At 38.7% G+C, this 123,677-nt stretch overlaps 5 protein-coding genes across 8 annotated transcripts in view; 1 reads left to right on the forward strand and 4 right to left on the reverse strand.

Moving 5' to 3' along the window:
* Positions 1 to 4,220: 4,220 nt before the first annotated feature.
* LOC114478819 (protein SMG7-like) lies at positions 4,221 to 27,754 on the reverse strand. The gene is made up of 10 exons (XM_028472099.1): positions 27,576 to 27,754; positions 24,501 to 24,532; positions 20,058 to 20,175; positions 16,398 to 16,530; positions 16,112 to 16,283; positions 13,813 to 13,884; positions 10,926 to 11,076; positions 7,110 to 7,245; positions 6,667 to 6,829; positions 4,221 to 4,237 (listed from the first exon to the last, which is right to left on the reverse strand). Exons 1-10 carry the CDS (start codon positions 27,752 to 27,754, stop codon positions 4,221 to 4,223), a joined length of 1,173 nt encoding a protein of 390 aa, XP_028327900.1.
* A 6,446-nt stretch (positions 27,755 to 34,200) lies between these two features.
* Positions 34,201 to 67,659, reverse strand: LOC114479331 (hydroxyacid-oxoacid transhydrogenase, mitochondrial-like). Of its 2 annotated transcripts, XM_028472973.1 has the most exons (14): positions 67,388 to 67,659; positions 63,049 to 63,086; positions 62,281 to 62,330; positions 62,148 to 62,201; positions 49,741 to 49,895; positions 48,327 to 48,523; positions 45,183 to 45,260; positions 44,999 to 45,104; positions 44,769 to 44,921; positions 43,243 to 43,341; positions 40,148 to 40,226; positions 36,765 to 36,861; positions 34,645 to 34,802; positions 34,201 to 34,562 (listed from the first exon to the last, which is right to left on the reverse strand). In XM_028472973.1, the coding sequence occupies exons 1-14, from the start codon at positions 67,447 to 67,449 to the stop codon at positions 34,479 to 34,481; spliced, it is 1,410 nt and encodes a 469-aa protein (XP_028328774.1). In that variant the 5' UTR covers positions 67,450 to 67,659; the 3' UTR covers positions 34,201 to 34,478. The 2 variants fall into 2 exon arrangements, with proteins under 2 accessions (XP_028328774.1, XP_028328775.1); XM_028472974.1 differs by lacking the exons at positions 62,148 to 62,201; positions 62,281 to 62,330; positions 63,049 to 63,086; positions 67,388 to 67,659 and adding an exon at positions 52,262 to 53,141.
* Positions 67,660 to 85,353: 17,694 nt separating this feature from the next.
* On the forward strand, positions 85,354 to 85,734 carry LOC114479364 (corticoliberin-like). Its single transcript, XM_028473032.1, has one exon. It carries the CDS (start codon positions 85,354 to 85,356, stop codon positions 85,732 to 85,734), a length of 381 nt encoding a protein of 126 aa, XP_028328833.1.
* Positions 85,735 to 96,439: 10,705 nt separating this feature from the next.
* LOC114479334 (E3 ubiquitin-protein ligase TRIM63-like) lies at positions 96,440 to 112,090 on the reverse strand. 2 transcript variants are annotated; one of them, XM_028472985.1, is made up of 10 exons: positions 111,777 to 112,090; positions 106,422 to 106,594; positions 105,302 to 105,476; positions 105,048 to 105,143; positions 103,138 to 103,371; positions 103,035 to 103,057; positions 102,544 to 102,668; positions 98,210 to 98,490; positions 97,043 to 97,142; positions 96,440 to 96,931 (listed from the first exon to the last, which is right to left on the reverse strand). In XM_028472985.1, the coding sequence occupies exons 1-9, from the start codon at positions 111,894 to 111,896 to the stop codon at positions 97,065 to 97,067; spliced, it is 1,305 nt and encodes a 434-aa protein (XP_028328786.1). In that variant the 5' UTR covers positions 111,897 to 112,090; the 3' UTR covers positions 96,440 to 96,931; positions 97,043 to 97,064. The 2 variants fall into 2 exon arrangements, with proteins under 2 accessions (XP_028328786.1, XP_028328785.1); XM_028472984.1 differs by having other exon boundaries at positions 96,440 to 97,142.
* A 1,958-nt stretch (positions 112,091 to 114,048) lies between these two features.
* The window catches only part of LOC114479359 (dnaJ homolog subfamily C member 5-like), a 12,216-nt gene continuing 2,587 nt past the window's right edge, over positions 114,049 to 123,677 (reverse strand). The window contains exons 2-5 of one of the 2 annotated variants that reach the window (XM_028473025.1): positions 118,308 to 118,428; positions 117,608 to 117,821; positions 117,356 to 117,530; positions 114,049 to 114,842 (exon numbers count right to left, since the gene is read on the reverse strand). In XM_028473025.1, the coding sequence (XP_028328826.1) occupies positions 114,745 to 114,842; positions 117,356 to 117,530; positions 117,608 to 117,821; positions 118,308 to 118,414 (594 nt within the window). In that variant the 5' untranslated portion in view covers positions 118,415 to 118,428 and the 3' untranslated portion in view covers positions 114,049 to 114,744. Of the gene's footprint in view, positions 114,843 to 117,355; positions 117,531 to 117,607; positions 117,822 to 118,307; positions 118,495 to 123,677 lie in introns of both variants that reach the window. The other variant, XM_028473024.1, reaches the window with a different exon arrangement.

A 123,677-nucleotide genomic window follows, 5' to 3' on the forward strand; every position in this document is an offset into this window, starting at 1 on the left:
TGTCACTGAAAAGAAGAGAAATAGATTAGAAACCCAGAAATCTGAAAAACGCTCTCTCGGCTTTGGCAGGAAACATTTACAAAGCTGTAGAAAAAATCCACACACGTGAAATAAATTTCATGTCACAAATGATGGGAAAAAATGTATAGACTGATATTTACACAAATAGATGCAAACTTGTAATCCAGTATTTATTTGCATGTTTTTTAATAACTTGCATCAATGATCATTTACAACCACAACGCCCCGGTTATAACTTCTACAATCTGCCGCTACAGAGACACAAACTACTTTTCTCGCATGAATTCGGGCTGCTTAACTTTTGCAACACATTTTGCAAGACGTCTGTTGCAAAACAAATGTGTAACTGAAGGAATGCCCCCCTCCCCCGTGTGTAGAGGGGGATTGACCAATCAGAAGGGAGGAATTGGAGACAGAGCCCTGAGTATCGCTTTAGTGCATTAGCTGGTGTTATAGAACCCACACTAAAGTCATTTTTCTGCACTGTAAAGGCAGCATGCTGAATAAAAGGTTGTTAGAGTCATTTCTGAACAAAAAAAGAGTAATGGAGAATGCTTCTCTCTGTTTAAATTTGAGTAAACCGTATGTGGAGATAATGATCAAGAGCTGATACTGTAGCTGATGCGGTGGCCAAGCGGTTAATGTATTTTATAATGATGCCCAAATATAACTTTTTCACTTTCGATACAGATATTGTAGCCTTGAGTGCTGGCTAACACCGATATTGATACGACATCAGCATGAATCATACATACTTTTATAACTTATTTTGTAGTGTGGAATGTTAGAAAAGGCTTGATCGAGTGATGTTACTCAAACAGAGAACAATAGTCAACAATTCAAGTTCACTTTAGTTATGTTTTACTGTCAGTATATGGTGGGAACAACTGAGGGCGGGGTCAAAAACAACAAAAGCTTATGGGAGCAGTTATATCAAAGATTTTAGATGCAGTCCAATAAAATCTGATATTGGTTTTCTGGCTGATATCAGATATCAATAACGGATCGGGACACCCCTAGTATTTTACAAAATCTACAATCTGTATAATGTGACGAAGCAATAAAACAATGAACATGTATGTGATCTGTCTATAAAAATGAAGAAACACTTCGCTGCCACTGGGAATCGATCCTCCATCATTGAGAAAAACAGAATCCATTTGTTTGCTACGTTAACTGCTTAGCCACCAATTCATCCCTTCTGATTGGTCAATCCCCCTCCACACACACAGGGGAGAGCGGGGAGGGAGGGGGAAGGGGGCATTTCTTCAGTTACAGATTTGTTTTGCTACAGACGTCTCGCAAAATGTGTTACAAAATTCAAGCAGCTCGAATTCATGCAAGAAAAGTAGATTGTTGAAGTTGTAACCGGAGAGTTGTGGTTGTAAACGATAATTGATGCAAGTTATTAAAAAAACATGCAAATAAACACTGGATTACAAGTTTGCATCTGTCATTTTATTGTGTAAATATCAGTCTCTACAATTTTTCCCATCATTTGTGACATGAAATTTATTTCACATGTGGATTTTTTTCTACACAAGCTCACATCACATTCTAAAAGCTTCTCATTTTGCAAAATATCTACCTTCATAATAAAATATCAGCCATTGTTTTTGGTGCACAAATGAACAAAAGAATATTCAAAATTTCACCATATGAAACACTTGATAGTCAGAAGGTAGTTATTAATATTCTTAAAATTGTTATTATTCATCCTGATCTAGGTGGTACACAATGTATCATCAAAGCAGAAAACTGCACCTCACAAAATTCTAAACTTAATGGAGTGGTTTTTGCCAATTTAAGACAGATCCACTGCTGACATCATCATTTATCCAACAAAAATGATCTCTGACTAGACAACCACAGTCTGATAGTGACACCTGCTGATGACCTTTTACACTATCATGCATTTATTACCCAGATGTGAACAAACTTGTTTAAAAATGAGCATTTAATGAGTTCAGTGAACATACATCTGTAATAGTGGCAAGCACTGATGGCAGGGTTGGGGTTAATTATAATTCAAATGATAATTGCATAGTTAACCATTAATTACAGTTAAGACTCATAATTGTAATTAAAAAAAAAAAATGTTGCCATTGTAATCATAATTGAATTGTAATTGAGTTCAGATCAAAAGTGACCTGTTATCATGAGAGATGCAGAAAACTAACACAAACGAAAGGTTATGTTTTATGGGCTTATTTATTAAAGGCTCAGTAATTGTGATTAATTGATTTTAAACTTTAGTAATTGAGAATATAAATGGAACTGAGTTACAGGAGAAAATAATATTTGTAATTTTAACTGTAATTGGAAATAAAGCCAGTCACTGTCATCACAATTGAGTTGTAACACGGGTAATTGAAGACATAGTTATTATTGAAAAATGTAATTGAATTTCCTCTAAATCTCATTAAACGCATCCTTATTGGTGAATAAGGAATCAAAAAATAATAATAATAATTACAATATTTGCATTTACTGAAGAAAAGTCAAGTGAGGATGCAGGTGCTGGTGCGCATCACACTACATTAGCTTAGCATTAGCTCGCATTAGTATTAGTTAATATTAGCTAGTATTAGCATAAATATGTATTAGCATTAATATTATCTCATGAGCCGATATTTTATGGAATATATTTGTGCATGTGGGTCACTCTATTAGTGTTATTGTATGCAATTAATTTATATCCTCACTTAAAATGAAATTTTCTAAAAAAAAAAAAAAAAAAGCCCATGAAAAACAAAAATAACTGGAATAGTGTTTTTACTGCTGCTGAATTGTTTATTTTATATCTGATAATGAGTTACATAAAGTCATGGTTGATAAATATTTCTCAGATTTCCTATAATTAAACCAGATCAAGCTGATTTTAATACTTCAGGATATTTTGGTGTAATAATCACAATAGTTAAATTACTGTCTAATGGGACCAGCTTTGTCTTGAAATATAATTACAAAATACTGCGTTTCAGAAGTTGGGACGAATGAATAGTTACGTTAGTATTACCATAAACAATAGGTGGCCCTTTGAGGTTTGATGACAGTAGGTTGTGAACTTTTTACTTGGTCTATTCCTTTTATGAAGTCGTTAGCTCTTAGCTCATTCTGTGTGTTGGTGGATTAGCTTAGCATAGTTAGCTTCAGTTGAGTTTCTAGTTCATAATCGTTGCTGCGGGTTCATCTCCGTCACTGTTTGTGGGAACTTTTGGTAGATCTGACGGAAACTTGGACTGGTTCACTTTGTTGGATGGTTGTCTGGTCTTAACCAAGTAGCGGTTCATGATGTACATTTGCACGGCAGCTTCAGGTAAGCCGTGAGGAGCACCGCTGTCTGTGTGTGTGTGAATGGCGGTGGCGCACACCACGGAGGCTCCGTGGCACAGCTCCCGTGAACAGCGCTCCTCTCCAGAGAATAAGTTATTGACAAAAAAGTGGCGCAATTTTGGCCCGTGGAACAAAGTTTTAAGGGGCATTCTTGGCTAAATTGAGGGACAAATGGTCCATGACCTTCGCTAATTTCCAACATGGGCATTTATCGTTTCTATCGTGGGATGACATAGTCTTACCGGTGAGAATGTTTTTGGTGATATATAGTAAACGATAACATAGCGTACATTCTTAGTTGAAGGCACTAGTTGAACATGTTAAAGGTGCAATAGTCAGAATCAGTTCAACAATGGCTTGAAATGTTCAACTGAAATGAATGGGAAAGAAAACATCTAATAAGTCAAAAAGTTTAAAAAGTAAAAATTATGAAGTGATAGCCTAAATCTCAGGAACATTCTGAATTTTTTGAGAGCTGATTTGTAAAAATCGGACAATGCTTCCTGTATCCACACTAAAAAGAAAAGAGGGAGGACCAGTAAACGGCTGCTTATGTTGGGGATGTTTGGTACCTGAGGGACAGGACACGTCGTCCTCTTTGGGCTGGAAGCTGTTGAGAATGGACACGAACCAAGGCCAAACACTGAAAGAACACAAACAGGAAGTGCAGTGAGATGTTTATCACAGAGTTCACATCCAGAATAAACTTCCTTCAACTCACTGCTGCCTCTTATCGACGGCGGCATCGTGGAAAACGCTGGGTCTCAATTTGAGCCAGTCCAGAGAAACCTTGACTGCAGGCAGAGGACACTCCCCCATGATCTCCTCCCCATGGCTGTTGTTGAGCAGAACCCGACTGCACATCACGCCAGGAAGGACACTGAGGGGCAACGACACATACTGGACTTCACCCACACGCGTTTTAATCCATCAAACCAACAACTCTCACCCATTGCATGCAGTGGCTTTGAATGGTGGCCTGTCAGTTCTGTTGTAGAGTTTTAACATTGGCCACCAGGAAAAGACGTGACCAATAGGTGGACGGATATTTAGTTGCTTCAAATGTGGAAACTCGGCAGTGGTTTCACAGAAAATGTTTATTTTTTTTTTATTTGAAATGTCAGTTTTATAGACATTTTTTAACCGCCTAATATTAACATTTGTTGTAAGACCTTTTCATCACTGAACTATTGACCGATCAGCCAGAAAACACTAAGAGAAGCTTGGTTTGAAAAAAATGATTGAAAACACCAGTAATTGTTAGAGAAGGAGAATCTATGGCACTCCTTCAAATTTATAAGTTGATAAGTTGATAATAAAAATTCGCAGTCAGTTCATATATTATATTATTACATAAACCTTACTGAGGTTCAGTTAGCTTTAAACAAACTTTGGGACTCTTAAAGAAATCACGAATCAAACATGATTCAACTTCATTGTAATTCTTTTTCTTTTAAATGTAAATGACTGTCCTAACGTTCAGTGTTTTAGCATCGTTTCCAAGCTAACTGTATTAGCATGTGATGCATTCTACGAGAACTAACTTCAAGGACCAGTATTATGCTATTTTCACACCCATCCAGTTGTTCTAGAACCTCAACAACATAGTATTTGAGGTTTAATTTTTCAAAATCGTCCGTTTTATAGCATTCTGAAAAATCGCTTTCAGACCGCCTCTAAAAACAGGCCGTTTCGGGGGGCCCTTAAGGCATATGCATGAAGCGTGTGCTGTAGATGCCAACTCTCTTGGAGAAGGGGAATACGGCTGCTAAAAGTGAAACTGTGAGCTCTCACGCTGCGCTTCGGATTATCTATTGACCGAACGTAAACATTAACTGTGGATAAACCACAGTGACGATGCCCTCTTTCGCCATGTTTGTTTTACCTGTGAGCGAAGTTTGAGAGGGAGCAGCAGCAGCAGAGTAAACTGTCAGCTGAGTCAGCTGGTTCAAACACTCACCGGGTTGCCAAGTCACTTTGTCATCCTCACCTCTTCTGACCACAGGGATAGTCCATTTAAAGTGATAGTCATTTGTTTTGTCCTAGCGCTGCATTGCATTAGGTCACAAACATGTCATAAAAGCAATATGAGGTGATATAACGGTTACTAAAAGTGAACTGACTGTGAGTGCTCCCGCGGAGCTTCAGATTATCTATATACTGAATGCAAATATATTAACGGTGACATTAACCTGCCTTCGCTTCGCTTGTTTTACATGTGAGGTAGTTTGAGAGGGAGGAGCTCACATTCTTATGTAAGGTGGGAGGAGCCAGTATTGTCGGGGTGGAGTTTCCCTCTTATGACTCATAAGCAGAGTGACAAGTAACTAAGTACAAATACTTTGCTACTGTACTTCAGTAGACTTTTTACTTTAACTCCTTACTTTTTAAACAAAAAGCTGTACTTTCTACTCACATTTTAAGACCTTTGAAGATGACGTCACAACGTAAAAATACTAAAACCGACAACCGCAAAGCTCACGACTCATTTTTCAGACCAAAAAGGACACGTCTCCATTCCAGAAACCTGGAGAACATAATTCTCTTGAGGCTAAATGAATAATGTTGGTAGTTTGAGCTTTTTCTGTTAGGCAGATCCCTGAGTTTTATGGTTACAATTTTCAAGTTTTAAAAATTGTAAAACTCAAAGCTCCACTGGGTTAAATTGAGATTTTGCATTTTTTTTTCCTTGAAACATTTTATTTTCAAATTGTTTTTATTATGAGTGCTAAATTCTCCAGATATTCAAAGGTAACAGATTTAATTTATTTCCATGTATCAGTATGCTACAAGTTCTTAAAAAATAAAGAACATAAAACTTGCTGGTTTAAAAACCATGTCTTATTATTGAAGGGACATTTGTTTTACTTTTTTACTTACGTACATTTAATAGCATGCACCTTTTTTTTTTACTTTTACTCAAGTAAGGGAGCAACTTCAATATTTTTGCTTTTACCAGAGTCATTTTTATCCAAGTATCTATACTTTAACTCGAGTACTGAAGACTAGTACTGTTGCCACCATATAAGGGGCAAAAATCCAACTTTTTACAAAATATGGAATAAGAAGGGAGGGAGGAAACTGAACTTTTCAACTCTGGCCCTCTGAATGAGGCTAAAGGGATTAATATCACTGTAGAAAAGCATTATAAAGTGAATTTTTCATAACACTGCCCCTTTAAAACTCATTTGGATCATCATGACAGATCACACTTAAAGCCATAGTCTAGTCTTTGAGGCAGTGTTTCAGTTTGTGTTTAGAGCTTGTGAGGTCCACTGAGATGATCCAATCATAGCGCAGGGTTCTTACTGAAAAGGCCCAGCTGCTGGAACCAGCTGATCTGCTGCTCACTGCTGTAGCTCTGCTCGTTGCTGTCCGACGTCAGGTCTCGCAGGTGGTGCAGCTCAAACAGATTGATGACGGTGATGTGGACCAACTGCTGAGAGCTAAAGGCTTTCTGTACAATTAGTCTCTACACACACACACACACACACACACACACACACACACACACACACACACACCACACCACACACCACACACACACACACACACACACACACACACACACACACACACACACACACACACACACACACACACACACACACACACACACACACACACACACACACACACACACACACACACACACACACACACACACACACACACACACACACACACACAGGGTGTTTGTACAGGACTGTGAGAGTGAGTGAAGGCTGAGAGCTGTAAACTTTGTTGAGCACCTGAAACTGCTCCTCCAGCTTCTCCCTCAGCACATCCAGCTTATCCACACTCCTGCTCAGGTACACGTGGCCGTGGAACTTAATGAAAGCCTTGATGAAATCCGACACAGTCCACTTGGTTTTGGCCTCATCGCGACTGCACCAACAGACAGAACAGTGACAGTTCACGACAAAGACCACAGAAGAAGCACAGGTGTGTATGGCAAGCCCTTTTAACATTTAAAGAGTAACTAAACCCCAAAGCCACTTTTTTCTGCTGAATACATACGTATGATATTAAGTAGTATCATTTATTAATCCTAGTCCCACTCCTTACATTTTAGTAAAAGCATTTTAATTTTGCGTAATTAATCAGAGTTACTGGTCACTATGGGTTGAACGCCGGCTATAACAATTGAATTTGGCTATTGGCTGAAACGGAATCTTTAGATTCCCCTGTGTCATCATTTTCACCGTGAGCCCTGCCCCTCCAATCAAGGCTGAAAAGAGGGCGGAGGGTTTTCTCCAATCACAGCCCTCAGTGAGCATTAATTGACAGCCTCACTGAGGAACTCCACTGTTCTGTGTGAAACAGCCGCTGTAGCGGTGATGTTTTTGACTCTGAACAGATTCTGCGCTAATTAGAGAGTTCATCAAGCTATGTGTGTATTCCCGTCTGTCTCTGCGTGTGCGTGGCCGTGTGTGTATGTCTTATCGCTATGTGCACGAGTTGGTGGAAGAGCAAATCCGTTTGCCCCTGAGTGGTGTTTGTAAGGCTGTGTGTGAGCTTCACGTTGCGATTGTGTGCCTGTGGTAGTAGTGACAAATCTCAGCTTATGAATTCGCTGTGTGTGTGTATGTTCTTAGATTGTATATCCTGTATCAAAAACTGGTTGTCATCAAATTATCTCCAGATAAATTCAAACAAAACAGAAACTTTGATCATTGCTCCTGATAAAAAGATCTCTCTGATTAAAAACTCTCTTGGTGATCTGGACTCATCTGTTAAAACCAGCATCAGAAACCTTGGGGTTGTTTTTGATCAGTCCATGTCTTTGGAGGGACACTGTCGTCAATTGACTAAAAACTGTTTTTACCACCTGAGAAATATCTCTAAAGTGAGGCATCTTTTATCAAAATCAGATCTGGAACTGGTCATACACGCATTTATATCATCACGTATTGACTATTGTAATTCTGTTTTTACATGTTCTAATAAGTCGACCCTAAACAGACTCCAGATCGTTCAGAACGCTGCTGCCAGACTTTTAACTGGTGCTTCTAGAACATTCCACATCACCCCATTCTTGCTACTCTGCACTGGCTTCCAGTTACGTTTCGCATAGAATATAAAATATTAGTTCTCACGTTCCGAGCATTACATGGTCAGGCCCCTAAATATATCTCAGACTTGTTGTGCCCCTACTCATCAGGGCGATGCCTTCGGTCTTCAGGTCAGGGTCTCCTAAAGACCCCAAAAACTAAATTTAAAACCAGAGGAGACCTGGCATTCCAGGCTGTAGCTCCCAGACTCTGGAATAACCTGCACCAGTCTCTCAGGGAGCTCAACTGTGTGGTAACTTTTAAAAAACTGCTGAAGACTACACTTTACAGAAAAGCTTTTAGTTAACTGGATTTTAATTTTTATTTATCCTTTAATGTTGCTGTTCTTATGATGTTTATGCACTCTTGTTTTATTATTCTATTGTGTTGCACTTGTACTTTTACCACAACTCTGTACAGCACTTTGTGATTTTATCTGCAAAAAGCACTTTATAAATAAAACTTACTTACTATGTGTATAGACACATCATTGTGTGCATTACTGTCTGTCTCTGCGCACAGCGCAGCACTGCCTGAATGGGCGTGTCTTCCTGCTACAGCAATAATGCCCATAATAAAGGCATTTTTTGAATTTCCCTCCTAGTGGCAGGTCAGCAGAAAGCAGGAGTTTAGTTACTCTTTAATAGCTAGTCTGCATATGTAATACAGATAGACAATTTAATCCTTTCTAGTCAAAATGAACATTTCTGATATCTACAATGAAATTTTTCCTATCCATAATTGTAGTTTTAGATAGCCACACGGTAATTCCTCCGAAGACAAATGACGTCACTTTCCCCATTGATGTGATGGGGTTTACAGTGATTACAGATATCTTTAATTCAGTTATGGATAAGATGTGGATATCTGCAACTAAATTATGACTATCCATAAAATAATTTCATTTTGACTAGTCACAATTCCAAACTTCAACTTCATTAAAGATATAATCTAATGGCATTTGTAGACATCTTTAAAACACATTTTAACTAGTCAAAATGACGCTATACATAACTTGAACTGAAATTACGCCTTGAACTTGTAGATATCTCAAATATAGATTTACAGATAGTCATAATTTAGTTGCAGATATCTTTAAATTAATTGTTGTTAGTGATATCTCAAATTTGAGATATCTAACTTCAATTGACTAGTCAAAATGTAATTACGGTACGATATCTTGAACGATATCTGAACATTTCTTGCTGTTGAACTCTGACAGAACTGATTGTTGTCAGCAGTTCAGCAACAACAACCTGTCAGTGGGCGATTATGTTATTCATTGTGAAGACAGAGTCAAGAATCTTGGTGTGCTCTGACCAAACTCTCATTTAATGGTCATAAAAGAAGAGACTAGACGGGCCTTTTTTCATCTCAGAATTATTGCCAAGATTAGAGCGATTCTGTTGTCATGACGCTGAGGTCCTTATTCATTCGTTTGTGTCATCACACTTAGACTACTGCAATGTGCCTCTGTCTGGGTTGGTACAGAACGCAGCAGCTCGGGTTCTTACTGGCTTCAGTAGATATGAGCATATTATTCCTGTGCTGGTTACCAGTTCAGAGCAGATTTTAAGGTACTGATAATAACGTATAAAACTGTAAATGGCATTGGGCCATCTTACTTGTTAAATCTGTTGAACCCAAATGTCCCAACTCAGAGTTTGAGATCCCAGGAGACTGGGTTTCTAAATGTCTCAAAGGTCTGTAAAAAGTCTGTTGTGGAATGTGCTTTTTCATTCTGTGCTCTAATGCTACGGAACAGCTTTCCTGCTGAAATTAGGCTGTCTCTCCTCATGTTTTTAGGGCAAAGCTAAAAACCTATTTGTACAATGTGACGTATGAGTCCTTAAAATTCCTGTTTTTATGCATGTCTTTCATATTATTGTTGTGATTATTTTAATGTTTAATGGCTGATCTATTTGATGTACTATTTGATTGAAAGCTCTATTAATAAATGTATTATTATTATTATGTTCTCCCCATGTGGCGCTCTAGTAGATATGAGTTTTACATCACAGCAGTTTGTGTTCAGTGAATAAAACATTACCCTCCAGGTGAGAGGAGGTTGTGGATCTGACCTGGTCGAGTGTCTTTCATTTGCACACAGTAATGGTTTATTTATGCTCAAACACCTTAACAACCACAACCGCCATTTCTTCTGCCAAGAACAGAAATAATGCTTCCTCTATTCTCCTCCAGATCATTTGGCTCAGTATCCAATGAAAAGCCTTGCATGAATAGTCATATGATTCATAAACACAATTTTGACTAGTAACTATGCAATTACAGATATCTTTAAGCAGAGTTTTGACTAGTCAAAACTCATTCAGGATGCGTGAAGAGGTGAAGGTTAGTTTTTGTGAGGTCATTGCAGACATCTATAATCCAGTTTTGACTAGTCGAAACTGGGTTAGATATCCAACAATATTTTTGACTCGTCAAAATTTTATTGTGACTGTTTGACTATTAAATGTTAAAAGGGCTCGTCATAGGTGTGGTTATGGAGGTTACCTCTCCAGAGCCTTGGACAGAGCTTTCTGCAGGTTAGTGGAAGCAGCCGGGAAGGGAAACTTGACCGCAATGCTGCGGCAGTAGTAAAAGATGGTGGTGAGATGATCGCCTTTAGAGGACGCCAGGATGGCCAGTTGGTTGTAGGGCTGACCTGCACACACATAGACAGACAGACAGACAAACAGACAGACAAAAACGAAAACAGAAGCAAAACGTTGTCATGTAAACAGGGCCTGAGAGCAGCGTGCACAATAAACTATGCACGCTCTGTGTGCGTCTCCAAGAACATGCTTGGATAATAAATAAAGCAGAGAAGCTAATCTTCCCCACAAACTTCAATGTACTTTGTGTTTTAATGAGAAAACATATTTAATGTGACTCTTCCAGCAGCCCAATCAGTGATAGGCCTGTACATTATTATTTTATTTATGAGTGGGGACAAGTTCAACATTTTTATTGGGGGTCACTGCTAAATAAATATCTTCACGTTTACTTAATGAATAATTTATTATTTGAAACATTAATATGAATTTATACAATTGCAATGTTTAAATTTTAGTGAGGTTAGTACACTGTACTAATGCAATGGGACTCCCGTAATTTCCTGTCTATAAGATGCTACTTTTTTCCAGGTAATTTTCCGGCTAATTTCCAGTTTTGAAGCTTCATGAGGCCAAAAAAATTGAGCTCCGTCACATTAGACAAGGTGGACTAATGAAACTGTTTACATTAAATAGTTTGCTCTCCCATTGAATCATTCTGAACACACCCTTGCCCCCCTACTCCCTGGTGGGGCGATGTCTGGATATGGAGAAGCTTACGTAAGAAGGACAGACAGACACTGCGCGGAGATGCACTGTCCAGGCTGTTCTAATCTCCACTCAGTCTATAGTAAAAGTAGCATTTTATAGACCAGAAAAAAAATTAACCATAAACAGCATAACGTTACCAAATCATTACGTTTAAAGTTTAAGAAGCAGTCACGTCTGTATTCTGACTCAAGAGTCAGAACTCGGAGTGATCGCTCCGTGGTAGTTCACTAAAAGAAGAACAGAGGGTGCATCAGTCTGTATCCAGTAAAACGTGATCATAAAAAGATGTAAATGAACTGATATGTAGACGTGGGGCAGTGAGGAGGTGACTTCATGTGGAGAAGCAAACTTATCAGTTGAAACTGGTTGAAACACAGAAATCTCTGTTAAACCTAACACGAGTACAGCAGCCCTCCTACCTGTCTGTTCTGATTGGCCGAGTCGTCTGAAGGGCAACCTCATCAGCCAATAGAGTGCAGCCTATGTGACGCTGCGGTCTTTGTGTGGGTTTTTCTTAGAAAATTGCTAAATTATTGGAATGCGGCCCACATAACAGTGCACGTTATAGCCCGGAAATTACAGTAAAAATTTGCATAATCATTTCTTTTGGAGTTTTGCTTTTCTGCCTTGTTTTTCTCATTTTCGGTTTTTGGTTTCAACCTAGAATTTTCATTTCGGTGCATCTCTAGTTTAAGTCTAATGCTAAGAAATGTCTCGGTCTCTTCTGTCCACGTGTGCTGCACCATGTTTTCCATGATCATGTGACCAACTACGTCACGTCATGTGACGTAGTTGGTCTAATTGAGCTTTTGCGACACATTTAAATATCGAAACGTCTGAAAAACCTCCGAATGCATAAAAACCTTTAAGCGATGAGTGTTTTTTTCTTCTAAATTCAGGTGTTTCCATTTCCATAGGTAATGGAAAGGCAGCTAATGTAGCGGTTTATAAGTTTGACTGTTCAGATTTTTTTTCAACATTTTGCTTTGGTAATGTTTTTAAAGTTCCTTTAGTAAGAAATAAAATGAAACAAAAAAAAGACAATTTTCCATTTTTATTACTTACTGCTTCAACTGCAATTATTTCATTTTTTTTTTTACCATAACTCCTTTCACACAAATTAACTTTTCTTATTCCAAGTACAATAGACACTAAATTGTAAGTTTTCTTTGAAAATATCTGAAATAAAGGGTTACCAAAGTGACTACATTATTGTTGTTTTTTATTCTATATTTTTTTGGGGGGAAATACAGAAAATGGGGAGAGTATACCTATGATGAAAATTACAGGCCTCTCTCATCTTTTTAAGTGGGAAAACTTGCATAATTGGTGGCTGACTAAATACTTTTTTGTCCCACTGTAGTTTTACCTATATGACAATAAAGTATCATTTATATTCTATATTAAACCACAGTGTTACTTTAGCTGTGTGCTAGTCTGAGAGGGAGGAGCTCACATTCTTATGTAGGGTAGGAGGAGCCAGGATTGTCAGGTGGAGGAGTTTCCACGTTGTGGTGTTACGACGCGAGAAAAATCCAACTCGTCCGTTTAGAGCTGACTTTATACAAAATGTGGAATAACAAGGGTTGGTCCTCTGAATGAGGCTAAAGGAACGTATATCACTGTAGCAACACCATTATAAAGTACATTTTTCATAATACCGCCCCTTTACGTTAATCTAAGTTTAATTTGTAATTACGTTGAGTATTAACTATTGTAAATTTTTATTTTTGTCTGTTGTATGTGGGTATGTATGTTGAATATATTATTTAATTATTCTATTTTTTAAACCTACATGGAAAAGAAAGTGATTTGGAAGGAAGAGAAACATATTATTCTGTGTTTTCCAGGTTTATTTATATATTTTTTAATTCTCTGACTTCAGACATCTATTTAATTTTTTTATCTGTCAAATTGTGTTGTATGAATGTAAAGTCATCTAAACAAAACGGAATTTTTGTGTTTTAAAATCAGTATTTTCTACTTCCTTCATCACGTTTGTTTATTCCATGCTGAGGTATTTAAACATACAAAGGAAGATCATTTATAACCACTGAGAGAAGAAGAAAACTCACCATTTGATGGGACCAGCTGAGCAGCATGTCTGTAGTACGACTCCGCCTGACTGGTTTGGTTACGATAACGCGCTAAAACACACAAAAAGAAAAACATTCTTGATGATTTGTACCAAATGAACAGCAACGCACATTTTTGAAAAGCATAATATGGCAGCTTTTCTGTCCGTTAACCAATCACAGACACAAAGGTTAGTGGGAGTTTTAGTCACATGACAAGTCCAAGCACATAAACCCTCTGGGGCCAAAGGCGTTTTTGCTGTTTTTTTCATTGTGTTTGATTTTACCTTTATATTTCATATAAGGAAATCCATAAACCTTACATGTTTGGTATCATTTTTTTCAGGAACCTCCCAAATATGACTGAAGCATTTTCTTTAATATGTCATACTGTATTAATACAGTGAATCTAAAACCACTATAAAAACAAATTCTAGTGGGAAAAAGTTAGTTTTTTTTTTTACTATAAAAGTCACAAAACATTTTTAACGAATCATTTTTATTGCTTGTATAGCAAATCTAAACTATATATTTCAAAAACGTATATACAGATGAATAAAAAACAGTTATATATAGATATTTACAGTGAAATGCAAGCAATGTCTCAGGTGATTTTGTACAACTATTTACAAAAAAGTATGAATCACAAATACAAGGAAAGGCAAATTATTTGTGCCTCATTGTGTATATAGAACAATAAACAAATATATCAGACACTACATTACACTCTAATCTCACTCACTACACACTAACTAAACAGTAAAATCACAGTAATAATCACTATTATCTCAAATCTCTCAACTCACCCTCTCTTTCTTTGTTTACCTGTCGCTTGAGAACAAAATTCCCGCTATATGTGGACATTATGATTGGACAATGGCATTCTTCTTCTCAACCAATAGGAAACAGCTATAATGTGACGTTTCAGTGTTGTTTGAACTTGCTGCACAACACTTTCGCTTTCATTTTAGACGCACTCTGCAGCGTTTTCCTGCATGGAGCACTGACAGCTCAAAAAAATGTCACAGAAAAACATGCGTACATTTTCCCTCATAACTCCACTTTTATTTGACCTATCAACATGATTTAAAAAGTGGTTTGTAGTTTGACATCTGCACTTTCGACACGGGCTGAAACAGAAATCCAAGGATGCTGCACTTTTCTGCTATTGGCTCTTTAAAACGATCACGTGATCATCGGCCCCAGAGGGTTAAGATTTCTGTACATTTTTGCACCATTGCTGTCATAATAATTACCATTCAGTTATTGATTTTGAACCTTTTTATTTTAAAACACTGTAAAGATTTAATGTTTTTTTTGTAATCAACATTGTATAGTTTATATACTGCATAGCAGACATGGGCCACTGTTTTTTCTTGGAAAATTGCTAAATTCTTGGAATGCAGCCAATACAGCAGTGCACTCTATAGCCTGGAAATACAGTAAGAATAAGTAACGGAAAAACACAAATATAAATATTTGAAAAATAAACAAAATGGCTCCAAAAACACACAAACAGACAACAACAATGCATGGATAACATACAAAATCAAACATTAAAAATGACTCAAATAACTAAATGATAACAAAATCACAAAACAACAAAAAAGAAAAATATACAAAAAAGAACCAAAACCAGAAAAAACATTGAATGATAACAAAAATATACAAAATGTCTCCAAAGATGCACAAAATAACAGCACAAACGCATGAAAAATAAATACAGAAAATACATAGAATACATAGAATAACAACCAAAACACACAAGATGACGCCAAAAGCTGCAACATGAACATAGAACAGAGTAGGTAGAGCATTTATACCAAGTGCTGACACTTAAACTTTACACCATCAGGATTTTTTGGCCGATCACCAATCAGTGAGATAAAAAAAAAAAAAAAGATCAACAATCTGATCATATGAAAATGGGTAGGTACCAAATTTGGTACTTTTTTTTACTACCTGGTTCTGTTTTACGTGAAATCAAACAGTACCATGTTTTGGTACCTATAGATGCATCCTTGTGACTGTGAGGGAGTGGAAGATTGGGCGATTTCCCTCTTCACAGGTGCATAGCAGAGGTGGGACACACGCGCACACATCTGTGTCCAACAACTCGCAAACAGCTTCAGCCGATCACAATAATTGCATAACATGCTGGCCGATCCTATATAATCCATTAAATGGATGTAAAGCCTAGTGACAACATAATCTAACATTGCATGTCTACCCAGGGAGGTTTGTGAGCTTTCTAAAAACACAGAACAACAAAGTGACAGAAGTGTGAGGTTTGTGTTACCGATGTCTCCCAGATGTACGAGGCAGTGTTGACAGATGTAGGAGCAGGAGCTGGGCTGTGGGGTGACGATGGCACTGCTGCTGCTCTGCTTATTGCTGATGATGCCCAGCTGAGACGACTTGACACGACACGGCAGGTCCACGTTAAACGCGTTACACAACTCCTGTAACAACTGCAAGGAAAACAGGTCCTCTCACTTCTCACTGATGTATACATGCACCATGCAGGTACCACTTTAACAGGACTAACAGAGCACACGAGCTCCTGTTGAAGCAAATGTTCTGACCTGTGTGTAAAAGCCACTCGCCGCCTCCAGGAACAGTGACAGATTGGCTTGGACCTCACTGCGGTTTGGGTTGGCTCGGTTCTTTGCCTGGCTCTGCAGCGTGGTGATCTGGTTCTTAAACGCATGATTCCACCTAAAGCGGTGCAAAGAAATTAAGGAACCAAAAAAAAAAAAAAAAAATCAATAGATCACCATCAACATGCTCTCCTTCAAGTCCATAAAAAAAAAAAAAAATAGACTTCTTTAAACTGGTATTTTGGAAGATTCCAAAACGAATGTCTTCTAAATCTGTGTGTGTGTGTGTGTATATATATATCTGTATTGGTTCTTCTTGAAAATAAAGCATTGGACAATATTAGAAATTGGCAAAAGGCCACCATAGAACATCTCTATTTCTCTTGGCTTTAATTTTATTTACCGCCATTTCTGTCTAAGTTAATCCAGACTTAAAGGAGCATAGGGCAGGATGTATAACTCAGACTCCATAGTGACACCACGGTGGTTAGTGTAACTGCAGCTATCAGCCAAGCCACTGTGGGAGCGCACATCAAATGTTTGTTTATCACCGGTGCACAGCTGATACTGTGGATAGAGGATGGACACACGACAAAACCCCGACGACACCGGACGGGTCGGGGTGCTACAACTGGTGGTTGGGTTCGGTCACATAGTGGCTTCTGCCTTTCCTGCTGCAGCAGCCACAGCTGATCCGCGGGACAAGGAGAATGGAACAGAGGACAAATATAAAGGAATACATCGTTGAAACATTCTTTTTTCTGCACAATAACATGGATTATCTTTATCTTTGATAGATGGATTATGTAAATAGTTCTGATATGTCTCTCGTTTGTGTTTCACTTTCGTTTTGTTACCCGTGCGCTGATCTGATGTAGAAGTCGACCGATATATCGACTTTCTTCAAGATCGGCCATCAGCCAAATAATAAAAAAAAAAAACGCCCTCCCTAAGGAAGGAAACACTTTATTATAGGGAAGATATAACAAGAGAGGGGGAAGGGAACAGGGAGGAGAGACTCAAGGTAAGAAATGAAAAGGGTGAGGAAGAGTTGATTATTTTAAAGTGAGATGTGATGTAATGGTGATACAAAGGTGGTGACAGTGAACAGAGGGAAGGAGTGAGTGCTTTACTGCTAATTAGCCGCCCTGTACTTTTTGTTTTACTTGGTTGTGTACAGGTATATTTAAAGTTCAATAAATGTTAAGAGTTCTATTGGTGTATTTGATTTCTAATATATACATTTATCAGTGACGTGCCGTCATGGTAGGCAATTTTTTTTTTTTTTTTAAATTGTAAATTATTTATTTTTCCATTTCCAATAGCCTACAGTACCAATAAGTTTGAAAGTGTCCCCATTTTGTGCGTTTCATAGCCCAAATTACTAAACAGCGCTGTTTCCTGGAACAGCTGCACAGTCTTTTTTTTTTTTTTTTTCGCTCCGCTGTAAGGAAGAGGGAGGCCACGCCCCCTTCCAAAGGCACGTCGCTCTTCTGCCTCCGTTCTCATTGCGTGATATTATGTGTTTGCGCATGCAAAGTCAGGTCCCCAATGTGACATCAATTTATGTGTAAAGGCAGCGTAGAGAGCGGCCTTTACACGTAACTGCGCTATGCTAAATGCTATACGTAAGTTCACAGCACATTAGTGAATAGATGACACGTGACTGCTGCTGCTACGTTCTTTAACTAGTGGGCGGGTGACAGCGCTAGAGACGATAGAGAAACTTTGTTTTGAGGAAAAACGACAGCTTTTAAAAGATGGAGACCAACACCTGAGCTACCAGATCTTCAGCAAAGGTAAGGTCAGAACATGTTTCATACTTTTCACAGTGAATGGAACAAAAGGAAGGATTGGCTTTGTGGATGCTCCTCACTGAGGCTGTTCTAAGTTGTCATTTTCTCTGTGTTTCTGTGTTTCCAACACAAACAACAGATGTGCTGTCGTGTCATGAGATATATCTTGTTGGAGAGTATGGAGGCTATATTAAATAATTGTTTATGTTTCTTTAATGGTGTTTATGATGTTGATTTTGTTAGATGGCTAAATGCTTGTTCATGTGGATCTTATTGGGTTTTTTCTTTCTTATTATGAATTTTACATTTTGATAAGCGCATTGAGATGACTGTTGGAAATTGCTTTATACAAATAAAATTGATTTGAATTGAATTAACACTTGACAGCAGAAACATATGAAATTGTCATATTGTCTGTGGTCTCGATTTGCAACGTGCTTACCCAACCCTAGTGGTCACGGCACGTCACTGACATTTATATCATATGAGTGTTTCAATTGTCTTTCATAATCAATGTGCTTTAAAAGAAAAAAGTATATTGGCTTCCAAAATCTGCTTCAGATATCAGCCATCGAATGATATTTGTTTTTTTAAATCGGTATTGGCCTTTGAAAATCACATATCGTTCAACCTCTAAACTGATGTTGACTTTAACAGTTGTTTGTTTTAGTGGTTAGCACCGACTTTATTAACAAACGTACATACTGTATGTAATTTCTTTGAGAAAAAAATGAACTTTTCACGGTTGGGTTGAACTAGGATGAGAAAATGCGGCCCGATTTACACTCTGTGACATGGGCATTTATTTAATCGCTGTTCATTGACCGTTTACTGCATGACCTGCGCACATGCCTCTGCATACATCTGTGGAACCAAACAGTAGTTTAGTCCACTGAACGTGTCTTCTTTTGTCGTCTTCTCTATCTTTATTTATTTCCGGGGTTATTAGGATGCCTCTCCAAGCCGCTGTGAACGCGCACTAGCGTCATTGGACGTCACCATCAGTGGAACTGTACTGCTGTTCGGACCCCGAACAGAAATACAAAATGTATCACACAATCTGTTTAAGACAATGGCCCGGGGGCCACATTTGGCCCTCAATTGAATTTGTGCGGCCCCCAAAAGTAAATGCACAAAATTAATCTCAGAATCCACAAAAAAATATCACAAATACACAAAATGACTCCATAAAACATTCAAAATTGCAAAATAACATACAAAACGACAACAAAAATACACAAGAGGATAACAAAAATACTAAAAAAAAGACTCCAAAAACGCAAAATGACAAAAATACTCAAATTGACATAAAATACTCAAAAAATTATTAAAAATATGCAACTGTTAAACAGAAATATAGAAAACACAAACACAGAAAACTACAACAAAAATGCACAAAAAGACTTTTTTGATTGTTATATATATTATGAATATATTTATTAATTATTTTCAATGTATTTATGATGAGGGGAACAGTATGTAAAGAAATGGTTTGAGGCTAAGAGGGAATTTAAGAGTTTAGACCTGCTGCTAATTTGCAAATAAATATGTAATATCACTGTCATTATTTTATAGGTTGGTTTGTTTTTTGTAAGGGTTACATTACTCAGACTATTTGACAAGGGATTCACCAGTAAAACAAACCTATTGAACTATTTAAAATCGGAGCCCTAAACGAGACAAAAAGGATGAAACACAATTTACAAAGGGTTTTTTTAACCATTATTTTTTACTCTACCCTAGTAGTGACACTGACACAGATTGTGGTGCTTCTACATGTAAACAATATAACTCAGAGTGAAACAAAAATAAACACAAGGCCTTGAAAAGCTACAGAGGAGAACCTTACAGGTCTTGCTCCACCTTCTTGTCCAGTGCGTATTCCAAATCTGTGACCAGCATCTTCTGGTACAGGTCCTGAAGGGCCTGACGAGAGGTCCATACCTCTGCTGCCCCCAGCTTAGAATCTACACACACACACACACACACAAACGTGTCAGAGGTTACTCCTGAGCCAGAAACAGGTTAATCACAAAGTATTTAGCTCTACATTCAATAAATTACTAATGGTGTTCAGAGCAGTGACACAACAATATATCAGTAGAACCAACGCATATAAAAAACTTTGACATTATTCACTCATAGATGGTGGTAGTAAAAAAAATATATTAACAAAAATCACCTACGGGGGCAAATATTAGTATTAACAAAGAATAATCACTGACGTCACAACAAGAACAATGAATTAGTGTATTAATCCAGGGTGGGGACTTCATTGCGATTAATTCATTACAGAAAAATAACGAAGTTAATTGCTTTTTTTTATACAAAAGACAAAAAACTGTTGTGATTTCGTTGGTGTTATTCTATAGTTTATATAAAAACACCAGGTGGAAAACAAAAGCCCAGTTATATGACAATTGTGCAAGAAAGAGTTTGTGGATCCCCAGAGCTTTGCAGCCCCCACTACCAATGCTAAACATATAGCAGCAAGCACCTCAATGCTAAACATGTAGCGACCAGCACCTCAATGCTAAACATGTAGCAGCTAGCACTTGGACAGCGCTAACTCCAACATGCTAAGAGCACGCTGTTTCTCCAATCAACACTGGACAAGATGACAGAGTTCAGAGTCAAAATGAATAAGTCCATGACTGACATAAAAAGTATAATCTGAAGGAAAGAAAAAGGACTGTTTGGTGTTAATAATTGTAATGCTCAGAAAAGTGTTTTTACGATTTTTGATGTGCTAACTTATAACACTACATGTGGAACTGATGTTTTATTGTATTTTACAATTGAAAATTGTAAAATACATTGTTCTTGTAGGAGTTATTTTTATTATTATTTTTCTTCTGCAACTCCTTAGTCCTGGAACTCCTCCCAGACTATTAATGCAGCACTAATGACACATATGTCATCTCATAGAGACAATGTCAAAGATGAGCAGTCAACCTTTTTTTTTGGAGCCAAAATGTCATGGTCAAGTTCGCGTCAAGTGTCTCTACGAATATTTATCGTACAAGTTTGATGCTTACATTTATGAAAAGCTCATCTCAAGTGGAGTATTTTAATTAATTGGACCGAAGCTGTACGACCTACCAGTAAAAAGATCGGTTGGGGTCAAAATGGATGATGTCCCCAAAAAAAAACCCCTATAACTTGGCCACAAATTGAGATACAGTGGTCAGAATGGGACCATTAAACAACATTTCCTCAAGGTCATATTGAAGGTCAAAGTCAGTCTTCTGTTTTTCCTGCATCATTACTTTCAATTTTATTCATTAAAAAGAACAAACTTGTCATTTTTGACAATTTTCAATTGCCAAACACATATTTGCCTTGTGAATACAGGTCTTGCCTAGTTCCATTTGTATTTTCTATTATTTGGAGATTAACAAAAATACACATTAATAACCCCTGATGGTCTAAATAATTTTATTATCTTTTTTTATTATTATTCAAAAAACACAATCTTAAACAACTATATTTCTATACTTTCAATTGTGAAATATAAATCTAGTTAAATAATCTGAGCTCAGACATGATTAAAAACTAATTCTAGGAAAAAAATGTAATTTGGGTCAGCAGAAATTCTTGATATTATAATAAGGACACGATCCAAAAAGGGACTTGGATTGAGAAGTAAGAGAAAAAGGGGTACTTGGGTCAAAAAAGTTTGAGAACCACTAGAAATAAAATCTATTTTACTTTTTCTGAAATTTCAGGCAACCCCACTTAAACTCCAGACGACCCCACATGGGGCCACACAACCAAGGTTGAAAAACACTGATTTAGTAGCTTCTGAAAAGATTTATTTCGATAGTTTTTATCATTACTGTCATCTCATGCCTGGGATGGGACTAAGACTGACACTGTATTTGTTCATTCTTCACTCTCTCAAGCACCCCCTGTAGTGACATTGCATACCCCCATTTGAGAAGCAATGGTCTAAACTAAAGGTGTCAGCAGCCCTTGGGACTAGTCTCACATACAGAGGAATGTAAATGGATACAAGTCTGTTAAAAACAATTATGACTTTATAAAGCCACTTTGTTTTATATCAATCTTTTAATCTGCCAAAATAATGTCATTAATTTAAATGAAAATACCTCAAATTGAGGGCGTTTCTCAGAAATTTTTAGGTGAAATTAAAAAGAGATTAATCCATTCAATTAATTACGGAGCATAATTAATTGCTCACTTTTTTTCATCTATTGACAGCACTAATTAATCTCAATTGCAAATAACGTAAATAAAAGAAAAAACATTGTAAAGATCAAATGTAACAGTGTATACACTTGTTAGTTCATTTGGAAAAGATACGTGATCCAATACTGCGGCTAGGGCTAGCGTAGCATGATGAGAGTTAGACGAATCATCACCATTCTCACTAGGTTTTACACTGATCTGATCGGCTATATCAAATCAACCAACATTTTGCACTCTATGTAACTAATGTGATTGGCTGTAATGTTATAATCCGCCGATCCGATCAATGACGTCATTGTTGTGATGAAACTTTCTGTAGATGCTCCGACTGCATTGTTTTATTGTCTCATTTACATCAATTCAGCAATATATCGTGATATTACGTCGCAAAATGCATCCATATCGATTTGTTTTTTTTACCTTTATTTAACCAGGAAAGTCTTTTCCACTACAGGAGACATTGTAACTGCACAAAGAAGTGCTGAAACCTGAGCATGTTGACCAGCTTGTGTTTTTTCAATAAAATCTAAAAAGAAACTACTACCTTTCTGCATTTATTTGTTGTTCTAGACATAAACCTCAGTTAAGTTGCACTAAAACATGTTGCACTAAAGTCAAAGTTGGTTTAAAAGCCACAGGCAGATTGTATGTTATTTTTTATTTTAGGTTGTTGGTACATGGTAGGTAAAAGCCAATGTTTTGAGTGTAAAATATGCAAATATTTCAAATTTCATACATAATGTTCTCATGAAGGTGTACACATTTACAGATTGTTTCTTAAGTCATATATATTTAAAAAAAAAAAAATCCCAATGATTGCCTTATACTTCAATATCGGGATATATTGCATCGTATCGTGATACAAATTGTATCGCCAGATGCCAGGCAATACACACCCCTATTAGCGAATGAAAAAAAATTTGTGGTTGGAGCCATAGACGGTAAAAAGAATGGACGGGACAAGCTTTGCAATTTGCAAGATGGAAGCGTTCCTAAGCGTCAAGAACGTTGAGTGGGAACAGCTACAGTGCACGCCCACTGGTTGGAGCACAGCACTGGACTTCTTCTCTGAAAGAGAAGGCAACGTCTGCTGTTAGTGTGTGTGTGCTTGTTTTGTTTATTCAGCCTGAGCATGTTAAAAGAGCAGAAGAGCTATGCGCTCTTTTAATTTTGCTTTCATATCAGACTTCTGTCTGTTTCAGGGCAGAAGAGTGTGTGTGTGTGTGTGTGTGTGTGTGTGTGGTAGGACTAGAAAAGTTTTACACTTGTTCTTACCCTGTTTGAACATGAGTATCTTTCATGAGAAGATTATCAAATATGCTTTTATTTATTTAGTATTATTTTTATTATCCTGCTATATCACATCCATTCTTTGAAAATTGAAATCAAACACTCTTATTTTATGTATTATACTGTATGTACACACACACACTATAGGCTCTGAAAGACTCTCAAACTGTTCAAAACTGTATCATCTACATAAAACAATGAACTGTTTTTTTCAAGAAATAAAATGTTCAATATATTAAAAGCAGAATAAAAATAATTTTCAAATGTGTAACATTGGTAAAGTCTCTCACCTGCAGCAGCCATTTCTCATCAGAATTTAAGCTTTTAAAATACACAAATATAGTTTGTTTAACTTCTATATACTCCGATCAGTGAGAGTTTGTAAAATAAAATCTTACGGGGGGAAAAACGTTTAATGTGAAGTTCTGATTTTGATTAACATAAACATAATAATAAAACATATATATATATATATATATGTATATATACATATACTATAATAAATAATATAAAATAATAATACTTTAAATCTTATGGGGGAAAAAAATCATTTAATGTAAAGTTAATTTCTGGTATTGAGCCGGTTAACCCTAACCCAGGTGATATTTGTTTTCTGTATCGCTGGGTTAAAGTTAGAGATGCATGAACCATAACTAGTGTAGAAAACAAAGGTGTGCGTGTGTGTGTGTGTGCGTGTGTAATCCCACTGAAAAATCCCACATAATGTGATAACTGATTAAAGAACTAAACAGTGTCTAGATAATGCAGTGAATGTGATGGACTAACGTACCTGTCATGTCAGCCTTCAGGGCCTCTGCCTGTCTGCTCCAGGACAAACAACAACAACAGGTTAAACATAGAACAGCTTCTCATCAGCAATAACAGAGAATCATAATAATAAACACACTACAGGTCCACCACTAGTGGAGCTATTTCCTCTAACCACACATCACCTGTACTCAACCAGTTCACTACCAACCAGTGATGTTGCTAGGTACGCGTCCGGCGTCCCTGACGCATAAAAATCTAAAAGGACGCAGTAAATCCACTATCCATGCGTCCCAGGGATGCACCTAATTTTTCCCATGAAAAACAACACATTGTGAAAAACAACTTCTGTTTAAAATCACAGTAACTAGCAAAAGAAACCTAGCCATCAGCGGACCCCTTTACGCATGAACTCAGCGCAGACGTGATCCCATTGAGTACATGCTAGTTTAGCTGCTACAACAACTAGCAAGTTAACGCGGATTTCATTTCAAAATGTTTCCTGGGATCACTTATTAAGTGCACCGCCCTCCCCCCTGAAAGCTCTGTCGGTTTTTCGTGTAGCGCAGCGGTGCTCCGTGAAAACGTGATCAGCTTTGATCATCTTCCCCTGCTCAGTGTTCGAACTGTTGTGTCTGGTTAACTAAGAATAACTCAGTGTTTTCTTTTAGATCTTTTTATTCCAGCCTTTTGTCCGTGTTTATAGGTAAACATTCACAGTCAGCTAACTACCTCAAGTACAAACGTTTCAGTGGGAACTTCCGGTTTACAAAATAAAAGTCAGTTGGAGCAACGTTATTAGAATGTTACATTCTAACAACTTCTCATCAGAGCTACAGAAGATAGAATCATTTAAATTTGGTTAATTTAAACTAAGTTGATCAAAACTTCATAAATAAACCTGCTCAGATTCAATAAATCATTGATCCCTGAGAGGAAATTGGGTGACATTAATGCTGTTCTCATACATCTTTATATGACATAAATAATTAAAAAGGAGCAGTCAGAATAATCCATGTTACATCTACCTTTCAATTGTATCTTACTTTATTTTTGACAAAAATTTGTTTAATTAGGAGTTGTTTTTATTTTATTTATTAGTATTTATTTTGTTTCCTCACAGGAGTGGAATTTAGAAAAAAAAAATAAAACAGATTTTATATGGCCCTAGGTCAAAGAAAGATACAAACTTCTTATTTGTAAGCAGTGATGTTGCTTGGCATGATATATTGTGATCAACAACTGATGTTTAAAATCACAGTAACTAGCAAAAGAAACCTAGCCGTCCGTTACACATTAACTCAGCGAAGACAGGATCCCCTTGAGTACATGCTAGTTTAGTTTAGTTTACAACAACAACTAGCTGCTTAGCACAAACATATCTGCATCATTTTATTTTTCCCAACAGACTTTGCATTGTTAGTTAAGTTAAATTTGTGTGATATAAGTTTCATAGTGATTGATTCATTTGATTTAGTTGATCTTCTGACAAGAAGATTCTGGTCTTATTTTGGTGACAATTTATTTTTTGACACTGGTGATGAAATTTGTGTTAAAATCAGCACTTTTATTGATAATTTATTTTTGTACAACAGACACCATTTTGTTTTCCTTTGAATTTTTGTAATTTATTTTGGTGCCTTTTATGTTGCTACAGAAGTGCAATATAACCTGTTACTGTGACAGTTGTGGAATAAACTTTTCAGATTTGGAATTGTATTTGTTTCATTTCAGATACATTTTGAACATACATGAATATATCTGCTAATTATAGACATATACCACCTTTAAGAGAGTTTAACACTACAATTTAAGAATTTTTTTTTTTTTTTTTATTGGGGTCCCATTGAATTTCCCATGGACCCACTCAAATCACCACCTGTGGGTCCAGGTGACTCACTACATTGAAAACCTATCAACATCACTGCCAACACAAGCTCACTGTAAATATTTATAAGTTTAAAAAGAAATATAAAGGGAATATGTTGTCAGAGTACAGAAATGAGGAGGAATATTGATTACCGAAAGTAAAATTTGCAGGAAGTATATCTAAAAAAAAAAAAAAAAAAAAAAATTGTAAAAGAAGAGAAATAATAATAATTTAAAAAGGCAATAACAGTGCTAAAAAGATCATTGTCCTTGATGATGCTAAACTATAACAATAGCGGTGATTTTTGTGACTAATATATATATATATATATATACACACACACACACACACACACACACACACACACACACACACACACACATATATATATACAGACTATAAAGGTAAAGGGTGTATCTGGTTGAACAATGTAGGTGTTCTTAGTATATGAATGATAAGAATATACTTTTAAAAATAAATAAATAAAACTGTGACATATAAGAGCTTGTGATCTACTAAAGTACTACCACTGTAGATAACATATCCTTTTGTATATATATATATATATATATATATATATATATATATATATAAGTATGTGCATATGTATTTTTCTTGCACGTAAACTGTTTATCTGATATGATAACTGTTTTGTGAAAGGAAGCAACCACTGATATGAATTATGACAATTACAGGGGTGGGAATTTATAACTTTACCTCCTCCCACTCCTTTTCGAGTTCATGTATACATGAAAGTATGTTCATTTGAAAAGAATCATGTGTATATGTAATGTACATTGAACTCGGAATAATCAATCAATCAATCAATCAATCAATCAAACAAACAAACCCTTTCAACTTCAATCGGGTGTAAAAGATTCCAGTTTCCCATAGATGTTGTATAAATGTAGAGAGCTACAGCTACTGTGACAGACGCTAACAGTGAGCTAAAGCTAACACAACACAAACCGCTCATTTTCACATTAAAATTCCAACATAAAGAGACACCGATGTTGCTTTTATCATTGGGGACAGGTGTCTAAATTATATCAGTTAAAAAAAACACATAAATGCCACATCCGGGGAATATGACGCTCCGTGAAAGTGAGCTAGTCAGCTAGCATCAACATTAGCTAAGGGGGAGCTAGCTCCTTAGCTCAAAAACACACATATCGTTTAACCAACAGGCTCGAACTAGCTCGAGACAGAAAAGCATCTGAAGCCTACCTGAGGTACTGGGCGCAGAGGTTCATCCTGGTGGCTAAGCAGTCTTTCAGAGAACGACTGGACCAGACATTAGCGCTGCTTTGGGCGCCATGTTGTTCCTGTTTGACCCGCAGCGGCCTCGCGCAAAGGGGCGGGGCCTCGATTGTGGGCGGAGCGTGGCCATGCAAAGTGTAAACCATAGAAATATATTAGAGATGTCCGTCTACAACAGGAGGGCCGGGGGCCACACGCGGCCCTCTGTCTAATTCTGTGCGGTCCCTAAAATGAAGGCAAATAATGAAAGAATAAGACACATAACGATGGCAAAAATATAGAAAAATACACAAACGATTGCAAACATACACAGCATGTGTAAAATAACATACACAAATATAGAAAAATAAACAAAACAATCACAAAAATACACAAAACGATTGCAAAAATACACAAAATGTTCACAATATCATGCAGAAGTATAGAAAAAATACACAAAACGATAACAAAATTCGCAATAACATGCAAAAACAAAGAAAAGTACGCAAAACATAGATACTCAAAGATACTCAAAATATCTACATTAACATGCAAAAATGTGCAAAATGTCCAGAATAACATGCAAAAATGATTTAAAAAATACACAAAATGAAATCCAAAATACACAAAATGTCTACAAGGACATGCAAAAATATAGAAAAATACAAAGAATGATGGCAAAAATGCACATGTCCACATTGATATGCAAAAGTATAAAAAACTACACAAAACCATAACAAAAATATCCAAAATGTCCACAATAACATGCAAAAATAAAGAAAATACCCAAAACAATAGCAAAAATGCACAAAATGTCCACAACATGCAAAAATACAGAATCAACCAATCAGATTAAACGTAATGCACAGCGCCAAAACAGCATTGAATGGAGGTTATTTTCTGAGTTTTAGAGTTCATAAATGTATCTATGCTTAGAGCCTGAAAATGTATTTAATTTTTGAATTTAATTAATTGGTGTTGTCTTATTTTTGACAACCTTTTTTTTTTTTTTAAAAAAAAAAAAATACAAATACCTTTGTGGAAAATAAATCATGTTTCAATCATGCATGATTTGGTCTCTTCCTCTTTAAGTTTATACATACATTTTAGTGTATATAGTATATATACTTTATTATATAGATGTTTATTGTATGTAATTGAACCGTGGAAAGATTTATAACCAAAAATAAACATGGGGGGAGAAAGTAACTAGTAACTTTTACTTTGAGTACTTTTAAATTGAGCTACTTTTTACTTGTACTTGAGTATTTTAAGTATGACTTACTTGTACTTCAGTACAATTTATATAGGAGATAAGAGGAAATCTATAGCTTCGTAGTACAGGACCATCATGTCTGCCACATGTTGCCATCCCTATAAAATTCCTTCCCACCATCTTGCCACTAGTTTTTTTTTCTGTCACAATTATTGTTAAATAAATTAAATTAACCCACGATCCTGGAAAACAGGAACAAGCGGGATGAATGGAATAAATAATTTACAATTCCTTATTTGTAGCGGCTGTAGTTTTAATAACCAGTGCCCATAACTTACCAGCAGATGGCAGCAAAGCTCTACCACCACACCCACCTATTGGACATGTAGTTTTTGTGTTTTCATGAATTCACATCAACATTTTTACTAATTGACGAAAATGCATTTCGTCAGTTTCAACCACTTTGCAGAAAAAATGTTAAATTGTCTTAGTTACTGAATGTAGAGCATACATGGGACACTGGTTGCCTGGGGGCCACATGTGGCTCCTTGTATAATTTTAGACAGCCCCCGAAGTCAACGCACAAAATGACCCCAATAAACACAAAACTGACAGAAAATACACCAAATGACAATCAAAAACACACAAACCCTTTGATTCTTTCCTGTATTAAAGGTGCAGTCTGCAACTCTTATAAAAGTGACTTTTTGTCATATTTGCTAAAGCTGTCACTATGTAAGGACAGCTTTACATCAAACTAGTAGTTTGTGTGAAAAAAACAGACTCATTGAGCCCCGCCCCCTGCTGCGCCTGCAGCCTTTGGCAGATTGCCAGAATGCACCTCAACCGAGCAAAGAGAACCAATCAGAGCCAGGATTGTGATTATGGCCTGTCTGACAGCTGTTGCTCACAGGCCCCGCCCCTTTCCTGGGCTCGTCTTTTTTGCAGTGTATGGTCTGGAGGACCAACTCACTGGACTTTTCTGCTTGAAAGGTAATTATTGCTGCTTGATTTACATTATGTTTGATTTGTAATTGTTACACTAGAACTCTGTAGTGTATGTGTTGTTTGTGTGTGTGTGCAGCAGCCTCCATTTGGGCTGCTGTAAGTGACACTGTATTGTTGCTGCTGCTGCTGAGGTGTGTGCACATTAAGAGATAAAGAAGCGCTGCAGTAATATGCTTTTAACAGAGCATGTTATATTACTGTGATGTTGCTGTCGGACTAATGTTAGTTTGTTAGCTCCTCTGAGGGAGGGACTTTGGAAAGTTTGGAGGCAGGTAAAGAGAGCAGTGGGGGGGGGTGGGGGTGATTTGAGTGTTGCGGACTGCACCTTTAATGCTCAGATTAATCTTTATTCTAAACTCTGACATGAATATTGATCATGTGGCCCTCAGATCAGATGCATTTTTGTGGCCCCGCTGTGATAAAGGTTGCCCATTAGCCTTTCTCTATTCAGACTAATCTTTGTTCCATTCTTGTTCCATCATATTTGTGAAATCTTGTACCTCAGGGCCTTCGTTGGACTTTCCATTCATCAGCTCCTCTTTCAGTTCTGCACCAATGTTTGGGCCTATGTGTGATTCAAATATGGCTGGTGTTTGCAGAGCCGGCTCCACCCAATGTGGCACCCTAGCTTTTCCTTGACCCCTGTACAAAATACTTGTATACAACTATTTGCAAACTATGTGCAAAAAGGCATTTTACAGGCTTAGACATCTAGTGGTGTTTTGTATTACTGCATCTACTAGTGTGATAACCTACTAAACCTCACCTCTGGTACTACAACTGGACTTTCCTAGATTTTCTCCCAGCAAAGTCATCTATGACATCATCATCTGACAACGCACTGGAAACCACGTGATTAATGCTTATTATTGAAAGTCCACAGAGACGAGTTTGCATCATGGTAGATCTCAGGTAAGTTTGAATGAAAAGCTTCTTTCAGCAGCAGCCACTGTGGCAGGGAGAGCAACCCACATGTTGGGAATCATTTCTGAAGCTAAAACATCTGTTGATGGTCCAAATTTTGACGAGGCTGGACATAAATATCTCAAAAGTGCATCTGAAGAGAGAATAAGTGTTACAGCTACTATCTAAAAAGATCATTTATAGAAAATATATGAAAAAAAAACCCCTAATAGATCCACGTTTTCTACTGTACATGTATTATATATAACATTCTTTGTTCTGATATACGTATCAGATAAGGTGCAACTTTATTGTCATTACAGTAAAATGTTGATTGGCAGTAAATTGTAGTTTAAAATGGCATGTATGAATGCTAATTTATAGACTATTAATGATAATGTGATACATTTTAAAACAATTAACAAGCTTTAGACAATTTGAACTGTAACACAATGAATAAGGGCTAAAAATCTGACGTAAAGGCGTTGAAAGGGAATAATAGCATTTTGACTGAATATTAAATACAGGAAAAATATTAGCTAGTCAGATTTAAATACGACAAATGATAAAACTGTATATTAGACCAATATTAACACCTTCTGGGTATTTTTAATCTCTAGAAATGATCTGTAACAGTTCAGACTCTCCAGACTACAGCTGCAGAAATGTAAAACTGTTATTTAATGATTATCAGATCATGTTAAAGCAAGTTCTCCACCTAACAGAACACTGATACAGTACAATCGAGGCTTCATTACTTATATTTACATTGTTTTCCTCGTCTTCTTTTCTGTTTTTTTCTTCCTGTTGTAGTGTATTGATGTACTTAACATTTTGATATTAAAAGATGTATACTCTTTTGAACTAAGGTTAACAGTTTCAACACATGTATGTCCTCAGCAGACCTGAGAGACCTTCATTTTTCAGTAAGTGTATCATGATATTTTCAAAGAATGAGGCCCAGTGTATCAATAATGGCTGTAGTAATATCCTTACATTTCTAGAACACGTCTTCTAAACCATCTGTTTTACATTTAAGCTGGTTTACATTTAAGCCTGAGGGCCACCAGGCACAGATAGGCCCCGTTATCGAATTATTGATAGGTTGTTTTTCTCCAATCTAGACAGCAGAATCCTTATTCTCTAATGTATGAGCTAATGTTAAAGAAGAAAAGCAGATGTCGGTGACGTATCACTGAAGTATAAAGGCACCTGCTGCTGGGAGGAGCTCCAGAGCTGTTTTTGGCCCTGCTCTCTCTGGACAAGCCATGGTGTCTGTATCTGACTTTTTCATCATGTAATAATAAATGTTGAATTTTTATCATGAAGATGTCAGCGGAGAATTCTTCAACCTCTTCACATCAACATTTAGATGATGGGAAATCCCCAACACTTGTGCTCCGGACAGTTTAGGGTCATAGGTTACATTTTAGGACCTGATAATAACTAATATATGATTATATTTAAGGGGAAATTATTCCTAATTTTGGAGCAACGTTATTAGAATGTCACATTCGAACATCAGAGCTACAGAAGACAGGATCATTTAAATTAAGTTAATTTAAACTAAGTTGATCAAAATGTAAACCTGCTCAAATTCAGTAAACCATTGATCACTGAGAGGAAATCAGGTGACATTATGTTCTCATACATCTTTCTATGATCTATAAATAATTAAAAAGGAGCAGTCAGAATAATCCATGTCACTACATCATATATACCTTTTAATTGTATCTTACTTTATTTTTGACATACATTTTTTGTTTAAATTATTTATTTATTAAATTGTGTTTCCTCACAGGAGTTCAAAACTAATATTTTCTTTAAAAAAATGATAAATATTAATGAAAAAAAAAGAAAAAAAAAAACGGAATTTAAAAAATTTAAGTGAAAAACATGGAATTTGGAGAAAAAAAATACAACAGATTGGGCCGACCTAATGCAGGAGAACCTTCCTCCAACAGACAGGACACAGTAGAACTATCCAGGGGACATGAGGAGGAGACAACGAGGAAAGTTCTGGTATAGACATTAAGACAGAGGCTCATTTCAAAGCTAAGATGAGCTGCTGCTCTAGGTTTATGAAAGACAAGCCAGGCTTCGGCTGTGAAATATGTAAAAAAAGTTGCGAGGACACAAAGTTCTCCATGGCAGTTTAGGTAAGCAAACATTTAATTTTATATATTTAATGTGGGTTTTTGTGTTTTGAAAATGTAGTAGTTTTGCACTGTCCTTGGTGCTGAAACATGGCAGCTTTGACAGTTGTCACTCAAAGTGAGAGACGGATGCTCTCCGTAAGGACGATTGTCCTTGCTTCTTAAACGCCGATTCATCATTCTTTTATTAAACATTTAGGGTAATTGATTGTGTTCACGCGATATTACTGGCTTTTTTATTTAGCAAAAGGCGTTTTTATTTTAGTCTCTCTCTTACTGCCGGAACAACACGTGTCCAGTGTTCTGGGACCTGATGATTTACAGATGAAGCACTGGGTACAATGTTATGGGCTCTAACTGTTCTGTAGTTTTGAGCAGCATGTCTGTACTTATCTCTACTCTATCATCCTCCTCCATCCACTCTTTTACTTTAGCGGTACATTTTTGGCTGTATAGGACACAGAAGGCTGCACGTCCACGTGACACAAACATAAATCACATCTGAGAGTGAAAACATCACTGTTTTCACTCCATCTCAGTCTCTGCTTAGAAGCGAAAGTGCTCAGATGTGTTGGAATATGGACACGTTGGTCCGTTTCCAAACAAGCACGAGCTGACCACGATGTTTGCTCGCTCACTGTTTCAGCCAGGTTGGTTTATCGGTGCATCACTATATACAACAAACTAACGAGTCGACGGAGAATCCACAATCTAAACCAACTGGTTCCACTCTGAAACCCAAATTTTGCCATGATCATTAAATCGCGTCCCACTTTTTTTTTTTTTTGTTTAGAATTCAACCAACCAAATTTAGTTTTTCAGATAGCTGTTGGTCAACAATTTTAAATTTTTAAAACACAAATCTATATATTTTCTCGTGCAACATGCATTTCACAGCATGCCTGTCAAAAGAAAAGTTTGTTTCAAAATAAAAAGCAAGTCCAACATGAGACATTACCTGTTTATTTTTGACTAACTGTCCACAACCCACTTATGGGTGTCCACCCCCCAGTTGAGAACCACTGATCTAAACATTCTCCATCTTGTAAACACTGCAGTGTGTAAACTACTACAGAAAGGAAGAGGGTCAAATGTTGCACCTTTGTGTTCTTGAAAGTTTGTTTTAGTCAATTTAATTTTGTGCTTCTTTAAATTTTAAATTGCCATTTTTTTATTTCGCAAAATTTCGTACCAGGAAATTTCCTTACATTCCTACAATCAACTTTATTGCATCACTTCTCTTTTAAAAGCATTTGGAAATGTGTAACTCAGTAAATTTACCCTAGTTAAAAAAATAATCCTGTTAAACACTGAAAAAAATAGAAAATTGTTCATTCATTAACAATTATTTATTCCGTATTAGTCATTGCGTAATTCTACTTGATATATTTTTTAAGGCCAAGTCTGATTTTCATTAACAAGAACAGACAATGGCAATCAACCATTCATGCATTTATTAAAATATGCAGACATTTTTAAAGGTGTGATTGAAAAATACTGCACTTTTTAAAAAATAACAGTTCTAGTCCAGTCCTATTGGTTACTAAACAAACATCAACGTGCTTATTGAATCAATGAGCGCTGATCAGTATTTTTAGTGTCCTAGTCTCAGTACAGCTTCATGGAGGCTTCAAACAGGCGGCTCAGATCTTCCTCTGTGTGTTCTCTGGGAGACAGTTTGGTCACTCGCTCCTGGAAACACAAAGTATTGATTACTAGAGAAGATAAAAAGCCATTTCAGGTCACACTGTGGAAACACTTTGTTCAGACCAACCTGAGGGATTGTCCCTTTCACCAGCGATGGGATGTCATCCTTTTTGTACCCGACTGCTGTTAACCCATCCTCCACGTGCAGATCGAACAGGAACTGACGCAGCGTGTCAGCCAGAAGTGGCCCTGCATCTTTTACCTTCACCTGTCGGATGTCTGCACCTGAACGCAGCACAGATAATAAACCTCAACTACAACATTTGCATTTCCTGAAGAAAATGCAAATGAGGACGCAGATGCCGGCCTGCATCACACTGCATTAGCTTAGCATTAGTATAAGTTAGTATTAACATAAATTAGCATTAACATTAATATAGCATTAACCTAGTATTAACACTAACCTAGCATGAGCATTAGCCTAGCATTAACATTAACTTACCTTTGGCCATACCTTACAAAAGCATTTGCCTAGCATTAAAATTAACCTAGCATTAGTATAAACCTAATATTAGCACAAACCAAACATTAACAATAGCCTAACAATAACATTGACTGAGAATTAACACTAATCTAACATTAGCATTAACATTAAACTAGCATTAGCTTTAGTAATGGCATTAGCCTAATATTAGCATTTGCCTAGCATTAGCATTACTCTAGCATTAGGATTAATATAGCATTACACTAACCTAACATTAGGCTAGCATTAACACTAAACTAGCATTAATTTGCCTAGCTATAGCATTAACATTACCTTACAAAAGCATTTGCCTAACATTAGCATGAATATCAACCTAGCATTAGCATTAACCTATAATTAGCACTAACCAAACATTAACAATAGCCTAACTAACATTACTAACTAATCAGACATTAGCATTAACACTAAACTAGCATTAGCTTTAATAATGGCATTAGCCTAATATTAGCATTTGCCTAGCATTAGCGGTAACCTACCATTAGCATTAGCATTACTCTAGCATTAGGATTAATTTAGCATTACACTAACCTAACATTAGGCTAGCATTAACACTAAACTAGCATTAATTTGCCTAGCTATAGCATTAACATGACCATACAAAAGCATTTGCCTAACAATAGCATGAATCTAGCATTAAAATCAACCTAGCATTAGCATTAACCTATAATTAGCACTAACCAAACATTAGCATTAACCGAACAATAGCATAACCTAGAATTCGCATTAATCTAACATTAGCAATAGCATTCACCTAGCATCAACAGTGACCTAGCAATAACAATAATAATAATAAATCAATTTTATATAGCGCTTTATCATAGACACTCAAAGACGCTTTACAGAATCAAGGCATTATTTTTTCACTCCACACTTAGTGGTGGTAAGCTACTATTATAGCCACAGCTGCCCTGGGGCAGACTGATGGAAGCGAGGCTGCCATAGTGCGCCTCCGACCACCACACGCACACACTACATTCATAGTAGGCAATGTGGGTGAAGTGTCTTGCCTAAGGACACAATGACAGATACCACTGGAGCTACTGTCCCCCAACCTAGCATTAACCTAACAATAGCATTAGCCTAACATTACTCTAGCATGAGCACATACCTAGCTTTAGCATTCACCTAGCATTAACACTAACCTAGCATTAACCTAGCTATAGCATTAACTTTACCTGACAAAAGCATTTGCCTTGCATTAGCATTAATCCAGTATTAAAATTAACCAAGCATTAGAATTAACCTAGCAATAGTTTTATCTTAGCATTTGGTCCTTTAGCACATAATTAGCATTAACTCTAACTTAGCATTCACCTAGCATTAGCTTGACATTAGCAATAAGGCTGAAATGGGTTGAACGTATTAGCTGAACATGTTAAATGTTGACTTGTTTGTAATTTGTTTGCATAGATTTGAAGGGAAAAAGTGAAGAAGCTCCTCTAGCTTAACCAGCTGTCCAATGGGATCAGAGCTGAAAAGTCAATACAGTTTCACAAATTGCAATGACTCAAAAAGTTTAACAGTTACAAATTATAAAAGTGCAAGCATAAATCTCTGGACCGTTCTGAATATTTTGATATCTTAATTGTCAAAATTGGACAAACGTGTAGGAGGAGTTAACGACAGACAAAAGAAAAAAACGAATAACAGAAGAGGGACAGATGATTGAGAGCAGTGCAACACAAAGCCTGATGCCCAAGTACCGAGGATCTCTGCTGCCTCCAGGTGGCGCTCTGGACACATCGGAGCGGTGAAATTGAAGACGGCTGGAGATGTGAGGACGACAGAGAGTCCGTGGGGCTGCAGGAACATCAATAGGTAATATTAACTGTAAAACGATACATCGACATCATCGTTGGAATTAGGGTTGCAAAGGGCCACAAAAATTATTGGTCAAATTCACAGGAGCCTAACCCTCCTATTATCCATTATATGTTTATCATTAAAGAAAATTAATAGTTGACTATATTTCATGACTTTTCCTAACTTGATGGGTACAATTGATTCAGCATAAAATTATAATAATATTTTTTCAATGTGCTGAACATGTATTGCATGCATTGGTGTTCCTCTGGGGTTTATTTGGCCCCAAGCTGTTTAAAAGGTGTCTATCTCTTGAAAATGTCCTCTGGGAAAAGGTTTACCTTTAATGAGGTTTAGGAACAGCTCTTTCACAGTCAAACTGACGTAGAGGAGAATGTGTCTGAGACAAAGGATTGTGTTTATTAGGATCCCCCATTAGCTTAAGCTATACACTATTCTTCCTGGGGTTTATAAATTACACAATGAAAATACAATGTATACAATAAAAATAATAATCGCATCACACCAACAAAAGTATTAGAATAAGTGTTTGGCACTAAAATTTTATATTAAGTAATATCTCTTTAGGATTTTTTATTTAATTATAAAGATGTTGTTTAATGTAATTCGGTAATGAATTCCATTCATGCATAGCTCTGTATGTTAGTGAGCGCTGTGCTAATGAAGTTTTTACTTTAGGTCAAATAAAACAACCACCAACTGCCTAGTTGAGTAATGATGCGTTTCTATACAAAAGTTTGACATCCTCAACTTGCTTTAATGAAATCTGATTTATTTTGAGCTTAAGTTTTGATTCAGAAAGTAAACAATGAGTAGTTCCAACTACGAGGCATGTTGTTTTTGAGATATTCAATGCAAGTTTGTTATGTATATATTCAGTTTACCAACAACGGTATTTCTCTCTCTAACTGAGAATTTACAATATTGATATTTGTATCTGACAAATATACAGTTGAGTCATCTGCATACGTGTTGTGGACGACCCTGATTTTGAAGCATTCTCGAGAGCGTTGACCCTCCAGCAGACACAATCGTTCCAAAAATGAAATACCAACATCAATCAATATGGTTCATTGTGTGTGAATGTGCACCCCAGATTAGAAAATATTTCTATGAAAGATTTTTAAGATAAACTAACTCTAAAACTGAAAGTTTGACCTGATGGTGGCGCTGCAGGAGAGGTCATATCATCACCACAACCAATAGGGTTCATACTCTAGTGGTCATTAATGTCAGTAAATTTGAGAAGATTTGGATGAAAACCATTCAAGATAAATTCATTCTTATTTAAAAGTTTCCAACTTAGAAAATTCCTGGATTTTGCAATTTAAGTGGAAATGTTGTGTTTTTTCAATTGTGTTATTTTGTATGGATGTGGATATTTATGTTTGATAAAGCATTTTAACATTACTCTCAATTTCCAGATAATCCCGATAAATAATTCCCATGAAAAGTATAAATTTTCAAATACAGTATTCCCTAAATTTCAACAGAATTATTTATTGGAACTAACTTTAAATTACGGTATCAGATCCAAACAAACATTAGTGTCCATGCTAAATAATACAAATAAGTTTTGTAAGCATCTTGTTTTTAGGACATGCAGGAAGTAAAAGGTCCTAAAACTTCCTCAATACGTTTATTACCAAAAATCTCAGTGAAATATTTATCATCTGCCTGACTATTTGAAAATAGGGTTAGGGTTAGGCATGCAGAGGGCTTGGTAGAGATATTCTCAAGTGTTTAAATTAGGATGATAACATATTTTCCCACCTATATTATATTTAACGTCCCTGATAATAAATGGATCATTTGTAAATTCCCATCAACTTCCATGGAAATTCCAACCTTGAAAAATCAGAAACTTAATTTCTTCATTTCTGTCCTCGCTCTTCAGTTCATAGGTAGTGAGGCTGATTAAAGTTTTGAGCTAAATCATGAAGAGTCATTAAGCAAAGCAGCAATTATTACTTCACACACGGAATGTGTCCTTCAACTTTGAAAGTCCTTATTTTATCAGTTAGTTTCAGTGTCAAGTGTCATTGAAAGAGATTAGCGAGTGTGTGTCTGTGTGTTATAGGGAGCGACTCCACCAAACAGGGCCGTGGAGGCTCTTAAGCAGTGGTTCTCAACCTTTTCACCAGGGACCCCCACTGTAGCCGAAGGTGGTTGAACACAGACATAAACATTGAAGAACTGTCATGTGGAGACAGGACCATCTATAAGGGGGAATAAAGGGGAGAGATTTTTGGGGTCCAAAATGATTTTTGTTCTATGAATCTGTGATAACCACATTTATTTATTCATCTAAATAATATCCACTGGTATCCAGGAAGTTTATTATTATTTGGGCCATAGTATATAGTCATTTTAAAAATGTAAATCCTTATTTTAGAATTTAGATCGAGTGGCCAAAAACGGACAGAAAAAGTGGTAAAAAGGTTTTAAGTTTCTATATTGAACAATTAGTTTAAACTGGCAAATAATGGGCATGACAAATCGTGAATGTGGCAAAATTTGCAAAAATAAGCATGAATTATGGTGTAAAGAGGTTATGTTTAGTATTATTTGGGCCATAGTATATAGTCATCTTAAAAATGTAAATCCTTATTTTAATTGGGGTCAATTGACCAAAATGGTGGAAAAGGGATTTTAAAAACCACAAAAATTGGTTCAAAGCAAATTAGAGTGGGAAAAAACAGACAGAAAAGGTGGTAAAAGGGTTAAAAGTATTTCATATTTGCTTAAAAATGACAGGAAAAAGGAGAAACAATTAGTTTAAATAATGGGCATGACAAATCGTGAATGCAATTAAATTGGCAAAAATAAGGTTAGATTATGGTGAAAAGAGGTTGAAATTGATAATAATGAGCCAACATATGTGACATTAGGTGGAAAAGTGGTGGAAAGGGATTATAAGTGCTGAAAATGTCTTGAAAGTGGAAAAAATGTGCAGAAGTGGCAAATTTGAAGTGGCAAAAATGGGAGTAATGTAGCAAAAATGAATTAAAAAGACCAAAAATACGACAAGAAAAAATGATGAAAATAGGTTGAAATATGGCAAGTTTAGTGTAGTTATAGAAAAATGGTAAAATCAAGCAAAAATGGGCTCAATTGTTAAAACTATACGTAGTTTCTTGATGGCATCTGGCGACCCCCTCCCAGTGTCTCACAATGCCAAAAGGGGTCTCTGCCTCAAGGTTGAGAACACTTGCTTTAATGAACTGCCAGTGTTTGCATGTTCTCATAAATGGTTACTCACCACTAGCGGGTGATCAACGCTGTAACCACCGGCTTTGTGAGTTTTGACATTTCCCGCGATGGGGTACGACATCCCGTGACTGTAATAAAGACAAAATGGGTTAGAATGGAACATCAAAACAACAACAGAAGTCAGAAAGTGCAAACCTCCTCTTCTGGATCAGTGATGCACTTTAAAGGCTTATGCTGCGTTCACACCGGATGTGTCACAAAATATTCGTATGTCCATATTATATATAAAGTCAATGAAAAGATGCGTCCCAAATGCAAAATCTTTCCTGTACAGCGGTGTGGTGTGATCCGCACATCAAGTTCGTTGGCCGTGCGAGCGCGCTCCCGATCTTATGCATATAAAGAAAATATTGAACTCCTGCGGCTGTTTCACATGACGAAAGCCAATCAGAGTCTTTGTTGACGATGACGTCAGGCCGTCAACACGGACACCGGTCTGTTCACTTTATAACTTTATAACCAGGACCAGACTCGGAAGGATTTGGCGTGGAGGAAAATCAGCGAGGAGGTGGTAGTAGCAGGTAAAAGTTCTCTCTGTAGTTTTCATCTTTGAAAGTCGGTACCGAGCTAGGATAGCATTAGCCACTAATCACACAGCTTTTTTCACTGGTGGTTTATGTTTATGAAAGGAGAAAAAGGAGCGCAGCGTCTCGCTTCAGCAGGCAGTGAAACTCACCGAGTTGGATATGTCACTGGTGGGCGGGGCTTCGCTTCAGACGTGCGTATGAAGCGAATGGGGACATTTTTTGATCCTGCAGAACCTGAGGAATGTTTCGTGCGGCAGATGCGTCCGGTGCTGCAGAAGATGCATTTGGTGTGAACGCAGCTTTAGAAGGAATTTATGCCCCATTAAAAACATACAGTAGGTGTTAGAGCCATATCATTATTATGCCATAGTATGTTTAAATATTAATATGTTTGGAATAAGTAATGAAATAGTTTTAAAGGTAATAGTGTTTAAATATTGATTTGTGTTGACGTTTTTAAATGATCAGAGTTTCTGTGCTTCATTGGTTTTGACTTGCTGCTGTGAACTGGTTTTCTACTGTAAAGTGTGGGTTAGTGTCAAAAAGTGAAGGAAAACACAGCCTGGTGAAGCCCATGCGGTCAAAGGACAGCAGTTTAGTGAAGCAGGAAAAGGAGCAACAGTGTTTCTGACCGTAAAAGCTGTTAAAACCGTCAACCTAAGCAGTCAAAGTGGTCAGTATCCTCAGCGCCAGCATCAGTGACGTCATCGCCATCATTGCAACGTCATTGTCGCGGTCGGACGTCAGTGTGGTCTTTACGTAAGGATTTATTATTTTTTGGGACTTTTGAGAGTGAGCTTTAAATATGAGGACACTTTGATTTTGGAAACTTTATTTTTGTTTTTCTATTTTTTGGGGATTAAAGAGACAGATTGATTCATCCTACGCTTGCCTCTTTTTTCTTCATTTTTTTATTTGGCAGAGACGAGTCAGAAAACTTCATGTCCTGCAAGAAGTGGTAAAACTTTGTTTTTGTGTGTTGCCACTACAGTAGGTCACAATGGATGAACACACCCATTAATTATAATTATTTTAAATCAAGATGAAATGCGCATTCTAAATCTGATCCAAAGGAAAAAATATATTATTATATTAATATATTGATCCAGATGCCCTCCAAAATTTAATGGAATCGTCCATGGTCTATGGCAGTGTTTCTCAAATGGGGGTACGCCATGGTACTACAGGGGGTACGAGAGAGAGAGAGAGAGAGAGGAAAATTAACAAATAAAGTGTCAGTCTTGGACCCGCACCACGCTTGAAATGACCGGAAATTATAAAAACTATAGAACTTAGATGTATACATAAGAAAATATCAACTCAGATAAAATCAGAATATCAAATTACTATCTTACTATCTTAAACGCACGGACGTAGCTTAAACCTATATCCCCCTTTCCACTTTGTGGCAGGGTATAATAATAATAATAACTAGAACTGCAAGCAGTTATGAAAGGGGGCCAAGCCTTCCTGCATGACTCGGCCCCCAGGTTTTGCGGAGTCCATGGAATTACGTAACGTAGGATGACGGGCTTGGGGCGAGCGTCAACGTGACATTTGCTGTGAACAGGTGGATATAAAGTTTATGAAAGTGTGATTTAAAATGTGAAAGTTACAGGTCAAAATGTTTTCATGTCATATCAAATCATATTTTGACCGAACAAAACTCTTATCAACTTTAAATTAGGTCTAACTGAAGTTTCACGCTGATTGGACAAAACCCCAAGGAGTTCGAAAAAGTAGGTTTTTAATGTGTAGTGACTTACAAAGAGCAATATGCCGTGGCTCATACCCCCATGGTCACATTCCAATCAAGGATCTCAGATTTCATGTTGTTAGCATTTATTTTGACCAAGATATGCACCAGTTTGCGTTTTATAGCTAGCTAGAAAACTTTATTCGTTAATAGATTAATTCAATCAGATTCAGGGAATCTGTGGATATGAGATTTTTCAATGTGCGACATACGGTGTGGGAGTTATAGGCCAAAACGCATTGACCTTGGTTATAGCGCCACCTGCTGGCAGAGATGTGAGTTTCGAACTCCATCAAGTTAATGATACATGGAAGCCACACACCGAATTTGGTTATGCTATCTTAAACAGTTTCTGAGAAAAGCTGTCCACTCTAACTCGGATGGATGGAGCTCAAACCTATATGCCCCTCCCACTTTGTGGCAGGGGATAATAAATCTATTCAGGAGCCGCTAAATCAGTGTTTTTCTAACCTTGGGGTCGCTTGAAATTTCTGAAAAATGTAAATAGATTTTTGAAATTAATATATTTTTTTTTTTTTTAAATGAAAACAACACAATCTTAAACTACATTTCTATACTTTCACTTTGTCAATTATAAATCTAGTTAAACTAAAATGCAGTACAAAAAAACAAAATATGAGCTGAAACATGATCAAAAAAAGGTCTTTGGGGTTGCCAGACATTCTTAAAATCTCAAAATGGGGTCACAATCCAAAAAAGGTTGAAACCACTGCACTAGATAGTGATTCTTTAAAATGTGACGTCCTTGGAGGAGGTACTAAATAAGGCCTGAGTTCTTACCACAGATGAACTCCAGCGTTGCCAAAGCCAATCCCAGCGAACACACTGGCCAAATGCATGCTGGAGCGAGCCTCCAGGTCCTCAGGGTCACGCACAGCTCTGCAACAGAAAAACATAAAGAAGAACTCAGGCTGTGCAATTAATCTAAATTAGATTACGATTTTGATTATTATGCTCAACGATTCCAAGAAATAACATAATTGGAAAAAAAAAAACAATTATGTAAATATATATATTTCAATTATACATGCGTTTTCTTTTCTATTCACTGATGCAGTATTTTGAATTTGAATGACTTTATTAATCCCTGAAGGGAAATTACATTGCACTCTGTTATTTTTCAGGGACATGCTTCTCACACACATGCACAAACAGGACCTGTGGACATGCATTAATGAGAGATGTCAGAGTGGGGCTGCTCTTAAAATGAAGGGAGCGCACCAGAGCAGTGTTGGGGTTTAGTGCCTTGCTCAAGGGCACCTTGACAGTGAAAGTGAACACTTTCAAATTATTATTCTTAAGTGTTTCATACTACAGTGAACATCAATGGGATGATGTCCAGTCAGACACAGTTGTGCCGGGTTGTCGACAACCCCCCACTTCTGTCCCTCGCTGCATAACCCATCACACTGCTTCACACCATTTACACTGATGTCCACCCCAATTAATCAATACATGTGACCAGTACAAGACGAAACCTCGTCTGTAGTGGTAGCATTTCAGAGCATGAAGGATGCCACAAGACGTTTAATATTAATACTAACCTAACCACTAGGAACAAGTGTATCATGTTTTCCCTGCAGTCTGTGCCTTCTCCTCGTCCTTCATTCTCTTGTCTGTTTCAGGTTCTTGATGCTGGAGCTGGTGGTTCCTGATCAATGGCTCATGGCTGAATTAATCTGGAACACTGATGGTCTATCCTTCTATCCTATTCTGTTTTCCCTTCTGTTCACTAACCCCAACCAGTCAAAGCAGATGTTCTCCACCTCTGAACCTGGTTCCGCTAGATATTTCTTCCAATAAAAAAAGAGGGAGTTTTTTCTTCCCACTGTCGCTAAATGCTTGTTCATGTGGATCTTGTTGGGTTCTTTCTTTCTTACTATGGACTTTATATTTTGTTCAGCGCTGTGAGATGAATTTGTTGTATTTTGCGCTTTATAAATAAAGTTGAATTGAGTTGAACATACTTGCATTCTTAATTTGGAATTCCCTTGAATTAAGTTTTTGTTATTTAAATGCTACAGTTCTGTGGCAATACTTTTTATTTATTTGCATTCAAATAACATTTTTTGTTTAGTGCAAAAGTGAGTTTGAAAGATTTTTATTTATGTTTAAAAAATATATTTTACATTGTTTTTGGTAACTTTTTGGTAGACAAATAATCGTTTGAATAATTCAAATAAGTCATTTAAATTATGACTAAAATAATCGTGATTATGATTTTTTCTATAATCAAGCAGCCCAAACTTTAACATTCTTCACTCTCATCTCTTCAGGGTTTAAGAGCAGGTTGCTAGTGAGAATACCTCTTCATGTACTTGGAAACCACCCGGAGTGCGTGAAGGGACCACACGTCGCTGATGGGATTGCTGCCCTGGTAGGCGGGCCGGTTGATTGGGTTGGGAGGACAGGGGCTCCTCTGGTTGTAGGGCAGCGCCGTGTAAGACTCCAGAGCATGGCTGAGGGACAGGAGGACCAAGATCGTGAGGGACAGGGTGAACAAACACCTCGAGGGACAAAAACTGGCCTCACCAACCAGAGGACGTCAAAGCCACTATTAGCAGCCACTCTCTCAGGCATGCTGAGGGTGTGCAGCGGGTCAACCATCCCCAATGTTGGTCTGAGTGCTCGGCTGGCAATACCTGTCAGTACAGAGTTCCATCAGCTGCACTATTTAAACACTGGAATATCCTGAGGACAGAGTGAGACATATCACATACCGGTCTTAGCCTTCAGAGGCTCATAGTCAAAGATGGCCACCCCAGTGGTCTCACTGCCAGTGCCTGCAGTTGTAGGAACTGGACACAAGAACAAACGCTCAACACAAAATAATGTTCAGTTCAACAAAGTCTGAGGACTGTTCACGATAAATGTATTCATATTGGGGCAGTGATTCCCAATGCAGGGTTCCTGACCCAAAAGTAGGACCCTATTGTAATGCAAGTCGTTTTTATTATTTTTATTCTTACAAAAAAGTGATTGAATTTTTGAGGGCCTAAACACGTTCAAATTCTCATGAAAATTTGAACGCATATTAGGACTGGCTAAAAATGTGATATTTTGGGAGAATTGCACATGTGAATGGCAAAATGACTCAATAGCGCCCCCTTTGTGGAGGTAGAACTGATGACACCATCACATCATCAACATACTGTATATTCTTCCTACGGTACGCCATATTGACAACGGATCGGACCAGAACTGCAATGGATATTGCGACTTTCGTCCTAAATAAATTCTGCACGACTGCTTTTATGCAGCGGTAGACTTTTTTTTAGGGCACAGATACTACACCTACAGAAAGAACTGTAAACAACAAAAAAACTATTACTTCAGTACACTGAGGATTTACCTGATCTGGGTAAGTACTGCTATTTCTTTCTACCACAAACACACATTCCCAAAGGATACACAATGTAACCTTATTTTCTAATGATTTACATCTGTTTTATACCCACACAGAAACAATTCAAGCACCTCCAACACACAAGAGGAACCGAAAACAGACCCCATCAACAAGCCACACGACTAAAACTGCTTATTTTCACCACTTGCATCCAACACGGCACTGTTAAAGTACTTCACAGATTCATATTTTTGTTTTAAATATACATGGTTGTGTTATAGAACAATCTTGACAATAAAGTTTAAGTTTTAAAGTCTTTACACTGGCTCCCAGTCAGCCTCAGAATAGACTTTAAAGTTCTGCTGCTGGTGTATAAATGTGTGAATGGGTTTGGTCCAGAATACATCAGTGACATGTTAGTCAGGTATGAACCCAGCAGGTCTCTCAGATCTATGGACACAGGTCAGATAGTGGAGACCAGCGCTCACAGTAACCATGGTGATGCTGTGTTTAGTTGTTATGCTGCAAAGAAGTGGAACAAACTGCAGCAGAGCTGAAGTCAGCATCACATGTGAACATTAAAGGCACTTTTTTTCTCTACTGCATATGATTGAGATATTTGGTCATATTGTTGATGATTTTCCTGATGATTTTAAATGTTCTTATTGATTTTTAGCTGTTGAATGTAAAGCACATTGAGTTGCCTTGTGTATGAAATGCGCTATGCAAATAAATTTGCCTTGCCTTGTAGATTGAAATATTCCTCTTAGCAGCTTGTTCACTTGGATGATGTGCTATGCTTAAGAGTTTGTAGAGCTAAGTAGATGAAAATTAATTATAGCAGCTTTCAATTGTATGGTTTAACCCAACCGTCATTGATAGTCATAGCGCCACCGTTTGGTAAAATGAAATCATAAGCTTTATATTTGCACAGAACATTGTGGGAAAGTTTGTGATATAATCCTTGAAAATGATCAGCTACGTCTCAACACTTAAAAATTTCTGCCACACCCCGACACGCAACACACCTCAACGTGCACAACTTCCCGACATGCGTGTGGTTGTGAGGGCCTGTTCATTGCTGCTTGCAGCTTTAATTTGGAATTAAAATGTTCTGCTTCGTGTTCACATGGAAATAGTAAATCCTAATTGAGGTTTACATGGAAAACACGTTTATCTGCCTTTATTCAATTGTGCTTTAGGTCTGTGGGTTGGGAAAGGTTCTGATTGGACAGGGGGCGAACATGACAGTTTTCTGTAGTCTATTTTTTAAATTTGGGTGTCCGTCAGGTTTACGTCCTGACAATTAGGATTTTTAAGAAGTCACATAAAAGGACATTCACAAGTAAAAATTAACACCCTTTTCTAAGTCTCATCTCTATGTCAGCTTACACATTTCAGTTTTCTTTTCATTTCATTGTCTTGCCCTAATCAGATGTCCAGAAAACATGCTTAGAATGCTTAATGGAGGAAACTATTATCATTCATTTTCTATTTGCACTGACGCATCACACCAGATTTGGCGTCCAGCTGTTTGATAACTCGCTAAAGCTAATATAAGACCACCCAATTTAGAGTGAAAACTTTAGCTGAAATATATGTGCTGAATATCAGATTCTGCGAGAAAATTTACATTTCCGTCATTCTGACCACCCGATTACGAAGACTAACTACATGTAAAAGTGTGAGATTTTGCCAAAACTTACATGTAAGGCTTTAATTGAGTGGCATATAAAAAAAATGTAAAACAAGAAGACAGTCATCAAAATTCCCCACCAGACTGGTTGTCATTATAACTCACAACCTTTTCCTAAATGTCCTAAATCTAAGAACTTGGATGTATACATAAGAAAATTTTATCACAATAGAATATAAAATTACAAAAATACATTAGAATATAAAATTACAAACCATCATTACAAACCACATTTTCAAAGAAAAGCTGTCCCCTTTGAAAATACCTCGAACAGAGTCCAAATAACAGAAAAAGTCCAATGACTTCTCCTTTTCCAACTCCATCAAGGTATTGATACCCTGAACCCACACACCAAATTTGATTATCGTTTTTTAAATGGTTTCAGAGGAAAGCTGTTCCCTTTAACGCGGATGGACGGAGCTCAAACCGATATCCCCCTTCACACTTTGTGACGGGGGATAATAATATTGCAATCTTCCATTTCAGAAAAGGGAACCTCTGCATTTTCCATCTGTTTTCCACTTTTGTGGAAAATTGAAAAGCCCTACATGTGTAATAAATAAATGTAAGTTTTTCTTCGAAAGTCACCAAATTGGTTGGTATTAATTAGTGGGCTGTCTTATTTTCTGTTGTATATATCATACAGGGCTATTTCATATACGATTACCTGATGTGTGTTGATGTGTGCTCTTTCCGCTGCAACTAGCAAGTTAAATTTCTTGTACTGTTCTAAACTGTACCTGGTGAATAAAATCTTTTCTGATTCTGAACGACCAAAACATTGGCTAGCTGCAGCCCTAGCAAACAATGATAAGCAGGTACCTGCAATCAGAGGCTTTAGAGCTTTAATTACTGGTTTTCCTTTGCCGATTGGAGCGTTGACAAAGTCCAGGAAGTCCGCCTCGGGGTGACACGCGTACAGGTTTGCAGCTTTACACGTATCAATAACAGAGCCGCCTCCCACTGCCACGAACACATCAAACGAACCACTTTTAGCGAAGGAAATGGCGTCTTTGAAGCTGAAACACACGGGGGAGAAAAAGCAGGAGTTGTTGGTAATAGTAATGTTGGTTTCATGTAATGCAGTGGTTCCCAATCTTTTTAGTCCTGTGTACCTCCTTTGCATTTTTCTCCATAATTTAATTTGCTGTTTACATTTGTGGAACACCGGCCTCTCCTAAACCCTAAACTGTGTCTCATTGGTTCACAACATTGGTTCCCCAAGTCTTAATCTACAAATTAAAACAATAAGTGGAATTTAAGGTGAATTTTTTTTTTTTTTTAAATACCATACAGCTTTTATGTGATTATTACTTCAATTGTAAGTAAATACAGTCTCCTTTGTAAAATGTAGCTAAATATTGTCTCCTATTGTCATAAGTGTGATAAACTGGCCTCTACAGCAAAAATGTATCCTGTTTCAACGAATTACAAAAGTAATTGTTAGTTTGCAGCGAACAGCCTCAAAAGGAACTAAAAACATTTTATTTATTATTATTTCTAAATTAATTATTACATTTATCCAAGTACCCCCTGCAATGTGCTCCTGTTTTAGGGGTGTGAAAAAAAACATTGATTTCACGATATATCGCGAAACCAATTTTTTTATTAAAAAAAATTTTTTTTTTTTTTTTGATAGTTAATGTTTTTGTGCAAAATTTCAGCGGTGGTTACAGAGCCTTCAATGTGTTGCAATGGTTATTTGATGCATCTTCACATTTTCACAGACATTTTATTTTCATATAATCTGTTCAGATCAGTGTTTAAACTGACTCAATAGGATCAGTTATTTTTTCCTTTTTTTGTGCATTATCAGAAACTCAGGGTGATTTATCCATAATGTTCTCACTTACAGTTGTTACAATGCCGTCATTATGTTGTCATGGTTACTTTGAGACTTCTACATAGTAGTTTCAGTAACAGTGTGTAACACTGTTTTCTTTTTTTCAGTGAAAATGAGCAAAAACACTAATAATAAATAGGATGTTTTGAAGCAAATAGTTTAGACTCAACGTGTCCTCTGAATGATCAATATCTTCTGATGACCATATACAGCAACTTGATTTTTCATCTCTACGTTTAATTTTGATATTAACTTGTTGGTATATTGCAATATATCGCGATAATATCGTATCGTAACCCACGTATTGCGATACGTATCGTATTGCAACATCCTTGCCAATACTCACCCCGACCCTGTTTGGGAACCACTGATGTAATGTGAGCGCACCCTTACCTGGAGTCCGTGGGTTCAACACGGACATTGTCGTAGACTTTGTACTTGACTCCATTCTTTGCCAGAGACTCGAGCACAGCTTTCATTGGAGGCAAGAAGGACAAGTTCCTGTCCGTCATTACGCAGACATTCTGAGCACTGATGTTCTGCAGGTCCTGCAACCACAGATTCTTAGATATTCATACAAAAGGCCAAAACTGATGGAAAAACTGCTTAAAAAGACTTAAAAAAATCATCCTAAAATACTGGAAAATAATGAATACAAGTGTTTATTTTATTTGTTATTCCTTATCGTTCAGCTCGGGAAAAAAATCTCTCATTTATACACATCTAGTCTTTGTAAACGGGTGACAAAAATATCAAATCTCACAAAATCTGACATAATATGAGGCGATATGACGAACTTCTGAAATGGAAATATCAATATGACATAGACTACACTCTCACCCACATGTTTAAGGTCAATATCACACATCTCCACCATAGTTTTCACCATAAAAAACGTGGTCTGGTGCTGTGTTCCAAGCAACTCAGAATTTCGACATTTTCCGAAGCGGAAAATTCCGATCAACGGACTAAAAGTGCCTGTTTAGACATGACTGGTTGGCAGACTGGGTGACCGGTTGGCAGACTGGGTGACCGGTTGGCAGACTGGGTGACCGGTTGGCAGACTGGGTGACCGGTTGGCAGACTGGGTGACCGGTTGGCAGACTGGGTGATCGGTTGGCAGACTGGGTGACCGGTTAATCGACAGGTTGGCAGACTGGGCGACAGGTTAGCTAGCTGCAAACTGTCGTAAAAGATGCTATCTAGGACTAAAGAGCGAGCGGGAAAATAGTTAATGAGCTAACTGTATTTCTACGCTTCAGCAGCAGGGTCAGGTTAATGCTAATGATGGCTCTGTTACGTAACGCGGCTATGATTTCTGACCTGCCTATTAAATCCTGAACACAGAAATTTGAAACAGTTTGTAAAGCGTAGCTACACAATGAAATTATAAACGGTTGAATGGCTTTTTACATGTTTTAAGGAATATATTTATGACCTATTTAATGTGTTTAGAAGAAAATGGCTGAATCTGCTTCACACAGACTTTAAGTTTGTGGTTCTGCACGAGCGTTTATTATTGAGCGACATTAAGCAACTGATTCAATAAAAAAAAAAAAGTCGTGGTAGATTTTTTGGCTGGTTTTACCTGGTGAGAGCTCCGACAATGGGTGGCTTCGGAAAACACTTTTTCAAAGTAGGAAGTCGGAAAATCAAGAGTTGCCAGGAATGCAGCACAATGACAAGAGCTGGATGTGTGCTGGTTTCAGCTCATTTCTTCTGCGTATGAATATGAAATTACTGACAATAGTTAACTCCATTAACTGTACTAAGAATGTTTCAGAAAGTTTATTTGTCTGTGATGACGTGTTTAAGAAAAGACGATGAAGCAGAAATGTGGAGATATTTAAACTCAAATGGAAAACCGGAGACTGTACACATGAGTGCACAAACTGCACATGCATGATGACTTGGCTGTTTTCTGTGTGCGCGTGTATATGTGTGTGCGTGTGGCTTCATTTGGACTTTGAGCACAAGTGTTTTTTCTCAAGAACTCAAGGTTTTTATTGTCATTTCCATGTGTGAACATGTCAAACTAAACGTATGCCTGTATACTATAAAATAAGGTAGAAGACAGGGTTGGGGTTATTTATAATTTGAATCACATATTTGATAATTCATTACAATTATGATTAGATTAAATAGACTTTACTGTCTGTCCTGAAGCAGTGACAGAAATTATTTTTTTGACACTATCACAACATCAACACAATAAAACATGTGACATTGGCTTATTTGAGTTCAGATAATTGTAATTAGCATTAAAATTTGATTAAAAAAAACTGTCGTTTACAATTTTATTAAACAAACCTGGGGAACCATGTTACAGTTTTATGTCTTACACATGTGTAGTTTGTAGGGGAACAAAGGATGATTAATATTCAAAAATATTAATTATTAAATTTTAATATGTTTGTTGCCAGAGGTGCCATCTAGAATTGAGTTTTAAGTGTCCTAGATCACTTTATTTTAATTAATTGTTACAGTTCCCTGTTTTGTAGTGGGTTCTTGACGTCAGAATAGAGGTTTAATAAAGGTTTAAATGTCAATAAAAACACAGCGTTTACAATATGTACATGTTTATTTTACAGGCTATTACCACGATGATAAATTAGGCAGTTTCACAATTATTCACAGTTATTTTGACTCATTGGTATCACACAAAATGTACATTTTAACACAGCTGTATGGTATCTACACATTTTGAGTGTTTTAGATGTTTGCGTGAATTTGGGATTTATAGGGATTTCCTAACGCTCTGAGGAAGAAGGAAAACGGAAAGTTAAAGTAATGAAATTAATAAAACTTTACCAAAATGAAAAATATGGACTATGAATCTAGAATTTTCGATTGAGAGAATTTGTTAAGTTATAAACCACCTTTTTGCCAGAATTGTGTGTGCGTGCAGTTTTACCCTCCTTCGAACAGGCGTGATGATGACAGCTCCTTCTGCGTAACCAGCAGTGTGTGGGGAAAAAGCTTTTCCTGCGTTTTTCCGAAGACGTTTTCCGCTCATTCACTGTACGGGCCCGCGGGATACTGTCGGCCTGGCTGGGGTTCTGGTTCTCCTACACGGCACCACTTCTGGACGTCGATGGGTAGTTTAACTAACATGTTCTCAAATCAAAGATGCTAGAGTTCGTTAAAGCTTACTCATGGGAGGCTATAAAAATTGATTTGTTCCAAAAATTAAAAACTGCTTGGTTAATTTCAAAAATGGAGATAAAACTTAAAGTTAGTCATTATGGAAGTGGCTGGTAGCCACTTCCTGACTGGAGAGAAGTTCAATCAATATCTCAAAAATTCAGCATCACTAAACTGAATAACATCTAACTGTTAAGTCAGATGCAAAGAGGAGGACAAGAGAGAAGTAAGAGCGGAGCAAGAGCGTGGAGCAAGAGCCAAGCAAGAGAGTGTGACAAGGGGGAGCGAGGCCTTTTATAAACATGTCAAGAGGTTATCTGATTGGTCAAAACACATCTGCAGTGTGGGAATGAGTGAAACCTGATTGGCTGGCAGAAAGAAGCGGGAGGCTTAACTCTCCTGTAAAGAAGACAAAATGGTGGGGCTGTCCCACATGTGCTTCTTAAACAAAGAGTCATAAAACTAGATAGGGTGTTACCATGTTAGGTCTAAAATGGAGCATGGGTGTGTGCCAATTGCATGAACCCTTGAAAAATGACTTTCAATTGATTATCCCTTAAATGACTGATTTGAATGATTTCTAGCTTTAAGCATAGCAAAGGAGGACAAATACACTTTTGATCAATGATCATGAACTATGAAGTTATAAACATTTCCCTTGAAATGTGATTGCATTAGTGCTTAAATATGTCAGATGTAGGCACACGATGAGTCTCTTTCCTGTAGACAAATGGTTAAAATCGAGGTCCCATGTCTGAAATTCGTTTAAATCACAGTTCTGCCTTTAAAGCATCAGATGGTGTATAGGTTTTATTTTTATTTCTTCCTTTTTAATCTTCATGTTGAAGAGGATGTCTCTGGTGTAGGGTGTCAGGTTACATCCCTGTTATCTCTGTGGGGTGTCTGTTCTTTGGGGAGGATGGGTGTCAGCAAAAAGTCTGCAGGGAGAAGGGCTGGGATTTGATGAAATGTTCCTTGGTCCATTTTTCCATTGTCTGTTTTTGAGTCATAAAAGTGTAATAAAATTCCAAACGTGCGACAGTGTTTTTACCGCCTTTTGACCATCGACCAGGGTTCCTACATTCCCCCCTTTTCCGGGTAACGGCGAAATCCAGCGTCATTTCGGCGTTGTCCGGGAAACTTAGTGGACTCTGGTGATGACAGGTAAAAACAACACAGCACAACAATCTGGCTCTGGGTGGCTTCTTGTGTTATTAGCTGACTGCGTGTTAAGATTGTAGAATTTTCTGACGTTCCTAGCATGGTTACGAGATACCGTGGGATTCCACAAAAGAAAGAAAAATACATGATAATAGTGTGTTAACACATTAATCATGTTTTACTACGTTGGATACGATGTCTCAATTGATGATAGTCTGAATTGTTAGGACTCTAAAGGTCTGACATGAGTTTCTAACTGGTTGATCATTTTGAGAACAATACGATCCTATTGTTTGGGACAAATTACAAGATTGAACTAAATTGACAAGAACTCGAGGAGAGAACTTGTGATGTTCGTCAATAAGTGAGATTTGATCACTTTAAATGAATAACAAAAGCATATGGGTGTATTGTAAATTCGTGCTTCATGGGAAGACTTATAGTGGCGACTGCGTTCAGACGCATATATTATGTAATACCAGTATCTATAGTGCCAATGTTAATGCTGGGATGTGTTCTGAATTATTTCTTTCATAATCAGATTTTACTGCTGGAGTATAATTTTGTTGATGCTTTCGTAGCTTTTTAACAGTGGGAACAGATACTATGGTTTAACCCTTATAGTATCGTTGAGTAAAGGTCATGTTGCTATTTAATATGACACAAACATTTTGAAGTGTTAAGTAATTTCTTTTCAGACAGATTTTTGTGTTACCTTATGTTTTGGTACCTCCCATTGTTTATTGGGGGTTGTGAGGACATGTTGGGTTTAGCTATGGCACCGCTAGCTGTTCATTGATGCGAGCACTGCTTAAACAAAGCACAGGGGTTAGACATGTATTTGTACAAGAGTTTAAAAGCTGTTTCACTTTTTCACCCCCCTTTGTTTGAATGTGGGCGTCAACGCTGGTGATGCTCTGTTTTAAACTGCTCCTAGTGTTGGTGTTGGCCTGTTACACTACGGATGAGTTAGTAGAACATGCACAGCAAAGAAACATTGGTGAGTCTTCAAAGTTAACATTTAAGGTTTCAAAGTTTGTTGACTTAATGGGATAGACTTGGTTACTTTATCCATTTAAAATTTTAGCTGAATACCAAAGTTCTGAGTTGACAATTTAACGTTTGTTTTTAGAGCAAACTTTGCATTTTTTCACAAATTCTGCCGTGTCGAGGCCCATTTTTGGCCAGTAAGCGATCTTTTGAAGTTCTCGTTTTGTGGATTTTGTGTCTCTGTGTTGATCGCTTGTGTTGTGTGCGTTCGCCATAAATTCCCCCCTGTACGAGTAAGGAAGCACAAGCGTGAAGGTAGTGGTTCTGTCATGAGTATGAAATAGAACGTCATCAACAACACACAGGTGATCTTTTGCTTCGAAGAGATCTTGAAGATCTGGGTACGAGTTGAATTCATGAGCTGATGGCTCACGGTCTATGAAGCCTGAAAGGAAATCAATCATAAATTGAATTGCTGGATCGTCCTCTTGGAAGAATTTCAAGTCACAAACAGTAAGAGAAGGCTGTGTGGGTGTTTGCTTGTGATGAGAGCTGTAAGACAAATGCTCAATGTCGCTGTACGCATGTACAGACGAAATGGGTGGTGGCTGGGGTCTGAGCGGTGGTATTTCACAGTGAGGCTTTGCGTGTGTTGGGCTGCTGTCAGTCTGGCTGTATTTTATCAGGCTATGTTCCGACTGTTGGTCGGGCTCTGGTCGGGCTATTTTAAACACCGGATAGTTGCCTCTGCTGACATCAGGCTGAAGCTCAAGTGGTTTGGGTGTTTCCCGTTGTGAGTAAAGCTCAAGTCTCTGGAGATCTACAAAGGCGTCAAAGCGTTCCAGTAGGTCCCTTCCTATAACAAATGAGCTGGAATGATCAGGTGAAATGCACACAGGATGAACAACGGCTGTTTGTCCAAAGTTGACGTTCACCAACATTCTTTTTCTCACAGTGACAGGTGTCTGATCATATGATATGATCTCTAGATGACAGTTTTCAACTTTAACATCTGCTGGGTTTGACATGTTGCAGAGAAGATAGAAAAGTTCACGTGGCATGATGGAGACGGTGGCTCCAGAATCGACTAATGCTTCATAATTAACGGCGTTGTTGAGGTAAGTGTCGACATAAAGTCTGTTCTTATTTCCCAAGCTAAGCTCACCTAAAATGCGTTTGAAGGGTGGATTTTCATCACCTGTAGGTGTGATTGGAGTGGGATCCAGCAGCGGTGCCGGATCTATTTGGGCTCTGTGTTGCATATCATCATGTGTCACTGCAACTGTCCCTGTCATTTTGGTAGGCGTGTCTGTTGGGATTAGACAGATTTTGGATCATTATTGTGGTATTCCTACCATGTTCCGCGCATTTCAGACGTGAACGTTTGCGGTGTTCGTGGATCCGTGGTTTTGCATGCTCTCGGGTGCCCTGAAGTTTGTGACCTCCGTGAGGCACGAGCTGCGGATCCTTTTCTGAAAGAACAAAAGGTGAACTTGTTTCGTTATCATTTATCAGGTCATCGTCGGGTGGCCTGGTGTCAAATGCGTACACTTCCTGATGGACCAATTCCCTGTGAGATTGGTCATTAAGCATGAAAGCACGGGAAGCAAAGGAACGCAGCTCACGGCTGGATAATTTCTTTGGATCCACTGCTGCATGTAAATGTCTGCTGGTGGAACTGTGCAGGTTTTTAAAGAAAAGTTCTTTGAAAAACTGTTCTTCTTCCATCATGGGCTCATTTTTCGGCCCGAAATAAACCTTTAGCAATCTGTTGTAGTATTGCCCTGGTCTTTCATTGGCTGCTTGGGTGATTGAATGTGCAGCAAAGTAGCCGGTTTTGAATTCATTTTTATTACAATATTCTTCGATCAGAATTTTGCATAAGGCTTCGAAATCATCACGAATATCAAGTGGCTGTCTGTCGATGAACAGACTGACTTGCTTGCTTGAAGAGGCTTTTATCACGTAGATTTTGTCACGTGAAGAAGCGTTTGGAAAACGTTCCAAGAAAAATTTCAAGTCATTGAGATAAGCATGAATTTCACCTGGATCGTCGAGATTTAGCTCGAACCTTGAGAGGTTCCGTGCTATTCGATCCAGATCTTTGGGTTTTGGATGAGACGTGTCATCCCACAGCTTTACAGGGTCAGGTGGTTTCGGCTCTTTCGGTTCACCTCCCTGCTGTGAAGAGAAAAGATGCAGTTCCTGCCGTGCTGTTGCTGATTCCATCTCAGCTTGATGCTGAAGCAGTCTAGCATGTCTGCATTCGGTTTCCGCATTCCGTATCTGTCGTTCAAGAGAGTCAATTCGTAATAAATAATTTTCTCTGATATGTGTTAGCATGCTGTTCTCATCTTTAAGAGCTGTCAATTCACGATTGGTGATTGAAAGTGTCTGAACATTTGCCTCATGTTTCAGTGTTTGCTCTTTTAAGAGATTATTTACATCGGTGAAATCTTCCTTGATGTATCTTACCTCGTGTTTGAGTGCATCATTTTCACCTTTCAAAATCTGGTTCTCATGGAGCAGATTTTCACTTTTATCCTGTTCTGAGGATAAAGACTCATCATCGCTGGTCTGTGGGTTGCTTTGAAGCCTGTCAGACTTGTTCTGAAGCTCGTTTTGAAGCATCTGGTTCTGCTCCTGGGCCAGTTTCAGCTGTGACGTCATTAAGAGTGCCAACTTACCAAAAGCAAGAGTCAGGTCTGCGTTAGACCTGTTGGAATCAGAGGGAGACATGAGAGTTAAAAGCGAGCTGAGTTCGGTAGGCGTTGGTGTACTACTTATCGGCTCTGGGGATGAGCTAGAAGTTTGGAGTGCCCCCCTGAGGGCAGCTTCCAGCTGTGAAAGGAGGTTGGTGTCCAGGTTTGGACTGCTGGGAGAAAGGGAATCCATTTTGATTAGTGTTGATGTGTGTAAGCTTGGCACAATATAATGAGTGTGTGTGCCTGTGTGCGTTAAACCTTGGAGTTAAACGCAAACGGGTCGCAAAAGGGTCAGTGATTAATAAATTATTCAGGTTACAGCTGACTGTTTCTGAGAATTTATTTATCTGCAATAACAATCTCTGTGATAGAGGTGTTTAGTTTAGTTAAACTTCGAGAGTTTAAGAGGTGAACACAATCTTGGCTTTTAGTTGTATCCAAAGTGGTTAAGACTTGTATTTGCAAATAGTTTGAGTGACTAAAGTAAATACAGTCTGTTCAACGATGTTGTTCGGTGTTTCAATAGAACAATTTTAATTTTAGAAGCTTTATTTATCAGCTTATCTAGAAAGATTTTTGATTTACACAATTAAAGATTACAATCAGGTTATTTTCTGTGAACCTAATTAAGTTTATCTTTAAAGTTCTGTAGTTGCGTTTTGACAACACATGCAGTTCACAATGTGACGTACAGGGTTAGTTCACTCATTAGTTTCAAAGAAAAGTTCAGATGGTTAATCTGTCTTTATGTAATTGATCTTAAAAGATATTGAAAAATTCCCATACAAAGTTAAGTTTATGTTCTTACACTTCAGATAAGGTTAAAATCTATTCCACTTTGAGGGAGATTAATTTCAAAGCAGTTATTTAAGTTTCTATTTGTGTCAAAGCACAAAGAAAAATTATTAAGGTCTTAATTTATTTTAATTAACAAAGTTAATCTTTAAAATATAGACCAGTAGCTGTTCTAGCTGAAATACATTCTTGTTGATTTTATCTGGCTCAGTTAGAATTTTGACCTTAAAAGATTTCAAATAAAAATGATCAAATTTATTCGACTAAGAATAAAGTTTTTATTTGATTCTATTGTAAGTTTTGTCTTTTGCTTCAGTTGGTGTTAAATATTATTTTAATATTTATAACACACGTGTTTTAACTGAAAAATTGACTTAACAATTTAAAATTACCAATGTAAAATTCTGAAAAATGTTTAAATGATTAAATTTAATTAATCTATTTATTTCAATGGCTTTTATAAGCGAGGAGTAATGAGAGAGTGATCTCTGTGTTAGGGCTTAGGGATTTCTTCCCAGAAAAATGATTTAAAAGCCTTCAGGCTGAAAATTAATCAATAATGTTTTAATTATTGATTCCAAAAATTAATCGAATATTGTTCACTTGTACTTCACTGAGTTACAACAACGTCAATTCGTTTAAAAGTCAGCATGCACATTTAAGCTTGTTAGCAGGGTTAGCTGTAGCTTTGGTGGCTAATGTTAGCATGCACTTAGTCATGAATATCTTTGCGTAAACAAGTTTAATAGTTTCAACACAAGAGCGTCAGTTTACCACAAGTATATTAAATACTTTCAGAGCATTACCGGCGTTTCTAAGTGGTCAAATGTTCTTTAAAAATACTTATCAATGGTCACACCAAATTGCTGCAAAGAAACTTGGTGACCGGAAGTAAACAAAGGAAACAGGAAGTTCTCTTCTTCGTTTGATCTTTACCACTCAGTGAGAGCGCCTCCTTTGGCAAGGCAAGGCTACTCAGTTAAAACTTTGTTTAGAGTTTAAACACAAGTTTTACAATTAATTCTGTTTAGCTTTTGGAGGCTAAATTATGGAGAAGTACAACTTGGTTGGAGTGACTGGGTTTTAAAAGGATTTTTTTTTTCGAATCCTCATTTAAAATCACAGTGTTCTTACACAGGCTGAAATCTTCATGTATTGCTTTTTATGATGCTGTTCTTACACAGGCTTATTCTAGGAGCTCAGCTGAAGCGTACACCGCAATGTCAACACTCACAGCAGCTATAAAGGGTTTAAACCTTAAGTTACAAGAATATTCTTTTTCTCCGTGTTTCAGTCCGTTTAGACTACGTTTAAGCTAAAATTTTTTTTTTTTTTCGAAACTGCACCAGTAACATGTTTAAGGAAATGCCTTTTTATCATCATCAGCTTGTGTTTCATAGGATTTTCTTGATCGGAAGTACTGCTCGGATCTATTTTTAGATTCAGCTGTGAACTCGTCAGCTCGAAGCGTATTTTCAAAATAAATGTCCGAAAATTGATAACATTATTGTATTTATTAAACTTATTCAACGTCCCATCTGGGGTGCCAATTATTATGTAGGGGAACAAAGGATGATTAATATTCAAAAATATTAATTATTAAATTTTAATATGTTTGTTGCCAGAGGTGCCATCTAGAATTGAGTTTTAAGTGTCCTAGATCACTTTATTTTAATTAATTGTTACAGTTCCCTGTTTTGTAGTGGGTTCTTGACGTCAGAATAGAGGTTTAATAAAGGTTTAAATGTCAATAAAAACACAGCGTTTACAATATGTACATGTTTATTTTACAGGCTATTACCACGATGATAAATTAGGCAGTTTCACAATTATTCACAGTTATTTTGACTCATTGGTATCACACAAAATGTACATTTTAACACAGCTGTATGGTATCTACACATTTTGAGTGTTTTAGATGTTTGCGTGAATTTGGGATTTATAGGGATTTCCTAACGCTCTGAGGAAGAAGGAAAACGGAAAGTTAAAGTAATGAAATTAATAAAACTTTACCAAAATGAAAAATATGGACTATGAATCTAGAATTTTCGATTGAGAGAATTTGTTAAGTTATAAACCACCTTTTTGCCAGAATTGTGTGTGCGTGCAGTTTTACCCTCCTTCGAACAGGCGTGATGATGACAGCTCCTTCTGCGTAACCAGCAGTGTGTGGGGAAAAAGCTTTTCCTGCGTTTTTCCGAAGACGTTTTCCGCTCATTCACTGTACGGGCCCGCGGGATACTGTCGGCCTGGCTGGGGTTCTGGTTCTCCTACACGGCACCACTTCTGGACGTCGATGGGTAGTTTAACTAACATGTTCTCAAATCAAAGATGCTAGAGTTCGTTAAAGCTTACTCATGGGAGGCTATAAAAATTGATTTGTTCCAAAAATTAAAAACTGCTTGGTTAATTTCAAAAATGGAGATAAAACTTAAAGTTAGTCATTATGGAAGTGGCTGGTAGCCACTTCCTGACTGGAGAGAAGTTCAATCAATATCTCAAAAATTCAGCATCACTAAACTGAATAACATCTAACTGTTAAGTCAGATGCAAAGAGGAGGACAAGAGAGAAGTAAGAGCGGAGCAAGAGCGTGGAGCAAGAGCCAAGCAAGAGAGTGTGACAAGGGGGAGCGAGGCCTTTTATAAACATGTCAAGAGGTTATCTGATTGGTCAAAACACATCTGCAGTGTGGGAATGAGTGAAACCTGATTGGCTGGCAGAAAGAAGCGGGAGGCTTAACTCTCCTGTAAAGAAGACAAAATGGTGGGGCTGTCCCACATGTGCTTCTTAAACAAAGAGTCATAAAACTAGATAGGGTGTTACCATGTTAGGTCTAAAATGGAGCATGGGTGTGTGCCAATTGCATGAACCCTTGAAAAATGACTTTCAATTGATTATCCCTTAAATGACTGATTTGAATGATTTCTAGCTTTAAGCATAGCAAAGGAGGACAAATACACTTTTGATCAATGATCATGAACTATGAAGTTATAAACATTTCCCTTGAAATGTGATTGCATTAGTGCTTAAATATGTCAGATGTAGGCACACGATGAGTCTCTTTCCTGTAGACAAATGGTTAAAATCGAGGTCCCATGTCTGAAATTCGTTTAAATCACAGTTCTGCCTTTAAAGCATCAGATGGTGTATAGGTTTTATTTTTATTTCTTCCTTTTTAATCTTCATGTTGAAGAGGATGTCTCTGGTGTAGGGTGTCAGGTTACATCCCTGTTATCTCTGTGGGGTGTCTGTTCTTTGGGGAGGATGGGTGTCAGCAAAAAGTCTGCAGGGAGAAGGGCTGGGATTTGATGAAATGTTCCTTGGTCCATTTTTCCATTGTCTGTTTTTGAGTCATAAAAGTGTAATAAAATTCCAAACGTGCGACAGTGTTTTTACCGCCTTTTGACCATCGACCAGGGTTCCTACAAGTTAATTATTAAAATATGCTTCATAACATGTTTTCTTACTACCTGTCACTTCTTTACAGGATCATTTTATCATTAAAAATCAATCAATCAATCTTTGGGTATAGTGACAGAAAAAAAGGCTCAGACGCTCACGCCAAAAATATTAACATCTATATTTTCATTGATTAGGAAAACTTACAAGGTAACCAATAGATGAGAAACAAATTAGATAAATAATATTTTTAGTGTATTTTACAGCTGATCATAAAAGATGCTAATGGAACACTAACACAAGGTTACGTTTAATTGGCTTATGTAATAAAGGCTCAGTAATTGTGATTGAACTTTAGTCATTGAGAACGTACTTTTCAGGGGAAAAATAATTGTAATTTGAAAAAATGCTTTTAACCGTAATTGTAATTGAACAGGGATAATTACAGATTACAGTAATTGTAACACACAGGATGATGTCGTTATGAGCATTGTTGTTCTTTTTGACGTTGACAAAGAAGTGTTTTTATTTCATTCTCACCACAATCCTGCACTGAAATACCTGTTCCAGCTTTGACTAACATTCAGAGAAAGATTAAAGGTTACCATGCCAATCTCCCTGGTCACCCCTTCACCATATCGGATGTTTGAACTGGCCATCTGAGAAAAACAAATACAGTCACTAAAACAATTACAGCTCAATACTTTAGAGCTAAAACCATAATTACTGACACTTTACCTCAAAGGCATAATCGGTTTTTCGAACAGTACAGGGAGCCTCTCCTGCCCCTGCAGAAAGCAAACAGGGTGTGTTAAGTAACAACCATCTGAATTGTTATTAAAAAAAATAATAATAAAACCTGATGTGTAATAACTGGTCAATAATGTAGCAAAAATGCTCAGCCCAAAATGTAATAAAAAATGTAATAATCAGAGTTCTTTATTTATCCCAGGGGGAATTACTTAAACACTATAGAAAAGAAAGAACAAAACATAAACAATTAAGTAAAAGACTGTTAATTAGATATGGATTAAATACAAGTGCACACATTACAGTATAATTTTTTGTTTTAAATGCTAAAAATAGTACAAATACAGATATATACACAAGAATCAAGAAGCTGTCAGGTTAAAGTAATAACTGGTCAATAATGTAACAAGATGCTGAGCCCAATAACATCGTTATTACATTATGGGGCAGGCAAAATACTTTTTCACCAATAGTGTAATCATTTTATATATATACACACACACACAGTAATATGATGATAATACTCTCTACATTGAAGCAATAAGCCCCTGAATCCATTAATCATTGAATCACTCGATGATGTGATAAAATTATTACGATACATTATTCAGAAAAAAATATTTTGCATGTCCTATATTTGAATAATGAATCCAAAATGTAACAAGTTAAAGCATCATTCTCCATGAGCCCATAACGTTCATCAGTTTGTCTGGGATTTGAACCGACAACACGCTGATCACAAACATGTGAGCCTACCTTTGTGAAAGGTGTTAGAGTGAGCAGGGCATCGACACCTGGGAAGAAAAACACAATAACTCACAACAATGCACGACTATCACGTTCAAAGACTCAGATTTTCATTGTTGTTCTTTTGTGTATTTTTCTCTCATTTGGAGTGTTTTTGTTGTTATTAACTTCACAAAACACATCTGCATCTTTACGTTTTCCCTTTATTCTCTTAATATCTGGACTTTCTTGTAATATCACCACTTTATTCTTGTAATATTATAATTAGACTAAAAAAATTAAGACTTACTTCCTGTAACATTACGACCTTTTTCCCATAACATTATGACTATATTCAGGTTTCCCAACAGCACTGGAGCGTAGAAGCCCCTGACCTAACATTTAATGTTTCATTAACGTAGGGAGTTTTCTGTTGTTTTTTCTGCATTTTTAATCGATACCATTGTAATAACTGCTGCACACTTGGACATAAAAGGGACTTCCAGAGGTGCACAGGTTTTGTTAAAGTCTGTGTAAAGCAAAATCAGCCATTTTCTTTAAAACACATTAAATAGGTCATAAATATATTCCTTAAAACATGTAAAAATTCATTCAACCATTTATAATGTAATTGTGGAGCTAGGCCTCACAAACTGTTTCAAGTTTCTGTGTTCAGGATTTAATGAGCGGGTCAAAAATCATAGCCGCGTTACGTCACGTATCGATCATTAGCATTAACCCAACCCTGCTGCTCGTGTTCTAAAACTTTTGACCGGTAGTGTATATACAGTATATATAATAAAATGCTATTTACTGTCTATAAAATGACCGAGTGTTTATTAATAGAGTACCATGAGTAACTCTAACTACATTCATCATGACTCCTCACCAAACATGAACACAACAGCAGTGTATTTACCACAATGATAATAATAGTATTAATTAAAAAGTGAAGTGAGAATAAAAGGTTACAAAATCCTGCACATGTTGGAAAAGAAGTAGGAGGAAATATAAACTAATATGATCCTAACCCTTGTAATAACAAATAACTCTGAAAGTGTCTAGAGGTACGTTAAACGTAGCCATAGTCCCTGGGGCTAGACTATGTTTCCGGACCTTTTCTACATAAGCGCAATGTGCTCGTGTCACCACTGTGCCAGGAAAGTTGAGTGGTCTAATGATGTGTTCACACCGGATGGGTTACGAAATGTCCGTACATCCAGATTACATACAATGTCAATGGATAGATGCGTCCCAGATGCGAAATCTTTCCTGTGCGGCGGTGTGGTGCGATCCGCACGTCAAGTGCGTTGGCCGTGCGAGCACGTTCCTGATTTTACGCATATCCGCACATTTGCAAGAGTTGAAAATATTGAACTCCTGCGACTGTTTCACATGACGAAAGCCAATCAGAGTTGACGATGACGTCAGGCCGTCAACACAGACACTGGTTTGTTCATCCATTCAACCATGGAGTAGAAGCTGTGTGTGACCACCTGGAGCTGTATGCCACGGCCTTTATGACCAGGACAGGACTAGGAAGGATTAGGTGTGGAGGAGAATCAGCGAGGAGGTGGTAGTAGCAGGTAAAAGTTCTCTCTGTAGCACTGAGCTAGGATAGCATTAGCTGCTAATCACACTGGCTTTTTTCACTGGTGGTTTATGTTTATGAGAGGAGAAAAAGGAGCACAGCTCTTCTCTTCAGCAGGCTGTGAAACTCACCGAGTTGGATATGTCGTTGGTGGGCGGGGCTTCGCTTCAGACGTGCGTATGATGCAAATGGGAAAAATTTTTGATCCTGCGGTGTGTTTCGTACGACAGATGCGTCTACTGCTGCAGAAGATGCATTCGGTGTGAACGCAGCAGAAGGCGTTGCACTCACCACCAACGTGAGATTTCGCTAAGGAGGGTTCGAATCCCGCATTTGACATTTTTGTTTTTTCATTTTAACATATTTAACACGGCAAATTCCACCTTTAAAAATACATATCTGACAAAAATAAACATTTTAGGGATAGGGTTAAAGTTAGGGTTAGGGTTAAAATGAAAGGGTTAGTGGGGTAGCTAAAAATAAATATGAGCTATACGGAACTTTAAGTCACGTGGTGCACCCATCACATGACCTCAACTATCAATGAGGGGCGCCGCGTATCCATAGAGTGGCGGTCTACAGATAAGTTAAACGTTGCAAAATGTGAGAGCTTGTAGAATGTGATGTGAGCTTGTGTATAAAAATCCACACAATTTTAATGTCACAAATGATGAGAAAAAATGTAGAAACTAATATTTACACATAAAATTACAGCTGCAAACTTGTAATCCAACATTTATTCACATGTTTTTTTAAATACTTGCGTAAATGATCGTTTACAACCACAACTCTCCAGTTACAACTCCTCGAATCTACAATCTGTATAATGTGACGAAGCAATAAAACAATGAACATGTATGTGAGCTGTCTCATAAAAATGAAGATTTTGTAAAATACGTTAAACACTTGACCACTGCATCAGCTGTCAGCTCTCAATCCTCATCTCCACATAGCTTTAACGTAAATGTAAACAAGGAGAATCACTCTCCATCACTATTTTTGTTCATAAATTACTCTAATAACCTTTTACTACCAATCTGTGGAGGCAAATTTCAGCATCCTGCCTCTACAGTGAAGAAAAATTAGGTCATATCACTGTCTGCTGCACTAAAAAGACACACCCACTGTCTCCAAATCCTCGCTTCTGATTGGTCAATCCCACACATGGGGGAGCGGAGGAGGGGCCATTTCTACAAGCATGAATCAGTTTTGCTACAGACATCTCGCAAAATGTGTTGCAAAACTCAAGCAGCGCAGATTAACAGGAGAAGAGCATACCTGTCAAGTATCCCGTTTTGGCCGGGAAACTCCCGTATTTTTCCCCTCTTTCCCTCCATCTTCCCGTATTAGTATTTTCCCGTAAATATCCCGTATTTTAATGTAATAATAATTAAAACATACCTTACTAAACTGAACGCCGTCACTAGCCTCGCGAGAACTACCACCTGAAATGGCCTGAGTGGCAGTTCTTGCGAGATTAGATTAGATTAAATTAGTGCCGACAGCGGCAACAAACCCAGAAACAACTCAGAAAAGAGATGATGAATGAAGACATTTCGGCAAAAAAATAAAGAACTGGTGCAAATACCTTGGAAACTGGAACACAGAGTTTATCTTCATAAAGACCATCAGGATGTGACACAGTTACACGTTCTGTTAGATTAATAACTGAGATTTTAACGTCTACCACAGTGGAAGGAACGACGTAAGTCACCATGAAAAATCATCCAATCACAAGCTCCACAAATATACACTGTTTATAAAGTGTTAAATAATGCAAAGTCTGTAATAAATGTGTTTAATAAGTCATTAGTGAATACCAGAGAACCACATGAGTGAGCATGAGAAATTAAAATAAAATAAATAATGAAAATAAAATATAAATGTCTAATTTAAAGACAAGCAATGTATAAACTGTTACTATATTAAATAAACACATGTGCTTCATATAGACTTATGTTTTTATTTAGGCTGTTTTATATATTAGGAATTAGGGCTGGGCGATGTATCGAGATTCAAGATTTATCTTGTTTTCTATTTTGACGATATAGAAAACTACAATATTTCATATATATATATATATATATATATATATATATATATATATATATATTATTATTATGTATCAAAATACTAATTTCATGAGTCGCTGCTGTTACTCCTCAGAACAACATGTAAAGCTCAGTTAGATGATTAATGAGTGTCACATGTTGTGCAGCTCTTTGTTAATAAATGTCCCTGTGTAGCATTTTGCATCGTATATCACCATTTTGAGAAAATATATTTTGATATAGGTTGTGGGCGCCAGAAAATTAACCTTATTTTCAAATCCAAAACTTGCCATGTATGGAAAAGTAGTTTGTGTTTCTGTGGCGGTAGATTTGAGAAGTTGTAACCGGAGAGTTGTGGTTGTAAACGATCATTTACGCAAGTAATTAAAAACATGTGAATAATTGTTGGATTATGTGTGTAAATATCAGTCTTTAATTTTTTCCCATCATTTGTGATATTAAATTTATTTCACGTGTGTGGATTTTTTTTTTTAATACACAAGCTCAAATCACATTCTACAAGCGCTCACATTTTGCAACATATCTACCTTCATACTAAAACTGTCCCGTTCAGGGTGATTGAGACAGGAGAGAACATGCAAACTCTACAAAGAAGTTGTTAGAACCATAGAAGGTCGAACCCTGACAGAGGCGCTTTATGACGTCAGAACACATTACACAACATTCACCTGTGAAAGTTTTAAACTTTAACTAAGACTGAACTCACGCCACACGCTGGAGCTGCTGGAGCAGGTCCACGATCCGAGTCCTCCCTGCGGGTCCTGCCATGTCCTCAGACCAGGGGAGAGCACACTGAACACGGTCTGGTCTCTGCCTCCCCTCTCCCTCAGGATGGAGCTACTGCTTCTTCTTCTTTGGTGTTTACAGGCAGTTATTAAGCTGCACTACCGCCCCCTAATGTTCTTCTTCTTTGGTGTTTACAGGCAGTTATTAAGCTGCACTACAGCCCCCTGATGTTCTTCTTCTTTGGTGTTTACAGGCAGTTATTAAACTGCACTACCGCCCCCTAATGTTCTTCTTCTTTGGTGTTTACAGGCAGTTATTAAGCTGCACTACCGCCCCCTAATGTTCTTCTTCTTTGGTGTTTACAGGCAGTTATTAAGCTGCACTACCGCCCCCTAACTCTTCGTCTTCCATTAGAGCGGTGCGTCAACAGGGCGGCCATCTTGGACCAATTTTTTATTATTGTATAATGGTACTACTAGTGTATTATTGTTATTGCTATTCTTATAAATTCTTATAAATATCATTACATTATCATATTATTGTATTATTCTTTGTTATTATGAATATTTTGTATTATATTTACTGGTATTCTCATTGTATTATTATTATTCGTTTTGCTATTATTATTATTGCTTTATTATTAATGTTCTTCTGTATGGGATTTATTGGCAGTTTGCACAATTATTGGTGCATTACTGCCATCCACTTATTACTATACAGTGTCCTCAAACAAAAAAAACCCCATCAAATTAACAGCTTATTAGGAACAGTTTTTTTTTTTCCATTTGAGAAACATCTCTAAGCTAAGACACATGGTCTCTCGTCATAAGCTTGAGATGATTGTGCATGTGTTTGTTTCCTCACAATTAGACTACTGTAACAACCTGTTTACATGCGTTAGTAAAAAGGACTTGGCTCGTCTACAAATAGTCCAAAACTGTGCTGCGTGGCTCCTGACCCGCACCCACAGGACAGCCCATATTACTCCTATTTTAAAATCTCTACATTGGCTCCCTGTCATATACAGGATTAATTTTAAAATCCTGGTACTGACGTTCAGGGCTGTCCATGGCCTGGATACATTAAAGGCCTGATCCAGCCCTATGTGTCCAATAGGAGCTTGAGGTCCTCTTCTCAGAACCTGCTGATTGTCCCCTGCACTGGCTTTAAAACTCGAGGAGATCGATCGTTTAAAGCGGTAGCTCCTCGCCTTTGGAATGAACTTCCATGCTAGACTCCGTGGATGATTTCAAAAATCAACTAAAGACTTACTTTTTTTAGGGAGGCTTTCTGCCCACACTTTTGTATCTGCCCAATGTAGGCTCTGTATGTACCCTTCTATTTCTTGCATTCTACAGACACTGCACTGTCCTGGCATGTGTACTCTGTTACTGTTATTGTTTTAAACTGAAAAATGTGAAGCACTTTGTGACCCTGGTCTGTGAAAAGCGCTATATAAATACATTTTACTTACTTATTACATCTGAACGGAGTGTTCTCCAGTCTCTGGCTGAGACTGGCCACTCACAAATCCTTAATGTAAAAACTGTCCAACTTCTTCCCAACTCAGATCCGTGATCCCCAGGAATTTTTCGGCCAATTTCACAATTATCTTTATCTTTTCATTTTTCTTGACAGCTTGAGCCAAACAGTTTATGACATCTACCAGAAAGAGTACAACGTTTGTCTTGTTCACAATCAAAGTGTCCTTTATTATCTGGTTACAATCTTTACAAGCATTTTCTGTACAGATTCTTTCCACCTTTGGACTTTCTGCACTGTGCCGTGGCACCCTTTTTACTGCTTCAGCATAGTTTAAACCCTCAGTCTGTTTCAATTTTTTGTATTTCTACAGCTCTCTAAAGGCCACCATACACTGTGCGATCTTTGGCCCATTTTGATCCGATTTTTCACTCGTGCGTCTATATTTGGGATCGGGCCGAGTCTCGGCTAAATTGTGTGTCGTGCATCGTGTAGTATATATGGGGTCACGAGAAGCGAATAACATCTCACGACCAGCTCCCGATCAACAATCGTATGGTCGTAGGAAAATCAAACACTGTTGAAGCAGTGCCACGAACCGGCTTACCTCAAACTCTCACATAGCACATGCGCAAACACCATAGGAACACTGTAAATTGACGGACCGTACTTCCCATGTGACTATCAATCACATCGCCGTCTTTTTTTTTTTTTTAAAGCACTTTTTGCTGAGCTCTGTGAGTGTCTCTCCACTCTCGGTGTCATGGTCTAAGTGCGCATCGTACTGAGAATGTTAATGCACATATATGTAGGCGCAAAAATTCATTTTCCGTCCAATCTTTTCCACTTTTCTTGCTTTGTTAAACTGATCTCTATCCTTACACACAACTAGCAGCAAACTATTGCGTACTATTTGAGTTGGTTTTACTTCTCGTATTGCTTTATTTATACATTTACACAGCCTATGAAATTTTCCTCGTGTATTCGTGTATCAGCTTGAAAAATACTTTAAAGGGGCAGTATTATTATGTCATTCCACATTTTCTAAAAAGTCCACTCCAAACGGGCCAGTTGGATTTTTCTCGCGTTGTGACATCAAAACGTAGAAATTCCTCCTCCTGACAATCCTGGCTCCTGCCACACTATAAGAATGTGAGCTCCTCCCCCTCAAACTACCTCACAGCTAAACTAACACTGAGGTTTAAATTAGAATATAAATTACACTTTATTGTCATACTGTATATGTAAAGCTACATACACAAAATGTGTTCTCTGCAATTAACCCCTTCCCGAGGAGCAGTGGGTGTCACGGTATGGAGCGGTTCCACTTTTAGTAGCTGTTATATCTCCTTGTATTGCCTTTGACAAGATCTGACATATTTGTAACACAATGCAACGCAGAAGTTGGACAAAACAAATGATTATCATCTTAAATTGATCATTTCTGTGGTCATAGGAGATGAGGAGGAGAAGAAAGCGACTTAGCAGCTGAACACTCCAGTGACTGTTTTCAGGGATATTTGTGCACTCACAAACACAAGCTTACACTTAGCATCGTATATGGTTTTGAAACACCGTGTCCCATACACCACTAAATGTCACATGGATTACTGACACAGGCTAGAGGGCGGGGCGCCCAAAGAACGAGGAGGGGCGAAGAAGGAAAAGCCGAGTGCATTCCGGAGGTCGGCCTCTTTTGGCTTCTGGAACCCATTGCGAAGGAACACAATTGAGCCAGCGCTGTATAGTAGCTATATTTGTGCACTTCCAATTCCTAACTACTCAGCCATGGCTCATTTCTGCTGCTCACAACAACTCTGTCCGTTAGGCTAATGTTTCATGCAGAGTCGGCGGAGGGCCACATATAAGAAGCAGGTAGTTGGTGAGAAAGGTGACATTTAATCCTCTCCTAACATACAACCTGGATGGTGCACTTTATCACTGAGGGAGGGGTTACACACGGTCGTTTAGCTCAGAGAGCCAACAGAAAAACTACACTTGTCTGTAATTGTTTTATTTGATTCTTAAATTATCCTGTCATTTTAATGTAATGTAAATGTATTTCTGTTCAGTGTGTTGTAATTTTGCTGCCTCTTGGCCAGGACTCCCTTGAAAAAGAGGTTTTTAATCTCAATGGGATTTTTTTCCTGGTTAAATAAAGGTTAAATTAAAAAAAAACTTCCCACAATGTAAACAGACCTGTTACGCCTCTACCTCCCACAATGCACCATTTCTTTAAAGTGACAGGATGAACAAAAGTGTGTCATATCCTGTCCAAAATGGTGGCTCTCCATAGTTCATGCCCGAAGATATAAAATCCTTCTAAAAAGTGCTTTTAATGTGTTTTTTTTATATATAAAAAGGTGCTCATATTTTGTTTATTGGTAATACATTAAAGGTCCAGTTTTATGCTATTTTTCACCCATTTCCATTTGTTCTAAGAACCCCAACAACATTTTTTCCAAACTCGCCTGTTTAGCCCTCTGAAAAGTCACTTTCAGAGCGCTCCTAAAAACAGGCTTTTTTTAGGGCCTTCAAGTAAGCATAAACACACACGCTACTTCAGCGTGTATTTATCACAGCAGCACCAGCAGTAAATAATTAAGTCTTCATTGTTACTCATCTGACCACAGGAATAGTGTATTTAATGTATGTATGAATGTATGTCACTGTAGCAAAACCATTATACAGGGATTTCTTCATAATACTGCTGATTTATTAAACACATTATTTGTCATACACATTTTCACTGCAGGTACCCTTTAAATAAAAGTTATGTGTCACTTTTAGTATTTAATTATTTTTTACACATATTTTTGATCCATTTTTAAAATGTATGCATTAAATTATTATTGTAAAGTACACTAAGCACACATTTTACTATCAACACTGTACTGTTAAGTATATTTTAAGTAACATTTGAGTCTAATTATGAAGTTAAGTTATCTTGTTCTTCAGGAAATGGTTTTGGAAAGTCTTCAATAGTATTAGTACAAAAATACACTTAAACCCATTTATGAAATTTTTGTACTATGTCCAGTACGCACAAAGTGATTTCTGCAGTTGTTATGTAATGTTTACATGTTACACACAAAACCACATTAAACAAAAACAGTGAATGCACACTTAGAAAGTAATGGTGAGTGTTCTGCTGAAAAGCAAATAGACTAAAGTTGGTAGAGTGCTCCATGTGCACAATAGAAGTAGTTTATATAATAATCCAAAAGTAAAATTAAACATACTGTTGCCACAGTGAGAGTAGAGCTTATACATTCCTCACTGAGGCTGTTCTGAGTTGTTGTTGTTGTCATTTTCTCCGTGTTTCTGTGTTTCCAACACAAACAATGGATGTGCTGTCGTGTCATGAGATATATCTTGTTGGGAGAGTATGGAGGCTATATTAAATAATTGTTTATGTTTCTTTAATGGTGTTTTACGACCAGTGATGTGCCGTCAGGGTAGACAAGGTAGGCAGTGCCTACCTAAGGGTTAATTGATATTTTGATTATTTGTTTTAATTATAATTATAAATTATTTATTTTTCCATTTCCAATAGCCTACAGTACCTATCTTCTGCCATCAGCTAAGTGTTTCTTAACTCAGCTTAGACAGCGAGCTTAACATAAAAGAAATGGCCCCAGAAACGACAGGACTCAGGGTGTCTTTATGTCCGTAGACCATCTCTTAATTATTTTGTAAAACTGCAAAACAGATAAAATATACATTACTATTTGCATATGTGTAATAATCTCAAATAAAAGAGTGTATAACTTATTATACATGTAGTACTATTACATAACACAAATAGCACGGGTTCACTTAGCTTAGACTCACTCCACAGGAAAAACGATTTATGCAGAAATTACATAAATAAACTTTTACAACCAATAATAAACTACTGCACAACATTTCACATCATTGATAACTTACAGATTATGTCTTGCCACGGATAACTCAGGAAAAGTTCACAGAGAGGAGCGTTTTTGCATGTGAAGTCCTCCAGTGCTGCTCTTAAAATGGCGTCATAAGCCTGCTGCTTACAGGTAGTGGCCAACAGGCGGCAGCACCACAAACAAAAAACAATACCAACGAAGAAACCAGGAAAGGCAAAGCCATTAACCAAACAGTGGCCTCTCAAGGGCAAACAGAGAACCACACATTCCAAATAAATGAACTTAGGAACCTAAAAATACATAAATGTGCCAAAATATGAGGGACAGAATACTCCCCGTCTGACATCTAGATGTCACCCATAAACTAATGGCAATGAAATACTTATTTACTCTAAGCATTATCCTTAGGCACCAATAGAACAACCTCACTTATGGGTCGGAGATAACATCTGTGTTCATCCTTACGGAAAATCTTAACCTCTACTTTTCGAACACGACCATCAGCACTGGGGAACGTTTTCGATATCAGTCCAAGTGCCAGTTATTCCTGTGTTCGAGGGATTCCTTCAGTAGAACTACATCCCCTGTTTGTAAATTGGGTGTAACTGCTTTCCACTTGCGGCGGTGCTGAAGCCCTGTGATGTATTCCTTTTGCCAACGGCTCCAGAAGGTGTTGGCTAGGTGCTGTACACGCCTCCACTGTGCCCTAAACAAGTCACGGCTTTCAAACTGACCTGGTGGTACTGGTGGAGTGCTAACTTTCTGCGTAAGTAACATTGCAGGGGTAAGAATGGCTGGGTTCTCCGGATCTGTGGAAACTGTTTTGAGTGGTCGTGCATTTACTATAGCAGTCACTTCAGCCATTAACGTCACCAGTGTTTCATGTGTGAGTTTTCCATTTTTGTCTTTCAGGAGCATAGCATCCAGGATTTTGCGTGTGACCCCTATCATTCGTTCCCAAGAGCCTGCCATATGAGATGCATGCGGCGGATTGAAGTGCCACTTACAGCCAGTGTCTTTGAGAAAGTTGTCGATTTTGTTGTCGTGGCAGCCCTGTTTGTTAATCTGTAGTTCTTTGCAGGCGCTTACAAAGTTTGTTCCACAATCTGATCTGAGGAGTTTAGCAGCACCCCTGATAGCAAAAAAAACAACGCAGTGCATTTATGAATGATGATGTGTCCATCGATTCAATAACTTCAATGTGTATGGCACGTGTACTCATACAAGTGAATATGACAGCCCACCTTTTTGCATCTGCTTGACCTCCTCGTGTTTTTCTGACTGAGACGGGCCACGGACCAAATACATCAAGGCCTACATGAGTGAAAGGAGGGTCTGTGGACAACCTGTCCTCTGGTAGGTCAGCCATGATCTGCTCTAGTTGTTTGCCTCTGAGTCTTCGGCATGTGACACATTTGAATATTACACTGCTTATTGTTCTTTTGCCTCCAACAATCCAAAAACCTCCAGCTCTGACAGCCCCTTCTGTGAAATGCCTGCCTTGATGGTGCACCTTTTCATGAAAATGTCTTATTATGAGCTGGGCCAGGTGGTGTTTACTCGGGATGAGAATGGGGTTTGTTTCATCTGACAGTAACTGCGCTCTTTTTAGGCACCCACCGACTCTCAGAATGCCATTAGTGTCAATGAATGGGTTCAGTTTGCTGAGTGGGCTTGAGTTTTTTAGAGGAGCTCCCTGTTCTATTTGTTTTATTTCTTCTCTGTAAAGCTCTCTTTGGACACTGCAAATGACTGTGATTTTTGCTTGGTTGAGTTGGTTTTCACTTAAACGCTCACTGCATTTGTGCCAGCCGTAACATGTGCTTTCAGTACTGTTCTTGAATGACTGGGCTGTGTGAGTTTAGCAATGGCTCCAAGTAACACATTCCAACTTGAAAACCTTTCAAATCTTGCGCTACCTAGCTTGCCTTTTGACAGAATAGTGGCACAGGTAGTAACCTCAGGACGCAGTTCACTATCAGTCTCTGGGTGTACAAGTTCAAATGCCTGTGCCTCTATTTGACTCTGCTTTGAATCAGTGAGGAAAGCAGGTCCGCTGAGCCATGTGGAGTTAAAGAGCTGCTCAGCGGGTAGCGCGCGTGTGGCGTGATCAGCTGGATTTAGATGAGTGGGCACGTATTTCCACTGGTGAGGTTGGGTGAAACGTCTGATGCGCTCTACTCTATTGTGGACATACACGTAAAAGCGTCTCTTTTTGTTTGAGATGTAACCAAGCACTACTTTTGAGTCTGTGAAAAAGCTCACCTGATCAACTGTGATGTCTAGTTCCTCCAGAACCAGTTCTGCGACCTCGACAGCCAGCACTGCTGCACAGAGTTCAAGCCTTGGTATGGTGATGTCCGGTTTAGGAGCGAGTCGTGCTTTGCCGAGAAGAAAGCCCACTTCACTGTGTCCTTCTGTGTTTGCGAGTTTGAGATAGGCGACGGCGCCCACAGCTTTAATGGAGGCATCGCAGAAGACGACGATCTCTTTCCTTTCAGCTGCAGACATTGGTATTGAGGTGTACATTCTGGGAATTTCAAGCTGTTGTAGGTGTTTCAGAGAGTCTTTCCACTGCCGCCACTGCTCTAACTTGTCTTTAGGCAGTTCAGTGTCCCATTCGTTAATGTTAGTGGAAATGTCTCTTAGTATGGTTCGACCTTCTACAGTGACTGGGACAGCAAAACCGAGGGGGTCGTACACACTATTAATGACTGAAAGTACTCCCCTTTTGGTGAATGGTTTATCATTTACTGTTACCTGAAACTTGAACAGGTCTGTGGCGAGGTCCCAACCCAAGCCTAGGCTGCGCTGCATGGGAGGGGATATCTGACCAAGCTCAAGGCCCTGTGTGGCTGCTGCAAGGTCCTCAGCTGGGAAGGCACTGGTGATTTCAGGACAGTTTGATGAGATTTTGTGCAGGCGTATGTTACACTGTGCTAGCATTTTCTGAGCTCTACAAAGTACATCCACTGCCTCATCTGCTGAAGGGAACGATTTCAGTCCATCATCAACATAATAGTGACGTTCAATGAACTCCCTTGCTTTACTGCCAAATTCAGCTTCCCCTTCCATGGCTGTTTTCTTAAGCCCATAGATAGCGATTGATGGGGATGGGCAGTTTCCAAAAACGTGTACTCGCATCCTGAACTCCATTACTTCTCCATCCAGATCATGATTTTTGAACCACAGAAAGCGCAGATAGTCGCGATGGTCCTCCCTGACCAAAAAGTTGTAAAACATTTGCTCTACATCTGCCATTACTGCATATGGATCAGACCGGAAGCGTAGCAGAACTCCCACAAGACTGTTGTTGAGATCTGGCCCTTTTAGCAGCACATCATTGAGAGAGATATTATCACATTGTGCGCTTGAGTCAAAGACCACCCTAATCTTGCCTGGCTTTTGGGGGTGGTAAACGCCAAAACTAGGGAGATACCAGCATTCTTGGTCAGGCGAGAGAGGAGGGGCTGGTTCAGCATGGCCTTTGTTAAAGATTTTCTCCATAAAGTCAACATAATGCTCTCTCATTTCAGGTTTTCTTTTCAGTGTTTTGCGGAGTGACATTAAACGAGTGAAAGCTTGTTCCCTGTTGTTGGGCAGACGCTGCCTGGGGGAGCGAAATGGGAGAGGAGCCACCCAATTATTTGCCTCATCTTTGATTAGTTCTTTTTGCATAATGTCCAAGAATAAAGCATCCTCCTCAGAAAGTGCTACTTTATCATCATCTGTTGTTTGTTGGAAAAGCTGTGTGCCCAGTTCATTTTGGGGTGTATGAAGAATGGGACACGTTTCTGCGTATTTCTCTTTGATGTGGATTGTACTCATACAGGGAGTGAAGAAGCTGGAACGACCATTGCTCAGAATATTGGTCGTGAATGAGTTCACACTGGGTCTATGAGCCCCTGATAAGCAAATATCTCCCACGACTCCCCACCCCAGGTCAAGGTGTTGGGCATAAGGTGCATTGTTGGGGCCGTTTACCTGACTGCGGACCTTATGGGCTTGAATGATATCTCTCCCGAGGAGGAGAAGAATGTCTGCTTTTGGGTCCAGTGGAGGAATCTGCGATGCAATCTGGTGAAGATGAGGATGAGCAGCTGCTGCCTCAGGAGTGGGTATCTCGTTTCTGTTATCTGGAATCTGATCACATTCCATTAGTGTGGGCAGCAACATGGATACTTTTCCATTAACATTCTCAATAACAAAGTCATTAGCTCTGCGCCCCCTTGTGTCCGATATTCCAGCACGTTCTCATAGTGTATGGGAGAATACCACCTTGCACATTAAACATGTCAAAGAAGGCTGATCGAGCTAGAGATGAATTGCTTTGATCATCTAACATAACATACATTCTCCTTTTCTTTTCAGGGGAAGTGCGAGGGTACACATTGACAAGGCATATCTTGGAGCACGATTTACCTTGTAGGCCTGGACCACATATTTCTGTGCAGCTGGCTGTAGTGACAGGGTTTGGAGGGTCAGCCTCCCCGCCGTGGCTCTGTGGAGGAGGGTCAGAGTCTCTAAAAGTCCACGGCGGTGGACCCGCGTGCATGGCAGCCACATGTGAGTCACTATTGCACTCTGAGCACTGTATGACAGCGTTACAGTCTTTAGCTCTGTGACTCGTGGATGAAACACATTTATAACATATAAAGTGTTCTTTAAGCAGACTCTTTCTTTCATCTAATGTTTTCATTCTAAACCCTCTGCATCTGGCAAGTGCGTGTGGCTTATGGTGAATGGAACATTGCTTTTCTGGGTTGAGAGTAGTTGTTTTAATGTTGCTACTCGCTTGACCTATCTCTGTTTTATTCACTGCCACAGGAACTCTGTTTGTTCGTCTGATTTGTCTAAATAGAGTTTTGTCAACGTTTGGAGCTACTGTGCTAGAGCAGTGTAACATGAAACTGGGATCTGTTTTCATTTCAGCATGGTCATTCACAAACTGTACAAAGTATGAGAATGGGGGATAGAATGCACCGTGGTCTTTTTTGTATTTTGTCCCTTGTTTTACCCATGACTCTTGTAAACTGTATGGGAGCTTCTCAACTATCGGATTTATCCCTCTTGGAGTGTCAAGAAAGCTAAGGCCAGGCAGATAATTTTCATTTTGTGCATACTCTAACTCGAGCAAAAGATCTGCAAGCTGCTGCAATAGGTGAATGTCTTTATGGGATATTTTTGGAAAAAACTCTAAACGTTGGAACAGTGATGTTTCGATTACCTCAGGAGAGCCGTAACTCTTATCTAGACGTTGCCAGAGGCGCTGAAGTCCAGCCTCTGGGTTATTCACGTGGACCGCCCTGATCCTCAGAGCGTGTTGAAGTGACTCCCCGCCGAGCCACTTGGTGAGTAGGTCGAGCTCTTCGCTGGCTTTGAAGTTGAGCCCTTGAGTAGCGTTGTGAAACATGGATTTCCAGGATAGGTAGGACTCTGGCCCGTTGTCGAAAACCGCTGGACAGCCTGAGAAATAAAACTTGGGACCAAGACGTAAAGAAATATGGTTAAAAAACCGCCTGCAGGGCATACACAACCTGATCCGGGTTTGGAAGAGGTCAAGGAGATGATACGAAACCTCAAAGACGATCTATCGTCTATCAATCGTTTATAAAACTGCTAAACGCGAGGATTGAAGAGCTGGAACAATAGGAAAGAGAGAAAGATGTTATCATTACAGGCCTAAAGATAGCACCCAGGTTGGAACAGACAACGGAAGCGAGTGACGAAGACACAAAATCGATTGAACAACAGGTCATTGATTACCTGGAGTCAAAGGACATTGTCCTGAACCCTAACAACATCAACTCCTGCCAACTCTTGCCAAAGCGTGATGACACAAGAGCTGTAAAAATCACCTATATGTATGGAGGCTATATTAAATAATTGTTTATGTTTCTTTAATGGTGTTCATGATGTTGATTTTGTTAGATAGCTAAATGCTTGTTCATGTGGATCTTGTTGGGTTTTTTCTTTCTTATTATTAATTTTATATTTTGATAAGCGCTTTGAGATGACATGTTGTAAATTGTGCTATACAAATAAAGTTGAATTGAATTAACAATTGCCAACACAAACATATGAAATTGTCATTGGTGTTGACATTAGTGGTCTTGATTTGGAACGCCCTGCCTACCCTACCCTAGTGCTCACGGCACGTCACTAATTTAAAGTATACATGATATACTTTAAGTTGTTCCACTTTAGCACATAAAAGTACACAAAATACACTTGAAGTTGAGCTGGTTTTTTTTTTTTTTCAATTCAGTTAAAATTAAATTATATTAAAGGTCCTATATCATTTATTTTCACCCATCTCCATTTGTTCTAAGAACCCCAAAAACATAGTATTTGAGTTTTTTTTTACCCCCAAACTTGCCTGTTTTCCAGAGTTTGGTGCCTGCTTATGTATATTCATGAGTGGGCGTGTCTATAGACACTGACTTGCCTGCATGCCTCGCTCTGAGGGAGATCAGTGATCACCAAAGCCATTTTCTTTTGCTTTCCACACACTGTTGTAAATGTTTTCAGCCTTACAGCCCAGTCTCAGCGCTTCAGAGTGTGTGTTTATTCAGCAGCAGCAACAGTCATTCAGCTGCTTCAAAGAAACACCGGAGTGTTAAGGTGCTAAGTCACTTTCTTCTTCTCCTCATCATCTCTTCTAACTACAGGAATAGTGCATTTAAGGTGATCATCATTTGTTTTGTCCAACAGCTGCGTCGCATTGTGTCACAAACATGTCAGATCAGCCATACGAGGCGATATCACCAGTGTTGGGAACGTTACTTTAAAAAGTAATTAGTTACTCACTACTTGTTCCAAAAAGTAACTGAGTTATAAACTAAATTACTCTATAATAAAAGTAACTCATTACCAAGCAAAGTAACTATTTGTGTTAATGATAAAAAAAAAATATTTTGCTATATGTCCAAGAATTCAGATTTTTTAGACGTGTGTATCGTTGTGAGGTGCTTCATTAAATATGAGTTGCTTACAATGGATGTGGACAAAGTCTTCACTCCTGGATATAATGAACACTTTGTCACGGTTTGTTGTTTATGTGGACCCAAATGCAGGGAAAGATGGAGGCAGGATGCAGGAGTAGCGTTCTTGGAACCAGTCCATGTTTATTAGTAAAGCAAATTCCAAAATCTAAACTCAAATCCAAAAAACAGGGGAGTAGGAACAGGGAGCAAGACCAGACACGAGGAAGGCGACAACAAACCTGACATCACACACACACAATGATCCCGCAGCCATACTGTGTCCAAACACTCAGCTAAATAGTGGAGGAGGCCTGATTGGGAATGGGCCACACCTGGGTGGAAACACGAGGGAGCTAATCAATCACCAACCAAGCATACAGACATCACTGGGGGTGGAGCCACGAGCAGGAACACCTGAAACATAGACCAGACTCAAAATAAACAAAGACACAGAACAACCAAACTAACCAACAGAACATAACACACTTCACATGTACGTTCTTGTCTTTGACCACAATTAATTTAAAGTAGTATTTGTATCGTCACCTTAAAAATGACAACTTTTCATCAGACTGCTCCACACTCACCATCTCTGCTGATTCATCTAATCTGTAGTGGTTGTGTTTTTATTTAGGCTGTTTTATAATTTAGGAATTAGAGCTGGGCGATATATCGAGATTCAAGATGTATCGAGTTTTCTATTTTGGCGATATAGAAAACTATAATATTTCATATATATATATTGCTTGGCTGCTTGGGGCTTCCTGGGATGTGTGTGTGGGGGGCGGTGGCTGCCTCTCGGCCTGGGATCTTGAGGGCATCTGAGGGGTTGCTCGGCCGCGGGGGGGGTGGCCTGGGGCTCCCTGGCCCCCGCTCTTTCTGCTGGCCTGGCTGCATCTGCGGGCCCAGTGCAGTTTCTGGGTTTGCAGTAGAGGTATATTTGTTGCACATATACTGGTATACGATGCACTGGCATGCCTTGGGATGTGGGATAAAACTCATACTGGGCTTAACCTTAGACACGTTAATCCCAAATACCTGCTTTAGGTACTACCACTCACTCATCCCCCCTGTCCACAGCCACCACCATTATAGCTTAAAGCTTCACACTTGTCACCATACTGGCTGGATTACGCAACATAATAAGCACAATATATTCTACAACCTCACATCTCACCCTCACTGCAAAACAGTCTATTCTTCCCCACCTTTTCTATTTCCTGCCTTGAGTCTCTCCTCCCTGCTCCCTTTCCCCTCCCCTTCCCCCTCCCCCCCACTTAGGTGTAACACTGCTCTCCCTTTTTATATCCTCCCTATAATAAAAGATTTCTTACCCTTCCTTAGGGAGGGCTGGTGATGGTCACAATTAAGCAATAAAATAAATCAATGTATTTTATTGCAATAACAAAATATGCATTGCTGTCTCATAATGATTGCACTTCCTGTGGTGTTGACCTTTGACAGCATGTGCAGACAAGTAAAAAAAAAAAAAAAGAACGGCAGGTTACACAGAAGTGCCTGAACACATATCACTGCGCCAAACCACAAGACGCGCTGGAAACCACAAGAACGGAGTACACCTGAACAAATAGAACAGAGCATACACTGCAGTTCAGACGCTCTTGACGTCACAAGCGCTCGCACATACAGGCCTGCTGGGTGGACGGTTGGACCACCGTGGAGAGCTCTAATACATCTAGATCAGGGGTGTCCAATTCCGGTCCTCGAGGGGCACTATCCAGCATGTTTTAGATGTTTCCCTCTTCCAACACACCTGATTCAAATGATCAACTCCTCATCCAGCTCTGCAGAAGCCTGATAACGATCATAATCATTTGAATCAGGTGTGTTGGAAGAGGGAAACATCTAAAACATGCTGGATAGTGGCCCTCGAGGACCGGAATTGGACACCCCTGATCTAGATGGTGCAGTCGGGCCCCGTGAGGCGGTGCTCCTTTGGGAGGGTGTTGGGGAGTGTGGCTGGTGACTTGCTTCGTGGTCTCTCTGGTGCGACTGGGTGCTGGCCTTGTCCCTTGGTGGTCTTGGGGGCAGTCTCCACTGTGGGTTGGGTTTGGGCAGCATGTCAGGGCGGTATGGGGGGCGCTGGAGTCTGCGCCATGGCTGATTCGTGAACCCCTCAGGATGGTGCTGTCTGAGGGGGGTGGGGCCTGCTGCCCTGTGTTGTCAGCCGCCTGGTGGGGTTGACTTACTGTCTGTGGGCCGATAGGTTGGTGTGTGCGGGCTGCGAGTTGGGGGTGGGCTCTCTCCAGGGATCCTTTCCTGGGCGCTTGCTCTTGGGGGTTCCTGGCATTGGTGGGGGGTGAATGGTGTGGGTCGTGCCCTTGCGTGCCTTTGGGTGTTGCAGTCTGTGGCTCTGCCCTTTTGATGCTGCATGCACCGCATACCGGTATGGCTGGCTCCCGCCTTTGGTGCCCCCCTTTGAACCACACACACATACACAACAGGTGGTTCTGAGCGTCTGTCTTTCTGCAGCGAAGAATTGCTGGATGAGATTCCACGGTAGTTACGAGGCTCCTGCTCAAAGGAAAGTTTAATGGAAACACGTTCAAAGTGCAATTATACTTTTTCCCCCTATGGTGTGAAACATTCCTGGTGAGAACCTGTGTGTGTGTGAGACACAGAAAAGCCCAAAATATCTCAATAATAACTAACGCACTTTTCTCCTTTGTGATAATGTGACAGACTGTCATTTTGTTTTTGTGGCCCAACAGAAGACAAAGGTCATCGATTCCGTTGGTGCTTTAACTTGAAAAAGGTCACATTCATCGTCGTAACATTTGTCCACACCGCACACGCTCCTCCATCTGTGTATTAGCATCAAACAAAGGTCTGTGCCAAACTTTGAGAAACAATCCCTAAATCATTGATTACACACACACACACACACACACACACACACACACACACTGAAAGTATATATATATTGTATAAAGAGCTGAAACAGCCTGAGTTACTTTATTCAGCTTCACTGAGACACGCATCAAACGCTGCTGGTAAGTTCACCCACCCACCCTTCTCACGATACACTAGTCTACTTCTCTGGATTATACATTAACAATTTCCAAACACTGTCAGTTGTTTTTAGATGATTTAAATAACTGTTTTTGAAAAGGTGTCAAATTCAAGGCCAGTGGGCCGAATCTGGCCAACTGGAGCCTCCATTTTGGGCCACAGGACAATTATGTTTGTTGTTTCAAACGTTATGTAACAAAAATATGAATCATAATCTGAATGACCATGAAGTTCCTCCAAATTAGAAAATAAATTTAAAAAAAAAAATACAGTACATACATTTCTCCCTGCTCATTGTCAAATGATTTCTATCATTTTTAAATTGTAAATTGTTTGCCAGAACTTTCTTCTTCCTATTTTAACCCTTCAATTACTCCTCAATAATTCCTTAATTTTCATTAACAAATTTAAACATGCTTGCCTATAAATTATTTGTGGAGTTCAGCAAATATAGACAGTTTTAAACAAGGAGAAAAATGTAAACTTGAGTACAACAATGTTGATAATGCTGTTTTATCTCTTTTCTGATCATGTGAGTTTGATGACTTTACTGTGTTTTTGTATTTAATTATTTTTAGAAAAGATGTTGCTGTAACTCATAATGAAATAATTAATGAGACTTGTGAGTGCTTTATGAATAGTTTGTTGAACTCAACACTAAACATTAAATTTAAACTCAAAAATAGACATACACCAAAAACTCGGTTTGTGCAGCTTTCAACAAATAATTAAGGAAAAATTAAGTTAAAAAACTGCTTTTAAACTAACAAATTATTGCCACAAAAATCCTAAACAAGCCAGAACAAATGCAGTATTTACAATGGAGTGAATGAGTGTGTGTCAGGGTTATTGCACTTTTTGAAATTTAATTTTTTTTTAATTTCAATTTAGTTTTTCAGATTATTTTTTTTTACTATGTTTAACAAGTAATTAAATAATTAAAACGGGGGTGACAAAGGAAGTGGGAAATGAATAAACATAATTCAAGACTTGAAAAAATCTTTAAAACCTAGTTTACAAATATGGACATATTCAAGATTTGAAATCATCAAATTTAGTTTGTTCCTAGTTTGTTCATGTTTCTTTGCCTTCTCTGCTGAGTCAGCAGGTAGGCAGGGAAAGCAGAATTATTTAATTTCTCTTTCTATCGTCACCAACTCCCACTGCTTCACTCACTTCTCTCAGGATAATGAAAAAGAGACATTTCAAATAAATGAATCGAGTGATAATTGTAAATAAAATGTTTTATTGTCTGCTTACAGATTATTATTATTATTATTTTTGAAGTGTGCAGCAGTAATATGTACAGGGATTCAGGTTAAATATCTGGAAGGGGACGGGACTCGGAAAAGTTTGGAAACTACTGCACTCTAGTACAACTGAGTGTGGGGGAAAAAATGTGTGAAAAATATAGACGTATGGTTTGTGACTGAATTATTGTGATTGTTTTTAACGTCTTTACTCTGAGGTCTATGAGCACTACTGTATATGGGGCGGATTCACAAAAGGCTTATGGGTATTAAAACGTGTGTAAATGTCACTCCACACTTTAAGGGGTACAAACCACACGGAAACAGGAATGTGCGAGTTCAATCCATTTAGTGCGTTTCCTTCTGATGAATATGTAAAGTAGGCGGATTTCATTATGGGGCGCAAAAAAATGGGAGGGGGAAATGTAAATAAATGAGTGCAGTGGACACAATGCAATTCATCAAATCTGGAACTGTTGGGGTGAAAATAGTACGACTCACAGGCAGGTGCAAACACACACACAGAGATCAGCTGCACTGAATGTTGACACAAAACACAGCAGAGATGGAAAAAAAGGCTCCAGTTAAGCTTTCTAGTGTAATAAAATAATTTAAATATAACAATAGTTAATATTAACAGCCACTGAATGAGAAAATGCAAAGTAAAGTGTGTGTGAGGGAGAAAAACAGCTGAATGCCTCAGGCTCACTGTGGGCGGAGCTCCATGGATGTCACTCCGAACGCAGCGCTCAGTGAGCTCCTGTGTCTTTCTCTCCATGTTTTTACTGTTAAACTCTTGTGTGCAAGGAGCGTCAGGTCAGAATCATGAGCAAAATACGAAGCAATGGAACAATGTTCACATCTGAGTTTGGTGACACAACGCTGCTCAGGAGCTCAGACCTGCTGCATGATGTTTTCTATGGACTGATAAGAGCAAAGTTACAGTCCTGACAGAACAGACGCATTCAATTACTGGAAAAAAAAACAACGTTATGTTTTAAAGTTTTAAAGTTTTAAAGTCCATCTGCCTCCAATAGAACATCTTCAAATGTCATTTTGTGCTTCTGTTTACTCACCTCATCACGTTAAATGAGCAAAATGTTCATTTAAATATGGCGGTCTCAACCACGTCTATACGTGCACCTAGTGTTAGTGAATTCCCCACTGCAGGTGAAGAAACAGCCGCCAAAGGATTTAGGGACGCACCTGGTTTACCAGCCTTTATTTCAGATCTTAGTGAATGTACCCCTATGTGCACTATGTGTAATCTCTGTCTGTTGCTTTGTAGATTGCTGCGGTGACATGAAGCTAAACGTGTTGCTCTGGGTTGCCACTCTGCTCTTTGCCTTCCTTCCTCACGGCCTCTATGGTCGTCCAGCCGAGGCTTCAGCCCCTGGCCCACAAACGTTGCCTCTGCAGAAGCTTTTCCTCCAGCTGGCCTCCAGCGCCTCCCTGTCGTCCACCTCTGCTGCCGTGAACCGGGGTTGGCTACAGCTCACGCAGCAACATCTCCGGGCTCAGGAAGAGGAGGATGGAGAAAAAGAGAAGAGGTCCGACGACCTTCCTATTTCTCTGGATTTGACTTTCCATCTTCTCCGTGAGGTCCTGGAGATGGCCCGGGCCGAGCAGGTCTCGCAGCAGGTTGAGAACAATCGGAAGATGATGGACAACTTTGGAAAGTGAAGATTTTACTAACTTTTTTATTCCAGCACAAAAATCATGTCTGCAAGTAAAGCTCTAATGTATTTGTGTAATAAAAACTAAACCTTGGTTGACTGACTGTTCAAAGTAGACATGTGTGTAACAGACCCTCAGCATAATAAGGCTTTTCACACTCTTCTTCACTTCTCACACATGCGTTCAAAGGTCAAGAGGGATAAACTCGCCTTGGCTGACAGTGAGTCTGACAGAGATTTAGATTATTTTTCCCGTTGGAACTTTGATTCCTTTAAAGCTTGTTTACATAAATGTAATATCGGGTTCCAAGGCAGAAAGGCTGAGTTAGCTGCTGAAGCTAATGCTGCTAATGCTAATGCTGCACACAAACTGAAAATTTGGATTTTTCTTATGGGCCTGTTTAGTGTTCATTTGTGCATTTCCTTCAAATTTGTAAATTGAATTAAAAATAATAGTTTGATAAAAATAATCATTGCCCTGGTTAGTGAATGGTGGACCTCGTAAATTTACCTTTTGAAAGTGAGAACTCATTCTGTCCTTTTCACACTCAGACATCTTGCTTGTCCCATCAATGATAATAATACATTTTATTTATAGGTGCTTTTCAAAAACTCAAAGACACTTTACAGTTGTTAAAACAACTACACAAGTCAAAAAAGAAACTAACAACAATAAATGTAAACACAGAAAATACATAACAATCATAAGGCAAGGCAAGGCAAGGCAAATTTATTTATATAGCGCATTTCATACTCAAGGCAACTCAATGTGCTTTACATGATAAAACATTCAATTGTTTAAAATCAATAAGAACATTTAAATCAATAAGAACAATTAAAATCATCAGTAAAATCAATTAAAATCATCAGTAAAATCATCATTACATCAACAACATGACAAAAAATCTCTCTCTCAATCATATGCAGTAGAGAAAAAAAGTGCCTTTAACTTTGATTTAAAAATGTTCACATTGGATGCTGACTTCAGCTCCGCTGGCAGTTTGTTCCACTTCTTTGCAGCATAACAACTAAAAGCAGCATCACCATGTTTACTGTGAGCTCTGGGCTCCACTATCTGACCTGTGTCCATAGATCTGAGAGACCTGCTGGGTTCATACCTGACCAACATGTCACTGATGTATTCTGGACCAAACCCATTCACAGATTTATACACCAGCAGCAGAACTTTAAAGTCTATTCTGAGGCTGACTGGGAGCCAGTGTAAAGACTTTAAAACTGGAGTAATGTGCTCTGACCTCTTTGTTCTGGTTAAGACCCGAGCTGTAGCGTTCTGAACCAGCTGTAGCTGTTTGATGCTCTTTTGGGGGATTCCTGTCAGAAGACCATTACAATAGTCCAGTCTGCTGGAGATAAAAGCATGGACCAGTTTCTCCTGATCTTTCTGAGCCATTAAACCTTTCACTCTGGAGATGTTCTTTAGGTGGTAGAAGGCTGTTTTTGTGATAGATTTGATCTGACTGCTGAATGTAAGATCTGAGTCAATCAGAACACCAAGGTTTTTGACTTGGTCTTTAGCTTTTAAAGATCGAGACTCAAGATAATTGCTGACAGCAGTCCTCTTTTCCTTGTTACCAAAGACAATCACCTCCGTCTTGTCATGGTTTAGTTGAAGGAAGTTTTCACTCATCCAGCAGTTTACTTTTTCTAAACAGTCACACAACACCTCAATGGGACCATGGTCATCTGGGTTCAGTGATAGATATAGTTGTGTGTCATCTGCATAGCTCTGATAATCAACCTTACAGTTCTGTAAAATTTGTCCTAAAGGAAGCATGTAAAGGTTAAACAGAAGGGGTCCAAGAACAGATCCCTGAGGAACCCCACAGGACATTGGTAATCTGTCAGATTCAAAGTTTCCAATGCTTACAAAATAGCTTCGCTCCTCCAAGTATGACTTAAACCATTGCATTACTTTTCCATTTAGTCCGACCCATGTTTGCAATCTGTGCAACAAAATTGTATGATCTACAGTGTCAAATGCAGCACTTAGATCCAACAGAATGAGAACAGATACTTTTCCTGAATCAGTGTTCAACCTTATGTCATTGATCACTTTGATAAGAGCAGTTTCAGTGCTGTGATGAGAACGAAAACCTGACTGAAATTTATCAAATATTTTGTTGAATGTTAAGAATTGACTCAGTTGGTTGAAGACCACCTTCTCAATGATCTTGGCCATGAATGGAAGGTTGCTGATTGGTCTATAGTTAGCCAGTATAGAGGCATCCAGTGTTCTCTTTTTTAACAGCGGTTTCACAGCAGCTACTTTCAGGGATTTTGGTACGGTGCCTGATTGGAATGAGCAGTTAATTATCTGACACAGATCAGTGACAATTGACTTTACAACAGTTTTAAAGAAGTTTGAGGGTATTGTGTCAAGGCAACACGTTGATGGATTCAGCTGCTGAACAGTTTCCTCTATTGTTTTTGGGTTCACTGTAATAAACTCTAACATTGTAATTGACTCATCCCTCAGTGGTTGAAGCTGTTCAAGCTTTTTGTGATTTTGCTGGTTTGTTCTGATGTTTGACCTTATTGATTGTATTTTTTCATTGAAATATACAGCAAATTCATTGCATTTTCCAGCTGACAGTAATTCAGGGGCTATCTGATCTGGGGGGGTTGTGAGCTTTTCAATTACAGAAAACAACGTGCGAGAGTTGTTGACATTTTTGGCAATAATTTCAGAAAAGTATTGCTGCCTTGCTTTGAACAAGCCATCATTGAATTTTCGCAGACTTATTTTGTATAGTTCTAGATGAATTTGGAGTTTTGTTGATCTCCATTTACGCTCAGCTCTTCTACAGTCAGATTTCAAATTCTGCATTATCTCAGTCCTCCTCCAAGGTGTTTTCTGTGTGTTTGGTTTTCTCTTAGTTTTGATTGGAGCCACCACATCTATGACATTACAGACGTTTCTATTATACTCATCCAGAAGATCATCAACTGTCTCAGCACTCAATGTTGGTGTCATTGCTATGGCTTCCATAAACTGTGCACTTGTGTTCTCATTTATGTACCTTTTCTTTAAACACACATAACTAGGGGGAACAGATGTTACAGTCTCTAGGTCAAAAAAGACACAGAAATGATCAGATAGAGCTAAGTCTCTTACATCAACAGCAGAGATATCAACACCTTTAGAGATAACCAGATCCAAAGTGTGACCTTGAGTGTGTGTCGGACCAGTCACATGTTGTGTAAGACCAAAAGTATCCATTAAAGCATACAGTTCTTTGGAAGTATTGTCCATGTTATTGTCTACATGAATATTTAAGTCACCTGTTATTATTAAAACGTTGTATTCAGTGCATACAACTGACAGCAGTTCAGCGAACTCATCCATGAATTCTCCAGAATATTTTGGGGGTCTATAAATGACTAAAAACAGAACTCTTGAATCACCCTTCAGTAAGAATGACATATATTCAAAGGAGATAAAATCACCAAATGTTATTTCTTTGCACTGAAATATTGATTTAAAAATGGCAGCAACTCCACCACCTTTCCTGCAAGTACGACACTTATTTAAATAAATAAAGTCTTGTGGTGCACTTTCATTGAGAATAGTATTACTGATACCATCATTCAACCATGTTTCATTAAGAAATAAAAAGTCCAAGTGATGTGTCAAAATAAAATCATTAATTATTAGTGACTTGTTAACAAGAGATCTAACATTAAGAAGAGCTAATTTTAAAAACTTTACTGGAGACACTGGTGGACTTTTTGGATGACATGTTATAGGAGTCAAATTTTTATCTCTATAAAGCTTTTTGCTTTTCTTTAATTCCACAATTTTACCTGTGTTACCTGTCACCACAGGAATTAAAGAAGCTGCATTAACTCCATAGGGCCCTGACTTTTTCTGGTTGTTCCTAAAAATAGAGCTATTGCAGTCCGGACCCAGCACACATCAGACCTGTGTCGCTCTAAGATGAACACAGCTGGCCTGAGGAGAAGAGTGATCCTGAGCCTGGTATCTTCGAGGAGGGATGGGTGGTGCAGATTGACCATGGTGGGGTAAAGGGTGGGGTGTTAGTCTTGTGACAGCCAGAACCAGCTCGTTCATCTGGGCAGTTAAATCCAAGAAGGCAGGGGTAGGAGAGAAGCTGGATGAGGTGGAAGTAGGTGAATTTTGGGGGGAAGCAGGTGGGTCCTGAGATGCGGGGGTTGGGTTGACCTCTTCATTTTGGCGATTTTTATTTCTTGCTGGAAGCTCATTGACTCCATGTTCTTTCCTTGTTGTTTTGTTCTCCGATGGTACATGTTGTCCTCTGTCTTTATCAGAACTGATAGCAGTGTGACTGGTGAAGTAAAACAAGTTGGATGTGAAGAGTTTTACTCCAGCCTTGTTTAGACACAGTCCATCTGCTCTAAAAAGATGACGACGTTCCCAAAAAATAGGAAAATTTTCTATAAAATTTAGTGAAAGGGCAGCACAAGCCGAAGACAGAAATTTATTCAAAGAGTAAATCCTTGAGAATTTCAGATCTCCTTTGCGGACTGGAGGTATCGGGCCACTGATGAACACTTTAGGCTGTATACAGCTCACAGTTTTTAGCAGATGGGTGAAATCCAGCTTTAACACCTCAGACTCCTCCTTGGCTAAATCATTTAACCCAAAATGAATCACAACATTTTTCAAATGTGGGTAATCTGCAACGATATGCAAGATTTTGTCAGCCAGGTCTGATACTGTGTCATTAGGTAAGCAGATCACTTTCACGTTGCTGCTAAACATCTTCTGAGCATCTTTAACAGAAACGTCTCCCACTATCAGTGTGTGAGGTTGTTGCTTCGGCCTACCATGTCGCTTTTGTTTTCCTGAAGCACTTTCAGTCTTCGCAGTTCCAGAAGGTTGTGTGTTGACCTCATTAGAGCCAGATCCTAGGTCATTCAGCAGTGGGGCAAATCGATTACCCAGTTCTACATGAAACTGGGTTTGTGACTTGGTGATACTCCTGCCTTTAACAGATGTCCACTTTTGTGCCTGGGCAGACAAGGGAGTTGATGTTGAGGCTGCAGTCTGCGAAGCCAGTGCAGGCCAGTCCGTCTCATTATTGATATCAGGGCGCTTTGCTCGGCCCGTTAGCCTTTGAAGTGGATATGATTTTTTCTTAGGCTTAGCTCCCAGGGTATTCCAGGGAGGACTCGCACCTGTTGGCTTATCAACGGGAACAGGATCCTCCCTAGGCCTGATAGCTTTGTTAGCACGGGCTGGTAGCGAGTTAGCTTTATCCACTCCGCTGTTTTGAAACAGCGGCACAGTCGTATCATTATCATATCCACAGTGTCCATTAACCTCAATGTTTACTTGTATTCCTCGCACTGTAGTCTCCAGTTCAGTAATCTTTTGGAGAAGACTGCTGTATTCTGTTGTGGAAAGAGCCATTCTTCTGCTAGTTGGCTTGCTACTTGTAGCTAGCTAGCTTGCTACTTAGCTTTCCAGTTGAGCCAGCAAATAAAAAAGCAGTAGATGATTACCTCAGAGCCAGAGTCAGATGGTAAATGATAGAGTTTGATGTTGAGGTATCGTATCATTTCTCAGAAGAAAATGTTCATGTTTAGTAAATAAATTCCTCTGTGAGCTCCGCTCTGCTCTTTTGCTGCTGTCAGCTCAGCTGCCGGAAGTCAGTAAGTTAAAAGCTTGGGAGGAGTGTGGAAACAGAGGAGGTCTGTGTTTTCGTGCACCAGGGGTCACCTGTGTGGAAGCGAGGGCAGTCCCTTCGCTTCGACACTGATGCTGAGCTGCTTCCATTGGTTTTTAAAAGTGCTCGGATCGACCGAAGGTGGCATCATCGGAAATCTCTGGTCCCTCCTCGAGTCTGAATATGTGTAATATTATTAATATAAACACTATTAAAACACTAAAGATCTCTGGAATAACATTAAAAACACTGTTAGGTTGGAAATATCAACAGAGTGAACGAGTTTGTTGACGTTTTCATCCCTCTTGACCTGTGACCCCTTTAGAGTGGTATTTCATCAAACACAGCTCAGGTTTAAGTCTGGCTCAGTTAAACCAGGTTCTAACTGGAACAACTGTTTCATCAAGGAGAAAACACCTTAGTTACCATAGTAACACAGTCCGACCACCTGACCAGGTTTAAGCAGCAGGTTTGGTTTAATCTGCTGAGTCACTCTCATGAAACCACGTCATCATTATTAAAGAAGTCATTTAGTGATTCTTTAAAACACTCATTAAAAATCTACAAAAGGAAAAAAGAGTCAAAAAGACTCTGTTATACTTAATACGGCTTTAATACAGTATTTTAAAAGGAAATTAAAGAATATCATGATAAATATTCATGATTTTAAATCCATACAAATGATGATAGAATTATTGTTACATGTTTAATGTGTAGCGTATTATTATTAATGAGATATCACAGTCTCCATGTGTTTAAACCCTCAGTAATAATATATAAATATACGTGTGTATCCATCACCTCCGTTTACCACACGGTATAAATGTGTCCATTTATTGATCAGAGATTAATAATGAGAAAGCTGTGGATATACAGAGAGGGAGGGGCTTCAGGGACAGTCACAGGGCAAGATACACTATCACTTTAAGAGATGTGTGTGCAGTGAACGCTGCTCAGTGTTCACCTGTACCTGCAGCGTCTACTGAGCTGTTCCCTCTGTTCATTACAATTTCATGTTTAATGCTTTGGTTTCTCTTCCTATGTTTTCCAAAGGAAATCCTACAACAATCCTCTCACAAAAGTCATTCATAATAATTCACAATAACCCATAATCACAACCGGACAGACAACAAAAATGACTACAAAATTAACAGAAAAGTAAACATTAGATACAGTCACATGTCTAGTGGGCCACAGATTTTTTGTGGTAAAACAAGTAATTTCATTATTATTATTATTGTTCCCTAGTTTAAACTTTACATATACATAAATTACAAAATATTAAGAAGTAATAGACATCAGCCCTGACAGGATCTTCACTTTACATTTCCTTGATTTTGTGACCAATTTCTATTTAATTAAGGGAAATATTATGTCATAATTTGAGGAGGATTTAAGGATTTGTAAGAATTTTTCAACAGTTTAGCATTTAATGGGGCAAAATGTATTTATCATATAATTGCATGTGATAATCTGTGTGATTACCTATCAATGCTCCACATATACAATATTCATGTGTAGTGATTTATTAACACTAGAAGTCCCACAGAGGTGTCAAATGAACTTTTTACCTATAAAACCCAGAGAGGTGTCATTTGACCCAAAGAGAACACAAAAATTATTTATTTTTAATGACAGTGTGGTGTGAGAAATGTGCAAAAGAACAACTGTGATTTGTTTTCAATGGTTTTTATTTAGAAGAATCTCCTTCATCCTCTTATTGAGACTCGTGACATACTTGGCACTGCCACGGTATCTCTCTCCTACATTTGCCACATGTGTATTTGTGGCAATGAACACATCGCACAGTTGCGCGATTGCTCTTGCAGCAATGGTTGATCTGACACTTAGCCCTTTTCCCAGGGCCAGGTGTAGGCGGTTGTTGTTGGCGCAGTTGCTCTTTGAGTGCCTTCTTTTCACTCACATGAGAGTTAGCCAACTCTCTTGCTAGCTGAACCAGGAAGTCCACCCGTCTCTCCTGCACCCCGGTGCATGCTTGATAAAGCAGATGTGCATTGAGTGCCGCCATGTCGATCATGTTGTAGAACACGGCGACTGGCCATCGCCGTGTTCCTGTGCGCACACTGTACTCCCGCACCATCTGGTCCATCACATCCACTCCGCACTTTGTGGTGTTGTATTGGGTGATGGTGTTTGGCTTCCTTTTGATGGTTTCCTCAGTCTCAACCACGCTGTGCATGCTGCTGAGAATGTAGACGGTCTTTTTTCGTTTGGGCGCATACACTGTCAGCGTGGCACCAGTGGTGGAAAACACCTAAAAAAGAAGAAATTGTTGTTATTATAGCGGTTTTAAACACAATGACACACTCAGAGGTGTTGATGGAATAAAAAAGACCAACAACATACCTGAGTGGTGAATTCCTTGCGGTCCATCTTTCTAGTTGACTGAGGAATTTCCCGGCGAATCTTGTTGACTGTCCCGAGGATGGTGGTTTTCCGGCTGAGCAGTCGTCGTGCAAGTGTCAGTGATGTAAAGAAATTGTCCGTGGTGACCGTCCTGCCTTTGTCCATAAATGGTTCCATCAGCTTCATCACCACACTCTCAGAAAGTCTCTCCTCACTGGGACGACTGGGGTCCTTTCCAAGATATGGGAGGACATTGCAGATGTACTTTGTTTTCAAATCACAAGCCACCCAAAACTTTATGCCAAATTTGTCGGGTTTTGTTGCAATGTACTGCAGGAAACAGCAGCGAGTCTTCGATGGGAAAAGCTGTTCATCAATTGTGATGTGTCGACCAGGGTTGTAGCATGTGATGCAGTTGGTAACAAACGATCCCCACACATCCGAAATTGCAGCAAACTTATCTGTCTGCACTCGCTCACTGCGCGTAAACATGTCATCAAATCGTAGGTGACGCATGATGTCTTGGAAACGGTTTCGTGACATAATTCCAGTGATAAGTGGGTTTCCCAGGCATGCTGACCAGCTGTCACGCAGAGATGGAACCTTGGTCACCCCCCTCAAAATAATAACAGAAATAAATGCCATTAGTTCATGGAGGATCATGAACCAGTCCGTCTGCTCCGTTTGCCGTGCATGCTGAATAGTCCATTCTTGAATGGGACGGAGCATGCCAACAGTAATGAAACAGAGGAAGCTCTGAAGGCGACTCCTGATTCTTCTTCTGGCCTTTGCTGTTGGCTCTCCATCTGCAGCGTACGGTTCCATTGGAGTGAAACGGAGAATTGTACCCACATGTTCTTCATGCCACACTGTGCCCTCTTTCGCCGTCTCTGTGGGCTCACTCTCCAACCGAGCTCTCTTTTCCAGATGAGGAGCAGTCGCGTCATCTGCAATGTGAACAAATTCAAATTATTCTTTTCTTCGGTTTTAAATAAAAATAAAGTCAGGAAATGAAAATAGGATGTTTGGGAAATCTAACCTGAAGACAGCTCAGAGTCCGAATCCGAATTTGGCTGAAGGTTTATGTCCTCCCCATCTGAGTCACAAGGGTTTGCATTGTTCAGGATCAATTCCAACGCTTCTTGAGTGGTAAACCTTCTCTGCATTTTGAGTAGAATAAGTGTGGAGTGTCAGCAGGTGGAAGCAGCCAGCTATTTATTCCCCACAGCACAAAAGGCTGCATGACAACATGGTATTCCAGTGGTGTCCAATTCCGGTCCTCGAGGGCCGCTAATCAGCACACCTTATTCAAATGATCATCCAGCTCTGCAGAAGCCTGATAATCATTTGAATCAGGTGTGTTGGAAGAGGTGACTCTGTTTCTTTCAATGTTTGTAGTCTGTGTTTGTTCTCCCCCAGCATCAAGCAGAACGAGTTAATAAACGGGGCATTGTGACTTTAGCTTCCAGGGCACTTCCCCCTAACATTCCAGACTTCCATTGTTAGAGTCAGGCTCTCCCCCCTGCTGATTTCTCAGGTGATTCATTTACAAATTAATAGATGCAAATTGTAGCCATCAGAGTCGTCAGTTTGGTCCTAGAGTTCATTTGACCCTGCTCTGGGACTTCTGGGGGGATATAGAAATCCCTGGGACTTCTAGTGTTAAGTGTGCTTACATATCAAAGTTTTATAGTGTGTTGATCCATTTATCATCAAACTGTACATGAAGTCACTTCTTCTGTGTTCTTTGTTTTCTCAGTCCAAATGTGGACCAAAAAACGGAAGTTGTTCTGGTAGCTGGAGAGGTGCCAGGGCACTTCTCGAGCTCTGCCGAGGTGCCCTTGAGCAAGGCACCAAACCCCAACACTGCTCTGGTGTGCACCCATGTTTGTCAAAGCAGCCCCACGCTGACATCTCTCCATTAATGCATGTCCACAGGTCCTGTTTGTGCATGTGTGTGTTTCGGGCCTATGTGTGTGAGAAGCATGTCCCTAATAACAGTGTAATGTCATTTCCCTTCAAGAATTAATAAAGTATTTCAAATTCAAATTCAAAATTCATAACTTAGATAAACACCCTGACGCTGGGCCTCCAAGACCATTGATAATCTATATAGATAGCGACTCACATCTTCCCTTTCTCCCCCTCCCATCCTCATTCTTCATCTTCTTCATCCTCTTTCTCTCCCCCCCCCCACCCCTTTTCTCTCTTTTTCTCCTTTCTCCTCCCTCTAGCTTAGAACATATAAACATATATACAGTATGTCTTTAGATTATTAGCACCACCTTTCTGCCAGCAGGAGCATCCATTTGTGCTCACCCCTTTAATTTGTTATGTTTTAATAAATGTTTGTTACTTTAATTCATCATATTTCCATCAGGACTTCATCCTCACAGAGTTCAAATATTTGGTCTAAAACAAGGACAACTGTAAAACTGCTGACACATTAAAAATGACTGCATTCATGTGATTTAAGCTCTGGGAAAACTGTGAGCCTCTGATTGGATGGTTCCATAGACGATAAAAGGATCACCATCACAATACAATACAATAGTTTTTGTAAAGGAAAATCAATTTTAAACTTGGAACTTTACTTACATTCTTATTCTGGGTCTGACCTTTTGAACTTAATAGAAATATATAAATAAATAAATAAATAAATAATAACATTAATAACACCAATTTTTCCTGTTTAATGAGCAAAAAGTATCACAAAAAATGCACAAACAGAGACTGATTCTACTCGTACCATGATATATCATCACACGAGATGTGGTCCCACCTTCACACATTACCGTATTCATGTAATAACGTTTCGTGGTTAAAGCTAAGCTGCTACGCAGGATGTCCAGGATCAATGAGTGAAAACCATCTCATTCCAGCCCTTTACGTTAGTAATTTTATCTGTTGCTCAGTTTAACAATTTAACATTAAAAATGTCGGCCATCATGCAATATATCATTTTTACTTTCTCCTGTGGGCTGAATTGGATGCTCCAAAGGGCCGGATTTGGCCCCCGGACCAAGAGTTTGACCCTTGTGGATTAGTGGCATCCAGAAAGCCAACTTGCTGAACACAGATCGATGAGGTTGGATCGTAGGAATATAAATCGATTCATCGAGAACGATGCTGTTTCCAGGATTGTCTTTGTTCTGTTGTTTTTTTCTCAGGTTCAGAAACAGAGAAAATGACTCTTAAAAAAACAATTTATTTGGCACAGAAAAGGTTTTAGATCATATTGAATGTTTTTAAAATGTTCTCATCTGCCACACTTACTGAGGGTGTATTTCTAAAGCTTTTATTTCTGGTTGAGCCAGCTAAAGGAGAAGACGTGCTTCTGTCCACTGGTGTCCTCAGACTCACTCTGCTGATCTGACTGGAGAAGAAAAAACAAAGATGTGTGAGTTTCTATCTGTGCTAAATAAAGTAAGTATCCCTTCCTGAGAAGTGGAGGACTAGAGCAGTGATTCTCAACTGGTGGGTCGCAGACCTGTACTGGGTGGGTCACGGACAGCTGGTCAAAAATAAACTAATACTTAATATCTCTCATGTTGCACTTGTCTTTTATTTTGAAAGAAACTTTTCTTTTGACATGCATGCTGTGAAATGCATGTTACACTGGAAAATATAGAGATTTGTGTTTTAAAAAAGATTATATACGTGTGTTTTCAACAGCTAATTGAGAAAAAATGTATTTGTGGTTGAATTCTAAAAAAAAAACTGGGTCACAATTTAATGATAAAATGTGGGTCCCAGGGTGAGACCAGTTGAGAACCCCTGGACTAGAGGTTACCCCAAAGCAGATAAAGACAACTGGCAGCACAGGGGCCCCTCTGACTAATTAACCATACAAAAATATACAAAAGAAAACACAAAAAGACAAAAAATATTCACAAAATGACAAAACAAATCTACGAAATGATGACAAAAATATATACAAAATATAAGAATACACAGAGCAACAACAAAAATACACAAAATAGCTATAAAAATAACAAAATGACAATAAAATATAGAAAAGAACAAAAAATACACAAAATAACAGCAAATATACAAAATGAATCCACAAATACACAAAATGACAATAAAATACATAAAATGACTCCCAAAACACAAAATGACAAAACAAAATACACAAACACGCAAAACAACAATATAAATACAGGAAATGGCTCCAAATAACAACAAAACAGCAAATCAAAGGACAACAAAAATAAATACAACAACAAATTTCACAAAAAATACACAAAATGACTCAAACATTGACCCATTGTTATTTCCTGTTATTGCTCAGATTGGTCAATATTTTAAACGCTGATATGAATGTTGATAATGTGGCCCTCAGTTTAGACACAATCACATTTTTGTGGCCCTGTAATGTATGATATGGTTGTACGCATCGTGGGGTTCCACCCCAGCAGGGGGCAGTGTCTGACGTCGTACCTGGTTAGCAGAGTTAGCTGGAGATGATGGCGCTGAGGCCTGGTTGGATGATGAAGGCGTTGGTTGGGTGGTGGCATGGTTGGGTGGTGAGGGTGCAGGGTTTTTCCCCTGTGTGGCTAAGGGGGGTGGGACATCTGTGGGTTTCTGAGTGGGCGGGGCCTCCAGGGGTCTCTGCAGGGGCACCTGATTGGCTGCTGGGGCTCGGTGATGCTGCAGCTCAGCTCCACTCAGAGTTGACCCTCTGACCTCTACTTCATCCTCATCGTCATCATCTTCATCAACTGAACACATGGATACATACAATACATCATGTTGGTGGGTCAATTCCATTTTTCAATTACAATTACATCTTTAATTATCCATGTTCAATTAAATCTCAATTACGAATACGGTGACTGGCATTTTTTTAATTACAAGTATAATTTTTCCTCTGTAAATAAATTATAATCACGTTCTCAATCACTAAATTTCAAATTATTGTAATGACAATCACCGCCTTTAATAAATAAGCCCATGAAATATAGCCTTCCTCTTGTGTTAGCTTTCTGTTAGCATTTCTGATGCAAACGGGTGAGTTTGACCAACGTGTTAAATCAGCTGTAAAATACACAAAAAATATTATCTATCATCTAATTAGTTTCTCATCTCTTGGTTACCATGTTATACTTCCTTATCAATGTAAATATTGGTCTTCATATTTTTTTATATTTTAATATCTGAACCCAATTGCAATTAATATATGATTACCACAGCAATATATTTTTACAATCATAATTGACCATAACCCTGGTTGGTGTTAAGGTCAGCTTTATCTAATGCATTTGTCTTGGCTAATAAAATTAAGCTAGGTGTATGCTAACTTCGTTTATGGTGTTACAGCGCTAACTCGTGGTGGAAAATAATATTGTTTAGGTTTCCCAACTTGACCTTTAAAAACGGGTGATTTCCTGTGTGTCCCTGAACATACTGCTGCAACGCGCTCAGACCTATTAGAAATGAATTTTAACTTCCATTTTGTAGCTAAAGCGATATCTGTAAGTGTTTCCAATTGGTCGACAGTATTTATGACGTGTTTCAGTTGTTTTAATCATATAATCTACATCAAAGTGTCTACATCAAGTCCAACATGGATTTAAAGGGACCAAATACCGGTGGATTTAATGAAAAACCTTTAGCAAGAAGACCTTCCTGAACAAGGGTTTAGGTTTGATTTTGACTTTGGTAGGGACACAGCCCCCCAAACAGACATGATGCCAGCCTGACATTAACTTTGTACGTTGCATTACCTTCTGCACATAAGCAGTCAAACATATGGAGCCAAACACTTAATATAGCACCATGTCAGTGTACTTGTAGCCCTGAATATTCTCTAGATCAGTGGTTCCCAATTCAGGGGTCCCGACAGATTTACGGCACTCACATTTGCAGGTCACTTTACTGCACCACAGACACGTATGAGTGTGTGAAGCAGCATTAGCTCACATTAACACACTGCAAAAAGCTTGAGACAACATTTTAAAATGAAGCTTATATCAACCAAATACAAAACAGAAAGGATAGAAATGCCGATGTGAACACACACAACCCCATGGCTTGGCGCCCACCCTCTCCCCCCTGCAGACGGCGTTGGCCATGGTTGGGCCAGGATGATCAAATGTTGAAGTTCAAATGTTCTTATTAAACCTACCTTGACTAATTGTAATCTGTGAATGGGTTTGGTCTAGAATACATTAGTGACATGTTAGTCAGGTCTGAACCCAGCAGGTCTCTCAGATCTATGGACACAGGTCAGATAGTGGAGCCCAGAGCTCACAGTAACCATGGTGATGCTGTGTCTAGTTGTTATGCTGCAAAGAAGTGGAACAAACTGCAGCAGAGCTGAAGTCAGTATCTAATGTGAACATTTTTAAATCAAAGTTAAAGACATTTTTTTCTCTACTGCGTATGATTGAGAGAGAGATTTTGGTCATGTTGATGATGTAATTTTAAATGTTTTTGCTGCTGATTTTAATGTTCTTATAGATTTTAAGTTGTTGAATGTTTTTTGTTGCACTTTTTGATCATCTAAAGCACATTGAGTTTCCTTGTGTATGAAATGTGCTCTACCAATACATTTGCCTTATCTTGTTCTGATAACATGTAAATCATTTCATGGATGTCATGCTGTTCTTCTCTGTTTTGCTGCTGTTAAGCCCGTGTTTGTTTGAGGTAATTATTGCACAAGTCCTGTGTGCATGTTTTCAATCACCACCTGTGATAGTGGGGGTCGGCAGTCTCTGTCACCATTATTTTGGGGGTTGCAGACTGAAAAGTTTGGGAACCCCTGCTCTGGATGAGCTACAATCTGTTTCTCTGTCACATGATGAATAAAATATTGATGCTATGAGCAGTGACAGCACGACTTAAATCTAGAGGATAAATAGCATTCACTAGGTTTACTTTTATTTAATATTACAACTAGCTAACACTCCGTATTTATGTTCAGCTGTTGCTGTGACCATATATATATATATATATATATATATATGTGACCGTGCCACTCCACCTCTGTTTGATATTGGGGACGCTGTGTCTGTATTGCTTTTCCTGACAAAGTAAATAATCAATTGCCATTAAGAGTGAAAAAACTGATGGAAACAATGTTTAGCATTTATTAGCGGTAGCCTATTAGGGGGACTGTTTTCCTGAGGGGACTTACACTTTGTTCATTAAAAATGTTCTGATGTCTTCTTCCACATATCTTTTCTTGCCCGACAATCAGACATGTGTTGCACCGCACGCTAACAGTAACACCTCTATAGCGATTGAGATTGGTAAGGACACATCCATACGGTCCATACTCAACATTCTACATCTATGCTCATGGATGATAAAATCTCCATGAAGGTTCAGAGAGGGGTTTGAAAATCAAGGAGTAACTTAGGAGTAACTTAGGAGAAGCTTAGAACAATGTACAAAGTTATGGTAAAATAAGTTCAATTTCTGGATGAATAAATGTTGTTCAGCTTTCCTGTAGTTTGTTTTCACATGTGTACATTCATTGTTGTGCTGTTTAAACCTTATGGACAATAACAATGGATTAATCTACTATATTATATTTTGCCATTACTAGGTAGATTCAAGAAAACGTCGAGAACTTTGAGTATGAAGAGGTCGGCCCAAGTGTCCTCTTTTTTGGAAATCAAAATAAGGTCACCCTAGTCTTACATTATTAGTAACTAGCTCATGGATAACCTCTAAGCTTATGCTAACTTGCTAGCTATAGTAACAAATGTCATATGTGACCCCTATTCCTACCTAACCCCACTAGATCCCTCCATCTAACCCAAAAAATGCCAACATAGCTCCAAACGTGTCATAATTTAGAAAAAGGTGTAATGATTTAGTGAACAACACTTAATGACAGCCTTCATGACCTTAAGGCTGGGATACACTGTGAGATTTTTTCAGTCGTTGTACTCAGCTCCAGCTCAAACTGTGCTACTCATTGCAGACTCCGAATGTGCGCAGCTAACGATTCATGTTCTCACACTATACGAACCTACACTTTGACACGACCTGACTGCTCACACCGTACGTCCATACACGACACACCGGGGTCTTGATTCTGGAGATGCAATGTACAAATTAGAAGAAGTCGCCATTAAAACAGAAGAAGAAGAAGAACCCAGAAGCTGACAGACACTTGCGAATCTCAGCAAAAACAAGCTTTAAAAAAGAAAAGGCGGTGATGTAGTGGACCAGGAACTGGTTGGGCAGACGTGGGTCCGTCAATTTTACAGTGGCCCAACGATGTATCGACTCAAAATGGGCCAAAAAATACGGTGTATGCCTGCCTTTATTTATGCTAATGACTGATAATGACAGCATAATATCAGCCTCATGTACAAAACTTCAAATAAAGTGTGACAGAAAAGTCTTTATGATATTACTCAAACATTAGGGATGTGGAAAAACTCACCCATTTATTATTAATTATAATTTTGATATGTTGTTTCCCAATGGGCTTGAGAAGTTCAGCACAGCCGTGTGATTATTTAGAGCAAGATTTAGAACGAGACGATGAGTGAAATTTTACATATTCGTCAAGCTACATTTGCTACACATTCAGTAATCCATTTTCTAGCAGAAAATAGCATGTAAATATGTGATATTGTCCCAAAAGATGCATGTGAGGTTAATTCTGTCATATTTAGGCATGATTTTAAATAAATAATAGTATATTAAAGAAAAAACGACTCAGATGGCTTTTTTCTGTTTCAGAACGTGAATGTTCTGTGATCATGGTAAACCTGAGTCCATGTATAAGGTTAATCAACCAACCAAATACCTACTTTTGATGAACTCCATGTGGCTCAGAGCTCTCCTCTGGTGATCAACCTTTGTGCTGAAATGATCCATGTTTTCGTAGCCTCGTTGGAGTTTATCCAGGTGTGATGTGTTGGTACCTTCCACTATCCTGAAAGCAGGTCACAAACATCAAAACTTATAATACGAGCAGAGAGAAAGCTTAACCACAACAACTAATGAGGTCAGAAAAATACAAAAGAATCATGAAAGACTAATAAATGACTTTATAAAGCCATTTTGTAATATATCAATGTTTTGATCTGATGCAATAATGTGATTTAATTGAAAATACCTCAAGTTGAGGGCATTTATCAGCAATATTTAGGTGTGATTAAAAAAGAGATTAATTAGATTAATTAATTACAGAGCATGATAAATTAATTGCACAATTTTTCTAATCTCTTGACAGCACCAACACTAATATATATTTAAGAACAAAAAGCTAAAGTCACCAGAAACATAAAAGGAGACTCACTTCTGCAGCAGAGGTTTGGTGGTCTGTAATAAACAGAGAGAAGTCAATCAACAGCAGGTGAAAGACGATGTTCCAGCTTGTATTTGAGCGAGTGTCTTCTCACCTGCAGGAACACGGCCATCTCCGACTCGTCCATGGTCTGGATGGCGGTCTCTAGCAGTTTGGCGGTGCTTTCCAGGTGCTCAGAGTACCTCTTTGTGAGGGAACGGATGTAGTCCAGCTTCTCCTCCTGCTCCGAGTTGATCCTCACCGTCATCTCTCCTTTCTTCTCCTCCAGCAGCGCAAACAGGTGATCTAACGTCTCACACACCTTTGACTTCTGCCTACGACCGTTCTCCTGCAAACAGACCACCAAACATCCAGCGCTGACACACATTTCTGTGATTTTTCTTCACGTATCTCAATTTATTTTGCCTTTTGTATGTATTTAATATATATTTTATGACAATTATTTTGTCTCATTTTGTCTCCATACAATGTTTGAATAATATTCAATATTGTAATTAATCAACAAATATGGCTGACATATTCTTTGAGTAGTTGGTCTTGTCTGGCGTTTTAGCTGACACAGCAATAAAAAAACAACAATATGATAGCACTCAATTCTTTAAACCAAAGAATGGAAAAAACAAGGGATTTGTATGTATTTCTGTTGTCGTTTTGTGTATTTTTAAGTCATGTAACTTGTATTGTACTGTAAAGAAATGTTTGCATCCTATTATAACATTTTCATGACCAGGGTCTCTGTGGTCACGCACACACAAATCCCATTGTATTCCCCCCCCCAACCCCCCGCTCCCACAGACAGCACCATCTTGAGGAGCCATGCATCAGCCTTGGCACGGACACCAACGCCACCCCAACCTGCAGCGGGGACAGCCCCAAGACCTCTAAGACACGAGCCCATCACCACCACACATCGCAAGACCGATACAGCACGGAGAGATATCATGACTACATCTACAGCCACAACCCCCACCACCTGAAAGGCCCACCGCCCCATCCAGATGTATTTAAACTCTGCATGGCAACCATCATCCAATAGGCCTATATTGTGGGCAACCACCCCCCACCCTGTTATGGTGCCTCTTCATTCCTCAATGAAGAGGCACTTGTATGTGGTGCATTAGCTCCGTAGGGTAGAGGGCAGAGGCCGTTCCCTCAGGGGTGTGGTGTTGAAGAGCAGAACGTCCTCCGAGATCGGGGGAGATTCAGTCCGAGGCAGTTTCTGCCAGCGGCCCTTACCTGGGCACTCGACTGGTAAAAGGAGGACCCTGGAGCCTCCAAGGGAAATGCCAGACCCCATCCCAGGCTAGGCCAGGAAAAAAGATTGTAGTGCCTCATGTGTTGGAATGGTATGGCTTTCACCTGGCCCTGCCAGCATAGCAGCACACAGCAAACCCCTGGCACCCAGTGCCCAGGATGCAGGGCCCACCCCTGAGCAGCAGCCACCCCCAGAGGCAGCTCCACCCCAAACCCCCTAGAACCCGCCACCCAGGACTCAAGCCTCCGGCAGGCCTACCTCCCAGCCAACCCAGCTGGCATAGCACCGCCCAGCCCCCCAGGCGAAGGCCAGCACCCCAATCCCCAGAAAGCAGGCGCAAGGGGGAGGAAAGAGGTCGCCGATCACGCCAGAAGGGACAGTGAAGCACCCCCGAGCAGCATGGGGACCAGGGGTACATCCAGAGGCACAGTACGCCCAGGCAAAGGCACCTCAACATTCTGGTGCCCCACCAAAACCACCTAGCCCAAACCCCCCGACGAGCCCCAGGTGGGTACAGGCCCACAGCTGGAGTCATTGTGTCCTACATATGAATAAATGTGATGCTGGCACTTGCTGACACGACAAAAAAATCAGAATGTGAATGTTGATAATGTAACCTTTACCTTGTTGGGTAAGGGTTGTTTCCCACCTCTGGAGTGTGCACTGTGTGTTCTGGACAACAGTCTGTTCTAATGAACTCTCGCTTCTCTCTGTGTTTGTTGCTCATTGAGAAAATGAAACAAACTCACTTCTACAGCTCTGCATGTTTCGTCCAATTGACTAATGACGGCCTGAATCCTCTCGTTGTTTCCCACCAGCAGAGACACACAGTCAGTCAGCTCAGCCTGAACACACACACACACACGCACACACACACACACACACACACACACACACACACACACACACACACACACACACACACACACACACACACACACACACAGATGTAAGTGTGATACAAACTGAAATGGTGTGTCTAACTTAGAGCAGAGGAGTTGACCTTCTGCTGGTTGAAGATGTCATTGAGTGGGGCCACTTGGCAGTCTTTGTGAGCACCAAACACTTTGCAGAGTGAACAGGTTGGAATGCTGCAGGTGACGCAGTAAATGTTGATCTTCTCTTCTTTGTGGTCGCCACACGTGGGCTGAGCCAGCTTCACTTCAGGGACAGGTTTGCTGACAGACACACAGTCAGAGAGAAAAACATCAACACTACTGTTTTCATAGTCTACATTTTTATTTGATATGGAAAGCTGTTCCTAATGTCAGCTAGCTTAGATTTGAGGACCAAGGGAATGTGTGGTGTTGATAATGTAGGAGTGTTTGGCAGAGCCTGCTGGCAGCCTGCCTCAGTACAAAGGTCTTTTAGAGCCACAATGGCCATTGTTACGTGATGTTTTTTTAATTTTTCTCTACAGTGCAATGTGGGAGAAGTGTCTTGGCTACGAAAGATGACTGTGACCCTCTGGTTATTAAATAACCTGAACTACTCATTAACTAGGTCAATTGTTTTATTTGACATAGTGGAGCTGTACATTATAGCTAGCAGCAACTATCCACAACATTTGTGCTTGTCTTTTATGCCAAAATTGTTCTCCTCCACTACTGATGCCAGTGTGACCCCAAAAAAACTGCCAAAGTGTCTTTCCAACACATAGAAAGTTTTGCCAAAACTTTGGCTGATGTTGATTTTGTGGCTTTTAAACAGAAACACCCTAATACAGAGAAAATGTAATGTCTTGCGGAGTGATGCGATATCACAGGGAACATTGTAAACAGAATAAAAAGGCATCAAGTGATTCACTGTCCACCTTATCTGGTGAAGAAACACAAGAAACCACAGTAAGAATGAAGTAAAAACAATTCTTCTATATTAGAAAAAGAACTTTCCTGAATTTCAAGCACCATTCGTCAACAAACCCAATGTTTTCGAACCCTCGACTTCTCCCGTTTTTTAGGAGAAATACTTCAGACTTATTGATCCATGAGGCCTAAACTATGTTTTTATCTGTGTTAAAGTGGTTGTATCACTGGCAGCTTTAAATGTGTTTTTACAGGTTGTTGTGCTCATGTGTTAGTGTTTGAACAGATGAATGTGGGTGCAGTTTTTCTTCATTGTACCTGGTGCTTCCTTGTTTGTACATGTCAATAATATTCTCCACCAGGAGGTTCCTCTGCAGACCATAAACTCCATGACGGTCCAGGACGACTTCATGGCGACAGGAAGGGCATCGGAATCGCCCTCCAGACGTAACCGTGGAACCGCTCCGTGTCGATAGGTAGGGGTTGGATGCCTGTGGGTCAGGAAAGAACATGACACTTTATTCATACCAAAGTGTGTGCTTTGGTCATTGGAATTTCCATTTAAAAAAAGATATTAAAAAGAAAAATGAGTGTTTGATTTTCCAAATTTTTGATTTTTGATTTTAAAAATCAAAATCAAAACTTCTGATTGAAATTCAAGGTATTTTTCTTTATCGGAGTTGAAAAGAATGTCTGAAGGTTTTTGACAAGGCAAAAGAAGGTTTGTTGTCTGCAGAAATCTCTGTACAGATGTAGTGGGTTCTGCCTCTAAAACATGATATGGCTTAGTCAGACTCGTGTTGGGTGACTTTATTGTGCAGCTGTGCCCAAAAAGTCCAAAAAATGGATTCACAAACACCAGATCCACGTGCAGTTCTTTGGACAGTATTTACAGTCCAGCTTTCTCAGTCTTTTTCCAGGAAAAACAACAATGTGGGAGTGAGAGAGACTTTTCTGTACACGTGTCGTCTTCTCTGAGGCACAATCTTATTATTTTGAAAACTTACGCACTGATCCATGTCCATCACCCAGGGTAAAGGATGTTGGTGACCCAAAAGCGAGATTTTGTTGTGTCCCCAAAACACAGGATAATGATCCAATTACACACTTGCTGCTCGTAACTGAATACAAACACACATGCACATTAATTAACAAAAGGTATCTTTATTTCAAAATAATGTATATATTTTATGAAGGTAGTGACAACTAAACACTAAAATTAAAAAAGCAAAATAAAATCTAATTAAGAGGGAAACACTGTCCTGGGATCATATTTCTGTACACATAAACAGCCTCTTCATGTGATGGTGCAGTTATCCTGACGTCAATAACACCGACAACTCCAGGGAAACCTGACCATGAATGTCTGTTTGTTGGCCTGAAACGAGTGAGAATCCATCGGAAAACCAACAAATCCATTCAAACATTTTCTAACCCATTTGCTCCTTTTCAGGGTTGCGGGGAACGAACAAATCGCACAACAACACAAGGCTGTAAAAGCACTGTAATGGACTGACAGAGCACTCTTACATTACTCCATTGTGTGAGAAAAGCACAGGCATCCCTGATAAAGCCAACCACAAACATCTCTGTACGATCAAGCTCGTAGCGTGTTATTAAATCACTGTCGTTAAATATATCTCTCCTTCCTCTCCGTCTTTCTTGTCCATTTAAGACATTCTAAGTCCTCCGCGCTCCTCTTAAAGGGCCCATGTTACGCTAAATCTACTTTTCTGTGCTTTAAACATCATAAAGGTCTATTAGGCCTTCATAAACATGCCCAAAGTGTTTTTATCATTGATACTTTCAATCGTTAGTTAGAGGGTGATTTGCTCCTTTCTTACTGCAGGGTGAACCCAAACACCTCGCTCTGATTTGATGACACGTTCCCACTTTGATGACAAATTTGATGCAGCACTGAGCTGGAGAAGCCGCGCCTCCAGGAAGCTCTCTGCTGAAGGTGAGCATTTCAACGTCCTTCACGCAGTGCTATGTATGTATTTTCTACTGTACATTCAATGTATGTACCGGTGAACGCCCCGCCCCCACACTCTGTCTCATGTTTATAAAGCAGCATAAGCTCGGCTACAGTGTGGGTGGGAGGAGGGTGGGCCGTCCTCTGGCCCTACGTCACCATGCGGGGAGGAGGAAGTCAGTGTCCTGTCTATAGACACGCCCACTCATGAATATGCATAAGTAGGACGTAAATCAGCCTGTTTGTGTAGAGTTGCTCAGGAAGTGACTTTTCAGAGGATAAAACTCTGGAAAACAGGCGAGTTTGTGAAAATAAACCTCAAATACTATGTTTTTAGAGTTCTTAGAACAAATGGAGATGGTTGAAAAATAGCATTACATGGGACCTTTAACAGTTTTTCAGGCTAGGTCTAAGATTTTTCTAAGAATGTCATCACTAAGAGCTACTTTTAGCCTTAGGATGCTTTGAGAGTAAAAAACATTTAAACAGAGCAACAAATAAAAGCGGTAAATGAAGTTACATTCAGCAGACATTTTGAAACAAAACTAAATGATTAAACAGCAGTAATTAATGAGTAAACTGCTACATTAAAAAGCAGTGTTTCAGGCCTGATTTGAAGGAGAAGGGGGGTTGGTGCAGAGCTCAGGTGATCAGGAGGTTTGCTCAACAATAACTGAAAGCTGCTTCACTGTGTTTGCTACTGATTCTTGGATCATGATAAACCATGATGAACCTGTCCCTGATGAAGGTTCTGGAAGACCAACATCTGAAAAATCTCAGAGAAAATATTTTTAATGTAGATTAAAAAAAGGTTCATCAAGCTCCAAGTTGTTCTGGAAAAATTATGGTTTTTCAGGCCAAAGTGAGACTTCTATCCTCTGCTGTCCTTAGTTGTTTCCTCTATTGTCCATCTGTATCCTAAATGTTTTATTTCCTTAACCCACACCTCATGTCTCCCTTTCTGTTCTTGTCCTTTTCCATTTTTGATGGTTTAAAAAATACAATTTGTTGACATAAAATCTTTGAGGTAATCAGTTTCCACAAAAGGCTTTTAGTAAACTGGGTTTGCTGTGTATTCAGTTTCACTGCTTTTTTACATTTGTTCTTGTTAGCTGTTCTTGATCGTTCATGTTAATAATCTCTCAGCACATGCCAGAGTTAATCATGGAGTTCCACAAGGTTCAGTTTTGGGACCAATACTCTTTACATTATATATGCTTCCACTAGGTAACATTATCAGAGAACATGATATAATTTTCCATTGCTATGCGGATGATATACAGCTCTATTTGTCAATGAAATCAGATGAAACTCATCAGTTATTAAAACTCCAGGCTTGTCTTAAAGACATCACATCCTGGATGAACTGTAACTTTCTCCTTCTTAACCAGGATAAAACCGAAGTGATTTTATTTGGTCCAAAACACCTCAGAGAGAAATTATCAGAGTAAATAGTGTCTCTGGATGACAATAATCTGTCACCCAGCACCACAGTAAAAAACTTAGGTGTTATCTTTAATACTGACTTATCCTTTAACTGTTTCATGTTTCTTGGTCGGGATGTAACTGAAAGTGAATTGCCCCTCAGGGAAAAATTAAGTTTTCTGAATCTGAATCTCAAGGACAGTCTTCTTCCACCTCCGTAATATCTCTAAAATCAGGAATATCTTGGCCCAGAGTGATGCTGAAAAACTAGTCCATGCATGTGTTCCATCTAGATTATATTATTTTAACTCTCTACTGTCAGGATGTCCTAGTAACTCACTAAAAAGTCTCCAGTTATTTCAGAATACTGCAGCTAGAATACTAACACATACTAACAGGAGAGATCATATTTCTCCAGTATGGCTTCCCTTCATTGGCTTCCTGTAAAATCTAGAATAGAGTTTAAAATCCTCCTGTTAACATACAAAGCTCTACTTGATAAAGCTCCTGTATATCTTAGAAACGTGTTAGTGTCCTATCGTCCAGGCAGATCACTTCGCTCTCATATTGCTGGCCTTCTGGAAGTTCCTAACATGTCTAGATGTAGAATAGGAGGAAGAGCTTTCAGCTCTCATGCGCCTCGCTTTTGGAACCAGCTCCTAGTCTCAGTATGGGAGGCTGCTACTCTCTTCACCTTTAAGGCTAAACTGAAAACCTACTTATATGCTGAAGCGTATACCGTATAATTGCATTAACTTAACCGCTAGAGCAGACAAGGGCTCCTCTGTATACGGTCACATTTACAGTCCCTGGAGTCGCTGTTCGATTGCATATAAACGGGAAGAAATTCAAATTCTGATGTAGCTGGTTATGATTTGCAGTCTGCATAAACAGGACTGAATCATAATATAACCACTAGAGCGGACATGGGCTCGTCTGTAAAAGGTCACATTTACATACCTTGTAGTCACTGTAGTTTACCAATAAACAGGAAGAGATTCATCACCTTTATAATAAGTGCTGACTAGGCCACTGGGAGTGAGGCCCAAGGCCAACACAGACTGACTTGATGATAATGTATCATGTTTTTCTGCAGTCAGTGTCTTCTCCTCGTCCTTCTCTCTCTGCTCTGTTTCAGGTGTCGTGAAGCTGATGATGTCAGTTCCTGATCTGTGGTTCACGGCTCAACTAGTCTGAGACACTCTGATGTTCTATCTCTCCATCCTGTTTTGTTGGTCCTTCTGTTCACTAATCCCAACCAGTTGACGCAGATGGCTGCCACCTCTGAACCTGGTTCTGCTGGAGATTTCTTCCTGTTAAAAGGGAGTTGTTTCTTCCCACTGTCGCTAAATGCTTGTTCATGTGGATCCTGTTGGGTTTTTTCTTTCTTATTATGAATTTTATATTTTGATAAGTGCATTGAGATGATTTTGTTGTAAATTGCTCTGTACAAATAAAGTTGAATGGAATTGATCGTTGATTTCTTCTGAAGTGGCGTGGGAGGTATTTTACAGCAGGCAAATTACTTTGATCTTAAGTTTCTAAGTGATTGTTAATATCTGTATCCAATCCTCACAAATGATTAGAAGGAGAGTTGAGCTTGGATTTTCCTCCAATAACATTCCGCAGGCAGACGTTGGTAGATTTGTTCTCATTCTGCTTGCATTAATTAGCATGGTGCTACATGGCTGCACCATCATTTCTAATGAGTCTCATTAACTCACTTCTGTAGAAATGGGTTGTAGTCTGAGGAATGGAGAAGTATTTTTCCAAATAAATGTTCTTCATTAGCTTTCAGCTAAGAAGCAGCTAACAAGAATGAAAACCAACCGTGTCTGCTAAGGCTCATCTCTGCTCTTCTAATGAAGTGTGAACTATTTTTAAGACATATTTTTATGGGCTTAGTCTAAAAAGACTTAATATCAAAGTCAAATTAAAGGATTAACTTTGGAGCCAACAGAAAGTGGGTTACTGCGGCGGCCATCTTAGTACACTTTTTTACCATGAACAGAAACTAAAAACCAACAGGTCAAAAACAAGGCCCACCCGATAGCTAATCCTGAAATAGAAGTAAAGCAAGAAGAGAACTCAATACATTTTAAACCAATTTAGAGTTTTTTTTATTTCAAAAACAAACAATCATCAAATGGTGTGTCCGTATAGAGTTGTTTCAGGCAGACACTACAAACACAAACACCGGTTTGTATGTGCGGCTAGAGTATTTATATCATGGAGCAACTTTGCAGGTGTGCATTTCTGTGTGTGCTGCTGACCTGGAACACGTCATTGGCACACTTGCGGCAGAGGTTATGTTGGCAGGGTAGGATCACCACCGGTTTGGAGAACATCTCCAGGCAGATGGGACAGATGAGCTGCTTTTCCAAACTCTCCATGAATCCAAAAATGACTGAAAATCCCACAGGGAGACGACAGGCGTCACCTAACCGGAACAGGAAGGAGCCAAAGAAGTTCTCCACTGAGAAGTAAAGTCACGTCCAGCAGCAGCAGAGAGCAGCGTGCGAGTCCTGCGAGCAGCAAGCTCAACACTCAGGCTGTTTTTAGGACGCACGTCAGTTGTTGCTGTGCTGACATGTCCTTTTATGTCGGAGGTCAGGGGGAGACACCGGGCAGGAGGGGGAAGGGAAGAGGATGAGGAAACAGCACAGACTGTGAGTGTAAGGAGATCCTAAAGCTGCTTCACCACATGACACATACCAGTATGTCATCCAAATTGTTCTCATAAACCCTCTGATAGAGATTTACACACAAACAAATGTCCAAGGGAGAAAGTTTCGTTTTTGACTCAAATAACAATCCAGTTGTTGACAAAAGCTCAAGCTTCATTTCAACAAATGTCCCACGCGCTTTGGTCTATGTGGATTCTGAAATGTTTACCAATGATTCCTTAATTAATCAATAGTCACACTCCACTTTTTTAGTTTGATTTGATGAATACTTTCAGAGATATGGCCAATTTAGTGAAGGTATGTGTCGATTTTCGTGCATTATTTTTCTTCCGTTTTCAGCTTCCGATATCTCAAAAACGACATCATACAGGGAACTGAAATTTGGTTTAGTAATACAGCTCTACCTACCCTCTCAGAATATACAAAACTATCTGCTATGCATCCTGACTGGTGGACATGCCAGCCCCTCAAAATTATAAAAACGAATTTGGGGTTTCAGGCTCGAACATGATTGGGCCTTACAACTTTGCATATGCCTCAGCTTCCTGTGATCAGCTTTAATCACAGGGAGCTTTACCAATTTTACCAGCTTTGAGCTATGAACACAGACTGTTCACATCACTAATGATTAGTCACATTTATGCATTGGTTTTTGGCTGACAGTCTTGTGAAAGCTGAAAAAAACATTTAAAAAAAAAAAATATTTTCATTGGCCTATGACTGCATGTGGGAATCTAAGAAATATAACCTGATCTCTGTTTTAATTCATAGTATAAAGGTTACTCTTTCATGAGATGTAATGCGACTTCTTTAATTTTTATTTTGGACCCCAACTTTGGGTTATTTCACCACTCATGAATATTGAAAATCCTTTACTTGAGGCTATTGAAGCTTGTCTCTGTGTCTTATAATCATATATTGTTTCTTAGTTTTTCACTAGTAACATAAAAAATATATTTTTTAAATTGATTGCATCAGAAAAACATTTATTTTTTAAAACACATAATTTATTATGAACAAATTTCTCATGTTCTACCATTTCTCTCTTTTTTGGGATGTTTTTTCTTCATAATACATTATATATCCATCATCATTATCATAACATAAATTAAACGCTGCATCACATATCAGGAACCAGTTCAATGAAATATTGATAATTATACTGGTCATTTTTCCCAAATTATAAAAAATTTGGAAAGCAAACAAAATTTAGGATATCAATTTTAATCACAAAAAAGTGGATGAAAACAACTATTGGTTTAAATGCAGGCATAGTTTAAAAATGTGTGAGTGAAATGGTTAAGCACGTTAATTAATATAAAGTGCTCTATAAACTAAATATATAACAATAATATTTATCATTATTAATAATAACTAACTGGGGATGCACAATATCGGATTCTTGGCCAAGATTACTCCCCCCACCACCACCACCACCACCACGCACGCACGCACGCACGCACGCACGCACGCACGCACGCACACACACACACACACACACACACACACACACACACACACACACACACACACACACACACACACACACACACACACACACACACACACACACACAGTAGAATTAATAAATATGATGGCAAACGCAGACATAAGACAAAGTTAAAAAACGATGTAACATCAGTAATTATTCACAAAACAAGAAAAATACTTCAAGTTGCGTTCTTTAAAACATGTCATATTTATTCATGAAAATTGTTTTAAAACCAAACAATGAAGCCTATCCTACTTAAACAGTTACTACATACTAACATTTTGTATTTGAGTGGACAAAAATCAGCACTGTTAGAAGATCCAAGCATTCTTTGCCATTGACAAAAATGGGTAAATTAAGGGAATAATTTTACTTTGAGACTGTTGAGTGTCTCTTATCTCCATTGGTTTCTAAACACTCGTGCAGTCTGCTCCACACACACAAGATGGCGGCGCTTAGTCACGCCCCTACAAACATGAAGTCTAAGGGTTGATGAGGAAGCAAAGCCTGTTGTTTTATCAGTTAATTATATCGGCGGAATGATCCGATACTTAATTTTTTAGCCAATATCAGCAGATATGGACAATGTGCGAATAATATAATATAAGTAACAACATGAAATGATGTGGTAACGGCCATATGGCATGGTCCAAGATAGCTTGTTTAAAATACAATAGTTACTTTTAAAACTCAGTACAGAGAAACTATTTAGAGGAAAGGGTCACATGTTCATCCTAAACACACAAAGAAACGCTACATCTTCTTTATGTGCGATGACGTTCACTTTAAGTTCAATTTACCTTTTTTTAGTGCGTCACAGAGCTTTTCTTACAAAGGACTGATCAAGGGACCAATGAGATTATTTTACTTTATTTGTTACCTTTGACAAGATGGAATACACAGATTAAATAACTGATAGAGGCGTTTGGTTTATGATTTGATTCAAGTCACAACAGAATGGGGATCTGTTGCTTTGAGGAGCAATAATTCCTGGATGAATGCAGCAATGATGTTCCTCATGTGAGAGGAAGTTGATGTATCTGCTTCCTGTCTGGATTAGCTTCATGTGTAAGTGTCTCCATATCTGCGATGTCCATCAGTGATCAGCTGGGTTTTCTCGCTGGCATTAGTCGGCTGCTGAATGATGGGAGCTTCCACATCTGTGGGACAGCAAAGGGAAACAACTTGGCAAATAGGGAGTGCAAAACCTGCAAGAGCAGTGTTCAGGGAGGAGAGACTCAAGGCAGGAAATAGAAAGGGTGGGGAAGAATAGATTATTTTACAGTAGTAGTAGAACATATTGTGCTTATTATGTTGTGTAATCAAGCCAGTATAGTGACAGGTGTGAAGCTTAGCTATAATGGTGGTGGCTGTGGACAGGTGGAAGGAGTGAGTGGTCGTACCTAAAGCAGGTATTTGGGATTAACGTGTCTAAAGTTAAGCCCAGTATGAGTTTTATCCCACATCCCAAGGCGTACCAGTGCATCGTAGACCAGTGTATGTGCAAAAACCGCTACTGCAAACCCAGGAACTGCCCCGGGCCCGCAGATGCAGCCAGGCCAGCAAAAGAGTCACCCCCCACGGCTGAGCAACCCCCCAGATGCCCCCAAGATCCCAGGCGGAGAAGCAGCCACCGCCCCCCACACACACATCCGAGAAAGCCCCAAGGAACCGAGCACCTAGCGCATCTGACCACAACCCCCAACCCCAAGGCCCCCCACCAGGATGGGGGGGATGCTGGCGAATTGCAATGAATTGATTCATTGCAATTCGATAGCAATGATTATTGTAATTTTAATGTCCTTCTTTTCCTTCGCCAAAAATCAAAGATTGAAGAATAACTTCTAGAAACATTATATGAGTCATAGGTTCATAAAACAAGTCAGTCAGTCATTCATGAAAGTGCACTTTATGCAGTGTTAACCTATGTCCACATATACTGACATGGTTAAAAAAAAAGGTAATTAATTTAAAATAGAAAAATAATTCAGGGGACTCAGGGGAGAGATTGTAGCTGGGTTTCCATCACAGATTTTTACAAAATAAAAGCAATATTTCTAAATGTCGACAAAGTATAATTGCGCTCGGAACGTGTTTCCATTGAACGTTGTTTTGGGGAGGAGCCTAGCAACTCCCATGAAATCTCATGCCCCGAGACTTTGCTCCAAACCTCCTTATAACAACCCGTATTCCTTTGTTGTTTCACACCTAATGTGGCAGTAATCATTTTAAAGTATAATGCTGAGAAATGCCACAGTCTCCTCTTCTGTCTACACGTACCGCGTCATGTTTACTTAGACAGAAGTGGTCATGTGACCAGGTAGGTCACCTCCTGTGACATGTATTTGAGTAAAAGGTGTCTCCATAGAGCTTTTGCAACACATTTAAATATCAAAATGTCTGAAATTCCTTCTCATGAAAGCGTAAAAACCTTTTTTGCGATATCTGAGTGTTTTTTAAAAATGCGGGTGTTTCCATTACTAGTTTTTATTGCGCTATTTCGATTTTGCGCATTTTCAAGGGTAATGGAAACCCAGCTATTGATTTCAATATTATCTTTAAAAATTGCCATATATCGTGAATCTATACTTTTTCCCCAAACATAAAATCAAACATACATTTACTTCTCGTTTTTGTCCACATTTGATGTTTTTCCAGATCTGGGGCCACATTTATAAAAGTGTGTCTAGGTAAGCACACTTCAGCTGGCGTATGATAAAAAAGATTTATAAACGAAGGCGCACGTACGTCCCATGTCTTTTTGCATTGTTAGTTTGTGATGAATTTGTTAGAATAATTGCCTTAAAAAGAACTAGAAATATTTCCTGATTTTTTTTTCATTAATTGTTAAATCTTTCCAAGTACCCCCTGCAATGTACTCCTGTACCCCTGCTTGGGAACCACTGTGTTACAGCATTAAACTGGTACATAGCATCTGTAGCTTAGCATGAAGCTGCTTGTCATGTTTACAGTTTAATGCAGAAGCAGAATTAAATAAACCCGAGTTATCAAAGAAACTCACCGACATGCGCGAGCCACGCACAGATGTGAATAATGTCTGCAGCAATCTGATCATGATTAAAGAGATGAGGTTTATTCAGATTCAGCTGTATTCTGGTGGCTAAGGGCAGGGTCAGGTCTAACTTTGTAGGTCTGAGTAAAGCTAACATCTGAGGCTCTGCAGCTGTAGTGAACATGTCTGTGATACAGAACGTTTTGTTTCCCTGTTTCCTTTCAAAGACCTCCACTCTGGAGCCCGTTTTTAAAAAGTTCAGTTTTCAAGCACCAAAACGCTGTTGCCGTGTAAATGCACCGCCAAAACGCAACTAAACTTATGCGTTTTCACTAGAAAACGTTCTTGTGTACACAGTGCTTTAGGTTGTGTTGGAAATGACACACAACCTGAGGCACACTGAGGCTAAATATCTCCGTTAATTCTCCACGTTTGAAAGTTCTGAAAACATGAGACAACGTAAGAAAGTGAGCAAGTAGAATATCAACATGTGGTCATTTGATCCATAAAACTCACGGAAACACATTTCATTCCGTCATTTTTGAGATTTTTAGAGACCCGCCATTAGCTACTTACAAAACTTCCGGTTAACTTCAAAACAAGAGCCCTATTTACAAAAAGAGTCAAAAAGTAATGGAAGGCAGGATGTTTCTTTCCAACCTTTGTCAGGATCGTTGTTCATTTCCTCCTCCAGCTCATCTGGGGAAGCGTAATCTGGCTCTGGCCCCTCCCCGCTGGGTGTGGGCTTCAGTTTCCCACAGCAACAGTTGCAACAGCAGCAGAGGCAGCAGCAGCAGTAACATCCTGTGAGGACCCCACAGACCAGGAACAAACCCTGGTACACACACAGTGTTTCTGCATTAGGGCATAGGAACGCAGGAAGTCGGTGTTTCGTACAAGCTCCGCCCCTACCTTTGCCCACCAGGTAGACAACATAAAGTACGTGTTGACGTTGTCCTCTCCAAACTGCTGGGCGACATACAGTCCCAGTGATCCATACGAGTCATAGATGTTCCTCTTGGTGAGATCCGACAGAACAGCGTGAGCACTGTTCAACTCTTTAAACTTCTCCGATGCCTCGGGATTATCCGGGTTTTTATCAGGATGGTAGCGCAGAGCCAGTTTCCTGTTTTCCACACAGATGTGTTGGATGTTCAGAAAATTATTTTTCACCAAATTTTGCCAGATTGCTTTTTGCCTTGTTCACATTGACATTGTCAGCATCTGTTACCAAAAATGGAGTCAATCGTTGCAATTTTAGGGGTGGCACAGTTGTTCACAATGTTGACCTTTTTTCTGTTTTCAGGAAAACTTTTTTTTATACCAATATATTGTGAACCATAGGCGGATTCTAAGATTCTTGCCAGGTGGGGCAAGAAAAAAGAATTATATATATATTATTTTTTATATATTTTTTTATTTCATAGTCACTGTTTTTTGGCACTTAAAATATTTGTATATGATGTAAATTATATTAAGAATTTGGAAAACTCTAATGAACCACTAGGGGGCAATGCCTCTCCTGCCCCCCCCTCAAACTCTGCGTATGATGTGAAGCACCCTAATGTTCACTGATGTGATCTGATTTTTACATTCACTCATCCTGTGTTACCTGTAGGACTTTTTGATGTCATCGTGGGTACAGCCTTTCTCCAGACCCAGAACCTGGTACAGAGACTCTCCACATGTGGATAAGGTGCGTTGCCTGCCGTCAGACATGCTGACAGCATCACCTGTCGCACGTTTACAGAAGACTCAACAAATGCCAATGAAACGCGCTGTCAACCAGAGACCTACAGCTTAAAACAACATTTTATTTAGTGCATCATCTAGAAACAAGCTGTGAATCATGCAGTGTCTCAATGCTTGACTATGGAAAACAAAAAAGGTATATCAGTCACATCAACCTCAGTCACATATGGAGTACATGCACTCAATTTAGGTTTACTAGTGTTCGAGCAAAGTTTACCGGTAAACAAGTACTACTAGTAAACCTTATATACTAATAATGGGGCAGGGAAAGCAAATTCAGACTTTCCATTGGCTTTCAAAATTATTACAACCAATCAGGAACCTGGATTTGGTTATAATCCCTCCTGCTTCTTTGGCATTACTAGTAGACTAAAAACAGTATACGAGTACTACTAGTGATAATTTGTATGTACTAGTTAGTAGTAGTAAACAATTTATTGTTTTACGAGTAAAAGTATTTGGTGCACTAGTGCGAGTAGACCTTACTAGTAAACAAGCTACTAGTGTATTACTAGTTCTTGTCAGGTTCTGTTTAGTTGAGTTGTTATTTAGCCCTTGTGTACAGTATGCAGGGTTCTACACTAACTTTTTCAGTGGTAGCACTGGTGCGACTAACTTTCTCAGTTGGTCGCACCAGCACAGAATTTGGTCGCACCTTTTTTTCCTTTTTTTGGAGCGGGGGTGGGGGGAGTGTATGCATAGTCATGCATGCTAATGAATAGTTGACTTAACTGGCGTACCGTAGTTTTGTATGAAGTAAAGATTGACAATGACTTGAGATATATTTGCTAAATGTTTTAATGTTTTAATGTCAATATGAAGTTTTTCTGCACCACGCAGTGGCTGAAATAACAGGTCATTTATTTTATATAATTTAAAAAAATAACAGTAAATCATAACAACGGGTTACATGTATTCTGTTTTTTTACTTTACAGAAATGCTGTACTTGAATTAAGTTAACAGTAGCATAACCAACTTAGCATCTGTATTGTTTCATCCATGGAATTAAATTCAGAGGGTCCAGCTCTGATAGTGGGGTCTCCTAACCATCTTCCCCTGGTCAGGGGTCTGTAACCTTTACTCTACAAGGAACCATTTAACCTCATCTCACCTGGATTAAAGTCCTCCTGGAGCCATAAATAACTTCTCACTACAGTGTATTAAATTATATAGAATAATGTTTGATTTAATTTGATGTGATTTATATTGATCATGTAAATGGAAACTTAAAAACTGTTATATAAACAATGTTATATAAAGAATATATATTTTTAGGTAATGTATTTGAAAGGCTACAAAAAATAACTTGAATTTGATAACACATGATCATGTGATCAACACATGCTAATTACTCATTTCTTGCCACACATAAAACATGCATATTTAACTTGCACATTGGTGGTTAAATGAATTTGTTCCCACACAATTAAAATCTCTGTTTTCTTCCAGAAAAGTGTTTTATTGGTTTAGTTTCTTACCAGGGATTAAAACTCAGTCATTGCACAACGTGATTTATTTTAGCTTAACAAATTGTTATATCTTGATTATATTTGTCATTAATCATTAATAGCCTCTGTAAAAAAGAACTCCTCATTTCAATAATTTTTTTAAGCTATAGGGAGCCATTGCATAAGAGTCAAAGGGCCACATGAGGCCCCAGAGCCGCAGGTTGCAGACCCCTGCCCTGGGAGAACCACAGCTGAACATCTGGCCTGGCATCATAGTCCATCAGTTCTGGTCCCTCAATGATGATTCTGATGAGCGTGTATGCTCTATCGCTGAGCTCAGCACGTTTTTCATTTCTATACTGCTTCCCACAAAGTAGGACTCGTTATGCATGGCTCTGTTCACACTCCAAAGGAGCTCATTGTTGTTTATACTAGGCTTATTCACCGTTGCATTACCAGCTGCAAAGTTGCGTACCGTCTCCTCGCCCAATCCTCGCTCAACTTAGCTGCCAGCCAAGTTGCATTGCCTGTTTATAGACAGTTTTACGGTGATCAGGCAGCGAGAGAGAGAGAGAGAGAGAGAGAGAGAGAGAGAGAGAGAGAGAGAAAGAGAGAGAGAGAAAGACAGGTGCACTCTGTGGGACGTGACGAGGCGCTTAGCCGCTCCGTATAAAATAACGTCACCCTATATGAATTCGCACGGTTGCGACCAGATAAAATTTTCACTCGCACACACTGAAAAAATACTCGCATATGCGACTATTTTGGTCGCAGTCTCGAGCCCTGGTATGGAATCACAGGAGTGCCAAAATGAAACGGAAATGCATGTGAAAATATAAAGAGAATCAATAATGGAAAAATATACAAATGTCTTTTTCCATTTTGCTTTTGCTTTTTCTGTATTGTCTTTGTTTGTATTGTTGAGTTGACATTGCTTTTACTGACAGCTTGAGTCATAAAGTAAAAGTAATGTCAAAAGGCAAATGGAAAAGACAAAGACAAAACAGAAAAAGCAATGACAAAAATGGAAAAAGCAAAATGAAAAAAAGACATTAGTATATTATTTCATTATTGATTCTCTTTATATTTTCAAATTTGTATTATTGATTGTCTTTATATTTCTTTATGCATTTCTTTTTGATGTTGGCCCTCCTGTGATTCCATACTTGTGGTCCTTGTGGTTTGTGACTGATTAACTCCCTCATGTTTCCACCCAGGTGTGGCCTATTCCCAATCAGGCCTCCTCCACTATTTAGCTGAGTGCTTTAACACTGAATGCTTGCTGGATCATTGTCTTTGTCCACCTCCTTGTTTTTTGTTCCGTGCTCCCAGTTTTCCCTGTGCTTCCTTGTGTTTGTTTGGATTTTGGGGTTTTATTATTAAATGAACTACAAACATGACACCTGTCTGCTTCCTCATCTCTCTGCATTTGGGTCCACACCACCACACTGACAGTTCTACTAGTGAAACTTTGAGTTTTTACTCGTAGCATATTTTAAGTTTACTCATGGTACTACTTGTGACTCGAAATTGTTAACTAGACATTTGTGCTTCACTCGTAAAGCAAGTGTACTACTTAAAAATTGTGTTTACTAGTAAAGGTTTTTAATGCAGTAGTTCCCAAGCTTTTCAGTCCTGTACCTGCTATTCCTGCATACTTTAAAACATAAGGTAACGTCATACACAATGTAGCCCTACAGTAAAATTTCCCAATCCTGTTAAGGAATAAAGTACAAATAGAACATTTGCATTTTTCTTAAGAAAATACAAGTGAGGGTGCAAATGCTCACACTGCATTAGCATAGCATTAACCTAGTATTAGCATTAATTTAACAATAGCATTAAGCTAGCATTCACCTAACATTAAGATTAACCTAACCATAGCATTAACTGATCTATTTATATTCTAGAATACAATGTTAGTGCATGAGTAGACTTTACTAGTAAGTATGCTATTAGTGGACAACTTTATATTACTAGTTCTAGTAAAACTCAGCTTTTACTTGTAATGTATTTGCACAAGTTGACCCTACTAGACTTCTAGTAGCACAAGTAGATTTTCAAGATGTATTTCCAAATATATAACTGAACTCAACCTTTTTTTAAAGCACATTTATAACAACCGGAGTTGACCAAAGTGCTGTCCAGCTTCAGGGCTGCCAAGTTTCAGAAAATGACAAGAGTGAGACTTTAGTGACATGATGCGTTGCAGCGAAAAACATTTGGCCTTTTTTAAAAATGGCTTTGGCCTGTGTTAACGTTGATTTCTACTTTCAGACTGATGTCATCACCTCCATGCCAGCGGCTCTCCCTGCACTGTGGTCTCCTAATGTTAGTTTTAATTACAGACATGCAAACACCAACGGCATAAAAATGGTAACGACAAAAGCCATTGTAGAGGGGTCTGGGGGAATACACCCCCTGATATTTTTTATTTTATTTTAGCACAAATTAAGCAATCTGAAACACTCTAAATAGTACAATAAGGCAAAATACACAATTTTCATCAAATCTAAATACATTTATTTACACCACTTAAGTTGTGGTTTGTGAAAAATTACAATATATATGCATATATGATATAAAAGTACCTAAAATTTGCAAAATATTAAGTAAAAAAAAAAACTATTTTATTGCCATTTTCTGAATTTAAAGTTAGTTAATTCTGTTGTGACATATTCCCCAACTGCACTCCATCACTTAATACATTTGACATTAACATTCGTAAACGGTTTAAACCCATTAGATAATTGTAGGTGCGTTTCCTAAGTAATACATGTACTAGTGCAGACATAAGCTACTGGCAGCTCGGGGACCAAATGCGGCCTTTGGTCTAATGTTATGCGGCCCCCAAAATAATTATATTAATGACAGAAAAATACAAAGAATTACAACATTGCAGGAAAATACAGTAAAAGACGAGAAAAACAGAAAATACTCCAAAAACACTCAAAACTACTACAAAAATGAGCAAAAAGCAACATTAATACACACAATTACTCCGAAATATACAACATTACAGAAAATGACAGCAAAAGTACACAAAAAGATAGAAATACACAAAAATTACTCAAATACACAAATACAAACTACAGCAATGCACAAAATGTCTGACGAGTAAGACAACAAACATACACAGAATGACAAAGACACAAAATTACGATAAAAACTTTGTTCTTTCCCGTGTTAATGCTCAGATTGCTCATTATTCCAAATGCTGACATGAATGTTGATCATGTGACTCTCCGAGCAAACAAACCCATTATTGTGGCCCCACTATGATAGAAGTTGCCACTATATTTGTACAAGTTGTAAATACTTATTCATTACTTATAGTGTTGTTTGGTGCATAATAAGGGTACATGTACAAAAGCATTTAAGCAATAAAAACAAACTAAAGTTAGAATTTATATGGTTGAAATTAAATAATCATTCAGTTTCCTTTGCACATTTAATTATATAAATAATCAACTTAGGATAACAAATCCACTGTCTTTTTAAAAAATCTATTTGACAATCATGTGTCTTCTCTAACATAATAAACCATAGAGGATAAAATACAGTAAACAGGAACTGATTCCCTGTGAAAACTATATTTCTATGCATTTTATAGGTGCTTTATACTTTGGCATCCTTTAACTAATATTAGCCAATGAGAACATAAACAGGGCGTACTAACCTGGTATTAGATATAAATGTGTGTGACGACGCGGCAGGTGTTTTATGAGGTTAGATGTGTTCCCTCCTTTGGCTCCTATAGCTTGATGAAGCTTCTCTTTAC

This window comes from Gouania willdenowi, chromosome 17, assembly GCF_900634775.1.
Source record: "Gouania willdenowi chromosome 17, fGouWil2.1, whole genome shotgun sequence".
Taxonomy (NCBI): Eukaryota; Metazoa; Chordata; class Actinopteri; order Blenniiformes; family Gobiesocidae; genus Gouania; species Gouania willdenowi.

Bases quoted from the DNA above. Each gene is read 5' to 3' on its own strand.
- LOC114479331 (XM_028472973.1), bottom strand. From the start codon at position 67,449: ATGGCAGGACCCGCAGGGAGGACTCGGATCGTGGACCTGCTCCAGCAG. The intron at 45,261-48,326 runs GTACCTGCTTAT...TCTTGTGTCCAG, and splicing joins TCTAAAGCCTCTGATTGCAG to TTCCTACAACTGCAGGCACT. The intron at 34,803-36,764 runs GTACTTGGGCAT...TGCTGCGTTCAG, and splicing joins GGAGGCAGCAGAGATCCTCG to GTGCAGACATCCGACAGGTG.
- LOC114478819 (XM_028472099.1), bottom strand. From the start codon at position 27,754: ATGGTTTACACTTTGCATGGCCACGCTCCGCCCACAATCGAGGCCCCG. The intron at 24,533-27,575 runs GTAGGCTTCAGA...GTCCTGGAGCAG, and splicing joins CTCTGCGCCCAGTACCTCAG to ACAGGCAGAGGCCCTGAAGG. The intron at 13,885-16,111 runs GTAACACAAACC...TGTGTGTTTTAG, and splicing joins CGTACATCTGGGAGACATCG to CGCGTTATCGTAACCAAACC.
- LOC114479364 (XM_028473032.1), top strand. From the start codon at position 85,354: ATGAAGCTAAACGTGTTGCTCTGGGTTGCCACTCTGCTCTTTGCCTTC.
- LOC114479334 (XM_028472985.1), bottom strand. From the start codon at position 111,896: ATGGAGAGTTTGGAAAAGCAGCTCATCTGTCCCATCTGCCTGGAGATG. The intron at 105,477-106,421 runs GTACAATGAAGA...TGTGTCTGTCAG, and splicing joins TACAAACAAGGAAGCACCAG to CAAACCTGTCCCTGAAGTGA. The intron at 105,144-105,301 runs GTCAACTCCTCT...GTGTGTGTTCAG, and splicing joins ACATCTTCAACCAGCAGAAG to GCTGAGCTGACTGACTGTGT.